The 141916-nt window shown below is 49.1% G+C and overlaps 4 protein-coding genes and 1 pseudogene across 6 annotated transcripts; 3 read left to right on the top strand and 2 right to left on the bottom strand.

Moving 5' to 3' along the window:
- Positions 1–26243: 26243 nt before the first annotated feature.
- LOC309957199 (left-right determination factor 2-like) lies at positions 26244–29257 on the top strand (the record flags this gene model as incomplete). The annotated part of the gene is made up of 4 exons (XM_082832324.1): positions 26244–26493; positions 27787–28033; positions 28283–28525; positions 28894–29257. 4 exons carry the CDS (start codon positions 26244–26246, stop codon positions 29255–29257), a joined length of 1104 nt encoding a protein of 367 aa, XP_082688450.1.
- Positions 29258–32187: 2930 nt separating this feature from the next.
- Positions 32188–65204, top strand: TMEM63A (transmembrane protein 63A). The gene is made up of 24 exons (XM_082834593.1): positions 32188–32238; positions 35391–35567; positions 37357–37556; positions 40538–40617; positions 42540–42603; positions 43595–43632; positions 47055–47197; positions 47926–47977; positions 48379–48487; positions 49276–49346; positions 51328–51408; positions 51595–51718; positions 51811–51944; positions 53240–53377; positions 54776–54929; positions 57099–57205; positions 57348–57434; positions 57899–57961; positions 58911–59073; positions 59987–60092; positions 61515–61682; positions 62406–62521; positions 62871–62933; positions 64178–65204. The coding sequence occupies exons 3-24, from the start codon at positions 37371–37373 to the stop codon at positions 64349–64351; spliced, it is 2421 nt and encodes an 806-aa protein (XP_082690719.1). The 5' UTR covers positions 32188–32238; positions 35391–35567; positions 37357–37370; the 3' UTR covers positions 64352–65204.
- Positions 65205–65669: 465 nt separating this feature from the next.
- On the bottom strand, positions 65670–105980 carry EPHX1 (epoxide hydrolase 1). 2 transcript variants are annotated; one of them, XM_082833847.1, is made up of 9 exons: positions 105874–105980; positions 85644–85831; positions 82572–82752; positions 74734–74961; positions 74023–74152; positions 73303–73508; positions 70918–71026; positions 66783–66899; positions 65670–66170 (listed from the first exon to the last, which is right to left on the bottom strand). In XM_082833847.1, exons 2-9 carry the CDS (start codon positions 85824–85826, stop codon positions 65969–65971), a joined length of 1356 nt encoding a protein of 451 aa, XP_082689973.1. In that variant the 5' UTR covers positions 85827–85831; positions 105874–105980; the 3' UTR covers positions 65670–65968. The 2 variants fall into 2 exon arrangements, with proteins under 2 accessions (XP_082689973.1, XP_082689974.1); XM_082833848.1 differs by lacking the exon at positions 105874–105980 and adding an exon at positions 88819–88932.
- On the top strand, positions 97466–98403 carry LOC309957520 (small ribosomal subunit protein eS19-like; annotated as a pseudogene). The gene has a single exon. The product of its transcript is annotated as a small ribosomal subunit protein eS19-like (transcript).
- A 20041-nt stretch (positions 105981–126021) lies between the features above and the next one.
- SRP9 (signal recognition particle 9) lies at positions 126022–141637 on the bottom strand. Its single transcript, XM_082833269.1, has 3 exons — positions 141458–141637; positions 137213–137281; positions 126022–127322 (listed from the first exon to the last, which is right to left on the bottom strand). Exons 1-3 carry the CDS (start codon positions 141527–141529, stop codon positions 127203–127205), a joined length of 261 nt encoding a protein of 86 aa, XP_082689395.1. The 5' UTR covers positions 141530–141637; the 3' UTR covers positions 126022–127202.
- Positions 141638–141916: the final 279 nt, after the last annotated feature.

Here is a 141916-nt window from a genome sequence, read left to right as displayed (position 1 = left end):
GGTGAGTCCACCTGCTCAGGACCCCCTGCCCTTTGCTTCTGAGCTTTGACCAGGTGTGGTCAGGACTAGATTTCACCCAAGGTGGCTGCGGCCCCAGGCCTCCAGGGCGTAGGTGAAGAGGGCCACCCCTTGGAAACCAGTTCCGGTCGCCTTTCTGCGGGGCCTCAGGCCGGCCCCTCTCAGCTGCCCGCCTCCTCACAGGGCTGATGGGTGCAGGGGCTGGAGCTGCAGAGGACACCCTGGACAGAGGGTCTAGAAGCTGGGGCCCGAGCCACCAGGAAAGCCCGTGAATGCCTCCTGACGCCTTGTAGGAGTAAAAGCTGGTGTGAGAGGCTAGGGCAGCCTTCCCAAGAAACACGTGCGCAGCACTCCCTCTGCGCCAAGCACCCTGTGAGGCCGGGGTGTGCCGCAGTCAGGAAGACTTGGTCCTTGTTCTGAGTTGCACAAGAGCCGAGGAAAGATGTGGACACAGGGAGGAGAAGTGGAAAACACGGGAAGGCAGAGGAAAAGGAAGCACGGAGATGGGTAAGAGTGAGGAAGGGCACCAGCTAACCCCCTGCCCGCCCTCCCCCACTCTCTGCTTCTCCACCTGGACTCTGGGGGCAGCCGGGCCTAGAGCAGGCACAGCCCTCGTTTCATAACTGACTTCTCTCAGGACCCCCCAAACACTTCCTCATCTATTGCCTCAGTTTTGCTCTCCTGTGAAATGGGGGCACAGACCTCCGGCCCAAAAGTTAGCAATAGTTACTTTGGGGAAGTGGGATTGAGGTTGACTTCTCAGTTGATTTCTTTCTCTGTTTATTTTGCTTTCGATTGTTGCTTGCAATAAGCAGGCATGATCTCCATAGTTAAAAGATTTAAAAATGTTTCCCCTGATCCCCACCGGCAGGCCGCGTGGGGCACAAACACACCCTTCTTCATCCTTGTCCGCAGGTGACCATTACTAAGCAACGCTCTGGGGAGGGACACCAGAGAGCCTGACTGTGCTGCTTCCCTCACCGTTCGAGATGGTATAGACAGGCCTTTCTTCATATCTAGTCAAATACTTAAAGCCTTGACCTGTGCTTTGCTTTTACCAATAAACCAGAACGTAGGCAGAATGGATATCGTGTCTACTTGAGATCAGTAGTGTTTTGAAAATGAAATGCACCTCTTTTCAAGGTCCAAGCCAGTGTGGATAGCTTGCTACCTTTATGTAAGAAAAGGAGGAAATACGAAATTGGATGAAGAAAGTCTAGAAGGATACACAAGACACCAAGAAGGGGTACTTGTTGGGGGACAGAGGGAAGGAGGCTGATAGGAACAGGGACAGGAGTAACATCTCATTATAAACCTTTTTGCAGTGTACTGATTTAGGAATCATACGAGGGTGTTACCTAGTCACCAAATACATTCTGTAGACCTTCAGGGGACTGCCGGGCTGCCCTGGCTGTACAGTGCTCTAGCAGGACGCATTGCCCCAAGGCGGTCAGTCAGGGCTGGAGCGACCCGGGTGCCCTACTCTGGTCTTGCGCTGCATCCAGGAACACTCTGGGCATGAGTGTGTCCTCCTTGGCAAAGGTGGACAAATGGGTGCTCTGGGCCCAGCCTCTTCCTTCCACCTGGGCCCACCTTCTGTGTCACTGTGGGCAGGAGCCCAGCTCTGGGCTCCTGTGGAACCTGGGACTCCTCCCCAGTGACACTGACCACGTCGTGTGGTAATCATCTGTTTTCCTGTCTGTTTCCACCACCAACTTTGGTGCTTCCAGGTATGGGGAACAGGCTGGGTTGTAGGCCATCCCTCCTGGTCCTAATGCTTGACACCCAGTAAACACAGCTGAATGAATGCATACAGTCATGAATGAATGAATGACAACTCTTCTGCTTAACTGTCAGTTTGGGCTCTTACTTGCTGTGCCTCGAGAAGCTTCTGGTTTACTGGGGTGAAAGCCCTGTGCAGCTCCCAGCCTGACCCTCAACTGTTGAGTTCTGACTCTTTTATTCAATCAGCCAGTGTTTGCTGAGATGCTGTGCTCGTGCTAGATTGGCTGGGTTGTGGGGAACGCTTAGTGAATTTCTATCCTGCCACTCTGTCTTGGGGGCATCTCTAATAGTTCACCCTGTTCCTCCCTCAGGGCTGCCTGAGAGCTTTTTCAGCATGTGGACACCTCAAAGCCATCTGTAATTTCATACAGCTCTGGGGTTCCTTAGGTAAGAGGGAAGCACCTCAGGAATGTTTAGGTAAAATGGGATTGGGATGGAAATCAATTTCATAACAGCTTTCAATTTTAGAAAGGGTTACATGGATAAGAGTTCTCTCTTCCTTGAAGATAAAAACAACCAGGAATGCACTCGGTGGGCTGGAGCAGCAATATATTTGGTTAGACATCAGAGACTTCTCCTGTCAATCAAGATACGTCGATAGTGGTGACCTGGAGAAGCTGAGAAACCCCAGCACCTCTCGGGTACTGGTCACCCTGAATTGTAAGCCCTGAATATTGAACTGGAATTTCATTTGTAGTATGTTTTCAATTACATCACAGTAAAGATTGTTTTCCTTCTGCCAGCTTGGTTAATGCATTTCTGGTAACAGAAAGAACAAAGGTCTGGGTTCTAATCTTCACTGGCCAGGTGACCTCATGCAAGTCATTCATCTGCTTTGGTTTCAATTTATTATTATTACATTAAAATGGAAAAATAATAATTGCATGTGCTTCTCCCAGGGTGGTCTTTGCTTTGGGTAAAGCCTTAGTGAAGGCTGAGTCACCGTGCAGCCTGGTGGCACCTCGGCAGATGACAGTGTTGCCCGACACAGTGGTGTGTCTCCCACCCCTCCCCCCTTCCCTCCCTCCTGTCTCCCTCCCATCACCACCCCCCCCAACCCTTTCTGCAATCCCACACCGCAAGGTTTCCTCTTTCCTGAGATGGGAAGCCTGGCTGACGTTCCTTGTCAAGCAGCTTCTCATTTATAACCTAAAACATAGAAACTTCCTTAATAAACTAACATGTATTTTCTTCCTAAGTGCCAGGCACAATATTATATATGCAATATACATGATCTCATTGAATCTTAATTGAGTAATTATGATGTAGTTATTATTTCCCCATTTTACTGATGGGAATACTGAGGTTTGGAGATGTTAGGAACAAAGCCAATGAAGGGAAAAGCCTGGATGCTAGAAACCAAGACTCTTTTTCTGAAGCACTGAATGTCCTGCCTCAGGCGGGCATGGCCGCCCTCCTCATTGCTCTAACTGAGGGGCCCTCCTGCCGGAACACAAGGAACGACCGGAAAACTAGGCTGAGGGGGGATGCAAACGGGGGATAATGTGCAGGGGTCCCTGGTGGGTGCCCGGGAAGGAGACCTGGAACACAGGCGGGGTCAGGACTGGCCTCATTACAGCCTTCAGCGGGGGTAGGGACCTTTTTTTGAGGGTACCAAGCCACGGGAAAGCCACTCAGAGAAGTAGATATTTTAATTTTTTCGTTTTAGTATGGAAGCAAATATAACCATCATTTTGAATGAAGAGAAAGGAATGAGAAATGAGTATTTACGCATCTCCTTTTCCAACGCCATTGCCCACATCTCCCCCCAAAGTCTCCCCTTGCCCTGCACACATGGGCCTGTCTCTGCTGAACCCCGTGCCCCCCACCGTCTTGCTCACTCCATCCCTCTACTGCCTCCCCTCTCCTCAGCCCTCTGCCCCAGCCCTTCACTGGTCCTTAGCATCCTGGACCTCACTCTGTTGGTAATTTTCTTATGAACGCAGTAATTTGCTGTCACCCATCACATCCCATAGGATTCTCACAAGATCTTGGGAAGCAGGTGGGGAGGGTATGAGCATCCCCATCTCACACAGGAAGAGCTAAAGCAACCGGGGGCCTTAGGTCCCAGCTTTCGGATTCCAAGTCCTCTTTCCGGTTTCCCCCACTCGTTTCACAGATGGGTTCTCAGGGACAGTGGGTGGCTCCTAAAAATACCCTTTACACAGTAGGCCCTGAGGAAAGCTTGTCCTGGCTGCCCGGGGCCCCCACGGCTCAGCTGCGGAGGAAAGGCTCCCTCGCGCCACTAGAGGGCGCCAGGCGCCAGCCGCTGAGCACCCAGGCCGCCTGATTCCAGTTGCAACACGCGGAACGCCTGTGCCCTGGGGAGAAACTCGGTCAGAAACACGGATCCAGCTCGGTGCCCCGCGTGCCAGCTGCAGCAAGTGATTTCATGTATTCACATAACAAAGCAGCTTAGTGTTGGTTACAGAGGGAAGCACTTGAATCATCTTCCTCTGAGCAGCCTTTGCCCTCTTCCCCTCAGCATCATCATCCCTGGTGGGAAAAGCGGGACACCTGACTGCCCACACTGGGGTCCCTCCCCTGGGCATCCTGGGCTGAGGGAGAGGAGCCTTCTCGAGGGCCCCCGTGTCCAGGCTTCTCATAGGTCATCTCAGTCAATACACACCAGCCTTGCTCAAGAAGAAGCCTTAAGTAAATAAGTACTAGGGATATAATGTACAACGTGATAAAGGTAACACTGCTGTACGTTATAAATGAAAGTTAAGAGAGACCTAAGAGTTACCGTCACACGGAAGAATTTTTTTCCTATTTCTTTAATGTATTTAATATTTATATGAGGTGATGGATGTTCACTAAGCCTATTGTAGTAATCATTTCATGATGTATGTAAGTCAAATCATTACACTGTACACCTTAAACTTCCACAGTGCTATATGCCAATTATATCTCAATAAAACTGGGGAGAAAAACAAGCGGCCTTGAGAGTCAGATCATTCAGCGGTCCTGTGACCCTGGGCAAGTTACTTACCCTCCAGGCACTTATCTGCTGCATAAGGATGATAACAGTCCCCACCTTGAAGGGTTGAGATGAGGATTAAATGAGATAAAGGGCTGGGCTTGGTGTCTGGCAGGAGGTGAGTGCTAATGACTGGAGGTGCTGTTGTTTTTACTATAATTGTTCAGGAACCTGAAGCTCAGAGAAGTTAAGCGTGAGAACAGGCCCAAGAGCCAGGGCCTGGCGGAGCCAGAGTCAGGCTCAGGTCTGGGTGTGTGCATGGCCCCTGTTCCCTGGGCACCACTGACTCCAGACCTGGTTCTCAAACCAGTTGGTCACCTGCCTTTTTTTTTTTTTGCGGTACGCGGGCCTCTCACTGTTGTGGCCTCTCCCATTGCGGAGCACAGGCTCCGGACGCGCAGGCTCAGCGGCCATGGCTCACGGGCCTAGCTGCTCCGCGGCATGTGGGATCTTCCCGGACCGGGGCACGAACCCGTGTCCCCTGCATCGGCAGGCGGACTCTCAACAACTGCGCCACCAGGGAAGCCCCACCTGCCTTTTTAACTAAGGGAAATGTAGAGGAAACTAGCATTTTCTAATTTCCATTTCCAATTTTATTACTCTTGACTCTCCAAAATCTGGAGCCCAGACTTACCCTTACCCATATGCCCTCCACTGCTTTTGCTCATCCCCTTTCCTGCACTGGAAATGCCTTCTCCCTCTCTTTTCTCTTCTCTAAATGTGGCAGATCCTCATCTCCCACTAAAACCTCAGAATCAGAGATTCCAAGCCTCAGCCAGTGTGGGAGCCACAGCCCAGCACTTGACAAATGGTTGTTGAATTGAGCTGATTGTGGCCACAGCCAACGTTCCCGGGTATCCATGGAGATAGACCAGAAAAAAAGATGACGACCAGAGAAGAATAGCTGCATGATCACCAGTCAACACGTATTCACTTAGAGCTTATTATGGGCACATGAAATGCAAATCATTCAGGTACCAGGACTCTCCATGGTTTGGTGTCAGTATCCTGAGCCATTCAGGGCAGAGAGGGAAGGAAGCTGGCTCTCCTGTAACCTTGTACTTCCTCAGCTGTGTGGGGATTAAATGGGAGGAGGTATAAGGAGCATCTGGCTCAGTCTGACTCGCCCGCCTTTGTCAGTCATTTGTTCACTCTGCACATGTGGAGCGCCCCTGTGTGGCGGGCACTGGAGCAGCAAATGTAACCAGACCTGATCTCTTCCTCCCCTGATGGGGTTCCTGATCTAGTGGAGAAAACAGATATGAAAGAAATCGCTGCAAACTCCACACGACAAGGTGATAAATGCTGTGATGGACACAGTAAAGCCTTGGGAGCCGAGAGGAGGTGTTTGGGAAGATCTGGTGAAGGAAGTGATGTTGGAGCTGGTTCTTGAAAGATAAGGGGAGTTTTTCAGATAGAAAGAGGTAGCTAAGAGCAAAGGTGCGCTAAGGAATGACACCCAGGTGATGGGCACTGCCTGTGCCCAGGTCTGGAGGTGGACAGAGGCCAGTGTCTCTCATCTGGCAAGAGTGAAGGATGTGGGACTTCCCTGGTGGTACAGTGGTTAGGACTCTGCGCTCCCAATGCAGGGGGCCCAGGTTCCCTCCCTGGCTAGGGAACTAGATCCCACATCCATGCCACAACTAAGTTTGCATGCCACAACTAAGGAGCTGGTGAGCCACAACTAAGGAGCCCACGAGCTGCAACTAAGACCCAGTGCAACCAAATAAATAAATAAATAATTTTAAAAAAGAAAAAAGAGTGAAGGATGTGCTGGAGGAGATAGGCGGGAAGACAGGTGAGGCTGCACCATGTAGAGGAGGGCCCACTGAAGGCAGGTGCAGCCAGGGAAGATTTTACGCAGGGAAGGATCGGGTCTATTTTTGCTTAAGAAAGGAAATTCTGGAAGCCTTTGGGAACAGTAACTTGAGTCTTGCAGCCATCTGGGTAAAAGACAAGCCAGCCAAAGAAGGTGATTCACTGGCTTAAGGACCCCTCCCCCTCTTCCCCCAGCATACCCCCGTCCATAGTAATTGATGGTTTAAAACTCAATTTGTTTATTACTGTGCAGATAAGCTGAAGCTCCTCCCTGCCCACAGGCTTCATTCAGGCCCCGGTGCTCAGCAGAGCACAATGGCTGTTGTTGAGTAGGTGCTGGATGAGGACTGTTGAGTTAATGAAGCAAACACAGGTCAGATCCAGGAGGTGGGGGCAGGCAGGGGGCTGCCGGTGTGGAGGTCCCTCGAGGCTCCCAGCTTAGTGGCTCCAGGAGCTGACCTGGGAAATACTGGGTCAGGTTTGAGAGAAATAATAAAAATAACAGATGCCATTCGTTGAGACCCAAGTAAGGGTCAGACCCAGGCCTGGGCCTTTGCACAATCTTTCCAAATCCTTGCAAGCAACCCTGCTGAGTGGGTGTTTCGATCCCCACTTTTACAAAGAGGAAATTGAGGCTCACCCATTTGCCCTGGGGCTGTGGCAGGCAGCGGTGGAGGCCAGAGCCTGCGCTCACCCCACTCTGCTGTCAGGGGTTCCACTTGGGGTGAAGTGAGGGTTAGGTGGAGACCCCTGAGGTGCAGCCTCAGAAGAAGCTTTTAGAGCCCGGTGTGGATTTGCTTAGAAACAGACATTTACTGTCCCCTAATTTTGGAGGCTGGAAGCCCCAGATCCAGGTGTCTGCGGGGTGGGTTTCTTCCTAGGCTGGTAGACAGCTGCCTTCTCACTGTGTCCTCACAGGGTCTTCCCTGTGTCTGTGTTCTACTTTCCCTTATTATAAGGACACCAGTCAGATTGGATTAGGGCTCACGCTAATGGCCCCATTTTACCTTAATTCCCTGTTTAAAGGCCCTGTCTTGGGACTTCCCTGGTGGCCCAGCGGTTAAGACTCCGTGCCCCCGATGCAGGGGGCCTGGGTTCGATCCCTGGTCAGGGAACTAGATCCCGCGTGCTGCAACTAAGACCCGGTGCGGCCAAATAAAGAAATATTTAAATAATAATAATAATAAATAAATGAAAGCCCTGTCTCCAAACGCAGTCACATTCTGAGGCACTGGGGGTTAGGGCTTCAACATGTGAATTTGGGGGTACAATTCAGCCCATAGCAAGCAGTCTGGGGATCATGAAGGTTCAAAGGCTGAGGGGAGAAAGACCAGAGACAGCCTGGGAGGCGGGAGAGGACATCCTGGGAGTGTAGTGGCAGCTCGTAGGGAGGGGTGGAACAGAAGCCCTGAGGCTGGCAAATGACGGAGGCCCCGGGTGATCCAGGGAGAGGGGACCAGGGTGACCGGGGCTGTGTTCCTGAACCCAGAACTTTGAGAAATGGGAGGCTTCTCGGGAGGAGGAGGAAGTGGCTGGAGTGGCCACACCTCCAGCTAAAGCATCAGTCAGACCTGCTTCAGACAAAGGTCAACACAGTTGTGGAGGCACCTCTGGTCAATTGCCATTGCGGACTGTGGTGTCTTCATCAGTGGGGATGAAGACCACTCCCCAGAGCTGGGGGCCAGGGGCGCCTGCTGCACTGACCACACCCCTGCTGGCGTGGCCAGCTGCAAAGCCAGGCCACAGGGAAGCAGGCTCTCTCCAGGCGTGTCCACTCCCATCAGCACGCAGTCTGCTTCAAGCACAGCCCAAGCCTGGGACAAAGGTGGTCCAAGCATCACTGAGCCACTGAGCTACTGACTACAGGACCCAGAACGCCAGCCCAACCCAGGTGTGTTCACCATTTCTGAAGGGGCCAGTTTGGTTCCTTTTCTTTCCGCATCCTGTCCATGTCTAGAATCCACCTATAGCCGCTCCCATGTGGAGACCAAGGGACCCTGGCCTTGTTATTAGACGCATTCTGGGGGCCTCAGGGGTACCTGCCAGGAGCAACCGGCCTTCCCACTGAAACACAAACAAAACATTTCCTGGGACCACCACGAGCTCCTCTGTGGTCATCATGCAGTTACAGAGCGCGAGGTCCTGCCCTTGGTCAGCTTGTAGTCAGGGAGGGGTTTGCACACCCATGCGCACACACACACTCTCACACACACACTCACACTCTCACACTCACATACACACACGTGCACACCCAGAGGATGCTTCTCTTTTACCCAATTGCTGCTGACGTCAAACTAACACATCTCAGGATCTTTTTGTGAAAAACAGCAACAGTAAAACTGGAGTGGAAATAAAACAGAGACACATCTTGGATGATTCCTAACTAGAGGACACCGCCATGGTCAAGAGCCAGCGTCTGGAGGGATGTGAAGATTATGTAGGTCAAATGCCTCTTGGTCCAGAGAGGGTCCTGGGCTGCCCGAGATCACACAGCTGGAAGGCTTGTCCTGCGTCCACTCCCTCCTTCAGGCCCTCTTGGTTTGAGTTCAAGCCACGAAGGCCAGCCCCAATTCTACCTTTGTCAACGCTGACCCACAAACAGATGCTGGGGTGCTCCCGCCTGGTTCTTTGATTCGAGGTGGGGACTCCAGCCTCCCACACAGCCTCCATCCTCTTTCGGGAGGCCCCGAGGCCCCGGGAGGGAGTTTCCCCTGCAGGAAATGAGAGGCTGGTCCCCCGGCAGCCCTGGGGACCGGCTCCCTCCTCACTTCGCATGTTCTTTCTTTCTTTTTTTTGCGGTACACGGGCCTCTCACTGTTGTGGCCTCTCCCGTTGCGGAGCACAGGCTCCGGACACGCAGGCTCAGCAGCCATGGCTCATGGGCCCAGCTGCTCCGCGGCATGTGGGATCTTCCTGGACCGGGGCACGAACCCATGTCCCCTGCATCGGCAGGCGGACTCCCAACCACTGCGCCACCGGGGAAGCCCTGTTCTTTCATTTTTAATTACAGAGCCAGGCAGCAAAGCCTCCGAGGCTGAGCCAGAAATAGTAAGCTTTCTAATTTGACTTCTGTTCTCCTGATGGAAAGCCTTGCGGGTCCACTGCATGGAACACGGAGTGAGGGGCTCAGTGCAGCCGGGAGCTTGGAGATGCAGGGGATTCTGTGACCTAGACGTTGGACTCCAGCCTGGCTCCGCCTTGGCAGACCTCTGTTTCCCCATCTGTGAAGTAAGGCATTGGGTCAAATCTTCCCCTCAGGTCTCTTCCTGCACTAAAACTCTGAATCCTGAACAGGCCTTCACTCCGCACGTGTGCGGCTTTGCAGGGCCTCTGACCTGTCTTCCATTTCTGGACCTTCCTCTTTCCTGGAAATGGTCAAAGTGTTCTCCTTCCCTCCCTGCCCACGCCTCCAGCACCAGCCTGGGGCTCTCTGGTGTGGGGTGGGGTAGGGGATGTCTCCTGCTTCTCTAACAGCTCCTTTTGTCCCATCTGGCTTCCTCCCTCTCCTCCACCCACAGCCGCTAGTTATTTCCCACAGTTTGCCCTTGGCTCCTGCGCTCAGCTCAGCCCAGCCCTTGTCCTTCTGCGCAGGTGCCTGACCATCTCTCCTGCTCTCACCTCCGGCTGCCAAGGGCCTACGCCTGACCTCCAGCAGGTGGCTGGGTATGGCTGCCGGACTTGCCCCTGGCTTCTCAGACTGCCTCTGTCCACTCTCTGCCCCACCCCGTACGCCCCACCTGCGTGTCCCTATTCCGTCCCTGCCTCAGTTAATGGAGGCCCCCCTGCCTGGTCTGTGCCCTGGGGCCCAGGGAGTGCAGGAGGAGGGGCCTTGCCGCAGGGTGGGAAGGCCCCTCCTCCCCGCCCTCCCCACGGGAGCTTGACCCTCCTCCTTTCTCTGTGCCCGGTGCAGCATTCTTGCTCCAAAAGATGGGAACAGATACTTATTTTTGAAATTCCAGGATGTCTGTCCCTCAGGCCCAGAGCGCAGAAGTGTCTTCGTTATGAGCTGGTGAAGAGTCAGGTCAAAGCCAGGTCTCCAGACTCCTGCCCCTGGGGTGTCCAGGGCTGCTCTGCATGCCATGTCATGCCCTGTCCCCAGCCCCTCACCACCTCAGGCCCAGGGAGCTCTCTGTGGCTGTAGCACAGACGGATTTCAGCAGGACCTGCCACCCTGGGGCTGAGGGAGGCCAGGCCCCTGATGCTGTCTCCCTCACCAAGCGAGGCCTCCACAAATAGCACAGGGTGCCCTCCTGTCAGGAGATGCCTCGGTGGAGGGTGACTCTGGGAGGTCCCGGGTGGCCAGAGTCCTTCCTGGACCCAGGGAGACCAACCACTTAAATGAAGAGCTTATTTTCCTGAGGAGATGAAGTTGAGCCCACCTCCTCACCAGAAACATCCTGCAGGCTCCGGGTCAGCTTTACAGCACAGAGCCAACTGGGGCCACTGTGTGTAGCTGAGCTCCATTCCTTGCTGGAGCTGAGCCCTGGGCAGGTGCAGAAACTTCCCCGTCAGCAGCGGGGCTCGCTGCTCAAGGAAGAGTCCTGCCCGCGGGCATGGGCCTGACACTCAGAGGGCTGCCGGGCAGGAAGCCCACAGCTGGGACATGGTCAGCCCTTCCTGGTCCTGGGGAGACCAGCCTTGGCAGGAGTCTGGCAGCATCTTACACTGCTGGAAGATGCCCAATCCACCCTTCTTCTCTCTTCCAGTGCTTTGGAGCTGGAAGGAAGATCTAGTTTATCTCCCTCATTTTACAAAGAAATTAAGATCCAGAGACATTCACAAAACTTGCACAGGGACTTCCCTGGTGGCACAGTGGTTAAGAATCTGCCTGCCAATGCAGGGGACACGGGTTCCAGCCCTGGTCCAGGAAGATCCCACATGCCGTGAAGCAACTAAGCCTGTGTCCCACAACTACTGAGCCTGCGCTCTAGAGCCCACGCGCCACAACTACTGAGCCTCCAAGCCACAACTACTGAGCCTGCGAACCACAACTACTGAAGCCCGAGCACCTAGAGCCCATGCTCCGCAACAAGAGAAGCCACCACAATGAGAAGCCTGCACACCACAACGAAGAGTAGCCCCCGCTCGCTGCAACTAGAGAAAGGCTGCACACAGCAAAGAAGGCCCAACGTAGTCAAAAATAAAATAAATAAATAAATTTATTAAAAAACAACAAACAAAAAACAAAGCTTGCACAGCTAAAACTCCCACTTTTTAATTAACTCATTCATCCAACAAGTATCGGAGTACCCACCACAAGGGCTGGACATTGTTCTCGGCACAGGGACACAGCGGTAAACAAGTAGACCAAGTCACTGAGCTCCTGGAATCTACATTCTAAAGTGGAAGCAGTCAACAAACAGTTAAACAAATGGATGAAGAAAGTAACTTTAGATAGTACTAAGTTCCATGAAAAAAATAAACCAGGGTGAAAGGAGAGATAGTGACTAGAAGAGACAGGAAGGGTTGCACAGGTATCCATGAATGGGCAAGAGAGGGCCTTCCGAGGAGGTGAGAGTTGCTCTAAGTCCTGAATGATAGGAGCTAGCTAACCCGGCAAAGGCCTGCGTGCAGAGCCTTGCAGGCAGAGGGAACAGCTAGTGCAAAGGCCCTGAGGTGGGACCAGCATGGCATGTTTGGGGACAGTAAGAAGGCCGGTGTGGTTGGTTCTTGGGGAGCACGTGAGGAGTGGTGGGACCTGAGGTGGGAAGATGAACCCGGCCCAGGTCAGCCTGGACTTTGGTGACATGGTAAGAAATTTGAATTTTATTCAAAGGGTAGTAAGAACTCATTGGAGGTTTTTTGTTTGCTTACTTGGTTTTTGGTTTTTGAAATAGACTTTATTTTAGAGCAAAACTGAGTGGAAAACACAATAGAATTCCCTTATAATCCCCTCCCCCTGCCCCAACATACACAGCTTCCTCCTTTATCAACATCCCCCACCAGAGTGGTACATTTGTCACAACTGATGAACCTACACTGATACATCATAATCACCTAAAGCCCATGGTTTGCATTAGGGTTCGCTCTTGGTGTTGTATATTCAGTGGGTTTAGACAAATGAGGAATGACATGTATCCACCATTACAATATCATACAAAGTAGTTTCACTGCCCTAGAAATCCTCTGTGCTCCCCCATTCATTCCCCCACCAACCCCTGGCAACCTCTGATCTTTATATTATTCCCATAGTTTTGCCTTTTCCAGAATGTCATATAGTGGAATCATACAGCATGTAGCCTTTTCAGATTGGCTTCTTTCATTTGGTGAAATATGCATTTAAGTTTCCTTCATGTCTTTAATGACTTGATAGCTCATTTCTTCTGAGCGCTGAATAATATTCCATTGTCTGGACGCACCACAGTTTATTTATTCATTCACCTATTGAAGGACATCTTGGTTGCTTCCAAATTTTGGTGATTATGAATAAGACTGCTGTAAACATCCATGTGCAAGTTCTGTGTGGACAGAAGTTTTCACCTCCTTCGGGTAAATACCAAGGAGCACCATTGCTGGATCAGGCGGCAAGGGAGTATGTTTAGTTTTGAAAGAAACTGACAAAGGGTCTTCCAAAGTGGCTGTACCGTTTTGCATTCCCACCAGCAATGAAGGAGAGTTCCTATTGTTCCACATCCTCGCCAGCATTTGGTGCTCAAGATTTTGACCCTTCTACTAGGTGAGGAGTGGTACTTCATTGTGGTTTGATTTACATTTCCCTGATGACATACTATGTTGAGCATCTTTTCGTATACTTATTTGCCTTCTGTATATTTTCTTTGGTGAGACGTCTGTTTGGACCTTCTGCCTATTTTTTAATTAAGTTGTGCATTTTCTTATTGAGTTTTAAGGGATTTTTGTATAGTTTGAATAATAGTTTTAAAAAAATTATTTATTTATTTTGGGCTGCGTTGGGTCTTTGTTGCTGCGCCCGGCTTTCTCTAGTTGCAGCGAGCGGGGGCTACTCTTCGTGGCGGTGCTCGGGCTTCTCGCTGTGGTGGCTTCTCTTGTTGCGGAGCACAGGCTCTAGACTCACGGGTTTCAGTAGTTGTGGCTCACAGGCTTAGCTGCTCTGCGACCTGTGGGACCTTCCCAGACCAGGGCTTGAACCTGTGTCCCCTGTACTGGCAGGTGGATTCTCAACCACTGCGCCACCAGGGAAGTCCCTGAATAATAGTCTTTAATTAGATGTGTCTTTGCAAATGTTTCCTCCTAGTCTGTGGCTTGTGCTGCTGTTCTCTCTCTCTCTTTTTTTTATAAAAAATATTTATTTATTTATTTTGGCTGCACCGGGTCTTGCAGCATGCGGACTCTTACTTGCGGCATGCATGCCAGATCTAGTTCCCTGGCCAGGGATCGATCCCGGGCCCCCTGCATTGGGAGCATGGAGTCTCACCCACAGGACCACCAGGGAAGTCCCATGTTACTGTTCTCTTGACAGTGTATTTTGCAGAGCCAAAGTTTTTAATTTTATTGAAGTCCAGCTTATCAATTCTTTCTTTTATGGATCTCGCCTTTGGTGTTGGCGAACCCAAGTTCATCTAGATTTTCTTTTATGTTATCTTCTGGGAGCTTTATAGTTTAGGGCTTTATATTTAGGCCTATGGTGCATTTTGAGTTAATTTTTGGAGGATTTTAATGGATAGAGTTCATCTGATTAAAGTTTGCCTAAGATTACTATTGACTAGGGGCTGGGGAATGGGAGCAGGGAGATGGCAGTGACAGTCGCTCAGGTAAGTGATGGAAGGTCACGAACAAATACAAGATTTATTTTGCAGGTGAGACCAACAGGGCTTCCTGGAAATTGACTCTGAAGGATGTGGGATAGGAATCAAGAATCACCCTTAGGGCTGGAGGTCTAGCTGGGTGTAGGGTGGAGCCATTTACTGAGATGGGAACAGGTCAGGGTGGAAGGGCAGCTGGGTATGTGGTTCTGGTACCCAGTGAAGTGGGCAGGCTGAAGGTGTGAGCCTAGAGCCATCAGCGATTGGATGGCGACGGAAGCCAGGAGACTGGACCGCATCACTTTGGAAGAAAGAGCAGCAGGTTCTTTCCATGACCTCAGGCTGTTTGTAATAGCAGGTCAGCCCCGGGGCCCTTCTGGCCTGAGGTCAGAGAGATGGTGAGACACCATTAATACAGGGGACTGATTGAGTGCAGACCTGGGAAGCGGATCAGTAGAACCAGACAATGAGCAAATCCCCCAGACCTATTATCCCTCTGCAAACACAGGCCCCTTTTCCTGAATGTGGATTTCACATGGGTTCAAGAGTTTTGCTAGGGAAGTAAAATAATTGGGTGATCAGCCAGAAGAAGGTCAGTGTGGATTGGGACGCTTCTTACAATGGACTGATTAGCCCTCTGGGGTAATCTTTGTCATGCGGAGGAAGGAGCCTGGCTTCCGGCTGTGGGTCTGGGGGAGAGTCTGGCCCTCTGCAGACTGGCTTTGTCCTAAAAGGCCCAGAGGCGGTGAACTCATCCCAAAGCCAGATCTGCTGTCCTTCAAGAGGACAGGAGGTGGGAGGGAGTGGGGAGGAAGGGGGAAAGCTCAACACCCCTGACTGCGGACCTGGCCATGGGCCTGAGGTTGAGAACGCTGTGGGGAGATGGATGGTGGGAGCCCTGACCACCCTCCTGCCCCTAGAGGCCAGGATTCAACTCCAGCTAGAGCCCCAGCTGCCAGCTGAGGCCTCATGAGAAAAGATGAGGGTCAGAGGTCATCCCATGGGCTCCATCGGTGGGGATGAGCTGGACCTGGGCCTGGGCTCAGAACCAAAGAGGACTCAGGTCAGTGAAGGCTGGAGCCCAGGAGCAGGGTCCCTTCTAGATTAGAGCCCAGCATCTGGGAGCTCCAGGGGGGTCCTGTTCCCTTTCCAGCCGGGGGCAGACACCACTCTGGGAACCCCAGAGACACTGCGAGGCCCAGCCCCAGGTGCCCTGTGCTGCCACAACCCTGTACCCTTCGGCCTCCCCGACCCCAGACATGGGGGCCCATGTGGCTTTTTGGGGTCTCCAGATACACCCCTGCCCACAGGGTGGGCAGTGGGCCCTCCCTGCCCTCCCAGAGCAGCTTGGTCTCAGTATCAGCAGGACCGGCCCTTCCCCGGGGCTCCCTGGGCTGAAGAGGGTGTGGGGGAGGCCCGCGTTTCCGTTCATCCACACCTTCCCAGCGAGGCTGGGTCCTGGGTTCAGTCCTTGCTGGGCGGCTGTGTGGCCTCAGGAGGATCATTGAGCCCTCCGACAGCTGTCTGCTGGTCAGTTGGGTGAGGCAAGGAGAGGCCTGGCTTCTGGAAGGAGGGCCAGGAAGGACACCTTTGCAGCCAGGTAACAGTAGCTGGTCTGGATGGAGTGTTTACTCTGGGCCTGTACCTCATTGAACTCTCACCGTGAGCTCGTGGAATACATATTATTAGTGTTCCCACCTCACAGATAAGGAAACCAAGGCGCAGGCAAGGTGATGAACTTGTCCAAGGTCACTGGCCAGGATTGGCCCCCCTCCGTGCTCTCATTAAGGATCTATGACCTTGGACCAGGGTCTTAACTGCTCTGAGCCTCCTTCCTGCAATGTCAACAATGTCTTCCTCCCAAGGGTGAGAGGGGGAGGGAGGGAGAAATGGGAGGCGAGTGAGGCAAAGGGAGAGCCCAACCGGGCAGGGGTGAGGCTGTGGAACCACCCAAAGCATGGCATTTAGGGTGCCCTTGGCCCACGGCCTCCAGCCCCACTGAACTCAAGCTTCCTCTTGTATCAGCTGCCCCTTTGTCTTCTCAGCTGCGCCCAGGTTTCAGAGAAGAGGCAAAATCGCCAATACACATTTGCTTAATTAATCGAAGAGAAAGAGAGGCAGGAAGAGGAGCACTGGAGACGTAGGGCTTCTAGAAGGTCCTTCCTCGGGGCAAGATTTGAGGATAGTCTATGTGGGTGTTTTTCTTCTTGGATATTTTTTTTTTTTTTTTTTTTTTTTTTTTGCGGTACGCGGGCCTCTCACTGCTGTGGCCTCTCCCGTTGCGGAGCACAGGCTCCGGACGCGCAGGCTCAGCGGCCATGGCTCACGGGCCCAGCTGCTCCGCCGCATGTGGGATCCTCCCGGACCAGGGCACGAACCCGTGTCCCCTGCATCGGCAGGCGGACTCTCAACCACTGCGCCACCAGGGAAGCCCTGGATGTTTTTTATTTGGGGGGCAAATCAGAGACTAATACTGCTGACGACTCCCTCAGGGCAGGTTGGGGGAGGAGGGGGGTAGGGAGAAAAGAAAAGAAAAGAGAGGGAGAGGGGAAGGAAGGAAACAACCTGTATTACAATCACAATTGTGATTTTCTGAATCCGGGAATGTCTTGGCTTTAAAAACGCAGAGGCGTGAGAGCTCTCCCAGTAAGGCCCCCAAGAAAGAAAGGAAAAGATGAACTCTTGAGAGACACGTTTCGTGCTGGGGAAAAACAACACAACTGCTCCCTGCACGTGGGAGAAGCAGCCGGCAGTGAAGGAGATGCCATTGCTTTAATCTGGGTCTGGACATCTCCCTGTGACACAGTCACCCGCCCCCTCCAGCTGCCCAGCCTGCCCAGCCCTACTGGAGGACCTGGCCCTGGAAAATGGGTGCCCAGATGACCACACAACCGCGTCTCCATGGTGCCCCTGACCCGCTTAGTCTGATGTGGGTCCCGCCTTCCGGCTGGAGTGAGCTTTCACCCACTGCCCCTGTAGCCGTTGAGACTCCCAAGGTCAGGGCACAGCATCTCACTCAGCGAGGGCCTGGGTCCTGTGGCCTGGATGCTCTCCCTCCAGGCCTCCATGGTTGCCTTCTGGTGAGAGAGCTGCGGAAAGGTGGTCGCCAGGCCAAGGCTACAAGGTCACAGAGGGGCTTTGTTCTGGGCCTGTGGCTGGGGCAGTGTTCTATCGGGTGGACTCCCACACCGCTGACCTCAGCCTGCACTGGAAACTGCAGGAGAGCCTCTTCCTGCAGGGTCCCTCCAGCGCCCTCTCTCAATGAGCTGAATATCATGTTCACTTTCAAGGAAATGCTTAATGAAATTGCTTTGTTCATCACAGAGTATCTGTTGAAGATTGCACCCAGAGCTGAGGCGATAAACTGATGACTACACAATCCACCCCTTGTAACTCAGCCTCCATGTGCCCCTTCTACACATGGGAACCGCCTGACAACAAGAACACGACTGTATGTTTCTCCCTAACAGGATCCACCTGTCTTTCCTACCCGTGAAGCAATTCTCTCTCAGCTCCAAAATGAGAAGACCCACCATCCCAATAGTTATTGTATCCATCACGGGCTATATTAGTTCCTCCTCCAATTTGGTGATGGTCTCACTAAATATTCTGTTTCCTACTAAATTGCAAAATTGACCTTCAATAACACATGTATACAATTTTTTGAAAAGGGATGAAGGAGAGAGGAGAATGATTTCTTTTTACAGATCAGTACATGCATGAAACAAGCATAGAGAGACAAAGCTACCACCATGCTCATTCCTGGAACAGTCACCAGGTCATAGTCGGTATCTATGGTTTCTGTCTTCACCGACTCATGCCGTGTTTCCCTAGCCCTCAGCCAGAACTTCAGCTGCTTTGGGTTCTGGAGTGACCCAAACCTTCATTCCCCAAAGGTCTGAGTCCTCAGTTATCCTGCCTTTTTGGGGTTGCTGTAGTTTTCAACTCACCTCTACTGTTGGGAAGCAAGTACCAAGTGGGTCCCCAGAGAATTCCCTGGATCTCAGATAGTCTTTTTTTTTTTTAATGTCATATTTCTTTTTTTTTAAATTTTATTTATTTATTTTTGGCTGCATTGGGTCTTTGTTGCTGCACGTGGGCTTTCTCTAGTTGCAACAAGCGGGGGCTACTCTTTGTTGCAAGTGCACAGGCTTCTCATTGCGGTGGCTGCTCTTGTTGCGGAGCACGGGCTCTAGGCGCACGGGCTTCAGTAGTTGTAGCGCGCAGGCTCAGTTGTTGTGGTGCACGGGCTTAGTTGCTCCGCAGCACGTGGGATCTTCCCAGACCAGGCCTCGAACCCGTGTCCCCTGCATTGGCAGGCAGATTCTTAACCACTGCGCCACCAGGGAAGCCCTCAGACATAGTCTTCTTTGCCATCACTGTGTGACAGTCCCCTGTTCCCCTTGGTAGTCGGGATCAGTCATACCAGCCAGGGGAGTAGCTCCTTTTTTGACCTGGTGGTTCAGTGATAAGGAGCCTAAAATGGCCAAGTAGATGTCACATCTGAGGATTCAGTGGAACCATTGATGTGTCCCCTGGTAGAAGCATGTCCTGCTCCATGCAGGACAGTGGGATTTCAGTTGGAAGATGTACAGTTTTTAAATTGCAGGCCCATATGACTCACACAGTCCATGGTAGCATGACTCACAGAGAATGGTAGCATATGTTTGGAGGCAGGAGAGGGCAGGACATGTTTTCACTCAATATTGATGGAGCCCCTACTGCTGCCTGCCACCATGCCAGGTCCTGGGGATCTATCAGTGAACAATTCAAGGTTGTTTCTTCAAGAGCTTGCTTTCCATGGGGAATTGTGGGAGCATATTGGAGAAGTGGAGCAGAGAGGGAGGGCGGCCTGGGGTTTTCAGTAGAAGGTCTTGGGTGCCATGTGAAGGGTGCTCACCACCCGTCTTGCCAAGTGCCAGGGTAAAACCCTCTGTGTCTGGGGGCTCAGAGGGAGAGCTTAGGATAAAGGCTTTCCACCAGGGCATGACCAGTGTCACTCACTGTCCAGGAGCCAGGCCTGCCCTCAGCTGGGCCTCAAGAGGACAGTGATATACGAGGAATGGGGCCCCACCACAACTGCTAACAGCTTGGTTCTTAGTAGACCATGGACGGAAGATGGGTATGGGGTTCAGGGCTTTCATAGGGCTGACTCCCCTCTTCTCTCCAGGCCACTGGTGGGTAGAGGGTAAGAGAACAGTGGTACAGTATGTGTATCATCGAATTATAGTATAAAGTATGAAGAAGGAAATTGATAAGTCAAAAATCACTGCTAGCCTGAAGGTATTTCCTAAAAAGTTTGTACACGATGACTGCAAATACTCAAGTGAGTGACTGTAGAGAGAAATCAGAGGTAAATATTAGAAACAAGGAGCAAGATTATCATTCTTAGCAAATAACTCTTTTTCTCTTTCCTAAGAGAGCAAAGGAATACATCTCTAAACACTACGGGATTGCCTGGTTTGAATTTAAATAAATGGTATCATATGTCTTTCGGGTCTGGCGTCTTCTGCTCAGTTTTCTGTTTGTGATCAGCACCGATACTGTCTGTAGTTTGGTTCATTTTCTTTGCTGCAGTATATTCCATTACAGGACTGTACCACTTTCTATTATCCGTGACACTGTTGATGGATGTTTTTGGTGGGTTGCTTCAGTTTGGGCTCTTACAAGCAATGCTGTTATAGTCATCCATACACGTGCATTTCTGTCCAACTGAGTGGAATTTCTAGGTCTTTGGGTAATGTGATTTTTTTTTTTTTTTTTGGTGTCTTGAACTGTAGTAAATACTGGGAAAGAATTCTCCAGTGTGGTTGTAGAACTTTACACTCTCACTAGCAACATAGGAGAGTTCTTGCTTCTCTAGATCTTCACCAATCTTCCACGAGATCCATTCTTGATTTTTAAAAACTCCTACTTCGGATACTTCCTTAATATGACAACATGTGTTTATCTCAACTGTAAAGCTCATACTTAATGGGGAAAGAGTAAAGTAGTCCTGTAAAAACAAGGGACAAGACAATGATATTTATTATCATCAATTTTATTTAGCATTGTTCTGAAGATACTAGCTAATGAAATAAGACAATAAAAAGAAACCAGAGGAATACATTTTTTTAACATCTTTATTGGAGTATAATTGCTTTAGAGTGTTGTGTTAGTTTCTGCCATATAACAAAGTGAATCAGCTATATGCATACTTATATCCCCATATCCCCTCCCTCTTGCGTCTCCCTCCCACCCTCCTTATCCCACCCCTCTAGGTGGTCGCAAAGCACCGAGCTGATCTCCCTGTGCCATGCAGCTGCTTCCCACTAGCTATCTATTTTACGTTTGGTAGTGTATATATGTCCATGCCACTCTCTCACTTCGTCCCAGCTTACTCTTCCCCCTCCCCGTGTCCTCAAGTCCATTCTCTACATCTGCGTCTTTATTCCTGTACTGTCCCTACGTTCATCAGAACCTTTTTTTTTTTTGGATTCCATATATATGTGTTAGCATACAGTATTTGTTTTTCTCTTTCTGACTTACTTCACTCTGTATGACAGACTCTAGGTCCATCCACCTCACTGCAAATAACTCAGTTTCATTTCTTTTTATGGCTGAGTAATATTCCATTGTATATATGTGCCACATCTTCTTTATCCATTCATCTGTCGATGGACACTTTAGGTTGCTTCCATGTCCTGGCTATTGTAAATAGAGCTGCAGTGAACATTGTGGTACATGACTCTTTCTGAATTACGGTTTTCTCAGGGTATATGCCCAGTAGTGGGATTGGTGGGTCATATGGTAGTTCTATTTTTAGTTTTTTAGGGAACCTCCATGCTGTTCTCCATAGTGGCTGTATCAATTTGCATTCCCACCAACAGTGCAAGAGGGTTCCCTTTCCTCCACACCCTCTCCAGCATCTATTATTTGTAGATTTTTTTGATGATGGCCATTCTGACTGGTGTGAGGTGATACCTCATTGTAGTTTTGATTTGCATTTCTCAGAGGAATACATTTTTAAAAAGAAGAATTTAATTATCATTATTAACAAACATTGAGATTTTGTACCTAGGGACTTCCCTGGCGGTCCAGTGGTTAAGACTCTGAGCTTCCAATGCAGGGAGTGTGGGTTCGATCCCTGGTTGGGGAACTAAGCTCCATGCTGTGGGCGGCGTGGACAAAAAAAAAAAAAAAAAAAAAATTGTACTAGAACATATATACAATGGAATATTACTCACCCATAAAAAGGAATGAAATAGTGCCATTTGCAGAAACGTGGATGGACCTAGAGAGGATCACAGAGTGAAGTAAGTCAGAAAGAGGAAGACAAATATCAAATAATACCGCTTATGTGTGGAATCTAGAAAAATGGTACAGATGAACTTATTTGCAAAGCAGAAATAGAGTCACAGATGCAGAGAACAAACTTATGGTTACCAAGGGGGGTGGGGTGGGATGAATTGGGAAATTGGGATTGACATGTATACACTACTATGTATAAAATAGATAACTAATGAGAACCTACTGTATAGCACAGGGAATTCCACTCAATGCTCTGTGGGGACCTAACTGGGAAGAAAATCTAAAAAAGAGTGGAGATATATACATATATATATATATATATATATATATATATATATATATATAACTGATTCACTTTGCTGCACAGCAGAAACTAACACAATATTGTACAGCAACTATGCTCCAATAAAAATTAATTTAAAAAAAAGATTGTGTACCTAGACAATGCAAGAGAATCAATTAAGAACTACTACAAATGATAAGAGTATTCAGTACGGAGGCTGGGTTCAAAATTGGTACATAGAAATCAACATTCTTCAATGATACAAACAATAATTGGCAGTGCTGTGGAATAAAAGATCCCATTTTCAAAAACAAAAAAATATAAACTACTACTATAAACTACCATAGAAAATATAAACTATCAGTAACTGATTTAACTATCTATCAAAATGAAAACTACACATACACTGTAACCCAGTGTATCAACTTGTAGACATTTATCCAAAAGATACATTCTTATATGTATAAAGTGTCATTTATACTAGGTGATTTATTGCAACATTATTTGTAATAGCAAAGGATTGAAATGGAATTTGAATATTCACTCAAAAGATTCTGGTTGTATAAATTATGGTACATCTATATAAAAATTTATGTAACCGTAAAATAAAAGAATGTGGCAGTACTATATAGAAGATTCCACAAGGGATATTGTTAAGTGAAAGAAGAAAACTGTAGGAAATATGTGTAGTATGCTAATCTTTGAGTTAAAAAAGGAAAGAAAAAATGTATCTGCATATATTTGCATAGAACATCTCTGAAGGATACCTAAGAAATTATGGTATTTCCTCAAACCTAAGAGCTTTTGATGCTGGGGCTTCCGTCATCTGACCAGGGCTGAACTGTGTCACAAATTCATATGTTGAAGTTCTAACTCCCAGTACCTCAGAGCGTGACTGTAGCTGGAGATGGTGGTGCAGGGGGCTTTTAGGGGTGATTAAATTAAATGAGGCCCTTAGGGTGGGCTCTGAACCAATCTGACTGGTGTCCTAAGAAGAAGAAATTTAGACACATGGAGAGACACCAGGGATGTGTGTGCACAGAGGAAAGACCATGTGAGGACACAGCAAGAAGGTGGCCATCTGCAAGCCAAGGAGAGAGGCCTTAGAAGAAACCAAATTTGCTGGCATCTTGATCTTGGACTTCCAGCCTCCACACTGTGAGGAAATAAATTTCTGCTGTTTAAGACCGCCCCCTCCCCTCTCCCCACTAACATTTTGTTATGGCCGCCAGAGCAGCCTGAGACACCAAATGTCATCAGAAGGTGGTTGCACAAGAGTGTCCTAACTGCCACCTGTCTGTCAGTGATTATGAGACAAATTCTGATTTCAAAGAGGCAGCGTGTCAGAGACAGCAATAAACCCCTTTGAATCAATTGAACTAACAACACTGGTGCCTCTGGGGTGGGGGGTGGTGGATAGAGAGACTGGGGCCAGGGATGGGAGAGACTTTTTACTGTAGCATTTACAGAATAAAATTATAATTTTGAAAAGGGGGTATGGATCACGATGATAGATTAGTAAGATTCATACGGTGGGAAAAATATCTGAGTTTCTTTGTAAGCAGACTGTCTCTGGGGAGGAGAAGTGGGAGATGAGTAGCAAAGGCAGGGAGGCTGACTTTAAATATATATATATATATGTATGTAGGCTGCACCGGGTCTTAGTTGTAGCATGTGGGATCTTTTAGTTGCAGCATGTGGACTTCTTAGTTGTGGCATGGTAACTCTTAGTCGTGGCATGCATGCGGGATCTAGTTCCTGGGCCGGGGCTCAAACCCGGGCCCTCTGCATTGGGAGCGTGGAATCTTACCCACTGGACCACCAGGGAACTCCCGAGGCTGATATTTTTCACGAACATCTTTTGCACCTTTTGACTTTTGTACTGTGTGTATTAACTAGAAAATAATTAAGAAACATTGTTAACTTAAAAATTTAAAAAGTTAAACATGGTAAGTTAGTATCAGTTGAAAGACCCCTACCATTTATTGAGCACCTATTGTGTGTGTGTGTGTGTGTGTGAGTTTGTGAGAGGCACTTTGCTGACATCTCCACTAATACTGACAGGTTCTTTGCAAAAAAAAAAAGGACATTATCCCTATTTTGTAGGAGGAGACTTAACTGAAGGGGATAGAAAACCCATCTAAGGCCACACAGCAGATTAGTGGCACAGCAAGGACTGAACCCAGGGCTCACCCTTGCCAGAAAGGTGTGGATGAACGGAAACATGGGTCCTTAGTCCTCTCCTGTTCCCCACCCTTCTCAGCCCAGGGAGCCCCAGGGCAGGGTTGGCCCTGCTAACGCGGAGGCCAAGTTGCTCTGGGAGGACAGGGAAGGCCCACTGCCCACCCAGAGGCGTGTCTGGAGACCCCAAGGAGCCACATGGGCCCCCAGGTCTGGGATCGGGGAGGATAATGGGTGCAGGGCTGGGGCAGCCCAGGGCACCTGGGGCTGGGCCTCGGGGAATTTCAGAAGCACCACAGCAGTGCCTGCCCTGCTCAGGAAGGGGACAGGAGTCCCTATTCCCCCAAAGACCCCCAGATGCTCTAATGCACAGGTGAACTTGCTCCCGGCCTCCAGTCTTCATCAACCTCACAGCTCACTTTAGTTCCAAGCCCAGGCTCTGGTCCAGTTTGTCTCCATCCGCAGAGTCTGCAGGATGACCTCTGACCTCACATTTTCTCACGGCCCTCAGCTGGCAGTCTGGACTCGGGCTGGGGTCAAATCCCACCCTATTAGGGGCAAGAGGGTGGTAGTGGGCACCCGGCCCCGCTCCTCACCTGCCCTCCTGCCTCAGTCCCTATCATCCATCTCTCCTGGACCCTCTGGGGGCCAGGTCTGCTGCCCACACCCCAAGACGTCCGGCCCACTGCCCTCTGGGGTACCCTCGGCTGTGGGCCAGGTCCAGATTGGCCCGTAATCAGGGGTAGTGACACCCTGTTCCTTGGCCCCTCTCCTCCCTTCAAGATCTGGCTAAGGGGCCACTTAACCATCTCCAGCCGTCCTGACCTGGCAGGGTGTTAGGCCAGACACAGGTTGGGGTGGAAGTGGGGGAGGCCTGGCTCCTTCTTCTGCATGACAAAGGATGGGGGCTGCCCTCCCGCCCGACCGCTAATCAGCCCATTGTCAGAAGTCTCCCAATCCACATTCGATTTCTTCTTTGGGCCTCTGGCTAGGGTTGCCAGATTTAGCAACTAAAAATATAGGACTCCCGGCGAAAGGTGAAATTTCAATTTCGGATAAACAACAAATAATTGGTTAAAGTACATCCCAAATTGTGTTGGGTATTTCATCTGGCAGCCCTGATCCCTGGCTGATTGCCCAACTGTTTTATTTCCCCAGTGAAACTCTTCAACCAGGCAAATCCACGTTCACGTGGGGAAGTCTCAGGAAACTGGGGGACATGTCCCCTGCCCCTGCCCAGCCCTGATCACCTGGATTGAGTCCACTTGGCTAGCTTCAGGGGGTTGAGCAGGACTCTGGCTGGAAATAGCTGAGGCTGTGGAAAGAACTCTGTGCTGGGAATCAGCAGACCTGACTTTACGCAGGTGTCCATTGAGAACAGTTGTGAGCCTGGGGATGACTTGCCTCTCTGAGCCTTGGTTTTCTTGGCTCAAAAACTGGAGGACGGGATGGACTGGATGGTCTTTTCGACTCTGACCTCTGAATCCATGAACAGCCAGGAAGAGGGAGAGGATGGGCTTCCTTATTGGACAAAACCCCATTGGAACTAAATTATCCCAGGCTCCCTTGCCTAGGAAGACCCCCCAGAACACCGGGGAGAATAATGGGTTTTCCAACCGCGGACAGCCCAGGAGCTCAACAGCTCCCGGGAGCCCTTTGAACGCCAGGCTCAGACGCTCATCCTGGCAGGCGGGATCGGTCCTTAGGCAGAGAGTCCTGGTGTTGAATTGGTGGTTTAGCTGCGGCAAGGAACAGGCCTCTACGTCCACACTCCAGGGACGGGAGTTTGCTCTTTGACTTGCGGGACAGGGGATCTGGCACAGAATGAGATCCCTGCCTCTGCTTCAGGAAACAAGCTTTTAAATTTAACTGGTGAGGGACCCCAAGCCAAGGTAGAGGCTTCTGACCCACAACAATAGCCATCTGTCCACAGTCCAGACAGCCCCCTCCTCGGGGCTCAGGGACCTGTCTGGCCGCTGAACTCCCAGGAGGTCCGAGGGGTGTGACCTCCCTCCCTCCCGGGCTCCCTCCCTCCCACCACCCAGGCCCAGCCCAGGCCTGGCTATAAAGCTGGCCCAGCCTGGCCCTCAGCACACCCAGCTGGGACCCTCCCGGAGCCTCGTCCGGGGACACGTCCGCTCTGCCCCTCCGTCTCCCGAGCAGCACCATGCGGCCCCTCTGGCTCTGCTGGGCGCTCTGGGCGCTGCCCCTGGCCGGCCCCGGGGCGGCCCTGACCGAGGAGCGGGTCCTGGGCAGCCTGCTGCAGCAGCTGCGCCTCAGCGAGGCTCCCGTCCTGGACGGGGCCGATGTGGAGAGGCTGATCATCCCTGCCCACGTGAGGGCCCAGTATGTGGCCCTGCTGCAGCGCAGCCACGGGGCCCGCTCCCGGGGGAAGAGGTTCAGCCAGAACTTCCGAGGTGAGGCCCTCCCTCCCTGCTGCAGCCTGGTCCTCGCGGGGTGGGGGTGCGGGGGCTGCTCTGGGGAGGCGATCGGGGGCGCAGGCTCCACAGGGTGATGAGGAGGGACCATGGACTGTGAGGGAGGCTGGGCCCGGGCCCCTGGTCTCTGTCTGCACTGAGGGCCCCCCCTCTCGGGGCCAGCAGGAGCTGGGCCAGGCTGGACCCGCTACCAAGGCCAAGGCAAGACCAGATATCATGGGGTAGGGAAGCAAAGTGGAAAGAGGGGAGAACAGAGAAGAGAAGACAGACTGTCAAGGGGACTCTGTTGGTGGACAAAAAGGCTGGCCTCAGCAGAGACTGTTGCCTCAGAGAGAAAGAACCTCTGAGTTCAGTTCTCAGTTGTGATATTTGTTTTACTTTGTACAAGTCACCGAACAACTCTAGCCTATTTGCGTTTCTGGAAGTGAGATTAAAGCAGCTCTGACTGCTTCCCAGAGTTGTGGGTGTTCTATGAGATGGGAGGTACCAGGTCTGAATCCTGTTGCAGCCTGTCACCTCCCTGGGGCTGGGGCTCTCCTCCTCAGTGCCCAGAGATAGACCCGGCCAGGTGTCTGGGGAGATGAGGAGACCTGGACACCTGGGGGTGGGGGGGGTGACTGCTTGTGGTCACGGGGTTGGCTGGTCAGGTGATCGTGCTGCCCACCCGGAGCCTCAGGTGTTGGGGACCTGTTGCTGGTGCCTCTGAGGAGGCTGTTGTACCCATCCTCACCATTTCCCTCAGGGCTCAGCAGTCCCACAAAAGTTGTTTACAGGCCCCTGGCTACTCTTCCTCCTTTGGGGGACATTTCACTGGGCATGAGCAGGGAAATGAGAGTAAATTCTGGGCTCTTCCTCTGGCTCTTAGGAAAAGCCAGTCCCAGCCGGTGACCATAGATTTTCACTAGCTGGGTCTTCTGCCGCCCGTGCTCCATTCCCCCTCCTGCCCCTTTGCCTAAAGAAGGCTGTGGGTTTGTAGTCCTCACTGGAAGCACCAGTCTTTGCAGGATGTCTCAAAGCTGCCCCTACCAGGTGAGGGCAGATGCCACTAGTAAACAAGCCCCAACCTCAGATGATGGGGGAGAGCCTGCTTGGCCCTAACCGTTTATCTAGGAGTGGAGGTGCTCTCTTTCTGGCCTGGCCCATCAGTTTCCCAGCCCCCAAACTCTCCCTAGGGATTACTGGGGAAACCCTGTTCACTGGACCTGGGCCCTGCCACCCTCAGAGCTCCCCTGGTGCCCGGAGGGGCCCCGCTGACCCCGCTCGTGTCCCCAGAGGTGGCCGGCAGGTTCCTGGTGTCCGAGGTCTCCTCGCACCTGCTGGTGTTCGACATGGAGCAGCGGCTGCCGCCCCACAGCGAGCTGGTGCAGGCCGTGCTGCGCCTCTTCCAGGAGCCGGTTCCCAAGGCCGCGCTCCGCAGCCACAAGCGGCTCTTCCCGCGCAGCGACCGCGCCCGAGTCACCGTCCAGTGGCTGCACGTCCGCGATGACGGTTCCAACCGCACCTCCCTCATCGACTCCAGGTGGGGAGGTGGCGGCTGGGGTGTGGGGCGGGGGATGAGGAGGGTGGCTGGGACCAGCGCGGGAGGAGGGGTGCCCTGGGGGAGAAGGGGCCGCGCGGTCCGGGCTGGCCGGGCCCCTTGCGCGGGGAGGGGAGGGGGAGGAGAGGGGAGGGGGAGGGAGAGGGCCTCCCCCCCCCCCCCCCGGGGCCACCCCAGCCGTCCCAGTCCCCACCCCTCAGCGCGGGCCCGTGTCTCCGTGTGGTGTCGCAGGCTGGTGTCCATCCACGAGAGCGGCTGGAAGGCCTTGGACGTGACGGATGCCGTGAACTTCTGGCAGCAGCTGCGCCGGCCCCGGCAGCCGCTGCTGCTGCAGGTGTCGGTGCAGCGGGAGCACCTGGACCCGCTGGCCTCCAGCGCCCACACGCTGGTCCGCTTCGCCTCGCAGGGGCCGTCGGGCGCCGGGCAGCGGGAGCCCCAGCTGGAGCTGCACACCCTGGACCTCAGGGATTACGGGTAGGTGCTGTGGGTCAGATGGGTGAACCCGAATAATGAGGCAAATGGCGGAATTAAACTTATTTTGAAATGGGCAACTTTACAGGGTGCTATGGGAATGGATGAATATATGAAATTTCTCCTAACAGTCTTAGGAGTAATATCAGATCGAATTATTTATTTGGGGGTTATTTCTAGTTATCCATCCTTACACAAATATCCAGCATTTTGAACATAACAAGAGATGGACCATAAATCTCCCTCCAGATGCCTCACCAAGCCCCGCCCTGGGCTCCCTGACCTCTGCCCTCCCAGCTGACCTCTGCCCTCCCAGCTGACCTCTGCCCTCCCAGCTGACCTCTGACTCTGCCTCTCCTTGCCCTCCACAGAGCTCAGGGAAACTGTGATCCTAAGGCACCAGCGACCGAGGGCACCCACTGCTGCCGCCGGGAGGTGTACATTGACCTGCAGGGGATGAAGTGGGCTGAGAACTGGGTCCTGGAGCCCCCAGGCTTCCTGGCCTATGAGTGTGTGGGCACCTGCCAGCAGCCCCCAGAGCCCCTGACCTTCAAGTGGCCATTTCTGGGGCCGAGACAGTGCATCGCCTCAGAGACGACCTCGCTGCCCATGATTGTCAGCATCCCGGAGGGAGGCAAGCCCAGGCCCCAGGTGGTCAGCTTGCCCAACATGAGGGTGCAGAAGTGCAGCTGTGCCTCGGATGGGGCGCCTGTACCGAGGAAGCTGGAGCCGTAGGTGTGGGGTGCAGCCATGGAGGGACTTGGCTTGTGTGTGTGTCAGAAGTGTTCCAGGTACCGGGAGAGATGGGGGTTACTGAACCGTGGATGGCACATGTTCTGTGCTCTCTCCTGAGTTCTTCTGACCAGTCAGCTCACTTTCTGATTTTTGTTTCCCCGGAACAAGTCTCCCTGGCCACTGGGTAACCCCTGCCCAGTCTACCTTTTCTTGACATTATTCACTGCACTGTATCCTAAGCACTTATCTGTGTAGATTTTGTAACCTAAGAGGAGAAACCACAATTTGTCATTCATTGTTTCCTTGTCCTGTCACTGGATCTGGGCTGAGCTCTATGGTATGGGTGGGAGATGCAGCTGCCACTCTGGACTTAAAACCTAGGGTCAAGTATGGGTTGTGCATTCCCAACTCAGATAATAAGGGTATTCTGCAAGAAACAAATAAAACAGATTTTATTCGGTATTGCTGTGTTTTACCCAGAATCCTGCAAATTGTGAGGGAACAGAAAGTTCTATAGGGATTAGGTCAACCAGATTAGAAAACTAAGGGAAAAGCTTAAAAAGACTTGTTCAAGGTCTCAGTTAAGTGATACAGGGTGCTAGGATCAAAACGCATTGATTCTAAGGTGCCTGTCCTCTTAGGATTAAGGCAGAATTTATTTTGGTCATTGTTGTTGACATTTTTACTTTTCTGGGCACAGGGAGTGGGCTTTATTTCAATTCTACTTGATACAAAATTTTTAAAAATCTGTGATCAAAGTCATCATCAGTATTACAAGAATGTGGGTCACTCCTTTAGATTTGGGGGCAGATAAAGGGAGCAAATGATAAAATGGTGAATATAAGATTTTTGAATGCCAAGATTACACTGGCTTTTAAACTGTGTTTGATGTAGGATCTGGGCCTGGGGCGTGGATGTCTTGGATTCCTTGCCAGCCAGGATGCACAGCTCTTATTAGCTATAAATTCTATATCCTCTAAATTTTCATTTTCTTGTCTATCAGAGACAGTCCCTGACTCTTGTACTTTTACTGGAGATTTAAGGAAATAGTGTTTTGTTTTGTTTGTTTTTTTAATATTTATTTGGTTGTGCCAGGTCTTAGTTGCAGCAGGTGGGCTCCTTCGTTGTGGCATGCTTGTGGGATCTAGTTCCCTGACCAGGGATCAAACCTGGGCCTCCTACATTGGGAGCACAGAGTCTTAACCACTGCGCCGCCAGGGAAGTCCCAGAAATAGTATTTTTATAAGCACTCTACATACTGCCTGACACATAATGGGGGCTATGGTTATCTCAACTCACATTCTGATCTATCTTGGCCTTCTCTTGATTTTGAAATAACCAACGGAAAGTCAAATTTAGAAATCCCTTCCCTCTCTGAAATCAAGGATCCTAACTTTTCTCTTTGTCAGTGGCTCCACCAGGTTAGGGGTTAGAACTTTGCACTTCCCTGGGCCCCAGGGCACAGACCAGGCAGGGGGGCCTCCATTAACTGAGGCAGGGACGGAATAGGGACACGCAGGTGGGGCGTACGGGGTGGGGCAGAGAGTGGACAGAGGCAGTCTGAGAAGCCAGGGGCAAGTCCGGCGGCCATACCCAGGAACCTGCTGGAGGTCAGGCGTAGGCCCTTGGCAGCCGGAGGTGAGAGCAGGAGAGATGAGATAGTCAGGCACCTGCGCAGAAGGACAAGGGCCGGGCTGAGCTGAGCGCAGGGGCCAAGGGCAAACTGTGGGAAATAACTAGCGGCTGTGGGTGGAGGAGAGGGAGGAAGCCAGATGGGACAAAAGGAGCTGTTAGAGAAGCAGGAGACATCCCCTACCCCACCCCACTCCAGAGAGCCCCAGGCTGGTGCTGGAGGTGTGGGCAGGGAGGGAAGGAGAACACTTTGACCATTTCCAGGAAAGAGGAAGGTCCAGAAATGGAAGACAGGTCAGAGGCCCTGCAAAGCCGCACACGTGCGGAGTGAAGGCCTGTTCAAGATTTACTGATTTCTAGTGCCGGAAGGGACCTGAGGGGAAGCTTCGGTCCCACCCCCTCGTGTTGCAGACGAGGAAACCGAGGCCTGCAGAAGAGGGCAGTTTGGTGCCGCAGGCAGGCGGTGGTCTTCGGTTTCACAGGGTGCGGAGTCCTCACTGAACCCCGTCCTGCGTGTGGCCCAGCGCACACCCCGGCGCCCCCGGGGAGCTTACAGTCCAGTTGCGGAGGCCGCTGGCTCATAGGAAACAGCTGGGCTAGATGGGTGGCACCCGCCGGCCTGGTCCTGCCAGTACCCGCTTTGGCTCCAGGGGACCGCTGAAAATACTGCGACCTCCGTTTGGGGCCAAACGTAGGACGCACCCACCCACCCTCCACAGGGCGTTCCCCGTCCGGCTGCCCAGAGCGGTGGGGGAGCCGCGGCCTTTCACACTGGGATCCGGGTGACCGCGGACTGCGTGGAGCCGAGGTGCGGGCTGAGCCCAGCAGAGCTTCCCATCCTCCCACTCCCCTGGCGGGCCGAGGAGCCAGTCGCGGAAATTCAGTGCAATACAGGACAACCAAGAACATTTGCTGATGCTCTCCCCGCGCCTCCCCCTGTGCTAGGCCCGGGGTTCCCCGAGGTGCCGGGGCAAGGGGGACGCGCCGGGGACTGGGGAGAGGAATTAGCCGTGGCGGCGCCCTCCTCGGTCCCAGGATGCGAGCCGGCCCGGCCGGGGTCTGCAGAACATTAGGAGGAGCTGCGCGGGCTGAGCAGCCGCCCCGGGGCCAAGCCAGGGCGGAGGATCGCCGAGGGGCGCACGGTCCGGGGCGCGGGAGCCGGCGGCAGCGCAGACGCCTGTCCCGCCGAAGCTGCAAATTGAGCAAGCAGTGGGCGCGGGTCTGCGCATGTGCACGAGTGCCGGAGTTTCACTTTGTAACTTGTAAGTAGTCTGGACGCCGCCCCGCCCGGCCAGGTGGAGCCAGACAACCTCCCCGGGCCGCGCCGGGCCGCAGCGCCGCCGCCGCAGGTAAAGGGGAAGAAGCGTTGGGAGGGGGGAATGTCGCCCTCCGCCTTTCCCGGGACGTGCAGGGCCTGGGGTCTACGTCAGGGTGCCATGTCTAGTGTCCGGTTCCGGGGTGCGGCCCTCCGGCCTCCGCAGCCCCGACTCCGGAGCAGGGGGTGACCGGGTGGGTGGGAGGAGAAGGTCCGTCCCTGGGCCACGCAGACCCCGCGCCCCTCTTCCAGCGCCGCGCCTCTCCACTTTCCTAACGACTTTTCGGGATTTCCCCCTCCAAGGCTCCAACTTTTCGCTTTTATGGCTGATCCCTTTCTCTTCCCACCCCTCTCTTTGGGGTTTTCTCAGCTGGTGTCGACCTCCCAGCCTAACCCGGAGCGCAGGCTGGGGGCCCTTCCTTCTCCGACTCTGCGAGGTGGGCCTGGGAAGGGGCCAGGCATCTGAGTCACCTGCTGCTGGGAAGGTAGAAAGCACCTTGGGGCTGCTCCCCGGTGACCGCTCCCTGCAGCCCTGGTGGAGTCCTGAGGAGGGAAGCTGGGGGTTTGGGGAGGGGTGGGGAGGGCGAGGAGAGCTCTGCCAGGAAACCCAAAACGCAGAGGTGCCAGTACCTGATAAGCCCGGCCACCTGAGACTCTGGCGTGGCCTCTGTCTTTCAGCTCAGGCGGTGTCCTGAAGGGCAGCAGGCCACAGCGGTACACAGAATGACCCGCCAGCTTCCTTCCACGCTGAAGTTGTGTGGCTGTGTCCCAGCCCCACAGCGTGCAGGGTTTGAGGTTAAGCCGGTGGACTGTGCTCACCACTCCAGGCCCAGTGCGTACAAGGTGGCATCCTGGGGTCTTTCTCAGGCCCTGGCTCCTGCAGGGCTGTGGACAGTCACTGGGGAGAAGGAAAGACTCCAGGTCGTCGCTTATTGGAGAAACGACCCATATTTCCCTTCTCCCTTCTGCAGGCCCATTGTCTTTCTACCTTCTCCCCGCCTCTGACAGCTGTCAGGTAGTCCTGAGTCTGCTTCTGCATTGAGGTGGATGTGTACAGAAGCAGAGGCCTCCTTTTGCCTTCATTCACCTCCTGTTTGTTTAGTTTGGGGGCAAAGGTCTCCCTTGGCTGTTCACTGGGCTGTAACAGGAAAAATATCAGATGGGGTCCTGCTATTCCTCATGTTGTCTTTCCCACTGTCTGGAGAGGTGACAAAATGAGAGGAGGTTTTGAGTGCCCACGAAGGCTCAGTGCCTTATGAACGTTGCCTCTCACCAGCCCTGCAGGAGAGACGTCATTGTGCCCGTTTTATGGAGAAGCAAGCCAGATCGCAGAGCGCTTAAGCCACTTGTCTAAAGGCACGTGGTGCTGAGACCCTAACTCCACAGCCTGCTCAGGTGACTGCCGGCTGCCCCCGCCTCCCACTGCAGCCAGACCCTGTGCCGTTTCCTTGGCGCTCCAGGGCTTGTGTCTGTGGAGGTAAATGGTTGTCCAGGTTCCTGGGCCCTGTTTGGTGGGGCTTTAAGGAGAGGTTTGCAACCTGCCATCTAGAACATCAGAGTCACCTCCTGTGGCAGAAGGCCTGGAGCTGCTTGTCATCCTAACAAGGTCGGAAAATTTGGTGATGATAAAAATACCCTGAATTTGCAAGAGCTGACGATGCTCGCACGCTTCCTGCAGCGTTGTGTTGCCACTCCTGGCAGGGGCGGCGTAGAGATCTTCAGGTGTGCTACAGGGGCCAGCAGCTACCAGCTCAGGTGGGCAGGGGGTTAGCCTTGGCGGCTGACTTCTTTGGCAATTTCGGGACCAGCCATGGCATTGAGCTCTCAGTCTCACTGGCCACAACCAGACTGTACGGTGTACGTGGGCTGAACTTTGCGTTGGGGCCTGACTCACCTGCTGCTCACCTGGCGCCTGGGCCTCAGCAGTATATCTTGCCTTTCCTGAATGAGGTGATGAGCAGAGAGCTCTCTGAAAGGCATGGACAAGACTAGGCATTCACACATGCGTATCTGACAAATATGGGATGAGTGAACATTGCCAGGCAGGGCGCCTTTGGCCACAGGGCCTACTTGGTGGTTTGGCCCCTGCCCAGCACTACCAGTCTTTTGCCCACTGAGCTAACTCTCTCCTGGTCACCACCAGCTGAGTTCCCTTCTCTCCTCGTCCCGTTCCTTCTGAGGCTGGCGGGGCCACCCTGTGGTGCGTGTGTTTCCAGCTGCCCTCTCAGAGCGTGCCCGTTTGGGAGGATGCAGGGGGCTGGCCCTGGAGGGACCGTCATGGTTCAGCAGAATCTGGACTTTCCGTGGGTAACAGACTACAACGAAGCAGGAAGTTCTGAGGGAGACTGCGGGCCCCCAAAGCCATGCCCTCACCTGGAGGGGGAAGGCAAGACAGGCCACCTCTGGGGAGCCCTGAGGTTCCATCCCAGGCTGCTGGGACCTGATGGCTGACCTCACTGAGTCCTTCTTATCAAACCTTGTCAAACCACCCAGGGGAGCCTGTTTGACTTAGAGGCGTGACTGGGGCTGAAGGGGGGAGAGGAGCCTAGGTACCTGCTTCCCGCGGGGCCTCTGCTCTCCCAAAGCTCAACACAAAGCAGCATTGGTGAGGCTCATCCTGCCCCAGCACCACTGCAGTAGCTGCCCCTTTCCAGGGACAATGCTTCCTCTGTGACCATTTTATGGGGGTGGTTTTTTTCTTTCCACTTCACTTTTCAAGCCTTCTTTGTTTATTCTGCTGCATTCCTTTTTCCTGATTCTAGCCTTTGGGGGCCCTGGGGAAGCCTCTTGGGGCCTGTATGAGGTCCTGGACTCAGTCTTCCTGGAGCCTACAGCTGCCAGTACTTCTGTGGGGGGAGGTCCACTGCCCTGGCTTCAGCAGGGCCTTGAGCCGTTGGACAAGAGGGGGCAGGCTGGACCCTCAGGTGATGCTGGGGAGGAGAGAGGAGAGAGGAGCAGGGCAGCACAGAGGAGTGTGGACCCTCCGTAGTGCTAGGAGTCTGGGGAGAGAGCCAGGGCAGGAGGGAGCGCATTGGAAAGAACCACAGGCTCCGCACGAGCGTTTGAGTTCCGACACGTTGGGGCACGTGTGAGTGCAGGGGAAGTGTGCTGCAGGGTTTCAGACCAGAAGCCCTGAACTGGAAGAGGGCAGCTCCCACGTGCCTCTGACGGTCTGTGTTCCTTCAGGGAAGTCTGTAAAGGCTGGTGCCCCATGACCCCAGTCAGGAAAGCCCTGCAGGAAATGAGTGGCGGACCTGAGGCAGCTTGGGAGGGTGGCCAGGGCTGCCACTGCCTTTGCTAGAGCCTGCATCAACTGAGGTCCTCTCCAAGGCGTTCATCCACACTTCCTTCCCCTGGCATCTGGTAAGTGCGGGGGACAGGAAGGAGGGGCAGGCCTTTGCCAATCAGTGTCAGGCTGGGCGTTCTGCTGGGGTGGTGCCAGGGGGTGGGGTTTAAAGGAGGGAAGCTAAGACCATCTGTCTGCCCGAGGCAGCTTTTGTGGCTCCGCCCTCACATCCTCCCGCCATTGCCCAGTCTCTTAGAGGGATGAGAGAGTGTCTTGGCCTTCTGAGGAGTCCTCCCATGCCCTTGACCTGCCACCTCCCGCCACCCACCCTGCACTTCCTGTCATGTGTGTGTGTGTGTGTGAGAGAGACTGTCCCCAACCCAGCTGTCCCAGGGGCCAGAATTGGGAATCACCTTCCCCCAACACACATCCTGCCAGTATTACCGGGTAGTCCAAATATCTGTCTGTTCTCTGTACCTCCTCTTCTTGTCCCCAAGATTTTTGTCCCTCTAACAGGTAGAAAGACCAGACTTAGCCGAAGTCCCCTGGGAATCTAGGTTAACCAGATTTAAGGAGGTGGGACCTTGAGAGGAAGGTGTTGCTGAGCATTTCTCCAGGCTTTTCAGCCACAGACAGTGTGAAAAGCAGGCCAGAACCTGGCTACTAACTCTGGGGCCTTTGGTGTTTGGAGATTTCCATTAGTTTCACCTGGGTTACCAGGAGCCTCGAAGGAAAAGTCAACAACCAGCCTGGAGCGATATTTGCTTTGGAAATGCTGGACCTTCCAGTAAGCCTAGGGGTGTAGGAATGAGAGGGCAGAGCCTGGGGAGTGCTCCAGCGGTGCACGGTGGGCGACTCAGGGGTCCCTGAGGAGGCCTGGGACCCCATCCTCCTCACCCTAGACCACCCCCTTTTGCCTTCTCTGTCTCCTCTCCGCTACCCCTTTCCTGGCTTTTAATCTCTCGCTAAACTAACCCATGTGTGTAGCCGGCTGCAGAGGGAGTGTGGCGTAGTGGAAAGAGAGCTGGCGTCTGGGACCCAGGAGGCTGGGTCTGAGACCCAGTTCTGCCCCGACCAGCTCCTTAATCTTAATCTCTGAGCCTCGGTTTCCAAGTGTATGGAGTGGGCCTGTCTCTGAGGCCCCGGCCTGACATCCTATGAACTCTTGTCTGTGGTTCAGATGATCAAGAGTTGTTGGGCTTCCCTGGTGGCGCAGTGGCTGAGAGTCCGCCTGCCGATGCTAGGGGACACGGGTTCGTGCCCCAGTCCGGGAGGATCCCACATGCCGCGGAGCAGCTGGGCCCGTGAGCCATGGCCTCTGAGCCTGCGCGTCCGGAGCCTGTGCTCCACAGCGGGAGAGACCACAGCAGTGAGAGGCCCACGTACCGCAGAAACAAAAAAAACAACAAAAAAAGAGTTGTTGCACTTGGACACTCTTCCTCCTCCTCTGTTGATTCCTGTGCCCTGCCTGGTCTCCCCTGCCTGCCCTCCGGACCTCCCAGGGTCCCGCTGCAGGAATGACTTCCCGGCAGTCGTCCCTGAGGCTGGAGGAACTTGGCACCCCTTAGGCAGGCACCACAGCAGCTCCTGTCCTCCCCTGTCCTCCTGTTCACCCCCGCTGGGGAGGCGGCCAGCTGTGTCCTGGGTGAGCCATCCGCCCGGTCCATCTGACCCTCCGGGCTGTTCCCACAATGGAGCTATTCTCTGTAGGCTCTGCCGGGCGCTCGGGGCCAGTGTCTGCCTCTCCCCGATCCCTGTGCCCCACCAGCCCCTGGAGGAGACACCCGCCCTTGGCTCTGCCAGCGCCGGCTGGGGAAACCACGGGAGAGTTGGAGCCCTGACCCTCCGCCGGGTCCCATTCTCCAGGGAGGACCAGCACGATGACTGACTCCCCATTCCTGGAGCTGTGGCAATCCAGGGCGGTGGCCATCCGCCAGCGGCTGGGCATCGGGGACCAGCCCAATGACTCCTACTGCTACAACTCGGCCAAAAACAGCACCGTGCTCCAGGGGGTCACCTTCGGTGGCATCCCCACTGTCCTGTTCATAGACGTCAGCTGCTTCCTGGTGAGACTCCTTGGGAATCGTGTCAGTTATTTGTTTGTTTAACCTCCATGCCCCAACTCCCCGCCACCCCAGGGCTTTCTGGGAAACTCAGGTGAGGAGCCAGCAGACATCCCTGGGTTGAAGTCCTAGCTCCGCTACTTCGCAGCTCTGTAACCTTGGGCGTGTTACGTAGCTCGTTTAGGCCTCAGGTTTTTGCTCTGTAAATGGAGGTAATAAGTTTTACCTCGAAGATTCTGGGACAAGATTAAATAAGGCAATATATGTAAAGAATACACATTACGATTCTTTTGATTATTACCATTGTTACCGAGTTATCAGCCCGTCACGTGTCTAAGGCCCCTGGGAAGGGTCAGTCCACAGGGATGAGAGATGTGAATGAGCATTAGAGCAGCTGCAATTCCCAATTTATAAATGTTACCCCCCTGTTCCCCACTGGGGTCCCTGGGCCTTTAGAGGATCAGACGAGAAAAGGAGAAAACTGGGGAAAGGCGAGATCAGTGCCGACCCTCATAGGTGGCCTTTCTTTAGTTCAGACCTCCTTGTTCCCAAAGACCGCCCCCCAACCCAATCTGAAATATGCCATATTCTCCCCTAGACTGGCTCAGACATGCTAGGTGAGATTTACTGGGGCTCAGGGGCACCTTCTTTTGACAAGTGCCCATGGGATGGTTGGTCCCTCTTGTCACGAAGTCTCCTCCCATGTAGTGGAGGCCATCTGATTAAACAGGGTAAGAGGGGACAGAGGGAGTAGACCCCTTGGACTGCTTTGGGCCAGAGGTTAGGTGGGGGCCTGGGGGAGGGGGGTTAGGGTAGCCCGAGGGCCCCCGTCCCTGAAGGAGGCGGGTATCCAACCCAAGTTTGCTTGGGGGGAAAAATGTTCATAGGAAGAGGGAAAGGGAGTCCTAACTCCTCTTTGCATTTTCCTCCCTAGGATTAAAGTCTAAATTGTTGCCTTAGACTTTTGCTACATTTGTTGGTCCTCTAAGGGCAGATGTGGGAACCCGTGTGCTACTCATGTTGCTTTTACAAAAAAGGGCTCTTTAAGTGCCGAATAACCCACGTCTTGGAGCCAAAACCCATTTGTAGGTTGAGAACAGTCATATCTACCAGCCTTGGTTGGGAGGAGGGAGTAGGCAGGAGAGTGGTGATGGATGTGAGGGTTGGTGGGATTCATGGAGGAGGGTGGCCCTAGAGCCGTGATCCATCCAGCGTCTCCAGGGAGGGGAGGGTCTGGGCCAAGGATAGAAGTCCGGAGAGGCAGGCTGGGGTGGGTATGTCTTGGTTGAGAAGAGAGAGTAGCTCTCCGGTGGAGTGTGCTGGTGGGGGTGGATTTGTATTGCAGGAAGTTACGGGGATTGGGGGTGGGGTGGAGGAAGGGACCCACCAAAGAGCCAGAGGGGCCTGGAGGAGAGAGATGCGTGGGAAATGTCCACACCGTTCGAGCCAAGGGAGCAGCAGCCAGGGCAGAGGGCAGGCACTTGCCGAGCCGCCTTCATGTTTATCCGACAGCAGGACTCACCTGCCTTTGAAAATATATCACCAACTTCCAGATTCACCTTGAGAAAATTCTGCTGGAACTCAGCCCCTCTGGGGTCCAAAACCCACATTTTTTTTTTTTTTAATATCTTGAGAAACAGAGCAATTTTATTTGTGCTTAAGCATGAAGGAATACCAGAAAGAGTATCATGACGTGAATAAAGGGAATGTCCAACACGGACAAATAGGACGGAGAAAATGCCAGTTTCCATGTTTCCTTTCTGCATGTGCAACTCAGTGTAGGAGACCCTGATTCACTACAGCGTTGGGTGCTCATTAACTTCAACAACCTTTCTTTCTTTTTCTTTCTTTCTTTCTTGCTTGCTTGCTTTCTTTCTTTTTTTTTAAATATACAATGTTCTTTATTATAAATTCCATTTAGCCAATTCATTCATTAATTTTTTTAACATCTTTATTGGAGTATAATAGCTTTACAATAGTGTGTTAATTTCTGCTGTATAACAAAGTGAATCAGTTATACATATACATATGTTCCCATATCTCCTCCCTCTTGCGTCTCCCTCCCTCCCACCCTCCCTATCCCACCCCTCCAGGTGGTCACAAACCACCGAGCTGATCTCCCTGTGCTATGCGGCTGCTTCCCACTAGCTATTTTACGCAAAACCCACATTTAAAACCACAGTTCCTGACTAGGGCAGGCAGGGATATACTGATTAAAACGCTGAGCCCTGAAGGGAGGGAGCCTGTCCAGGGAGGGGAGACAGGCAGGAGCAAGACAGAGGACCTGCAAAGGTGGACACGGAGGGAGCGAGGAGACAGTCTAGAATCGACAGACTTTTAGAGCGGAAAGGGGGTTAGACTTGAGTCCAGCGCCTCGCGTTGCTGTTGGGCACACAGGCCTGCTGAGGGCCCCGCGTGCTCTGCGCCAGGCGTCCCCACGGCTTGCCTCCAGGAGAACCAAACTCAAGATAAAGATCTGACCACTTCTGGCTCAGCTTCCAGGAGCTCTGCTACCTCTGTTCTGTAATGAAAAATGCAGCTCTATGTAAAGTGAAGGAGGGAGCTGGTCCCCAGGGCTGCTGTGAGGGCCTTCCTGCTCAGGAAACCCTGCAGGCAAACCAGGGCTGAGGAAGGCCGTGGCTGTCAGGGCTGCCTTGAGTCAGCAGGACCTGAGTGCTTGACTAGGGGGCTGCTGGGGCAAGCTCCGTGTCAGTGTTGACAGCCTCTGTGGCTTGGGCACAGGGGACAGGAGCTGGTGAAGGGGGTGAGCACAGCATTGAGCCCTTGAGCTGTGTGGCCTTAGGCAGCTCCGTGCCTTCTCTGGCCCTTTTAGCCCTCCTGAGTCTGGCGGGGCGGGGAGGCGGGGGGGGGGGGGGGCGGGGGGGGTGTTGGGGGAGGGGTGGGCTTTGCCCCTAAGACAATTGCCCCTAATTAGAAGCCATCCAATATGCTTTTACAAGACCTGATTTCTTTTCTACTTTTAGTTTTTAGTATTGGTATTTTCCATCATAAGAAGAAACTTCTGGGATTATGGCCGCATTGCCCTGGTGTCAGAAGCAAACAGGTAAAGAAGACTCATTACGTCAAGTGTCTGTGTGTGTGTGTGTGAGAGAGAGAGAGACGGAGACAGAGACAGAGGCTGGGATGGGGCTGGGGGCTTGTGAGGCCCACCAGGCACAGCCCACACATGATGCTCATATTAGATTGTGTTCATTAGTGTGTCTGCCAGGCCTGTACCAGAAACTGTTCTCTCTGCTCTTCACCACAGACCTGTGAGATTAGCCTTGGTACCTTCTTGGTGGCGGTAAGAAAACCATCGCCCACACACCCAGCTTTCCCCCGGGGCTCGGAGCTGGCCCACGGTGAGCCAGCTGCTTCGGGCTACGGAAGAAATCTAGTTGCCTTAGATACTTAAGGCTTTCATCATCAGCTGAGGAGGACGCCAGCTTGGTTTCTCGCCTTGGACATTTTCAAGTGTATCTTCTTTGAGATTAATTAGTTCGGGGCTGGGGATGAGGCGAGCTGGATTGAGAAGGGCAGCAGGGCCGTAGGTGAGCTGCTCCTCTCCTCTGGGTCAGGGTCAGCCAGTGGCCCTAACCCGCCCGCTTCAGACGCTCTGTCACACAGCACAGACTGCCTTGGCCAGGACTCACGTCCTTCCACCTCCACCCTGGGCTCTACGCATGTCACCTGAAGGGGGAGAATGAGTGCCAGGTCTGCACAACTGGAATTTCCAGCTCCAACTAGCTGTCCCTCACCCCAGGATCTTGTGCCAGATGCAGCAATAGGAAGCGACTGGGGAAACAGAGACTGGCCCGGGCTGCCCCGCCCAAGCCTCCCCGGGGGCTCCGCAGGCAGACCCCCACCCTTGTTCCTCAGAGGGTTCCCGTGTTGACATGCGGTCTGTGCAGGAGGGCGATGGGGGTGTCTGTAAATGCACCTCCTTTCCCCACAGTCTCCACCCTGGTGTTTGCGGAAGCCCAAGGGTATTAACCTTGGGGTTAGGTGCTGGGGCCTCTGCTTCAGCTGTGTGCCAGCCTTGGACTGTTTGGGGGGAAACGTTTGAAACACCTGGTGCCTTTTTGGCACATTCACTCCTAGGAGGGCTGAGTACTACAAGAGACTAGAGTCCCTGGAAATCAGGGGCCTCCACGCTTCCGTGGCTGTGTCATCTTGGTCAGGGCCCTGAGCTCGTTGCGTTGTTTCCTCTTGCCTCTTCTTGCCCGTAGGGTTACCATGAAGGTCAATTGAGGCAGTTCTCTGGAAAGGCTTTGAAAGTTGAGCTTCACCAGGCCTTATGCCATGAGAAGTGGGATGGTGAAGCCAGGAGTAGGAAAACAGAGAGAAAAGCAAAATGTAGCATATTGCAAACACCTCAAGTTCACAGCGCACGGGGTGTTTTTATGGGTTACTCAGAAGAAAGGATCTGCCCGAATTAGCAATGTGAAATGCCCCAGTTCATCAAGTCTAAAACGCTCATCTTTGGCATTTTCTCATCTATGAAATTGGGTGCAACTTATTATCAATGGTGATCATGGTTAATTGACAGCATCCTTTACTCCTTAGTGGTTCAAAAAATAATTGTGCCCTTTACAACCAGTGGTGTCTTAGATTTGATAAAATACAGTATTTATTCCAAGTTTTATTTGCTATATTGGGAAATATATCGTAAACAGGCAACACTTTGAAGTCACTCTACGTAGACCAGTCACAGGGCTGAGGTTCAAGGGTGTGGAGCACAGGATGGTCCACTGATACCCTGACCCCCTGTTATTCATCCCACGTAACATAGAGTTTGACGTCTCACCAAACCTTGGAATGGTCGATGCCCTTGCCTGTATTTTTCACAGGGTGAGTTATGTTTTGTTCCAGCCACCGAGCACTAGTAGCTTTGGTCCTGAGCTCTAAGAGGCAGCGAGATACTAGACATAAGTTTTTAGACCTTTTAAAAGGATTATCTGCCATTTTTCCCTTTTGTGTTTCTAGTGAGTCCAGATTCCAGAGACTGTCATCTTCCTCCTCAGGGCAGCAGGACTTTGAAAGCGAGCTGGTTGGTATTTAAGGGGCAGGTATGGTTGTGGCTGCGGGATGGGGGCTTGCAAGGATGGGCAGTAAAGAATTGGCAGGGAGAGGGCAGTTGTACTCCTGCTGAGCCGCTAACTCTATACCCTTGACCTTGAGTGGCACATGCTGATGAGAGCTCGTCTCTGCTTTGACAAAGACACCTGAACTTGGGAAATACCACAGCAAAGGTGGCAGCTGCGTGATCCAGGAGCGAGACTTTGATTAATTCTCAGGCACCTGGCTACAGCTCTTGTCTGTGTTATCATACTTAATGGCTTTGTGTGACAGTTAATTATTGACTTGCTTGCTAGCTTATGAGCCAGCTGTGGGCAGGAACCGAATCTTATCCAGCCCTGTTCCCTACCTCCTGACACCCAGTAGGTGCTAAGTGACTGTCAAATGAATGATGAGCAAATATTTGTTTTTCCCAGCTGGTAGTCCAGCTTTAAGGGGTATCAAGTTGAAGAGATACGATGGACACTAAAACCCATGAAACCCCTTCCGTCTCTAAACCCCGCCGCAGGGAGCTGTCCAGTTGAGTGGGCTTGGTTCCTTGCTTTTGTCTTGCATCTCATTCAGTCATCTTGAAACAAACAGAAGCGTCCCCACCCCCACCCCCACCCACCCCCCACCCCCCACCCCCACCCCCGTCAGCTTCTCCAGAGCGGCCTTGAACTTTCATCAGCTCTCCATTCAAGTGGCACCATTTGACCCAGGAGCCTGTATAATTCCACAAATTGTCAAAACGTGAGAGACGTTCACAAGATATCCAGGCACAGGATGCATGTGACAGGGGACTGGGAACACACCGACTCTGTCGTGTTTGGACAAGAGGGTTGCTTTGCTGAATTTGGGACCAAAGCACTGCTTTTTATAAAACGGGAGGTTAGGTGGTTGTCCAAAGTCAAAGATGATAATTATGTCTGCCTCTGAAAAACAGAGATTGTTGGAAGCTAATCCCTGTTCTCCGTTTCCAGGGATGCTGCCCCTGGCTGACTGCGGTCTTCCGCCTGCAGTGAGTACAGCGCGGGTGGCTGGAGGTGTCTTTGTCTGGGTGGGTTTGTTTGGGTGTCGGCCAGTCAGCAGGAGAGAGCCAAGCTGCCTGATCCTGAGCTGGAGTCTCTCAGATACTTTTCAGTTCAGACCCAAAGCTATACTTGGGGGCTGAGAATAAAGGTGGCCCAGGGAGCCCCTGTGCAAGCTAATTAAAGCTAATTTTTTGCATTAGGCAGGAATTATATCTACGTACTATTTAACACGGATATATTTGGATGGAAGCTCTTCTAGGCAGTGTCATGTCTTTGAATTAGTGAAAAGTGGAGAAATAATGATTGCTTAATATATTCAGCTCATGTGGTTAGAAGGTTTCTTTTTTTTCTTAAAACTTGGGCCCCTTGGAGAGAAATCCTGAAAGAGGCGCTTCGTGATTATAAGCCAGTTAGTCCCCTTGCATGTGGTGGGAGAGCCAAGCTGCGAGTCTCAGCTCTGCTGCCTGTGGCCGTATTGCATCCTATCTGAGAAACCGCCGTTGTAAGACGCACAGCACCGAGAATGAGAAAATGCTTCCTATTGTGCTGTGATTGGCTATGATCCCAGGGTGCCCCCCATTTCAGAGGTGTTGAAATATGGAAATGCCATCTTAGAAGTGATGAAATGTGACAGTTCTAGGACATTGGGTAAGTCCCTCTCTCTGGGCTTCAGTTTCCCCAACTATAAAAGCAGGCTGAGAATAACACCTGCTCTGTCTAGTTCAAATGCATTCACACGCGTGAGCGTGTTGTGAAGAGTCCAGGCTGGTGAGAGTTGTTCCCAGGGGAACTGGCAGAAGGCATGTTGTGCAGAAGAAACCAGTGAACTCTGGTCTGGAGTAGGAGGGGAGGTTTCTGGGAGGGAGGAGGGGACAGAGGTGGGAGAGGTAGGTTTGCCAGCCTCGCCCTTCCCTGCCCACTCCAAAATCATGTCAGCGTTTTCTCCGGGTGTCGGAAGTCATGCATATTCTGTGCAAAAATCCATCACGTACAGAACAGAATTCATAGGAAGAAATTTTAAGTCACCCCTACCCCTACCTCTGAAAGATGCCCTCGGCATGTTTCCCTCTGCTCAGCCACTGCCCATGGCACCGCTGGTTGGGACTTAGGCCATTCCCCTACCCTGGGCTGTGCCCCCCACTCTCTGCCTCGATCGGGTGGGGCAAAGCCAGAAACTTGGACTCATCATCTTCACGTTAACTAGCAAAGACTGCTGACGGTTTGCACCGCAGTCCATACCCACTGTTTCTATCACTCCATGTCCCCTTCCAGCCCTCTCTGCGAGGACCTCACATCTCATTGAGTGAGGCCATACCCGTACAGTTGCGTATTCTGCTTTGTCATTTTAATGCTGTATCAGACATATTTTTCCATTTCAACTCCCACTGTTTTTTCTCTTCTGTTCCTGCCACAGAAAGGACTACCCTTTGACTGTTTTTAAGGCTGCAATTAGATTTTTTTTTTTTTATTTCGCGGTACGCGGGCCTCTCACTGTTGTGGCCTCTCCCATTGCGGAGCACAGGCTCCGGACGCGCAGGCTTAGCGGCCATGGCTCACGGGCCCAGCCGCTCCGCGGCATGTGGGATCTTCCAGGACCGGGGCACGAACCCGTGTCCCCTGCATCGGCAGGCGGACTCTCAACCACTGCGCCACCAGCGAAGCCCTGCAATTAAATTTTAACAGCTGCTCACGCCCAGCGTTACAACTGACATTTAAAGAGGCCTCTCAGTTTCCTTCCAGATTGCCTTTCCCAGCAAGATAGGGAAATTCGAGGTGTATCTCAAGAAAAAATTGTTGATGAAAATTACTCACTTATTGGTTTTATTTTTAAAAAATATTTATTTATTTCTTAGTTGCGGCATGCGGGATCTTTTTAGTTGCGGCGTGCACGTGGGATCTAGTTCCCCGACCGGGGATCGAACCCCGGCCCCCTGCATTGGGAACGTGGAGTCTTACCCACTGGCCCACCAGGGAAGTCCCACTTATGGGTTTTAATCTTCACCAATGTTTGTTTAGTAAGCACATATTGTGGCAAAGTATATGCATTTTGGTAGTGTATTTAGAAGTGAAAACAGTGTAGTCAGTGGCAGAACTTTGTCCTCCAGGTAAGCAGTAAAAAGGGGTAACATTAGCAAGCGTGCTGCGAGCGTCCACCCGGCACCAGGCACGGCGTTGGGCCTGGATCCTCACTGCCTCATGTGCACCTGCTGAGTGACCAGCCAGCTAGTGGGTCGTAGCCTCCCTGCTTTAGGTCCCAGCCTCAGGTGGGTGCTGTGACCCTCTCTGGAGGCAGCTGAGCTGGAGTCCACCATGGTCTGGCTGGCTGGCTGCAGAGCCCTCGCGCCACACCTTTCACACCTGCCTTTTTATGCTGTGGCCCTTGCTTCCCTGAGCTCTTTCTTCCCAGTGCAGGGCTTTCCCTGTCTTCTGGAAGCAGGATCCTCAGGGTAGCTCCCTGTCAGGAGAATAGGAAAACAGGAGACACCCCCCTCCCCTTGTCCCTCTGTAGCATGGAAGTCTGGCTGTCAGAACCCAGAATCTTCTGGGTCCCCAAATGACCTGGAGCCTCCAAATATAGCACTGAGGGTGGGAAAGGATGGAGCAGGTCGCCCCCCGCCTCTGGGGCTACAGCAGGGACACAGGGAAGAGGCAGGGCCAGCGGGATGGACTGAGCCTTAGAATGTTTAAAGCAGTAGCTCCAGGGACTTCCCTGGTGGCCCAGTGGTTAAAACTCTGCGCTCCCAATGCAGGGGGCCCGGGTTCAATCCCTGGTCAGGGAACTAGATCCCACGTGCCACAACTAAAAGATCCCACACGCGGCAACTAAAGATCCCGCATGCCGCAATGAAGGTCCACACGCGGTAATGAAGATCCCACATGCCTCAACGAAGACCAGCACAGCCAAATAAATAGATAAATATTCAAAGATAAGTAAAATAAAGCAGTGGCTCCACCTCTGTCTCCCAGTTTCCCTGAGGAGGAGACGGGAGGAAGGGTGGGAGCCATGAGCCTGGACACACACAGCTTTGCTCAGGAGGTTCTCAGCAGCCCTCTTATCAGTGGCTTTGCTTGTCCACGGGTGCAGGAAAGGGATGAGGGATAATTGTATTTACACACAAACGTGGGCACAGATGTTTCTAGAGACCTAAAGTGGAGCAGTGGCAGGTTCCTTCGTCCAGGAGTGTGGGGCGAGGGCTGAGAGCTCCAGGCTCTGGAGTTCACGTCATAGCTCTGCTGTTACAGGCTGGATGTTTGTAAAAGTTAATGTGCTGTTTCTGTACCTGTTTCCTCATATTTAAAAAAGTGGAGATCAAATTGGGACCTACCTCATGGACGGTCATGAGGGTTAAATGAGAGCATCCCAGCCTGTTACCACTACTCACTAGGATTCCATGTGTGTCTTGGCCAGAGATGACCAGATCCTGGAGTGGTGTGGGGAGGACGCCATCCACTACCTGTCGTTCCAGAGACACATCATCTTCCTGCTGGTGGTGGTCAGCTTCTTGTCTCTGTGTGTCATCCTGCCCGTCAACCTCTCGGGGAGCTTGCTGGGTAAGGGCTCCTCATCTTGCCTGAGTTGGGCCCAGGCAGAGCAGCAGCCCTGGGGAAAGGGCCTCATTGTGGTGGATCAGAACCCCAGGATTCATGCTCAAATTCAGATGTGAGAAGGTCTCAGGGTGACTTTCTGAACTTTTCCATCTGCTTAAAGATCTGGAGAAGAAGCCACCCCAAACCTGGGCCAAGAGCTGGGGCCCCTAATATCTAAGTAGGAGGAAGACCCCAAGACTGATCAGGGGCTTTCAGAGTGTGTTTTGTAGTTTCCTGCCCCCACCCAAATCAGGAGGCCACAAGTAGTGGATCCAGAAGATGTCTGTGTTGCTCAAAGTGAAAATCAGAGCGTGGCGTTCTGTTTCCAAGCACCCACAGGAATCCAGCGTCCCCATCACGAATCCACCTCTTACGCCCAGTGATTCCCAGCCTTGGTTTTGGGAACAGCTTAGGGTGTTTCTAGATTTCTCAAGGAATGCCACAAGACTCTCAAAGCAAGATGAATTCAGATTTTGACTTTACCCACCTGGTAGGTTGAGAAGTTGCCAGAAGCATCTTGGAGTAAAGCAGAGGCCTTGGTTGGTGTAGCTCTGAAAAGACCGGATACAGTCCTCTGACTTCTCGGACATCTTATGCTGCTGCTTCTCAGAGCTCCACAGACCAAGGCTGTGCTGCCCCCCTCCCACTTCCCTAGTGTGACCCTGCCACTGAGTATCTGTGCTTCTCTGCAGACAAAGACCCTTACAGCTTTGGGAGGACGACCATCGCAAACCTACAGACGGAGTGAGTTCGAAGTTGGGGGGCGTGAGGGTGCTGATGGGTGAGACCAAGGAGAGGGCGGATTCTGGAGCCCGGGATAGGCCAGAGGTCGTCCAAAGTGAGTGAGTTAATGTCTGAAAGCCTCTTTGCCGTTGGTGCCCGCTGCTGGGCTATGGGCATGGACACGCCCCAGGCCGCCGTTGTTTTGCAGCGGGTTTTAGGAAACACAGAGGGCCCCGTGGAGCTGGGCTTCATTAGTCAGGACAGTGCCCTCTCTAAAGGGCACTGGCCACTCAACCTCTGTTGGAGGAATCTGTTATGATGAAGCCTTTGGCCCTCAGCTCAGTGCCATGAGGATAGCCAAGCCCAGCCCTGTCTGGGAGCCCAGCCCTGATGGCAGGTGGTGTCCCTCCCCTCCCCCGCAGCAATGACCTCCTTTGGCTGCACACCATCTTCGCTATCCTTTACCTCATCCTCACTGTGGGCTTCATGCGGCACCATACCCAGTCCATCAAGTACAAAGAGGAGAACCTGGTGAGTGAGGGGCGGTGGGGGGCTGGACATGTGCTGGGGAGGGTCTCAGGTGGGAGCTGGGGAGGAGTGGCACCAGGCTTATTCCCCAGCACCACGATGGCAGTGAGGGTAAGGAGGGGCCTCAGGCTTGCAAATGTGTGCTCAGAATCGGCATTAAAACTTTTGTCTGGTAGATTGTTTTAGGATTTGGCTATTTCCCCCCATTTTGCCAACTAGCCTTTAGGTTTGTGGGGTTTGGGCGTGTAGTTACTGATTCTAAGTAACTTCCAAGAAGTTTGAATTGAGAGCAGCTCCCTCTCTCATTGCAGCCCATAACTTGATGGGGGGAGAGGGAGTTTCTATTACTTGGTTCCAGGCCTGGGTCCTCCTCTGATCTGCTGTGTGACCTCATTTGAGTCACTTCCCCTTTCTGGGTTCTTTCTCAGTCTCTTGTCATGCAAAGGAGGCTCATCGAAATTGCTTTGGAAATGTTTTTTTCTTTTTTGGCCACACTGCATGGCATGCGGGATCTTAGTTCCCTGACCAGGGATCGAACCCGTGCCCCGTGCAGTGGAAGCGCAGAGCTCTAACCACTGGACCACCAGGGAATTCCCTGGAAATTTATTCTTGACTGCCTAGAAGAAGATGCTATGTAAAGAAGAGACTTCAAGGCTCTGTCAGGCTAGGAAGGCAAGCACCTGAGCCTCTGAGTCCCCATCGTCTTCCTTGAGGAGGCTTGAACAGGGTGTGTCCCCCTGGCAGACTGGCTTGCCCTGGTGACTTTTCTCCCTGGTGTGTTTCTCCGGCAGGTGAGACGGACCCTGTTCATCACAGGACTCTCCAGAGACGCGAAGAAGGAGACTGTGGAGAGCCACTTCCGGTGAGCAGGGCCGCTTCCACCGGGAGGGAAGGGGAGAGACACCCTAAGAGGACTTGGCCCAGCCACAGAGCCGCGGATGCGGCTCTGGGCAGGCTCTCCTGGGGCTGTGAGGGCCTGGGCTGGGGCGGCACGTCCTCTGCCGGCAGCCACGGCTGCCCACGTGAACGCAGTAGCCAGAATACAGGCCAGGGTGTGGGGCAGATAAACATCTTGAGAGCTCAGGGGCAGAGAAAAAGATTCATAGAAACAACACGCCCACACATTCCCCGCAAACAAAAAAAAGAAAAGGATTCCCCCTGGGCTTCTCAGCGTCAGCTTTGCAGAGATGCCCGAGAGACAGCAGTCTCGGAGGCGGGGAGGGACCTGGGCCCCGCTCTGCATTTCGTGGTTCAGTCTTCTGCTCAGCACGTGTCTCTTGAGTGAGCACTCCGTGTCCGGAGCCCTGTCCTCACAGAGCTCTCTCACAGCTCTCCCAGCAGAACCTCCTTTCCAGCAGCCTCTCTGAGCACCTGCACCGGGGATACCTGCAGGTGGAGGCTAGAGGAAGGGCCTTCCTGTGAGAAGGAAATTGTGTGTATGGTGCGATGAATGCAGGGCATCTCATGGAGCTTCGGGAAAGGGGATGGTCGGGGGAGAGCAGGCCGGGAAGGCTCCCGGGACCCTGGGCTGGAGGACTTGCACCTGGGCTAGGGAGCTGAGGTTTCAGGCTGTATTCATTCCTCATCAGCAGTCATTAATTTGTAGTACGGATTAGGGGCTGGCTGTGGCTTGGCACTGTTTATGAAGAACACTTGCTAAGCACATTATTAGTATAAACAGAATTGCAAAATGAATGTTTAAAATTTATTGACGAACCTCTCTTTTAGAAACTCTAAGTATTTTAGAAATATTTTTCTATACATAAACATTGGGTACTGGAATCATTTTTCTCTATTCCTTGAAACAGCTCCCCAAAGTTTCCTGTTAGGCAACATTTGGAAACAGTAGCTCCACTTAATATATTACCTTAAAGAGAAAAAAAAGTCCTCTCATTCCCACTACAAACACTGAATCACACTTTCTCCTATTTCAGGCAGCCCTCTTAGTGAACACTGCTGCAATCCATGGGGATTGATGTGTGAATTTGCCTTGTAGAAGGGACGCTTACACCATTGTTCTCTTCCGCAAAGCTCATAATGGGACCTGAAATTGTCTGCCTGACATGTCTATGGGCTGTGTCTCTCTCTCTCACTAAAATGTAAACTTATCCAGGCTCCATCCCAGTGCCTAGCAAGTAGTAGGTGGGGATTTACACGGTTCAGGAATGCCCAGGAGTTGCACATAGGATTTTGCGTATATGGTGAGGGAGCATCGTACGCTGGGTACAGGCATGGGCCCTGGAGCTGGGCCACCTGGATTCACTTCCTGGCTCAGACACTCACTAGCTGTGTGATCTTGGGCACAAGTCGTTTTACCTCTCCGACACATATTGTCCTCATCTGTAAAATGGGGACACAAACCTCACAGGTTATGGCGAGGATCAAATAAGTTAATGCATTTACTGGGCTGCGGGTCCTTTGCTTTCATGAGACCAAAAAGGTCTGTGATCTTCAAAAGGGTCACAAACGGAATAGGATTTCAGTGAAGGTCCAGAGTAGAAATGACCTAGAGCAAACAATAAATTTACTCCTTTGCATGGGTAGAGGAGGTAATGAATAGTGTTATTTTTTTTCTTCAGGAGAAGTACTGACTGACTTAAAGCCAAGTGGGTATAAACTTGTCAGTTTCAGGCAGTTACTTTCATGCTATTTAAAAGGACCTCTTTGTATTACATTTCGAAATTTCCCCCTTCGGTAAAAGACAAAGAGGAAAGAGGTCTCCCCTGGCACAGAAATGAGCAGTGTAATTGCTCTGCCACCCCTGGAGTCTTGGGGGTCTCTCCTGCCTGGGGGGTTCTCTTTTCCAATGGCTATCTTTTGCTTCTGATCTGCCCTGGGCACAGGGACGCGTACCCCACGTGTGAAGTGGTGGAGGTCCAGCTGTGCTACAACGTGGCCAAGCTGATTTACCTGTGCAGGGAGAGGTAAGGGAGGGCTGGCAGGGTGGGCGGGCATGGGCTGAGCTGGCCTGCACCTTTCTGACTCCTTCCCTCTGAGATGCCATCCTCCTTCCTTGCTGGCCTCGGACCCCGTAGGGAGGAAAGGAGGGGAGTGGCTCTGTGAGTCACACCACAGGATTGCGAGTCTGAAGTTTGTCCCTCCCACTGCAGAAAAAAGACAGAGAAGAGCCTGACCTATTACACAAACCTGCAGATGAAGACAGGCCAGCAGACCCTCATCAACCCCAAGCCCTGTGGCCAGTTCTGCTGCTGTGAAGTGAAGGGGTGTGAGTGGGTGAGGGCCCACACCCCCCGGGAACGTGGGCGCTGGGTCCCCCGAGACCTGCACAGGGCCGTGTCATCACAAGGGGATGTGTCCTCTGGTAGGAGGATGCCATCGCCTACTACACGCGCATGAAGGACAGGCTGACGGAGAGGATCACAGAAGAGGAATGCAGGGTCCAGGACCAGCCCCTGGGAATGGCCTTCGTCACCTTCCAGGAAAAGTCCATGGCCACCTAGTGAGTGTGGGCATGTTCCTTGTCTGCCTCCAGCTAAATTGCTGTCCCTCTTGGATAGAGACGGTACTGCTGGACCGCCACCGCTGGGATTTGTAGCATTTCCGTCTCCTTCTGCCGGTGTGGCTGGGATTGGGGGCAGCCATCCACACCCACTCCCTTGGGGAGGCCTGGCCGATGTTTGTGTGACAGCTGGGCATGGGTGATTCCAGCTGAGCCCCTCTTGGGTTGATATGGCCTTACCCACTGCCGGGCTCTCACCAGCTGCCCCAGGGATCCCATTGCCTCTATGAGCCAGCATTTCACCAGGTGGGGTGGATGCCACCCTCTTTCATGTACCCACTCTGGAACCACAGATCTTCCTTCTGTGCGTGGCCTTCCCATCTCCCTACAAATGCACTGCTGTGGGGGAATACCTCTGGGCACTCCAGGATGCTCACTGCTGCTGAGAGCCTGGCCCAAGGGAGTGGGTTTTCATAGTGCACCTTGGCATGAGCTCTAGCTCCTAAAACGCTCTCATGCCTGGGATCTCCATGTCGTCTCGCCTCGGGGGCAGCAGGGGATGGGGTCGTTAGAGGGAGACGGAAAGGAGCTGACCCAGCAAATGCTCCTTCCCCTGCCTTCCCTGCTTTGTGCATCGTGAACCCTGGGAACAGACTCCCGGCTGTGCCTTGCAGACTCTCAAGTGAGGCTGGGGTGGGGACGAGGCCAGTGGAAAGAGGAAGAGTGTTCTGAGACAGGAGTAGGGGCGCTGGTGGGTTCTTTGTGGGAGACTAAAGAGGGAAGGAGTGGAGAGGGTGGGGGTGGGAGTCCTAGGGAGGGGCATCTTGGAGTCGTAGGTGATGCAGTCTAATGCTGCTATGGGGCCTGGGAAGAGGTGAGGGAGTGGAAAAGTGAGGCCCCGGGCCTGGCAGCGGGATGTCCAGCTTCATGGGCAGGGCAGAGGGGGGCCGCAAGGAGGAACCCTATGTTGGGGCAATGCCAACAGCGTGGGAGCTGGGGTCAGACAGACAGGGTGCAAAACCTAACTCTGAGAGCCTCAGTTTCCTCATCTGTAAAATAGGAATGGTAATCCCCGGCTTAGAGGGTTGTCCTGAGGATTCAGCAAAATTCTGCACATAATGTGCTAAGAATGGCATCTCTTTCATGGCACTAATTATAGCATAAGTATAATAAACTAATAATAAAGCAAAGGTCCTGTGCCATGGGGCTCCCACTCTCACACGGTCCTCTTTGCTGTGTGGGTACATGGTACCCCGAGGGGTCTGGACCCTGGCCATTTCTACATTTCCTGGCAGCATCCTGAAGGACTTCAATGCCTGCAAGTGTCAGGGCCTTCAGTGCAAAAGTGACCCGCAGCCATCCTCCCACAGCAGAGAGCTCTGCATCTCCAAGTGGACGGTCAGCTTCGCCGCTTACCCCGAAGACATCTGCTGGTGAGCCCCCAGGCCGGCAAGGGGCGGGAATGGGGCCTGGGGGCCCTGCAGGGTTGCCCAAGTCACCTGGAAGCACAGGTGTGACCTGGCACTCAGAGAGACACTCATGCTCTCCTGCACCCCTCTGGGCAGGGGGTGGGAGGCGTGATGGGGGTGGGTGGTGTGTCCACAGCCAGGACTTCATTGTTTCTCCCCGGTATCAGCAGTGTCTGGTAGGATTATAATGGGAGCAATATATGTAATTTTAAGTTTCCTTTTAGCCACATTAAAAAAAGTAAAAGAAACTAGGGAGTCCCCTGGTTGCCTAGTGGTTAGGATTTCAGGCTTTCACGGCCATGGCCCAGGTTCAGTCCCCGGTCAGGGAACTGAGATCCTGCAAGGTGCACGGTGAGGCCAAAAAACACCAAAAAAAACACAACAAAGAAACAGGTCTTAAAAAAAAAGAAACTGTTAAAATTAACTTTAATAAGAGTTCTCCCTCTGTATCTAAAATATTATCATTTTAATATGTAATCAGTTTTTTTTTAATTGAGATGTTTTGCAGTCTCCTTTTCACACGTAGCATCTTTGAGATCCAGCGTGTATGTGCCACTTCTGGCCCATCTCTGTTGGACCAGCCACATTTCAACACGCAGTAGCCTGCTGTGGCTCGAGGCTGCTGTAACAGACAGTGCAGCCCTCGGTTAGGTGCCAGCCGCCTCTCTAGCCTGGGCCACAAGCTGGTGAGCCGAGCTGTGTCCACAGGAGCCTTAAGCACGATGCCGAGGGTGAGGACAGCCCCGCAGAGGCCCCAGCATGGCTCGCCATCCGGCCTGGCCTCAGTTCCTGGTCCAGAGCAGGGTTTGGGCGCTCATCTCCACCGGGCTGTACTTCAGCCCCTGGCATTTCTGCTCTTTGGTTCACTGAGCTTTCTAAACTTGGGACTGGTTTGTCGGTCTGCTCCTGGTGGGGTGAGAAGCCAGGGCGGGTTCCAGCTGCGCCTTTTGCTTTTGTCCCCCGCCTCCCTCCAGCTCACACCACAGCTCACGGCCCCGTGGGGAGTCACGTGTCTTTAGTGTGTCTGAAAAGTGCCACGTTGCAGCCTTGTTTGGTCTGCTGGGGGGCTCATGGCATCTCTTCGAGTAGGTTCTGGCTCCCAGACTCTAGCTGCAGATAACCTGTTTTCCCTCTGAGCTCATAGGGACCCCAAATTCGACCTTCCTATAGCTGAAGGTCGGTGCAGGACACTTGCCTGTGCTCCCAAGGTCAAGATGGACCCTCAGCCAGAGCCCTCAGTCTAGTCTCTTGCCTTGCCTAAATTTGACCTTCTGACTCACCCAAGCCGTGGGCACTGTAGGTGTCATAGGTGGCCAGAGCCTGAGAGATAAACCTCCAAGGCCTGTGTCCTCCCCTCTGCAGGAAGAACCTCTCTATCCAGGGCCTCCGCTGGTGGTTCCAATGGCTGGGCATCAACTTCACTCTCTTCTTGGGGCTGTTTTTCCTGACCACGCCCTCCATCATCCTGTCCACCATGGACAAGTTCAACGTCACCAAACCCATCCATGCGCTAAATGTGAGTGACCACTCTGCAGGGCCTCTGCCAAGAGGGCACGGCGGGTGCGGGAGGAATGAGACCAAGAGCCGTGGGGGCCACTGAAGCCAGAGGCCGTGTTACTCGGCTCATGTGCTTTGAAGCCCCTGAGCAGGCATGGCCACATGTACTACAATGTCTTTATAGTAACGTTATGTAGATATACATGTGTGTACATACTTTATGTGTACATGTAAGTGTATGTATGTGTGTGTGTATATGTGTTAACTGTAGAGACATAGATACAGTGGAATCAATCTAAATGTTCACCAGTAGGGGTAGAATTAGGAGTTGAATGAGGTATATTCAGTCTGACAGGCTGTTAAGCATCCATTAAAAAACTGTATAGACTTTGTGGCAGACGTGGGGTTTTACGATAAAAGCAGAATATGAAATTCTCTCTCAGCAGTGGTTAGAGTGCTGTGCCAGCGATGTGTGTGCAGGATGGCTGCTACGGGGAGTGGGTAGCAAAGGATGCAAAGCGCTTCTCTGATTGGGGTGGCAGGGTCATGAATCAAGTTTTCTTTTTATATTTCAGTTTCTGATAATCCTGTTGTAAAGGTCCTTATTCTAGATAGGTAATGAATGATTTTTTTGTGTGTGTGTGATGAATGATTTTTAAGGATCTTAGATGAATTGATATCTGCTGAACACTCCCTAAAATGGCATCTACTTGGTTTCCCACAGTTGGCTTTGCTGAAATATCACTCCACATCCTTTTTTGTTTTTTCATTTCCACTTGGCATTTGGTTAATCCCACTCTGGGAGGGCACAGTGGGCTGGGGGGCCTGAGGGCCTGGTCCTCGCTCTGCCATTCCCTAGCTGAGGAATTCTGAGCCTTGGTATTTCCTCTAAAAACTGGCTTTGTCCTCTATAACACTCTGCTATGTTATACCCATGGGGCCGTTGTGATGATCAAATGACTCAATAGATAATAAAAAATACGTAAGTTTTGTTTAGATTTAAAGCATCTACATGTTTATTCCTTTGCCAGTCTTTTGATGTATGGTCAAGGCCTGTTCTTTTGAGGAAGGATCTGCTGACTGGATTTCCCCTTTGTGTATTTTATATAAAACACACGCTTATTTCATTGTTTGTGATTCTAGTTTTGCTTTCTCACAGTCAAGCAAGAACTTAAAGATACTTGCAAAGCCGTTCAAAGTATAGAACCCTCCTAGATTTCATTTCCCTTGGTCTTTTCCAGTTAATTCACTCTCATCTAATTCAGCAGCGTTTTTGAGAAATTGGCCTTTATCAAGTCTTTCCAATGTACCCAACTTAGTTTTCAAAGAAATCTCTCTATTGCTATGCTCATTTTTATCAGAGAAGGTAATAAGTTACTCGAACCATGTAATTGCAATAACAAGTACAACAGGCATAGATGAGATTGGGAACAATCACGAAGCAGTTCTGGGAAGCTACGACTGGGTCAGGTGGCTGGGGAAGGGCCCTGGCCGTCAGTGCTCTGTCTTCCTTTGGCGTCCGTCATTGGCTTTCTATAGGGAATGGAGGAGGTTATCTCTCTGGTCAGTAAGACAAGTGGAGTTCAGTTGTATGTGAAGTTGCATTCTTCACTCTAAAGAGCTATAAAGGGACTTCCCTGGAGGTTCAGTGGTTAAGACTCTATGCTTCCACTGCAGGGGGTACAGGTTCGATCCCTGGTGGGGGAACTAAAATCCCAAATGTCACATAGCGTGGCCAAAAATCTTCTTTAAATAAAAATAAGAAAAATAAAGCACTGGGGCTTCCCTGGTGGCGCAGTGGTTGAGAGTCCGCCTGCCGATGCAGGGGACGCGGGTTCGTGCCCCGGTCCGGGAAGATCCCACGTGCCGCGGAGCGGCTGGGCCCGTGAGCCATGGCCGCTGAGCCAGCGTGTCCGGAGCCTGTGCTCCGCAACGGGAGAGGCCACAGCAGTGAGAGGCCCGTGTACCGCAAAAAAAAAAAAAAAAAAAAAGAAAAAGAAAAAGAAAAAGAAAGCACTGTACAAATGTCAGGTGCTGTTATTGTCTGTTCAGCCGACATTATCTACCCTGTACCAGGTACAGTGTTGCTTCTGGCCAAATCCCAGAGGTCACTGAGTCACCATGCCAACAGGTCATGGCCCAAAGCCCCCAGGGCTCACAGCTCTCTCTGCTGTGGACTGTTTTCTAGGACCCCATCATCAGCCAGTTCTTCCCAACCCTCCTCCTGTGGTCCTTCTCAGCCCTGCTGCCCACTGTCGTTTACTACTCTACGGTGCTGGAGTCTCACTGGACCAAGTGAGTTCCCTGGGGCTCGCCCCTGAGGTGGGTGTCTCTGATGCCCCCTCCCCGCCAGCGCGATGGGCATACAGCCGGGGCCTTACTGGGGACGCCCGATGCACCTGAGGGACTGTGACGGCTCACCTCTGACTTCCTGCAGGTCAGGGGAAAACCGAATCATGATGACCAAGGTCTACATATTCTTGATCTTCATGGTGCTGATTCTGCCCTCCCTGGGCCTCACCAGGTACATATTACCACCTCCTGCTCTAAATTCAGAACCAGGGTCACAACAGAGAACACTGTCCTCAAGAAAATGCAGATGCTTTGGGAGTGGTTGCAAATTCCTGACGACATTTGAACCGGTCACACTCACTTGGCATGCAAGTGTGCCGGCCCACTGATTCTTCCAGAGATATGATCTTTCTGCCTTAAAAAAAAAAAAAGCTTGAAAATGAAACTTACCATGGACCTTCCACTTAGGGAGAGGGTCTCATCATGGCTTTGGTTATTTTGAGGAAGGAAGTTTCTGTTAAAGCAGGCCCTGATGAGTTATGGTATAATAAGTAGCATCTTAGAGAACCAGGGTAGATCTTGAGATTTGGCCTTTTTTTAAAAAAAAAAAACAGAAAGTAGAAGAAAATGAAAACATATGCAGTGATCACATGGACTGTTGGAAATAAGTTCTTACGGGATTCATTTTTCTTTCAGTTTGGATTTTTTCTTCCGGTGGCTCTTTGATAAAACTTCCTCGGAGGCCTCTGTCAGGTTGGAGTAAGTATCGGCCACGCTGAGTTTTGCAGCCACGTCCCCCAGGGGCTGGGGCTGGGGCTGCAGTGGGGGGAGGGTTGTCTGTCCTTCAGGGCCTGTGGACTCCCCGCACCACTACAGGTTCCTGGCGGGGCTGCACCGGGGGAACTGACCCACTTTGTGCTACAAGTGCAGAAATGTGGTTAATCTTTTAGGTTGAAACTCAATTAGTGGCGTTCTCATTCATTCTTTGAAACTTACTTACTGAGAACAGAACCGCCTGGGGAGAAGGAACTGCTGGGTCTCAGTGGTGCCAGGGAAGGGGGAAGGAGAATAATAATTAACACTGCAACCAGAATGACTGTCTGGTCCAGGATCATTTTTGCTAGGAGAGAGGAGTTGAACTTATTTCTAATGTGTGTCCTCGTTAGTATTTTCAACTTGTACCGAACCCACTTAATAGTAAATAGCTGTTATTTAAGAAGATGCTATGCTAAATGCTTGATTCTTTCTTTCATTTAATCTTTAAACAAGCTCTGAGTCAGAAATTTGACTATTTCCATTTTACAGATGAGACTGAGGCCCAGACATGCTGAAGAAAAAAAGGCTACCCAGCTAGTTAAGCGACAGAGCTGGGATTCATCCCCAGCCCCTACTGTACTATACTTTAAGTCCTAATGTAGGCCCGAATGTCCAAGATAGACTTTTCCAAAGGACTGCTCACAGGGAAGCCTGGCCGTGCCTATCTGAAAGGATAGAGTGAATTTTCTTAAATGGGTTCTCGCTGGGTAAACTGAGGACTTGGGAGCTGGCAGCCACAGACAGACACACCCATACCCAACCAGCTCGGGTCTAGGTTGACAGTGACTTCCAGATGGCCAAATCCGTGGTCAGTTCTGAGTCCCGTCTCTGCTCAGTCACGGGCCCCTCTCCCTCTTGGGGCGCTCAGCTCTCACACCCAGTGGTTCCCCAGGTGCGTCTTCCTGCCCGACCAGGGCGCCTTCTTTGTGAACTATGTCATCGCCTCGGCCTTCATTGGCAACGGCATGGAGCTGCTGCGGCTGCCCGGCCTCATCCTCTACACCTTCCGCATGGTCATGGCCAAGACTGCAGCCGACCGCAGAAACATCAAGCAGGTACAGAGGCTGGGGGTGGGCGCCGCCTTCGTCCCAGAGCCTCCCCGCCGCCCACGTTCACCCAGCCGCCTGCTAAGTGCCGGGCACTCTGCTCAGGGCCTCTCAACTGGGCCCAGGGCTGTGAGGAGAGGAGGTGTAAGAAGCCTGGGTGAGGGCCTGGCTAGGTCATCCTCCACACTGACTCGGGCTGGAGGAGAGAGTGGGGATTTTTGCATTTTAACCAGGCTGATCTCACACACACACACACACACACACACACACACACACACACACACACACACACATTTCTTTCCCATGGACCTTCATTTGCATAAATTCTTAGATTACTACAGAGGTCAAGGCATTTTGGGCTGGTGGCATTTGTTCCAGGACTCTCTAAATTGGGTGTGTGGGGTTCTCTTTTATTCTCCTTTGCCACTGTGGGAACCATAAGAGGAGAAGCCCTGCATCCTGTCATTTAATCCTCAGAGCCCGCCGTGAGATGGGCGCTACTGGAGTTTGCTTTGCGGACGCACAGACTAAGCCACCTGGAGGTCAAGTGCTTGGCCCGGGACACACGGCTAGAAGGGGCGGAGTGATGTTGGGTCTGACAGAGTCTGTGGAGTATCATTCTACAGTCAGATGTAGCCCCTCTGCCCTTCGGGGGCTCACAGGCCTGTTGTGTAGACAGGATTAGAACAAGAGAAACACTACGAAAACACGAGTCATTGTGCCTTTTGAGGTCTGGGTGTGAGCCAGGTGCAGCTGGAGGAGGCTTGTGGAGGGACAGCAGGGGCCTTGAGAGGTGAGGGGCACGGTGAGCCTCCCACTTCCAAAGTCCTCCTGCACTGTGTTCTCCCCGACCACTTGGAGTGCACAGAGGCGGGCTGGTGTGGACCAAACCCCTAAGCCCCTCACCACCTCCCCCTCCCAGAACCAGGCCTTCGAGTACGAGTTTGGAGCCATGTACGCGTGGATGCTCTGCGTCTTCACCGTCATCATGGCCTACAGCATCACCTGCCCCATCATCGTGCCGTTCGGTGAGTGTTCCTGGGGCCGGTCCCAGGGTAGGCGGATGGCTGACAGCCATCAGCAGGGCGTCGTGGAGCCCCACAGACAGAGGGCCTCTTGTAGCCCCAGGAACCAGAAGCTGCCAGGGAGCCACAGGGGACGCCACATTTAATTTCACTTCTCGTGGATTCCTTCCGCGGGCCTTCCAAACTGCGAGCTCTCTTAGTACCCCTCCTGGGCTGAGGGCCTCTGCCGGCTGACCGCTTCATTCCTGGCTGACCCTCCGGCAGCGGCTGGCACAGTGCCGGCAGCACTGGTGGAGGCTCTCGTGTTTGTGTCCTGGCTCTAGCAGCCACTGTCACTCTCCACGTGGACTGTCACACTTAATTCTCTCACGATCCTTCAAGGCAGGTCTTGTTTCTGTCCCCTTTTCACAGATGAAGCACTTAACGCTTTGTTAGTGAGGAGTAGAGCCCAGATATGAACTTAGGACTGTTTGACTTACAAGGTCAAGGTCTTGCAATTAAAATACACCATCAGGAGCTGGCAGACAAATGGAAGCGTCTGGAAGGAAACAGAACACCCTGGAGACTGTTGGCAGTGATAGCTGTGGTTTAGGGAAAGGAGGAAGTTTTAGTTTTCCCTGTATACTCTCGTACTTTTTTTTTTTCTTTTTGCGGTACGTGGGCCTCTCACTGTTGTGGCCTCTCCCATTGCGGAGCACAGGCTCCGGACGCGCAGGCTCAGCGGCCATGGCTCACGGGCCCAGCCACTCCGCGGCACGTGGGATCCTCCCGGACCGGGGCACGAACCCGCGTCCCCTGCATCGGCAGGCGGACTCTCAACCACTGCGCCACCAGGGAAGCCCTCGTACTATTTTTAAAGATCTACGATAGCATTACTCCTTCAAAACAACAACAAAAAATGTTTTTAAAGAACCTGACATGATAGAAAAGGCAGCACCCACCCACCTCCTGTGCCATCCCTGGGTTTAGACGCTTGGGCATCTGTTGGCAGTGACGGTACAGGGGGTCAGCTTGGGTGGGAGAAGGAAAGGAGCGTGGGAGCACTGAGGGATGAGAGGAGGGGGGCTCAGCGTGGGAGGAAGTTGAGGCCAGGCCTCTGGGTGTAAAATCGCTTCTTTCCCCAAAATGGTCCTAGAATTTCAATGTTCCGTGGGGACAGCAGCGCAGACACCTCTACTCCCTGGGTCAGAAAGAGGCTGGGAGGGAGGGAGGGGAGGTGGGGAAGGAGAGAGGGGGAGAGGTGGACGGGGGGGCGGGGCGGGGCGAGAAAGAGAAGGAGAAGACGCAGTAGGAGCCAGGACGGGCACGTGTGCATGCAGCCCAGCCCAGCCCAGCTCCCGGCACAAGTAGCCACCTCCAGGAGGAAGGGCGTCGAGTGGCCCCTGCGGCCCAGCCACCGTCCAGCTCACAGCCCTGGCCCTGCAGGCCTCATCTACATCCTGCTCAAGCACATGGTCGACCGGCACAACCTCTACTTCGCCTACCTCCCGGCAAAGCTGGAGAAGAGAATCCACTTCGCAGCCGTGAACCAGGCCCTGGCCGCTCCCATCCTGTGCCTCTTCTGGCTCTACTTCTTTTCCTTCCTGCGCCTGGGTGAGTGGCCCTTCTGACTAGGGCGGGGGTGGAGGGCAGGAGGCAACACCCAGCCTCCTATTCCCGCATCCACACCAGCCAGTCAAATCCCTTCCTGTTTTAAGAGCATCAACTCGGTGTCCAATCAGAAGGTGGTACCCCAAGGGTGAGGGCTGGTTGGGTACAGCGCCGACACCCCAGTTCCAAGCTATCCTGAGGTCAGGTGTAACCTGGTGAAGGCCAGGTCGATTGCCCCAGACAGCCTCACAGAGAAGATGGTCCCTTTACCAGCTATGAAGGGGCTGAACCAGAGAGGGGGAAGCTCGTCCGCGATGCTCTTTGCGGGTGTGGATGGGCCCAGGTACTCACACTTCACGGTGTGGAGGCAGTGGGGACATGCAGGAGGGAGAACTGCCACTCTTGAGAAAAAGGAAGAGGCAGAAGAGATGTGTGACTCTGCCGAGGGCACTGGAGACCGGAGGGAACCGACCCGGCAAGGGAGCTGGCAACTTGCCTTTGACCCGGTGCCCCAGTACCTGAAATCCGACCAGGGATAACGCCAGCTGTTCAGTGGGTCACTCTCTGTGCCCCTGCCTGTGAAGATACCATCCCAGCTGCTGGAGATGGTGGGAAGGGGGCGGCTGATGCCTTCTCTTCGTCTTCGGCCTGAGGGAGAAGCCACACACGGTTCCTGCACCAGGTGTGACCTCCCCCCCGCCAAGGCTGGCATCTCTCTGTCCCCAGGTCTGAAGGCTCCCCTCACCGTGTTCACCTTCCTGGTGCTTCTGCTTACCATCCTGGTCTGCCTGGCCTACACCTGCTTTGGATGCTTCAAGCACCTCAGCCCTCTGAACTACAAGGTAAAGGGCCCCTCCCCCCTGCTGCCCGGCCAGGGTCTGGGAGGAGAAGATGGTGGCTTCATCCTCCATCCCGTCTCCACCTCTTCCCAGATCAACAGATCAACGGCCCTCTCCAGATTTTATTTATCCACGGGGAAGGCGTGGGTAGCTGGGTGTGATGTGTAGCTTCCCTCCCTGCCCCCTTCCCTGCTCCCTGCACTGCCCACACCATCCTCTCTTGGGCTGCCGCGGGGAGCTTTGTGCCAGCTGGTACTATTATTCTGGGTGTTAATAGTCTGTTTGTTTAGAGGGTGTTAGTTCAGGAAGATCGGTTTTGTTTATCATCGCAAGTTTTTGCTGTTGTCTGCAGACGGAAGAATCGGCAAGTGACAAAGGAAGTGAGGCAGGGGCCCACGTGCCATCACCGTTCACGGTAAGTGCGGTTCTTAGCCAAGCATGAGCATCTGCACCGGCCCCGACCAGATGGGCCCTGCAAACCTGCTTTGATCCTCTCCTGTTAAGACAGAAGTCCCTTGATCACGTGCCAGGCGGGTTTCTGAATTAACGTCATTTGAAAAGGAATCCCTGGTCCCTGGTCCTCCGGATGTTGTCTCTTGCATGTGTGAAGCCACACCCATCACCAGAAGATAATTAGTTTTGCCATGATGTATACCCATCTCCCTCCGTTTCAGTTGCCTGCTCACTTTCCTTCTCTGCATATTTAATGCTTGGTGAGCTTGGGCCTTTAGCGAAGCCATATGGCAAGGCCCTGCGGTTTGATGAAGCTTTATCAGAGCATTTCGCCAGCACCTGCCTGTGTGAGGTCCTTTGCTAGGCACCTAGAGGGTGTCACACTAACTCCCCTCTGAATTCAACAAATGAACATTTTACCTGCTATGGAGGGGGGGCACAGTGTTAGAGAGACACCAGGACTCCTTTCCTTCCTGGTTCTCCCTGCTTCCGGCCTCCAGGGTCCTGCTCCTAGGGTGGGGTTGGGAAAGGAGGGTGGAGCCACAGGCTCCCGGAGCTGTGACCGCCCGGCCTGACAGACAGGGCTGGGACAGCGCCGATCTAGATCAGCAGCAGCATTCTTTCCAGTGGCTCCCTCTCGGGTGTCAGTGTCTGTCTCTGGAGCAGCCCCAGAGGAGGTTTCAGGAAGATTCATTACCCAGAGGCACACCTGTGACTGTGCCTGCCAGACAGGGCAGGGGGCTGATGCAGATCCCTCGTTCCCAGCCTGGTTCAGGTCGGCAGCTGGAGGCTGGGATTGAGAGGAAACAGAACCTGCACAGAGTCGGTCAGCTGCTCAGAAGTCCCGCTGACAGCATTCTAAGCCTGCCCTGTGTAGACAGAGCTGTTTCCTACACAGAGTGAGAAGTTCTTCTAGAATCCAGTGCCAGGAAGAGTTTCGTTTCCTCTGAGAAATTGGTGTGTGCGCTTTCTTCTGCATGACCAGGAGAACTGTGACTGTGTGTTCTGATTTGCTCTGGCTGTTAGGAAAATCTGCAGTTGGCATAGTTTAGGTCCTGATGTCCTAGGTTGATGTTATTTCTTTATGTGTCCTTCACGAGCATTCTGTGTCTTCCGGCTGGAGGGAGGCGGGGCGGTACGGGAGGAACGGGATAGGGACTCTCGTGCCCACCCCACCCAAGCACTAACACCCCCATTTGTTGGCAGTCCTACGTGCCCCGGATTCTGAACAGCTTGTCCTCGGAGAAAACAGCCCTGTCCCCGCAGCAGCAGCAGACCTACGGTGCCATCGCCATCCACAACATCAGTGGGACCGTCCCACGGCAGTGCCTGGATCAGAGCCCTGCGGACAGCGTGGCGGCCGCCCGCCAGGAGGCCTGAGGGCCGGGGAGCTGCCGGGCTGGTCCAGACCCGGGGAGTGGGGAGGGGAAGAGACACAGGTGGAGAAGTGGCTTGACTCCAACCTCAACCAAGTCAGGACTTCTTTCCACCTGTTTTAAGCACAACAGCTCTAACAAGATGGGAGCAGAAAGGGGCTCTGGCCCCTGGCTGAGGCGGAAGTGCGGGACTGCCATCAGGTGGTGGTCTTTTCCAGTCCTAGCAGTGGTAAGGGCAGGATGTGCAGCTCTGGACTCTCCCTTGCTTGCCCGAGGCTCTGTTTATTTCCAAAAGTCCCCCTTCTGCATAAGTGCTCAGCCCTGTGGCCGGGATGATGCCCCGATGGTTTTCAGCAGGATCGTGTGTTGGCACTGTGTTCCTCCAACCCATTAGTGTGGTGACTGTATCAAGCAAGAGGGGGAGGTACCATGTGGAAGACCTTCTCCCTCTGAGCATTCAGACACTGCCCCCCTCCTCCGGGCACACACACAACTGATAACCAAAGAGTCTGCAGCAACCGCAGGCCTGAGATGGGTGCCAGATGATGGTCCAGGTCCATCCCAGCTTCCCCTTCTGGCTATCAGGCCCTTCACACCCCTGCCCCCCGGCCCCCAGGAGCGAGCCGCAGGGCGCAGGACGGGAGCGGGCCGGTGCTGGGCTGCCCCAGTCTCCTTCTACGTCCCTGCCATGGTTCTGTGTTTTTCTGTCACGTTGCCAGTGACACTGTGGCTGGGTCAGGGTCCCCTGCGGCTGGCAGAGACAATGAGGACCACTAATAAAATGCCCATTCAGCCAGACTGGTGAGATGCCGCCTCTTCGGGGCCCAGTGCGTGGGGCTCAGCCTCCAGCCCTTGATTCCATCTGTCTGCTCCCTCCAAAGGGAGCAGTGCTCAGGGCCTCCTTGAAGCCAAGGGAGCGCTATGGCCACAGAAGGAGGGGCACCGCCTCTTGCTTTTTCTCTCCCCACGGGATCCCGCGGCTTGGGACGCACCTTTGGGCACCTGCCGGAGAAGCTGCCTCCCTACTGCCAGAGGCACAAGCTGGTGTGACGGGTGCCGGTGGGCAGAGCTGGGAGGCCGCTTCCATCCCCGCTCAGGCGAGGCGGGCAGGTCCCCGGCAGTCACTCGGCCTCACTGCCTCTGCTCAGAGCTGCCTCGGGCGGCACCTGGGAAGACAGAGTGGCCTCCCGCCGGCCCCAGCGGCCCGTCCTGCCTCTCCTGGCCAGGCTGGAGCAAGGGCCCCAGTGCAGACCTGGCAGCTCTGCTGGAAGGGGCACCCCACGTGGGGCAGGGGCTCGACATGTCACTTGTTCCAGCCGCTCTTAGAAGGAAAATCATTTATCATCAAAGCCATGTTGCTTAACAAAGTGTGTGGGGAGTGTGTGTGGAGGGGTGAGCACGGGGTCCCAGCACGGGCAGGGGATGGAAGCAAGCACATTCCTGGGGAAAGGGGCAACTCCGCCAACAGAGGACTGGGAGGGGGCCTCCCTGCCAGCCTCACTTCTACTGGGAGCTGGGCTGGGAGACCGGGGGCTTCCGGGGAAAACGGTGGGTGTCGGGAGGAAGCCTGCCATGCCAGGGCAGGGGCTGCCTGCGAGGTGACAGCCGGTCCCCGCCGGGGTCACTGCCGCTCCAGCAGCCCCACGAACTTGTGGATGTCCTGGGCGAGCAGCTCTGGCTCCTCAAAGGCAGCAAAGTGGCCCCCACGGGGCATGTAGGAATAAGAGATGAGTTTCGGGTATTTGGACTTCACCCACTTTTCTGGGACGTGTATTACCTCACAAGGGAAGGCAGCAAAGCCCATGGGCACGTGGACCTTTATCCTGGAAGAGACAGAGATCCCACTGAGGGGGAAGCTGTGTCCTGGTCCCCCTCTCCCCCAAGGCAGGGCTTCAGGGGGCTGGGGGTTCAGTTCGCTCGCCCACGTGGAGCCATAGAAGGACAGACCCAGGGTTTTAACCGCCCACCTCAATTCCAGTCCTCTCTGGGGCCCTCTTTTCTGGAAGGGCTGCCCCAGCTGGACAGCGTCACCGAGGTGGGGTGGGACAGCCTCTAACTCCCACCTTTGTCCCCCCCCCTTCCCTCTGCTGCTGCCTGAGAGTCTCCCTGTGAGATCAGGAAAGGGTTCCGGGGAAGTCCCAGAGCCATCACCGCCACCCTAGGACAGCCTCCCGGCCCTGCGGGAGCCCCTCGGGATGTCTGGGGGCCAGGCCTGGTGTTCCCTCCATGAGCTACTTCTAATGACAGGAATCTCTCCCAACGCCCCTGGCCTTTAAATTGTGTTCTCATCTTACACTCCCGGTGCGCACCTAAGGCTAGGCTGTACTTTACCGCATCAAACGTCCTCCCTCGGGTCCAAGGCCAGGCCATTCCCCTGCTCCCTGCCTTGGAGGCACCCTCCTCAGAAGCCCCGCTCCGGGCTCAGCCGGACTTACCCCTCGTGCCTATTGTCCAGCCTCATGTTCTCTTTGTAGAAGCGCTGGGAGGAGGTGATGGTGCCTGTCGTCCAGTAGAGCATCACGCCTGTCAGCAGATCGTCCAGGGAGAACTTCCTGGGAAAGCAGGCCGGAAGGCCCCTCTCAGTGCCAGGTGCAGTTGTATGACAAATAAGGGCCGCCACTTTCAAGCTGTACGCCAGGCGCTATGCCCTCCTGGCTTCCCTCCTCAGGCCTCACTGCCAGCTTGGCGATCTTATCCCCGTGCCACAGGCAGTCCTGGCCCAGCGTCACCATAACCGTGACGACAGGTAATGCAGAGTGATGGCCATGTACAAGGCAGGCTGTCATCTTGGGTGGTGTCAGCCAGCCCCCTCCCTGACCTGCCTAACGGTTCAGGCCAGAAGGGGTGAAGCAGGTGAAGTCAACTGAACCCAGAGGCTTTGGCTGGTCACCGCTGGGTAGCCAGGAGGTCGGTGGGTAGGATGCTGCAAACCCTGCTCAGAGGTGGTGCCCACACCTGGGACCTCAGTGCAGGCCACCTTCAGACCATCCTCAGGGGGGCCCACCCTGCCAGGCCCTGAGCCAAACCTGATCTCCAGGCGGGCTTCAGAAGCCCCGATCCTGCCCTGACCGGACACCAGGAGAAGAAGGGCAGGGTCAGCAGCTCCTGGGGCATTTTATTCACTAGCCCCCAGCTTGCCTCCCGCCAAACCTGTGTCACCCCAGGAGGGAGCCATGGGCTCCTGCAGAGACCCGCCACACCCACTCAGCAGGGGACACCCCTTTCTTCTCCAGCCTGGGAACTGCTGAGCAGGTGAACCCCACCCAGACTGCAGAGCCCCACACTCTGGAAGGAAATAATCATTTGGTACCTAATGTTGGAGCATGTGGCCTGTAGACTGGAAGCCCCACTTCCTCCTGGGCCCACCCGGCCCTCTCTCTCTCCTGCTGCTGGGCTCCCTCAGCCCGGCCTGTGTCCAGAGCCCCCGGAGCCCTCCATATGGCCTCCCCTGCCCTCTCGCTCCCCTGCCATCACTCACCCCTTCAGTACCCTCACCCTGGGGGCCTTCTGCCACCCTGAGCCCACCCGACAGTCCACAGACGTGAGGGGACTCCAGCACTACTGACGCCACGCTCTCCAACCTCAGCTGCCACCTCCTCAGCAGGTCCTGACGGCCGTGTGCTCACCCACAGCCTCCCGCCTGCCCTGCCTGCCTCTTTGAGGAGATCCAAGTTCATGGGGCAGCAGCTCCCACCCCCCATACCCTTCCCTGCTTGAGTCCAGATTTGGGGCTTAGGAGAGCTGTCGCCTCTTGTCCTGGGCCCTAAATGCCTCCATCTGCCTCTTCAGGCCCAAACGTCAGTCACCCGCCCCCCAACCCCGGATGCCCTCAGGCCTTCCCCTCGCTCCATACCCCTGCCCCTCTCTCCCGCCCCTGCCATCTCTCCCATGCCTCCTGACCCTGCACACTGGAACTGTCCCTGCTGCCCAGGCCTCGCAGGTAGGGCCCTCTCACCAGGTCTGTCCTCCCAGATTCTCTCACTTCTGGTCCTTCAGCAGCCAATAAGGCTCCTCCCAGCAACCCTGGATGCTGCCCTGCTGCACTCTGTCTGAGGAGATCTACCCTGTGGCTCCAGCTACTAATTCACCAAGAGGACAGTGGAAATAACTCCTTCCAATTCGACCCCTCACCTGAGCTCCAGATCTGTGAGCCCAGTTACCAAGTGGACACCTGCGCCCAGGCATCCTGCCAGCATCTCCCGCTCGGCATGTCTGTGACGAAAATGAGCTCAGCCTGTCTGTGTCCCCGCCAAGCCCTGCTGCCCTCACTCCTGCATTCCCACCCCATCCTTGCTGCCTGGATTAAAGAACACGTGCGGGCTTCCCTGGTGGCGCAGTGGTTGAGAGTCCGCCTGTTGATGCAGGGGACACGGGTTCGTGCCCCAGTCCGGGAAGATCCCACATGCCGCGGAGCGGCTGGGCCCGTGAGCCATGGCCACTGAGCCTGAGCGTCCGGAGCCTGTGCTCCGCAACGGGAGAGGCCACAACAGTGAGAGGCCCATGTACCGCAAAATAAATAAATAAATAAATAAATAAATAAAATAATAAAATAAAAAAGAACATTTGCTGCTCCACCTGCCAGCCTCCTCAGCTGTATGCAGTTAGCTTCGTTGATTCATCAGAAGCCAATTGGCCCAAAATGGTCAGTTTGCTTAATTTACTTGTTTGCTTCGGCTATTTAGATGCAGTTGGTCAATTACATTTTTATCCTTAGAACCACATTTTGCGCCACCAGGGATGTCCTGAACGTCTTTTTAAATGCAATTTTGATAACAAAATGAAAACCAGTCAATGGAAACTGAACAGTTAAAAGAAGCATTTAAACTTGTGAACTGGGACTTCCCTGGTGGCGCAGTGGTTAAGAATCCACCTGCCAATGCAGGGGACATGGGTTCGAGCCCTGGTCCAGGAAGATCCCACATGCCGCAGAGCAACTAAGCCCGTGCGCCACAGCTACTGAGCCTGCGCTCTGGAGCCCGCGTGCCACAACTGCTGAGCCCATACGCCACAACTACTGCAGCCTGCATGCCTAGAGCCCATGCTCCACAACAAGAGAAGCCACCGCAATGAGAAGCCTGCGCACTGCAATGAAGAGTAGCCCCCACTCTCCACAACTAGAGAAAGCCCGCACGCAGCAACAAAGACCCAGCACAGCCAAAAATAAATATATAAATTTTTAAAAATAAATAAACGGGTGAACTGGCTTTTGGCAAGTTGGCCAAGTGCTTCCATCACCCCTACAGCTCTGACCACAGCTTGAAAACTACCACAGCAACCATTTCCACCCTCCTGCAAAAAGATCTGTGTCCCTTATGGAACACAGATCTGATCACGTCTGTCCCCTGCTCAAAGCTTTGGTGCAGCCAAGCAGAAGCTGAAGGGGGAAGCCCGCGGGCGGTCGGGCCGGCCTCACATCTGGCTCCAGGTACTTGTGTGCAAGAAGCAGGGCCGGACCCCTCGCCAAGGTGCTCCCGGTGGCACTCCATTGACCTTTGGGTGCTGCCCAGTGTGGGGCGGGGGAGACAAATCCCAGGGTGAGGCTCTTGGAGGACCCGCCTGTAGGAATGAGTTTGTGGTCTGGCTCCACTGTACCTGCTCCAGCCTCTGGACAAGTTACCCCTTCCAAGTACACCATGCATTTTAATCACTCCAACCTTTGCTTCTGTTCTTCTCTTTGCCTAAATTCCCTTCTTCGCCCTTTCCACCTGGCAAACTCCTACTCATCCTTTAAGGCCCAGATCAAATAGATTCTCCCAGTCATTACCCCTCCCTGTCCCTTAAACAGAGTGAATCCTCCTTTCTCTATGCCCCACAGTTCTTGGCATGTATCTTTAGAGCTCATTTCATTAGACAAGTATTTATTGAGCACCAACTATATGCCCAGTGCTGTTCCAGGTGCTGGGGCTAGGGCATGGCTTAGACAAAGTCCCTACTTCCAGGGCCAGATCCATTCACTCTTTTCCACATCTTAGCACTGTATCGGGCACTCTCTGTGTCTCTGAAGCAATAACAAAAGGGATGGGCCCTGGAGAAGGTGGGTCAAGACCAACCTTGATGAAGCTTAGGTCAGACCAGGGACCCAGGAATCTTGCGCTGTCGAGGCTGCAGCCTCCAAGGCTTCGGGAGACAGGACGGCCTCCCCACTCTTTCTGCAGCCACCCTGCAAGACCAGCTTCCACAGAGCATGCATTCCTACGGCCATGAGGCCCGGCTCTGCCGGGGTTCGGGGGCAGGGGCCGTGGGCTGCTCCCACGTCTTGGCCAATAAGAGGCTCTTGCTGCCCTCTGGACGCCCCGGTCCCAGGAGGAGGCTGCTTAGCAACCAGAACAGTCTTGAGCCCTGCATCCTATTCTTGACCCCTCCACTGTGAGGCTAGACCTTTCTGGGCCTCAGCTTCCTCATCCAAAAATCAGGGTTAGGCTGGCCACAGGGTGAGGATTTGTGGGACATCCAGCAACAGATGGAACTTGCTGACCATCCCACCCAGGTAAAGCAGGCAGGGATGAAGATGGCGAGAAGGGAGGTGGGTAAGGAAGGCGGTGTCAGCAGCAGGGGTGGACGGGGTCTCACCTCTCCAGGCCTCCATCCTCCAGGTCTCGGAACTCTGGATTGGTCCAGGTAGAAAACTTCTCTAGAATATAGGCAGCCAGTCCCACGGGAGAGTCATTCAGAGCACAGCCTGACACGGGAAGAAGCAAGCGAGCGGCTCAGGCCTGGGGCCCCCGGAGCGGCACCGTGGGCAGGAAGCCCGCGTCAGAGCACAGCCCTGCCCTAACTCTAGGAGCACCTCACTTCCTTGACCCTTGGCCTTGGAAGGGGTAACACCTCTCCCACTACTTCTTAGGGATCCATACGCTACACGGGCAACTTGCTTCAAACTGAAGAGTCTACGACTCCAGGTTTTGTAGGATCCCCACGAGAAATACATATGAATGCTGTTTTTAAAAAGTGGGCTTTTTTTGGTTTCTATTCTATGATTAGTGAAACATTAGAAACAACCAAAAGTCCAAACTAGGGAACCAGTTACAGATGATATTGATCCACTCATAAGCTCAAAGACTGAGCAAGCATTAAAAATGGCATGGATGGATCTCACAAAATATTCAGCAAAAGAAGCCAGACTCAAAAGAGCACCTATTTGAGGGTTCCAAGGCATATAAAGTATAAAAACAGGCAAAAGCAATCTATCTGTCAGAGGTCAGGAGGCTGGCTGCCCTGGGCGTGATGGGTAGTGTCCAGAAGAGGGTACAGGTGGCTTCTGGGCTGGTGGGTCATGCTTTGTTTCTTGAGTGCGTGCTGGTTATATGGACAGATCCCATTTGCAAACATTCATCAACCAAAATGTTAGCAAGTTCTTCTGCAGGTCTGGGAGAGGAGAGGTAGGGAAGGACGAGAGGTTTCAGACGATTGTCTTTTCTATTTTGTGCTTTTCTGCATCTTTCAATTTTTTGACAATGAACATGGGTTACTTTTATAATCAGAGGAAAAAAAAACTGGTTTTATAAAACACTGTTATTATTATCATGAGCTGCCTAACGTGTGTGAGCATGAGACTGTCATGGAAACTCTAAAAGACTTGGAAATGGGCAAAACAATTTCTGGGTATCCTCTGAGTGGAATTCGAAGAATTTCTAGTGGACCCTTCTGGGGTCATGTGATTGTCAAGGGGATCCCTCTTCCCTTGTCTTAGAGCTATTTTTACAGCTCCGTAAATTGTTGAAAACTGATAGGAATGCAAATGATTCTTGTTCACAGAGAAGCAAAGTAGATCCTAAAGGTTCTCATCACATAGTAAACAACATTTTTTTCCTCTTTTTTTTGTATCTGTGAGATGTTGGATGTTAACTAAACTTATCGTGCTAATCATTTTGCAACAGATGTAAGTCAAGTCATTATGCTGTACACCTTACATGTATACAGTGCTGTATGTCAGTTATATCTCAAAAAAACTAAAAGAAAAATATATTTGTCCCGTGGAGATTTACTTGAGTTTTACCCTGTGGATTTTGACAAGTTTTGCATCTATTAGCAAATTTACTTTAGTGTTCCCAGTTGCCTTCGAACTGTTCTGTTTTACATTTTACTAGTTCCTTTATTAATTAATGAGTTAAATAAAATCTTTGACACGTGTTCATTTTTTATTTGTATGATTTTATCTTTTTAAATATTTGGGGGGTTTTAATTTACATTTGTAAATTACTTTATTGACAAAATATATAGTATACCCACACACACACAAAGTATAGCTGTGTGATTAATATCTTAAAAAAAATATTATTCCTGGGCTTCCCTGGTGGCGCAATGGTTGAGAGTCCACCTGACGATGCAGGGGACACGGGTTTGTGCCCCGGTCCGGGAAGATCCCACATGCCGCGGAGCGGCTGGGCCCGTGAGCCATGGCCGCTGAGCCTGCGCGTCCGGAGCCTGTGCTCCGCAACGGGAGAGGCCACAACAGTGAGAGGCCCACGTACCACAAAAAATATATATATATATTATTCCTTAACAGGGCCCTGATGGCAGAAACGGTTGCTGGGCCCTCCTCAGTGTCTTGGGGACACTCCCCCGAGGCCCTGGGGCACCCTCCTGCCCCCAAAGCCCCAGGCCTAAAGAGCCCTAGGCTTCGTCCTCCCCCCATCCCTGTCCATCCCTCTGCTTCTCACTGTAGGACTTGGGCTCAGGGGTGGAGGGACCAGGGGTCAAAGCCAACAGGAACACTGATGCCGCTCAGTGGAGTTGTTTGGGAATTTTATGACCACGCATCACTCGTGTCTGTGGAGAAATGCCGTGTAAGGGTGGAAGGAACTCTGAGTCTCTCACAAGAGGTTTTCACCCCGTGAACTGTGTTCCTGGGGTGGGTGAGGCTTCCCCCCGGTTGGGAGCCTTGCTGAATGGAATGGATGTAAGCCCACCCGACCCGAACCACTGAGCCAGGCTTCCCTCCGCCTGCCCACTCACCTACGGTGTCCGGCTTGGTACTCTGGATGTGCAGGTAGCCGCTCTCCCTCAATAAGTTGAAGAAGATCTTCTTTAAGGAGTACATCAGCTCCATATCCCTCTTGGTGTAGCCAAAAAGCCTCCCAAAACGCCGTCCCAGGAGAAGGGTCAGGGTGTAGAAATTTCTTAAAATGAATGCCATGTTCAAGTGCAGGCCTTTCACGTGGCTGAGGGCAGAGAAGGGCCAGGGGAGGCTGGGTAGCATCAAGGATGGGGAAGCGACAGGGGCAGAGATGGAGGAGAAAGAGGCCACAGGGCTGAAGAGCACAGGGCCAGCCCTCTTCGGCCTCTGCCCCCTGGGGTGACCACATGGTGGAAGGGCAGGTCCCGGTCAGGCCTCTCCCGGGACTTGGTCCATCAGAAAGGTATACTCCCCGACTTTCCCCTCCTCTAACTGGCCCTCTCTGCCTGGGAACCTGGCCCAGAGTCACCAATCCTGTGTGACATCAAGTGGAGGGAAGATCCACGTCGAAGTGCCCCAGGCAGAGCTGAATGATGGGGACCCTCCCTTGTCTCCCCTGGGCCCACACATATCCTGCCTGTGTGGCCCCTGCTCCAAGGCTCAGACACTACTCCCAGGCAGGGCCTGGCGTGCATAACCCGCCTCCCTGCACATCCACCTCACATGGGCTGTGCACACACACCTGCACACGTACACACACGCCTGACAGCCACCCTCACCTGGGCACCAGCTGGGCCATGTTGGTGCAGATCAGGGCTCCCCAGTCTCCGCCTTGAATATAGAATTGCTGGAAGCCCAGCCGCAGCATCAGCTTATAAAAGATCCTGGCAGTGGCCACTGAGTCGAAGCCTGGTTGTAAAGGGGAAAGAAGAACCGCGTGGGGGTCACGCCTTGGGTCCTCCCAGGCCCTCTGAGATTCCTCAGCACCCCCGCCCCAGGCTGAGGGGAGAGCAGCTCACAGGGGGTGAGAAGGAATCCTGGAGCCCAAGGGTGGGGTGCCCAGTGCCCAGAAGGCAGTGCCCCTGGTGCTGGCCTTGGTGCAGGAGACAGTGAGGGCGTGTGATGGGCTCAGGCCGGTCCAGCTGAGCGTCCGTGGGCCCACGCTGCATGCGGGGCTTAGACGGCCTCGCTGGCCCGGAACAGTGCAGGGCCCACACGTGGACCTGCCCTGAGTGGGCAGCTCCTGAGGACACGAGAGTCCAGGCCCTGAGCCAGCTCTGGACAGTCGTGACTCGGCCCGGTCCCCCGCCTGCCACACCCCTCACATCCTGAGAAGATGCACTGGCCCTCTGGCAATAAAATCGCCCCCATTGCTTCTCTTCCCTCTGGTCTCAGACCCCTCCCTCCTCAGCCTCCTTAGGCTCTGAAGGAAGCTGTCCCAGCCGACTCCCCACCCCTGGGGCAGTGACACAGCCTGCAGCAGCCCGTACCCTTCTTGGAAGATGCCTCTGAGAAGCCATAGCCAGGAATGGATGGACAGATGACTTCAAAAACATGCTCATCGCTCAGGCCATGGTTCTTGGGGTCAGTCAGGAACGGGATGATCTTATAAAACTCATAGAAGGAGCCAGGCCAGCCATGCACCATCAGCAAGGGCTTTGGGGTCTGGCCGGAGGGCAGCTGGGGGGGCTTCACGTGGATGAAGTGGATGTCCAGGCCTAGGGAGACAGAGCACAGTCAGGGTCAGGAGGAGAGGGCCCTGAGGCTGTGGACGCCACAGTCCCAGCTCTCAGGGTAGCCAATCAGGCTCTGCACCGCCACAGCAGGGCTGCCACCCTCGGCGCCCCCATGGTATTGACTACAGTCGCCACCGCTAGTGCTGGCTGAGTGCTTACACGGAGCTCCAGATACCCGGGTAGCTCGCTCGCCCTCACGGCCACCTGCAGCGTGCCCCTCTCACGTGAGAACGTGAGCTCTGTCTGTAAGGCCGAGGCCAGGCTGCTCACGCACGGCTGGATTCCCAGAGGCCAGAATAGGTCCTGGCTCGTGGCAGCACTCAATGAATACTTGTTTAATAATTTACAAATTGCGGGGAGGAAAAGCCCTATATATCCAGCAGAAGAGAATGAAATAGATTATAGTTTAACAGTATACTGTAATATAACACAGTCATCTAAAATGACTTCCCTGGTGGTCAGGACTCCCCAGGCGGTCCAGTGCTTAGGACTCCGCACTTCTACTGCAGGGGGCACAAGTTCAATCCCTGGTCGGGGAACTAAGATTCCACATGCCGGGCGGTGCAGCCAAAAAGTAAATAAATAAAATAAAATGACAGTGTCGACGTGTATTGAATATGGAAATCAGTTCCGTATACACTGCTAAGTGGTAAAAGCAAACTACCAAGCCATATCCATCGTATGACCAATTTTCGTAAACAGTCACATGTATGCATGTTTGCACCGTGTGCATTGGAATTTTAAAGTCTGAAGAGATAAACTACAAGAATATAAGAAGTAGTCCTCTCTGAGCAATAGAATTTCAGGTAAATTATTGTCTTTTTTGTGTTATAGGAACTACTAAATTTTTCTACAATGGACATATGCATAACTTTTTTTTTTTTAAGTGGAGAAAATTTTTCTAAGGTAGAGTGCTGGGCACTGGAACACCATCCTGGCCAAGGGCAGGTGAATGGATTCCAGGCCCCACTAGAGTCCCTTTGATAGCAGCCCCTTCCCAGGCAAGTGGCCTGGATTGCGCCTGGGTGTCCAAGGCAAACACAGCCAGGGCTGCTGGCACACCTGGAACCCTCCACCATGAGGGCTGGCACCGATAGCAAGGTCTGTTGTTTATTCATTATACAAACAATACATGTTTTCTATAGAAAACAGGAAACAAAGGTAAATCAAAAGGGGGGAAGAATCACATTGTAACCCCATGATCTGAAGAGAACATGGTGCTGTCTGTCCAACTTTTTGCAACAAATTTTTTGGGGGAACAATTTTATATTTATAGAAAAATAGTGAAGCTAGTACAGGAAGTTCCCATATACCACTACTCAATTTCCCCTACTATTAATATCTCATGTTAGGGTGGTACATTTGTTACAATGCATGAACCAGTACTCATACATTAATAACTGAAGTCCATACTTTAAGTATGCAGATGTCCTTATTTATTTTTAAGTTTTAATTTTTTTAATTTTATGGTGGTAAGAACATCTAACATGAGACCTACGGTCTTCACAAAGTTTTAAGTGTATATATAGTAGGGTATCATTATCTACAGGTGCAACGTCCTTCAGCGGATCCTTAGAACTTACTTATCTCCTGTAACTGAAACTTTGTACCCAGTAATTAGCAACTCTCCAGTTCGCCCACCTCCCAGCCCCTGGCAACCACCATTCTACTCTCTTTGACAATTTTAGATACCTCATACGAGTGGAATCAGGCAGTATTTGTCCTTCGGTGATTGGCTTATAACACTGAGCATAATGTTCTCAAAGTTCATCCATGTTGTCACATATTGCAGGATTTCCTTCTTTTTAAAGGCTGAATAATATTGGTACATACAAACAATGGAATATTACTCAGATTTCCTTAGTTTTTACCCAATGTCCTTTTTCTGTTCCAGGATCCCATCCAGGACACATTACATTTATCTGTCACGTCTCCTTAGGCTCCTCTTTGGCCTTTCAGACAGTTCAGACTTCTTTAAAAAGAGAGAACATAACTTTCTTTTAACAGAAATAGAACCCTACATACATTCTATTTTGGAACCTCATTTTTTTCACTTAATATATCCTGGGTGTCCTTCTATGCTGCTAAATTTGCTCCTAAAGTTTACTTTAGTAGGTAATTTTATCTCCTTTGGAACACAGAGCATGATGTGAGATTATTTTTGATTTGAATTCTATCAATCACATTATCATTTGAGTTTAAAGTTAGAAAAAACACACACATACATCCATTCTTGTGTATGCATGGGCTATCCCTGGAAGCGTATGTTTTTGTTTAATAAATTTATTTATTTATTTATTCATTATTTATTTATTTATTTTTGGCTGTGTTGGGTCTTCGTTGCTGCACACAGGCTTTCTCTAGTCACGGTGAGCGGGGGCTACTCTTCATTGCGGTGCACGGGCTTTCATTGCGGTGACTTCTCTTGTTGTGGAGCACGGGCTCTAGGCGTGCGGGATTCAGTAGCTGTGGCACGTGGGCTCAGTAGTTGTGGCTCGCGGGCTCTAGAGCACAGGCTCGGTAGTTGTGGTGCACGGGCTTAGTTGCTCCGCGGCACGTGGGATCTTCCCTGACCAGGGCTCGAACCTGTGTCCCCTGCAGCGGCAGGCGGATGCTTAACCACTGCACCACCAGGGAAACCCCTGGAAGCATGTGTTTAACGGAAGCAGACCCTGTCCCTGGGGAGGGACAAGAGGGAGACTTCCTTTTAGCTCTGTCTCCTTCTGTACTTTTTGAATTTTAAATACATAAATTTTTAAAATTAAAAAAAATGTTAAAATATGCCCTATGGGCCCCCCTTCCCTTTGGGGAGGAAACACTCTCTCGGTTGCCTTACGTGGTACCGGTAGGTTCTCTGTGCCCAAGCTGCTGGGTCAGAATCAAGAAGCCAAACTGGGCTCAGAGGGTAGCTCTGGGCCTGGCCAGGGGGTGAGGGGAGGCGGTGGTCACAGCCTAGGGCCCGAGCTGAAACCGTGGCCACAGGTGAAGGAAGAACAGACAGGCTGGGAGGCTGGAGAGCTGGGTTCTGGCCCTGAACCTCCACTTCCCTGGAACTCGGGCGATTCCCCCCTCCCATCTGGAGGTGATGGGCTACATTCCCCGGAGGCCTCTGAAGCCCCTGAATGTCTCAGACTCTCTGAGAACAGAGACTGATCTGTGGCAGGAGGCCCAGGACAGGGGCTGGAGCCAGAAGCTCATCACAGAACAAGGAAGTGGCAGGAACAGGGAGGCCGAATAAGGAGGCTAGTGGAGATGAGGACAGAACATCGGGGAGGGGTCAGAGGTTGAGCCTTGAGCAGCCTGGAGCACAGGGGTCAGTGCAGAGACAGAAAGGACCCCGAAAAGGTCCAAAAGTGAGGGAGGAGGATAGCAGCAGAGAGAGTGACGAGGGAGCCTTCTTGGGCCAAGAAGGCTTTTCCTTGGGCTGGGGAGCCAGGAAAAGAGACACGTTGAAGGCGTGCTGGGCCCAGGGCTGGGAGGTGGCCAGCTCAGCACTGTGGCGGGGGGCGGGGGGGGGCGGGGGCAGATGGCACGTGAAGCCGGGTCCAGCAGGAGTACCCACACTGCAGGGCCCAGGGCCAAGGCCAAGCTGCAAGCCTAGGGAAGTGACTGAACTGCACACGGGTTCAGTCACAGTGGGCTGCTTCCGTGATAAACTCCACGCAAGAAACTACCCCCTTTGGAGCACTTGTACCCTGAGAAGGTTTTGTGCTATAAACACTTGATATCCTGTGATGTCGTGAGGAGCCCTGAGACGGTCCAGTGGGGTAAGGCTTTCTCAAGTTTGCAAGCCTCCAGGAAAGAAACAGCCCTTTAATGCCTCTTGCCTCTGGGTTTTGGAACATGCTGTTCCCTCCTCTGGACAACCTTCCCCACACACACCTGGCAAACTCCCATCCATCCTTTAAGTTTCAGCCTAGATGCCTCCTCTTCCAGGAAGCCTTCCCTTACACTCCCAGGTGGCATGTGGGGCTCACAAAGTTCCCGGAGCCTCTTCCCTCATAGCACCCCTTACCACATGGTATAATCACCCCCGAGAGCCTGTGAGCTGGGAAGGCAGGGACCTTGTCTTCTCTGACTGTGTGTCACAAGCAGAATGCTTGGGTACAGGAGGTGCCCTGTCAATAGCTGCCGGATGGACATTGAAGAGCTGGGGTAACAGGAGGAGCTGAGTCAAACCCAAGGGAGCCAGGCCTCTGGCACCAGGGATCCAAAAGGCAACCTTCGGGGCTTCCCTGGTGGCGCAGTGGTTGAGAGTCTGCCTGCCGATGCAGGGGACGCGGGTTCGTGCCCCGGTCCGGGAAGATCCCACATGCCGCGGAGCGGCTGGGCCCGGGAGCCATGGCCGCTGAGCCTGCGCGTCCGGAGCCTGTGCTCCGCAACGGGAGATGCCACAAAAGTGAGAGGCCCGCGTACCGCAAAAAAACCCACAAAAAACAAAAGGCAACCTTCGTGAATTACATACAAGGACCTGTAGGTACTTTGGCTTAGATAAAATGGTTTAGATCCTCTTGTTAGGCTCATGACAGAAGGCATCAAAGTCCTCTAAAGTGCACAGCAACAACTGGCTTATATTTAGAATTATTCTCCTACTTATTGAAGTTACAGATTTAAAAATTATTCTTCAACTTTCTGAAGTTACAAATTTCAAATTTAAAGCTCTTCATTAAGCATGTGAGTTCAACTTACAGATATTATTCTATATATTTCTTAATCTAGCAAATGTTGACAGTCATTCTCCAGGAACCTTTGATTAATGGGGCTGCATGTCTATACTTGCTTATGACACTCCCTTAAACACTGTATAATTTCAATTTCCTTTATAAGAACTTTACTTGATTTGACTAACCAGTATATCTTCCACAAACTTTAAGTAACTCTCAGAATTTTAATAAATTAAATTTATAAATATGGTGAGGCTTAAATCTTCCAATATTGCACATAAACTCAGGAAGATTTTCATATAAAATCACAGGTCTAAATCCATGACTCAATTACCCACTTTAAATTAGTACTGAAAAGTCGTATCTGTTACTTGCAAAGGCCAAATTCTCTTAAACATTACAAATATCTAAAATTCCAAACATGTGCAATTTCTTCAACATGAAAAATTATTGGTAGAGCGACCCACAGAATGGGAGAAAATATTTTCAAATCACATTATCTCATAGGGGATTAATATCCAGACTATATAGAGAACTCCTAAAACTCAACAACAACAACAAAAAACAAAGAACTCGATTCAAAAATGAACAAGGGACTTGAGTAGACATTTCTCCAAAGAAGAAAAACAAATGGCCAACAAGCACATGAAAACGTGCTCAACGTCACTAATCATTAGAGAAATGTAAATCAAACCCACAATGAGATACTACCACTTCACACCCGTTAGGATGGCTGTTGCAAAAACAAAAACAGAAAATAACAAGTATTGGCAAGAATGTGGAGAAACTGGGAACCTTGTACACTTCAAAAAATATTTACTCATTTTATTATTTTTCATCCCCAAATATATATAAATGAAAACCTACTCTTCAAATGCAGGGAGGTCCTTGCCTATAATGTAGTATTTATTACATTTACATTACAAAACATTCTCATATGAAAATCAGTATGCAGCTCTTTCACACGCAGTTTTATACATACTCACACACAATATATGTAAGCAGTTAGGACTTTTCTACTTACATATTCCTCTGGTGGAAAATTAGGAAACTGGGCAATTCCCACACTTTTCAGCCTTGGGAAGGTAAATACAACCTCTCTGAACATTTTTTAAGAAGATGAATTTAAAATGGTGCAACTGCTAGGAAAAACAGTATTAAAGTTCCCCCCAAAAATCAGCATAGAATTACTATTTGACTCAGCAATTTCACTTCTGGGTATATACCCAAAGAACAGAAAGCAGAAACATAAACAGATATTTGTACACTCATAATCATAGCAATATTTTTCACAATAGCTAAAAGGCAGAAGCAACCCAAGTGTCCACTGACGGATGAATGGATAAGCAAAATGTGCCATATCTATACCATGGGGTATTATTCAGCCTTAGAAAGGAAATTCTGACACGTTACAACATGGATGAACCTTGAGGACATTATGCTAAGTGCAATAAGCAAGTCAAAAGGACAAATACTGTATGATTTCATTCATATGAGATACTTAGATTCAGAATCATATTTAAATTCATAGAGACAGAAAGCAGAATGGTGGTTTCCAGAGGCTAGGGAGAGGGAGGGAATGAGGAATTATTGCTTAATGAGTATAGAGTTTCAGTTTATTTATTTATTTATTATTTATTTATTTACTTTTGGCTGCGTTGGGCCTTCATTGCTGTGCTCGGGCTTTCTCTAGTTGCGGCGAACGAGGGCTACTCTTCGTTGCGGTGCACAGGCTTCTCACTGCAGAGGCTTCTCTTGTTGCGGAGCACAGGCTCTAGACACGCGGACTTCAGTAGTTGTGGCACGCAGGCTCAGTAGTTGTGGCTCCCGGGCTCTAGAGCGCAGGCTCAGTAGTTGTGGCACCGGGCTTAGTTGCTCCGCGGCATGTGGGATCTTCCCGTGCCAGGGCTCAAACCCGAGTCCCCTGCACTGGCAGGCGGATTCTTAACCACTGTGCCACTAGGGAAGTCCCCAGAGTTTCAGTTTTGCAAAATAAAAAAAGTTCTGAAGATAGATGGCTGTGCTGGCTGGATAACAATATAAAAGTACTTACTCCACTGTGGCGTTACACATAACAATGTACACTTAATGGTTTAAATGGTCAACTTTATGTTATGTGTATTTTACTATAATTAAAAACAGATAAATTTGTAAAAATTAACAGCATGAGTTTGATTTTCTTAAGCATTTCTATATTTGATTCTAAATCTTTCTGGGGCTAAAAAAATGTTTTTCCACTTAGGAAACTATTATCTCATCCCAAATGATCTTAGGTTACTTTCCCAAGAACATTTTGAGAGATACCTTCCCTTCCAGATGAAGTTGGGTGACAACCTGTGATACTGTTGGGATGGGAGATCTAGAGCTGCAGAGACAGGACAGTTTTTATTCGGACCTTGACTGACAGGCTGAGCACCCTTGAACAGTCACAGCATCATGGACTCCAAAGCTTCAAGGAGGGGCTGACTGACCGAGGCCACGCCCAGATCTAAATCTTATCTCCATCCTCTCAGAGATTGTTCTATCACTGAAGTGGACTGTGCATTTCTTTGGTTTTTATTTTATTTATATGTTTTCCTGTTTAGCTCTAAAGACCATTGGATTTGTTGGGGTTCTGCATTATTTTTGCATTCTCGTGGCGTTATACCTTCCAAATACATCTCAGTGACCAATAATTGAATTCTGGGTCTCCGGGCTTTATCTAAGTCATGTCCAGTATCTAAGGAAGGTGGTTCTTTTTTTTTCTGCCGCACTGGGAGGCATGCGGGATCTTAGTTCCCTGACTACGGATGGAACCCATGCCCCTGCGGTGGAAGCGCAGAGTCTTAACCACTGGACCACCAGGGAAGTCCCTAAGTCACGTCCAGTACCTAAGAAGGCCGTTCCTGTGATATACATCCCCCTCCAGCTGGTGTTCTGGAAACATACCTTCAATCTTAGTCTTGAAGTGAGGATATCTGTTAAGACTCTCCACCTGCTTCCTCCAGTCAAATTCATTCCGCCAGTAGGAGATGACTTTCTTCAGATAGTTGGAGTTGAAACCGTAGTGGAAGCGGCTGTCCTCCAAAGGTGGCGTTAAACGGACCTTGTCAATCCTCTGGTGTAAATCCTGGAGCAAAATGCAGGACCCCAAGTAGAGAAGGTGAATGAGGCAGAGCACAAGAGAAAGTTTGTTTCCAGAAGACAGTTCCAAACCCTGCAGCCACAAGACCCAAATATTATATATTTTATAACATTATTATATTACATAAAATGTATAATATATATTTTATATTATTATTTTTTATTTATATATATTTATTTTATATTATATTTTATATTATTATATCCTAGATATTATATGTAATATATATACATTAATATAGTTAATATATATGATAATATATGATATATAATATGTATTATATAGTATAATTATATTAATATATATTATATATAATATGTATAGCAGAGGCAAAGCAAAGTTTCACCAGACAAGGTGAGGAGACTCCTGGTCTGCACACTTGTGCTCTGGGTTGTTAGGTTTATCCCAGAAGAAACCTCCTAGCTTCCCACAGCGGTGGCTGTTCCCCAAACATACGTTCTTCACTTTCGACTTCAGGTTGACTTCTCATCTTTCAGTTTTTAAATGTATGAATACAGATCTTTAATTTATCGAGGCTTATATACAGCAAGCGTTGGCAAACTTTTCTGTAAAGGGCCAGATCATAAATATCTTAGGCTCTTTGAGCTGCAGCTACTCCACTCTGCCCTTGTAGTGTGGAGACAGCCGTGGATGGTACACGGACAAATGGGCATGGCTGTGTTCCAAACAAACTTTATTTATGGACACTGAAATTCGATGTCACGTAATTTCCACATGTCGCAAAGTATTATTCTTCTTTTGATTTTTTTCCAACCATTTAAAGATGTAAAAACTATTCTTAGCATGGGAGCTGTACAAAAGCAGGTGGCAGACTACATATAAAACAGATAATCAACAAGGATCTACTGTATAGCACAGGGAACTCTACTCAATATTCTGCAATAACCTATATGGGAAAAACATCTGAAAAAAAAAAGGATATATGTCTATGTATAACTGAATCACTTTGCTGTACACCTGAAACTAACACAACCTTGTAAATCAACTTTACTCCGATATAAAATAAAAATTAAATTAAAAAAAAAACAGGTGGGGCTTCCCTGGTGGCACAGTGGTTGAGAATCTGCCTGCTAATGCAGGGGACACGGGTTCGAGCCCTGGTCTGGGAGGATCCCACATGCCACGGAGCAACTGGGCCCGTGAGCCACAGCTACTGAGCCTGCGCATCTGGAGCCTGTGCTCCGCAACAAGAGAGGCCGCGATAGTAAGAGGCCCGCGCACCGCGATGAAGAGTGGCCCCCGCTTGCCACAACTAGAGAAAGCCCTCGCACAGAAACGAAGACCCAACACAGCCATAAATAAATAAATAAATAAATTAATTAATTTTTTAAAAAACAGGTGGCAGGATGGATTTGCTGACTCTGATATGCAGCACTGAACGATACAGTATATCCTAACTCAGGATAAAAATGACAGACCCGGAGAGAAGGTACAAGTCTCACGGGCAGGCGTGCATCAAGCTGAAAGAGCAGCTCCAGCTGGGGAAGTTCAAGTTGGTCCACGGAGCCTCTCAAGTGTTACCCTTCCCAGAGTGTCCTCCCAAGCACTGCAGTAACCTCCACACAGATTTTAGGAACGTCAGACGCTGAGCCTAGGAACCCACTAAAGGAGGTATCGACAGGGCTCAGCCTCTGTCCTCAATAGCGACACCTCATCAAGTGCTACCAAGGGAGCCTCAGTCTGGCTTCTCTTGGGTACAGCTGTCTTTGCTCTTTAATCCCATCCTCCTGAGTGCTCCCATGACTTTTTTTTTTTTTTTTTTTTTTTTTTTTTGTGCGGTACGCGGGCCTCTCACTGTTGTGGCCTCTCCCGTTGCGGAGCACTGGCTCCGGACGCTCAGGTTCAGCAGCCATGGCTCACGGGCCCAGCCGCTCCGCGGCATGTGGGATCTTCCCGGACCAGGGCACGAACCCGTGTCCCCTGCATCGGCAGGCGGACTCTCAACCACTGCGCCACCAAGGAAGCCCCTCCCATGACTTTTTATCGGCACCTCTTACCGCATTTATCTCTATTAATCATTAACGTTTCTCTGTCCACATTTCTCAACTGCTGGACTAGGAGCTCTTTGAGGGAAGGCTCTCCCTCTTCTAAGCACCCAGCACAGGGCCTGCACACAGTAGGTGCTCCCACACCCACAAAATGAAAAAAGGATGAGTAGGGACATCGCAGGTCCCACCTACCCTCCTGGACCTGCTCAAGCCTCGCTCTCAGATCAGCCCACCCCACGATCATGTCCATCCATCCTGATTCCCGTGCAGAGGATGGGCCTAGGCTTTGGAGTTAGACAGATCTGAGTTTAAACCCTCTGCTTATTATCTCAGTCACCTTGGGTCAGTTGCTTTGCCTCTCTGAGCTTCACTTTCTGCATGACCGCAGGGACTGCATGTGACTACAAGGGGGCTGACACACAGCAGGTGCCTGGCCACGTCTGGGCCTGCGCCAGGTTCTCTGTGCAGCAGCATTTATGTCACCACGGCCTTGCTTTTCACTCACGATCTCCACCCAGGCCCTGAGCCGACAAGCTCACTCCCAGGGTTTCAGGTGGGGCACCAAGGAGGCAAAACCAGCTGCTTTCTGTGACCCTTGGGTCCGGCTGGCACCCACTTGCCGGCCTGGGTACTGCTGGGGCCTTGGGAAGGGGAAGGCGGAAACAGGGGAGGGAAGGAGCAGAAGGGATGGGTGGGCAGAGCGGGAGAGCCCAGTGGGAGAAGAGTAGGTGAAAAAACACCCCCCCCCCCAACGCAGAGGAGCACTTCCCAAGCCCCTCCCCATCCCAGCCCCAGCCTGAGGCGCAGCCCCACAAGGGACCTCCCCACCCTCCCCACTGCTCCCTCGTCTGGAAAGAGGTGCCTTACATTGATCTCCTCATCTGACGTTTCCACCTTGAATGGGCGGATGCTCTCGTCCTCCCCAGCTGTGGGCCTCACCCCGGGCCCCCACCATCCATCTTCAAGTGGCAAAGTTTCCTCCTTGTCCTTGGAGACGAACCAGTAGATGACAAAGCCCAGCACTGAGGCGAGGAGTATTTCCAGCCACATGACTCCTGCAAGGGGGATAGAATCCACCTTGACCTCTGGCCGGAAACGCCAGATCCCCGACTTCTTTCCCACCCAACCCTCGACTTTAGGTACTTTCGACCTGAAAAAAATAATATTATAAGCATAGTATGGAAAAATTGGAAAACAACAGAAAGAGACACAAAAATCACCCATAATCCTACTGAGCTATGAAATTCATGAGTCAAATTTGGAAAAGGTGAAGCTGTGTTGGCTTCCGCACAGCCCTGGGTGGTGGGCCTGCATTTCTGAGGCCTCATGGTTCTCTGAGGGGCCTCTGGCTCCAGATGCTTCAGAGAAGCTTCTCTCCACCCTCGTGACACCCTCCCCAACGGGAGGCGCAGGGACTTCTCTGAGTGGTGGGCTCAGGAGAGGAGATAGAGCCATGCTTGCCCTTTGCTGTCTCTCTCTGAGGGGGGGGTCTGTCCTCAGGGTACCCATAGGGGTAAGAGGGGAGGTGTGAAGAGCTGGGAAGTTAAGTTCATTCGGGGTGGGGGAGTGTTCATTGGCCCAAACATGGCTACATATCTCAGTTGGTTGTCAACAGCTTTATTGAGATATAATTCATATACCATGTAATTCACTTGTTTAAGGTGTACAACCCGGTGGTTTTTAGTATATTCACAGATATGTGCAACCATGACCACAATTTTAGAACATTTTCACCACCACAAAGAGGAACCCTGTACCCTTTAGCTATCACCCTGCTTTGTCCCTCATACCACCCAAGGCCCCAAGCAACCACTAATCTACCTTCTGCCTCTACAGACTTGCCTATTACATTTCATATCAACTCAGCTCTTTTAACCCTCATTAGTCTGATTCCCCTGCTTTTTTCTCAGAAGGGGAAGAAAGAACTTAGTTCCTGCAAACCAATACCAGGCTGACACTGGCCCAGCATTATTATCTAGGTCCTCATCTTGCACATTCCCAGGGGAAGTAACCCCCCGAAGGTTCACATTCAGAGAAATGTGCGTGAATACGGGCACCGTCCTCGGGCCTGAGCCAGCAGAGGGTCTGCTGGATGCAGGGCAGTCAGGACCCAACCGGAGGAGAAAGCATGGATCTCAGGTGAGGCCTCAGCAGATCCACTTCCCAGGCCCATCCGGACTCTCCCTTGGAAAACTGGGGCAGGAGGAGGACGCTGCTAGCAAACCCACCGTAGGGTGCCCTCTATCTGCCACAGGACTCTGCTGGGGGCTTGCTGAGGCTCTGAGGTTTGCTCCTGCCAAGAAAAGAAAACATGCACAGGCTTCTCCCGCCTCCCACAGAGAGACGCTCTGTCCCTCCCAGGAAATCCTACCCTTTGAGAACAGGGAGAAAAGCCAGCTGCTAGTCTCTGTGGTATTCGAAGGCAGGACTAGGCTTAGGGATTGTGGGGCACTGGGGAGCATGTGGGAAAAGGCAGAAGGCAGAGAGCACAGCTGCCCCCAGCAGCAGGAGCAGATGGACACAGTTCACCCAGTGGGAGGGTCACGACACAATAGTCTGGAGCTGGGAAGGCAAGGACTGTGTCTATCCTGGTCCCTGCCCTGACCCCAGTGCCCAGCATAATGCCTGCCCAGAAAGGCACTTTGCCAATATCTGTGAAATCAGCATACACGGTAAAAGCAAATAAGATAAATTTTGCAGGATGTTGTCAAGCACAGAGAGGCCAAGAGCACAGTTGTCAATTGCTGCTGGGATATAAATGCCCAACTTTCCCTTTTCTGCATAGAATTATCCCAGTGCTTTCACTTGTCCACATGAGCTCTGAGTTCTCACCCTTTGATCAGCTCCTTGGGAAGCAGCCAGGGAAGCAGAGCTGTGGAGTTAGGGGCCTGCAGGAGAGGTGGGGCGGCTGCAGGCGCCACCCTCACTCCCCACTGCCTTTTTTAAATTTTTAATTTATTTGTTTTTTAGGGGTTTTTTTGGCTGCATTGGATCTTCGTTGCTGCGCGTGGGCTTTATCTAGTTGCAGTGAGAGGGGGCTACACTTTGTTGCGGTGCGTGGGCTTCTCATTGAGGTGGCTTCTCTTGATGCGGAGCACGGGCTCTAGGTGTGCAGGCTTCAGTAGTTGTGGCATGCGGGCTTCAGTAGTTGTGGCATGTGGGCTCAGTAGTTGTGGCTCGCGGGCTCTAGAGCACAGGCTCAGTAGTTGTGGCACACGGGCTTAGTTGCTCCGCGGCATGTGGGATCTTCCCGGACCAGGGATCGAACCCGTGTTCCCTGCATTGGCAGGCAGATTCTTAACCACTGCGCCACCAGGGAAGCCCCCCCCCCCCCCACTGCCTTTTAACAATTACTGGGTCCTACCAACTTAGCAGATCTGATGTGTGTGCAGCGTAGTTATGTCCCCGGACTTCGACAGCAAACAGAACCACGAGAGAGAATGTTGAAATGATCAGTGTTCAAGCACTGCATCTAAATTCAGGGAACCAGGACAAGGGTCACCATGATGGGCCACAGCCCAGGGCAACATAACAGATTCAAGGAGAAAGTTTAAAGCCCTTTCTCTTGCATCCTAATTAAGATAATAAGAATATTAGTCCTTGGTTCAAGGAGGGCGCTTTAGAGCCACTGATCTCAGATTACAAAGCGAGCTTTACTGCAGTGTGTTAATCTGCCACCTATTAACCGCCCTTTATTTAATAGCGGGTACTAACGCACACGAAGTAAGGCGCTCTAGGTTAGCCAGGTGTAACAGGTATTGACTGTCTGCAGGTGGGTTTTCCAGGGATGTGATAAACCATGGCCCATACAAATCCACCCACTAAGGAGTCAAAATTCATTGAACTTGACTTTCCTTTTCACTTAAGGTAAGAGTCAGAGCAGGCAAGGGACTTGCCCCAAATCGCATCGCACTTGTGAGGATTAGAATTTGTAGTCAAAGCATTCATTCCCTGTCTGTCATTGGGCATGTTGCTCCTGCCAACCCCGCCCCCGTCCCATCTTGTCTCCCTTCAGCATGTTTTCAGCCTCAAGCCTTCATACCTGCTCTTTGGGACCCTCAGAGCACAGGAGCCACGACTGCACGCGGGCCGCGGCCGTCTACCCGAGTGGGTCTCTCAGGCCTGCACATTTTTTTTCCGAAAAATTAAATAATAAACAAGACCTTTCCCCTTGCTGGTGCACAGGAGCTGGGGGTCCATGAGGAAGGAGGTCAGCGAGCTCCGAGAAGAGGCGGGGCCTCAGAGTCCGACCAATCTGAGTTCAGGGGCCCCCTGCGTCCTTAGGTTTAACTCCGCCCCCACGCTCCCTGGTAGGGAGGGAGAGCCGAGACGCCCACCCCCGGGGCGTGAAGAGTCTGGGCGTGCCGGGCGCCGGCGGGACGGCTACCCGGGTGCCGCGGCTGCCCTTAGGCCTCCGGCCCTCCTTGGCCAGGACTGCTGGTTTACTTAGAGTATGAGGAAAGTGGAAGTTTGAGGCTCAGGAGGGAAGGCGCCGCTCTGCCTGCCCAGCTCCCTGCACAGTGCAGGCCAGGGCGTGGAGCCAGCTGGTGACTCTCCTGCCCAGGGCGGGCTCCTTGGGGTTGGACTCCCCATCTCCCCCAGTGGGGAGAAGCACCGTTCACCGGGAAACCCAAGGCCAGCTGGACTCGGGCTGCCGCAGCCTGGGTTGCGGAGGCGGTAGCACTAGGCAGATGACACAGCCCTTATCTGCCTCCCCTCCCCCAAGGCCTCTCTAGGCCAGTTGGCACCTGAGACGAAGAGTAGGGCTGCATCAGCCCAACCTCCCTGGGTCGGCCAGTTGCTAGGTTGGAACCACTGAACCTCCAAGCTAAAGAGGAACTCAGCAACGTGAGCTCACCCCCCTCACTTCATAGCTGGGGAAACTGAGGCCAGGGGTGGCCGTGACTCACCCCAGGTCATGTGGCCAGGGTGCAACACATCTGGAACAAAGGGAGCAAAGGACCACTGCCCTCGCTGCCCTCTACTGTAACTGCTCTAGGGCAGGGCTTCTCAACCCCAGCACAACTGACATTTTGGACCAGATAGCTCTTTGTTATGAGGCCTGCCCTGTGCATTGTAGGGTGTTTAACAGCATCCCTGGCCTCTACCCAGTAATACCAGCTCCACCTCCTCCCCTCCCCCCACCCCCACCCCACCACGCCCCGTGTGACAACCAAACGTATCTCCAGATATGGCCGAATGTTCCCTGGGAGGGAAATTGCCCTCAGTGCAGAACCCATGCTGCAGATCAGCGGTTCCAACTCCAGGATGTGTTAGAATCACCTGAGAAGCTGTTAAACGATTCAAGGGATCTGGGGTATGGCCGGAGAATCTGCATTTCTAACTAGTTCCCAGGTAATGCTGCTGCTGGTGGTCCGGGGACCACACGCTGAGAACCTTTGCTCTAGACTGAATTATAAACTCTAAGAAGGCTGGCTATCTGTCTTGCTCCCCAAGGTATCCCAGTGAGCACCGAACCCAGTTCTGGCAGATGCAGGAATCTCACCAACAGTTGTTGAATAAACACTTGGGCCTGACCGAGGTGGGAGGGACTGTGGCCCTTCTATAGGATCAAGAAGCAAAGAGAAAATGCTATCTCCAAGGTGAGCAGACAATCCCAGAGCCTCTCTCTGCACACAGACTGGTAAGTTGGTCCCGTGCAGAAAGCTGGATTCCCCAAGCTGCCCTCCTGGTTGTAACCCTCAGGGGGAAGGGTAGACCCATGACTCCACATCCATGGTGTCCAAGATCCCAGTTAGAAATTTGAAGAAAATGCTACAGTTCCAGGGGGGCCTGCTGCCCCCCCCACAGCCAGGCCTGTGAAAGTCTCAGCAGCCTAACTATCACATTTTACCAACCCTCTTTTCCTAGGGAGGAGAAATTCCATAATGTGTCCTTCTCACAGCCTGCAAGCTACAGGCTAAACTCCTAGCCAGCCCCAGGAGGCACCCCGACTCTGGAGCCTGAAGCCATACAAGGCAGTTTCTCTGTCCCCCACAAACAGACCTCCAAATCCTGGGACAACCCTCCATTTCCCCCATCAGAACCCTGCTCTTCCTCCCTCAGGAGCCCGCAAAATCTCTTGTCCGTGAGCCGCCCTTGACCCCATGGCAGTGTGTATTTATGTTCGCCCCTGAACTCTCACCCCAGTAGGCTCAAGTCCTGAGGGTAACAGGCATCTTAGGGAGGGCTTCCTCGGACACTGCTGTGAGCACTTTGTATCATTTGACCCATTAATCCTCACAACAGTCCCACTTTACAGATGAGAAAACCAAGGTTGTGTAACTCGTCTGAGATCACAGCCAGTGAAGGGGGTGGGGTTGGAGGGGAAATGTGGCAGGATTCTAATAATGACAGCCAGACCCACAACCCCCCCTTCCCCAGACCACCTCTATTCCTTATGCTTTGTTACTTGGGGAGGATTTTTCTGTACGATGAAAGTGTGTGCTTCTCAAAGGCTTCTGTCCTTTTCAGCCCCAAACCCCCACCCACCATGCCTTGTTTGTAACAGGTGGCCGAACAACCACAGAACTGAATACTGTAATAGCCAAGCCCGTCGTGACAGAGAGCTGGCGGAGGCTCAGGGAGACCACATGGCTCTGCTCAAGGTCACCAGGGGTTATGTGCTAGCTCAGGCCTGCTTGGGGCAGGGGGCTGCTGAGAGCTTGGAAGGAAGCTGGGGAGACGCCGTCCAAGTCACCTTCCTTGCAGGTGTCTTTCCTATCTTGCCCCAACCCCTCCGCCCCCTCCAGCTAGAATGCGATCTTCTGTTTCTTCTGTCTTCCCCGTGGCTCCAAGCACGGGGCTCTGCCCACGGAGGCGCTCAGTGTCAGTGCAGGCACACACTTGAAGCTGCAGGGCTGGGGTTTCAGGCCCACCTCTGGCTGGTGGGCCTCAGTCCTACCACTGGACTCCTTTAAGATGGAAGGGTCTGTGGAGGGTCCCCTCAAAACTGGAATTGAGGTAACAGTGCTAGAGAGAAACTAGGATGAATCAAAATGTAACAGGAGACTTTCGTAAAATCCCTCTGGAAGACTGTTTGGCAGAATCTCCTAAAACTGGGCAGATACAAACGCTATGACTCAGCAATTCATTCCTAGGTATAGATCGAACCGAGATGTGTCCACGTGTTTACCAAAAGTCACAAATGAGAAATGTCCGTAACAGCATGATCCGATCCAATCTGTAGAAGCCCAAAACTAGAAACAATCCAGATGTCCTTCCACCACAGATGATGGTCTCTTGACACAAGGGAACACCATACAATGAGAACAGACGATCTGTAACTACACACAGTGACAGGGATCAATCCCACAAACAGTGCTGGGCCAAAGATGCCAGACACAAAAGAGCACACACCGCATGACTCCACTTATATAAAGGACATAGACAAGCAAACCGAATCTGAAGTAAGAGACTTGAGGATAGTGCTTTCCTTTGGTATGGGGGCTGGAGCCCAAGCGCTATGTTGTCAACTCCCCAGTGAATACAGTGTGCAGACAGGGGACAGGTCCGCATGTAGCCCAGAAAAGAGAGGCCTCAAGAGCAAGACTGGGGCGTGTGACTTAACAATGCAGGGGTGCGCTGAGCAGTCACGAGTGTGGGGTGACCACGGTCGCAGGCCTCCCTGTAAGCCTGTGTGCTGCCCCTCAACTGTGGCACCCCACCCGGGCTCTGATTCTCTACTCAGTGAGAACTACTGACTCAGAAGTCAGCCGCAGGTAAGCCTGATTCCTGGAGGAGGGTGGGACATTAGAGGGCAGACCTAGTCACTGGGTCCCTGGGAACAAGGTGTCACCCCGTCCCGCCATACATCGAGGAAATGCAAACACCCTGTGAGTTTGGGGAAGCCTGGTGGCCCACTTGGGTGTTCCCATTTGAAGAGCCAGCCTGGCTTTCCTGGTAGAACCCCCGTTCCATGAGACATCGCCCCATCAACAGCAACTCGGACTACCTTTGACTTTAAGAACCGGGAACATTCTGGAGTTTACAGTAAAGGATCTTCTAGCTTGCTTCCCTGTTTGAGTAGTTCAAAGCCCAGTTCTGCCATTTTACCAGCTGAGGGGCTTTGGACAAGTTACCGAACTGCTCTGAGCATCTGTGGCCTCCTCTCTAAAATGGGGATAACGCCGATCTCATAGGCTCAAAACAGGTACTCTACCGATGTGTGTTCCTTCCCCTTCCCCCAAAGCCCTTATTACTGTGCCGAATCTTCATGCAGGAAGAGACCCCAGAGGACCCCTATCCCTATGAGATGACTTAGGGATAAGCAGGCTGGGAGCAGGAAAGTGCATGGCGTGGGCATCTGCTGGCCTCCCCATGTGCCCTCACCAAGGACGGACTTGAAGGATAAGGAAAGCACAAGGTCACGTACATCTTGGCTACCAGTGTTTTGCAGTCCGTGCACCTGGGTAGTCCCCACTCTTCTGAGAAGTTACATTCTCAGTGTAAGGGAGCAGAATTCTGTTTACTAAGCCTCCCCGTTTCCAAGGAAAGCTATATTTATCTCTTCTGTGTGGTCAGCTCCTGCTGGTGTAGAAAATATTCTATCTACTTCAAGACATCAATATTTAGGAGACACCATGAAAAATTCAGAAGTAATACAATGCAGAACGAGAGTGCCTGCTTTATTATGCTAGCACCCGAAACTGGAAGGTAATTCATCTACTCCAAAAGTTCAGAAAATATATTTTATCTGATTAAGTTGTTGTTTTGTTTTGTTTGTAATGCACTTTTCCAGAATACTGCAAAATACTTTGCTGAGAGAATGGGAGAGCGGGTGGTAGCCTTTCAGAATGAAAGCAGTTTTTTTCTTGGAGCCACAGTGCCCTTCCTTAAAAAATGATTAGTTTGTCTAGTAAGGAAAATGCAGCTTTTGTTGTAAACTAGCCTAATTTTTTTAAAGACACAGTAACTGGAGGACAGTGGTCATTTAGTTCTAAAGTGTTGAGCTGAGAAGTAAATCTGAGCAGCAGTTGACTACTCATAAGAAATGGGATTATATGAAGTTTAAGTCCCCACATTCTACACTGAAGCTTTGAGCATGCGCTTCTGAAACTTGGGAAACAATTAGGAATTAGTTCAAGTTGAAGAAGTCAGTTGTGCAATATGGTGACCTTTACCCTTAAAAGAGGCAAATAGAGCAATTTATTATTTTACTTTTCTTTTGTCTTTCTGGGTCTTACTCGAAAAGGACAATTTTAACTATAGGAGATCAAGTAAAAAGGGTGCTTAGTTCTCTAGGATTGCTAAAAGGAAACCCAGTCTAATAATTTCACTGAATGTATAGTATTTCTGTTATGCTTGGGGCAAAAACACAAGTTTTAAAGCATACGATTGGGACTTCCCTGGTGGCACAGTGGTTAAGAATCTACCTGCCAATGCAGGGGACATGGGTTCGAGCCCTGGTCCAAGCCCGTGCACCACAACTACTGAGCCTGTGCTCCAGAGCCCACGAGCCACAACTACTGAGCTCACATGCCACAACTACTGAAGCCCACACACCTAGAGCCCATGCTCCACAACGAGAGAAGCCACTGCAGTGGGAAGCCCGCAAACCAAAACGAAGAGTAGCCCCCGCTTGCCGCAACTAGAGAAAGCCCGCCTGCAGCAACGAAGACCCAACGCAGCCAAAAATAATAAATAAATAAATAAATAAAAATACCGATGGAATTAAAAAGAAAAACATACGATTCCTTTATCTTATTTATTTTTGGCTGTGTTGGGTCTTTGTTGCTGTGCACAGGCTTTCTCTAATTGTGACAAGCAGGGGCTACTCTTGTTGCGGAGCATGGGCTCTAGGCACACGGGCTCAATAGCTGTGGCACGTGGGCTCTAGAGTGGAGGCTCAGTAGTTGTGGCGCACGGGCTTAGCTGTTCTGTGGCATGTGGGATCTTCCCGGACCAGGGCTCGAACCTGTGTCCCCTGCATTGGCAGGCGGATTCTTAACCACTGCGCCACCAGGGAAGCCCACAATTCACTTTTAGATTGATACTGAAAGTTCAAGTGAAAACTCTTTTCTTGTAATTTGAATATGTAAAGTATCAAGAAGTCATTTTGTTCTTTTAAAGTAAATAAGAGATTTGTATTGGTGCTGGAAAAGTAAGTATAAACTTGCTTTTGGATCAAAGGGCGGTTTAGTAGATGCTACCTATGACTATGAGCTGGGGTCTTTGCAGGCACAAGGAACAAGACACAGTCCTGTACCTGCTGAAGTGCATGCTCTAGTAGGACAGACAAACAGATGAACAAATAACACCTTTCTAATGATAGATACAATATATCTGCACAGATGGAAGAGAAGTGTGCAAAGTTAGAGTGGTAAGTCTGCCACAAAGGTTTCACAGAGGAGGGGGTCACTGAGTAGGGTTTTTAAGGATGAATAGGAGTTTACCAGGCAGAAAATAATGGTGGAATGGGAATAAATCTAGGGAGAAAAGAGAGCATGTGCAAAGGCATGGAAGTAAGAAAGTGCATGGTGTAAGCAAAGAACCACAAGAATCTACATCCATGTTCAGTGTAGAGCTGACGATTACAAACTTTGGAGTGCAGTCATTTAATTTCTGTATTAGCTGAAAGGAGTCCCTACCTTATCTCTTTTATGAATTGTTGCTTCATCATGTTGAAGCTGACTCAGGAGTTTAACTTAGAAATTGTGTTTGCAATTCAGATGACCCTTCTGTAAATTAGATGCCAAGGGGAGTGAGGAAAGGAAATATACTTGGGAGGTGAGTATTTCATGGTTGCATGAGAAAAAGGTGGCCAGGGCAAGAGATTACTCAAAACCAACATTCCACCCCAGCTGCCCTTAGTGATTGGGCTGCTTCAGCAAATATGCCCTGAGACTGATAGTGTGGCAGACTGCCAGCTATGTTTTCCTCTTCGTTCTCAGCACTGGAATTTTTATTTTAGTTGGAGAAGCGCAGCTAAACACTACATTTCTTGGGCCTCTTTGCAGCTCAGTATGACAGGGTGATTAGGTGCTGACAAAGAGCTGGAAGTGTATTTGAGGCAGAGCCATCTGTGATCCAGACAGTACCTTTGTGTGAATTAGGAAAAGGCATCCATTCCTCAAAATACCATCACAAGATGAACCTAATATACTGCTTTGCCATATGCTAGAAAGCACTTGTAAATAAAATATAAATCCATGATGTTGATGATATGAATGGCATCCTTGTCCAGTGAACAACCTACACAAGAGTACATGGGTCCTGCATGTGTGTGGAAGACTATGTAGAGAGCCCTGACTCAGCTGGGAAGCACACCCTTCTGCCCTTCCCCTTTCTTTTCATGCCTCCTGGGACTCAGACATGATGGCTGGACTCTGGTAGCCATTTTGGACCATGAAGTGATCTTGAGGATGGAAATCAGAGATGATGGAAGGATCTTGCATTCACCATGGAGCCACCAGCCCAGGCCTGGACTGCTTACTCCCAAACTTCCTTTGTATGACAGGAAAATAAACTTCTGTATTGTTTAATCCATTGTTATTTTGAGTTTTCTATTATATAAAGCCTAACATAATCCCAACTAATTGAGAAAGTCAGGGCGGAAAGAAAATATATCAAGTTCCCCCAGGGCGCACACTCTTAAGAACAAATGCCCAGTCTTCAAAATTTTCAGTGCTCTATTACTGTTCCATCTCTGGAACATTTATATGATAAATAAACATTTTCCTGCTGCCCCAATCACATAAAGGTATGTTCTCAAAAGACAGCAAAGAGGAAACAAACTTTCACTGAATATGCTTTTGCATGTTGAAAAAAAAATTCTTTTTACCAAATGCATGTACTATCTACCCCAAAACAAAATAATTATACATTTAAAAAATATGGACAACCACAGAGTGAGTCTTCCCTGTGATCCAGCTCCAACAGTGAGTCAGACACCTCGTGGCACCAGAACTGCGCAAACGCACTCAGCAGCTGAGGTGTGACTTCCCAGTGGCCAAGAAGCCCTGGAGACAAAGGTGAATCCGGAAACTCAGAAACCCATGGGCATCTGAGGGCCGGGGGCCTGGCGAACATGTGAAACAGGGTAAAGAAAGCTGGCTAGGCTGTGGGAGAAACACTGGCTGCCGAAGAACTGGTGTCCAAACGGGGCTGTCCTTTCTGTGCACATGGCTCCCACTGCCACCTCTGGACAGATGACAGACATGAGCATCTCTAACCCAGACCCCCTCTGAGCTCCAGACCCAGGCACCCACCTGCCAAGTCGATAGTTCCTCAATGTCTCAAAACCTCCTCCAGTGCATCTGAAGTTGCACTTGTCTCCCTAAACTTTGTCTTCCTCTGGGGTTCCCTCTCACTGTAGCTGGCAGTAGCCACCTTCCATCTGCCAAGCCAAAAACCCAGGCGATGTCCTTGAAAGCCCCCTCCTCCATTTCATCCACATCCAATCTCTCGGCAAGTTCCGGCAGCTCTACCTCCCAACTTATATCCCCAATCCTTCTCCACCACCACCACCCCGCCCAGGTGCCCAGGTGCCTGTCTCTCCCTGGACTACAGCCGGTCCATTCACCCCTGCTCTGCACCCCCCCCCCAATACACTCTGTAGCCAGAGCGATCTTTTGGCAATGCAAATCTGACTCTGTCGCACCCCCTGCTAAAACTCTTAAATAGCTTCCTGCTACTTTGGGGACAAAGCAACGCTGGTTAAGGTGACCTTCAAGGCCTGTGTGGTCTGACCTGCCCACACCCCTCCCAGGCTTCAGCCCTGACCCCCATGTCCTTTCAGGCGTGTGTGCTCACCTGCTCCCTCCGGCTGCAGGGCTTCGCGGAAATGCTGGTTCCCTCTGTCTGCAACGCTCTTCCCGTCCCTTCTCAGCTCCTTAACTTGCGTTCATCCTTCTGATTTCAGATCGTGTCCCTCCTCCAAGCCTATTTCAGCACCACGCACCTCTCCTTCCTACCCCTCGTCACTGTCACGTTTGTCCATGACGTTATGTGACTGGTAGGGGTCTCCCCCACTGGTAGGAAGCTCTTTGAGGGTAGAGACTAGGGCTGCTTTGGCTCCCTTGTGTCCCCAGTGCCTGGCACTTACTGGATGCTCGGTAAATATTTGTTGAATGGCCTTTTCCCCTGGCTGGCAGCTCGGAGGCTGCATGATGCCTGGAGTTACTGTAAAAGACGTGAACCAGCGGAAGTTCGTCAGAGCGCTGGCAGCCTTCCTCAGAAAGTCCAGGAAGTTGAAAGCCCCTGAATGGGTGGACACTGTCAAGCCGGCCAAGCATAAAGAGCTCACTCCCTACGATAAGAACGGGCTCTACACATGAGCTGCTTCCACAGCAAGGCACCTGTATCTCTGGGGCAGCCCCGGGGCTGGGGCGGGGGCTCCGTGACCAAGATCTATGGTGGGTGTCAGGGAAACGGTGTCATGCCCAGCCACTTCGGCAGAGGCTCCAAGAGCGTGGTCTGTCGGGTTCTCCAAGCCCTGGAGGGGCTGGAAAAGGTGGGAAAGGACCAAGATGGGGGCTACAAACTGACACCTCAGGGACAGAGAGATCTGGACAGAATCGCTGGACGGGTGGCAGCTGCCAACAAGAAGCATTCGAATAAAATGAAGTGCTGTTGACAACTTGTGATAAAAAAAAGATTTGTTGAATGAATGAATTTAAAAGTTCTTTGAATGACAGCGTTGAAAATGATCAGACCTTTTGAGCAAAAAGATGGCTGAATTCTCCTTGAGGAATTATAGACGACCTACTTCTGAGCCTAGTTTGTAGAGATGGGCCGGTATCCCAGGCGCACTGTAAATGTCAGGGTTTGGGATCTAGAAAGATGAGGCTCAGCCTCAGGATCCTGCTGACCACGATGGGGGGAGGGGTGGGCCAGCCAGCCTGCCCTCGGAGAGTCTCCTCCCTCGGACCCAGGCAGGTGGTAAGAAACTCACAATCTGAAAATGCTCCCTAAGTCATAGAAGGCTACTAGCTAACTCCAACTCTTACCATGTACCTGGCCTTGGGCTGGATGCCCAAATGTCCTTCAAGAGAAGAGGCCGAGGGCTTCCCTGGTGGTGCAGTGGTTGAGAGTCCGCCTGCCGATGCAGGGGACACGGGTTCGTGCCCCGGTCCGGGAGGATCCCACGTGCCGCAGAGCGGCTGGGCCCGTGAGCCATGGCCGCTGAGCCTGCGCGTCCGGAGCCTGTGCTCCGCAACGGGAGAGGCCACAACAGCGAGAGGCCCGCGTACCGCAAAAAAAAAAAAAAAAAGAGAGAGAAGAGGCCGAGAGGGTGGACACAGACCTGAGCCCCAGGAGAAGGCCCAGCTGTGGCCTGCACGGGGGATTCCTCCCTCCAGCCTGTTGTCTGATGTCTTCCTGACAGGAATTCAGACTCAGGAGCCTAATAACCTTGTGTTCCTTCTGGGGAAGTAGTCGGCCAGTGGTCCACAAGCGCGGGGCAGAGGGGTACACTGTGTGTCCCCCGACTCCAGGTCAGAGAAAGGCAGGGCTGGGGGTCTGTGTGCTTCCTCGGCCTCGGCCCCTCGCCGCCCTACCCAGCCTTGCTGCTCCTCCCTGGGGAGAGGCATATCCAGCAGAAAGGGGAAAACAGATGGCTTCCCTTCCACTCCAGGTGGGCATGTCAAGGAAGGCCACCCAGACCAGGAACGTCCCTCCAAGCAACGTGCACCGAAGGCTGGCCAAAGCCTGGGGCTCCCAGGGGCTCCCCAACAGCGATGCCCGAAACTCCCAGGCAAGCTCACTGTAGCGGAGACCGCTCTGGCCCAGTACAGATGGGGGTATACCCTGGGTGAAGGGCCTCCCCAACTCTGCACAGCCCAGCACGTGACCAGCCTCTCCACCCACAGGCTCTTCTCGGAACCCCAGTGGCCAGCGGTGCTGGGGTGGGCCAGGCCCATGGGCAAGGTCAGCTGGGCTGGACAGATTAGAATGCTCCGCACTTGGGACAAGGGCCATGTTTATCTCCCTGAAAGATCTGGAACCAAGCCCCGGGAGAGCAGCCTGGCAGGAAAAGAAACACGTCGTTTGTAGGCAAAAACAAGGGGAAGTAAAAACAGTGTGGGGGGCAGCCTTATTATGGGGAATCCTGTTCTGGGGCCTGAGTGAAGGCACATCACTGTATGCCCTGGAGGGTCACCCCCGCCCCCTGCCCCCATCCCCATGCCCCCAACGATAATATATATATATATATATATATATATATATACACACACACACACACACACACACACACACACACACACACACTACACACACCTGTATAGACAGACAGAAAGAATACAATTACTGACTGCTGATCTGATCTGATGAAAATCTTTATGGACTCAGGAGCCAGCTCGGCTGGTGGTCAGGCACTCAGGGCCTGCTTTGAATCCTGGCCCTATCCCTTACCAGCCATAGCCTAGGTAAACTTAGGCCAGTGTCTTCATTTCTCCAAGCCTCAGTCTCCACACCTGCAAAATGGGTGGAATAAAGTACATCCCTTACCGAATGAACTCAGGGAAAGTGGCCGCACAGGGAACAGCTGTCACAGGCATTCGCTTTTTGTTTTTAAATCCTGAGGACACTAAAGGTCGGGGAGAGAGGTCTACCCTGAAGCCGAGGGAACCTTCCCTGAGGAAGTGTTATCTGAACCAAGAAGGGAAGTTAGGAGCGATCCTTGAAAGAGAGAAAGGCAGAGGGTTCCAGGGCGGATAGGATGCCTGAAGGCCAGTGTGGCTGGAAGGCAGAAAGTGAGGGAAGCACGGCCTAGGATAAGGAGGGGGCTCTCGGCTCTGGGGCCTGAGTGAAGGCAGCCTCAGCACCTGCCAGGAGGGTCTGGATGGGTGAAGGGGGGGAATCATATGGGTGGGCTGCCTGGCCCAGAGCACCTTCAGAGAGGGGATGCTGACCTCCACAGATTTTAAACGCCCCTGAGCTGGGGGAGCAGGGGCCACCACAAACTCATTTACACAAGCTGCCATGCAGACTTTTAGTTAAACAACACAAGTGGGGAGCAGACTCTCTCCACCCTACAGGGTTCACACACTCATGCTCTGGGAGTTTCATTTGAATCCTTTCCATCTCGCATTCTGTCAAGTTGTCCACTGGTTTAAATTACCAGAGAAAAAACCCAAGTGGAACACAGTTCACTGCCTATGAGGAAAAAACATTACCTTCCTGGAATTTCAATACGTGACATTCTCTATTTGAGGAGAGAAAGACTCCTATTTCAGGAGATAATAGGCGTGGGCCTATTATATAGGTGTATAATACACCGATTTGATTTCCTTTCCACCACTAACCACACTCTCTCTTCTCCCTCCCCTCCCCAAGTCTGCTTTTCCTCAGCGACGTGCTCCCGGTCTGGAAGCTTCCTCAATAGTGTGTAACAGGATAGCACTGCGAGCTGGGCCACAGCACAGTCATTTGAGCTGGCTTTATTGTCTGAAACGCACTGAAAGGGTCCCTGTGCCTCACGTACTGCAGCCCTAAGGACTAGAGTCTGAGCTCAGAGGAATATTCTGGGTTGCTGGTGTCTTGGTGAGGTCAGTTTGCTTGTGGAAATGTCTAGGTTGCAAAAAGAAATAAAAACTCAAAAAAGGCTAAAAGTACTTCTGAAGTTCAACCAAAGGTCCAGGGGGCAACTCTGAAATTAAGGTGTTCCATCTTGACAGTATCACTGTGACCCTGAGACCCACCTGTGGGAAGGGGGCACAGACCCGGCCGAGGGCAGGGGGCCGCCTTCCCCCACCTGGTGGCCAGCCTGCCGGCTCCTGCGTCCTCACAGCGACAACTTGGTTCACAGGCAGAAAACCCGGAAAGCAGGAAAATACATCCATTTTCTCCTAAAGAGTTGGTAAGAGCGTCAGATTTCCCTGAGCCCTTGGCACTCAGGGGTTAATCATGGAGCTTGGTGCTGGAATCAGTGTTTCTCTTACTTTCCAAAAGGTCCAAGTCTCTCCAGTTCTAACAAGAAGGGTAGTACAATCAGAAAGTCGCACCCAGTATCGCAAAGGCCACTCATGCCACCTGGAAAGCCAAGTCGCAGGCTGAGCCGCCGGGGGACACTCTGAGATGGTGGTCCTTGGGGAAGGCCCACGCCCAGCCACTGAGAAGCACCACACGCGTCTCTGACTCAGAGGCACCTGGCCTCCCGCTGCTGGTCACTGGCTTCCTGCAGCCCTCACGGCTCACAGCGCAGGCCACACCCTGGCTACAGCCAGCCCAATAGGTCCACGGCGGGGACGCTCAGAACCCTTCCAGAACATGAGGACGCGTCTGGGCAGCACCACCTCCTCTGAGGAAGCCCAAAGAAGCCCTGGACTTGGACATGGTGGTGGGAAGACTCCGTAAGCACAGCATCTCCCGTGCTACGATAACCCTAAGAAGTAAGGCGTAGTTGTTTTCTGTTTTAAAGAGATTGAAAAATGAAGCTCCAGGAGGCTAAACAGTTTGCCCAAGTTAACCCAGCTTGCAAGTGCCAAGAAGATACTTTGATTCAGTCTGTTTATCAATCTTCCCAAACGCTAAAGGTAGTAAAAACTCCTGCTCTTGACTCGGGACAAGACCCATGGTTCCCATTTGTGGGTTAGCTATAGATTCCTCCAGAAAGTCCTTGAAATCCCCCAATAGGAGAGCAAGCACTTTCAGTTGAGCCTAACAGGTGTGGCTTAGCAGTAGTTGGACTGTGCACTCAAATGGCTCCTCATGAGAACGGTACCCGCTGCCTGACAGCAAAGCCAAGACAGACCATGGGGTCCAGTGGACAGGAAGACTCCACTCCAGGTCCTTGAGCCTGTCTAAAGGAATGTTCACAGGCTAGACTTCAGACAGTGAAAATAGCTGCTCTCTGGTGACAAAGGATGAACGATGACCTCCCTCAGGAAGTAAACATAGTCATTCCTCAGTATCCGTGGGGGATTGGTCCCAGCACCCTCCGGATACCAAGATCGGTGGATGCTCGGGTCCCGTATATAAAATGGCAGAGTACAGTCTGCCCTCCGTACGGCTGGGTTCCACATCCACGGCCTCTAAGCCTAGGCATACGGAGGGCCAACTGTAACCTTGATGGCAGAAGAGGCAGTTTCGGTTTGAACCTGGTTTGCACAATGGCGTGTTCACTTAGGCAACAAAGGGCAGGATCGTGCCGTTCTCTCCTTGACAAGAGAGCGTCCAGCACTCCCTCCTCAGGGAAGGGGGTGGGGGTGGGGGCTGGATCCTTGGCAAAGCTTTGGTTCCCTCTTGGGGGAAATGCTGGGGTGCCATCTCCCTGCTGCAACCTCCCCACCTGACCGTACGGCCCCTGCTCCTAAACCACTAGGCTCGGGCCAAGAACCACCCACCAGCAGCCCACAGGTGACCCATGGGGCCAGCTGGCCTGGGTAGTGACTCTTCTGCCTCCACCCTGGGCCCTCGACCTCTGCCTGGGGTCTTGCCTCCTACACCCTGGCCAGGCCCTTCACTCTTATTTGACGCAGCCCGCAGCGAACCCGGCGTAGGCTGCAGGACCACCTAGGCCCCATCAAAACTGACAGCTTCCCAGTAACCTCTTTCCTTTTCTGAAGATCCCTTTGGATTCTTAACCACAGAATCATCACATATTAGATCTGTAAGAAGCCTTGCAGATTACATAGCCCAACCTCATTTCATGGATGAGGTCCCCAGAGGGGAACTTACTGGCAGAGCTGGGATACCAGCCAGATATTCTTCCTATGCCAATTCTCTTTCCACATCACTGTATCACCTCTCAAAGGAATGAATCACTATGATGGGATGTAGGGTCCTATCAGAGGTGGGTTTTGAGCATGGGATCCTAGAGACCCCTCAAGTCACCACAGGCCTGTTCTGTCTGTGTCCACTCCAGCCTGAGTGGGTATGCTCTGGGCTCCTTCTTCGGCAGTAGTGAGCAGCTCACACTGAGCCCTGCCTTATTTTGTAAGCCCAGCTGGGTTCCATGTCTTTGAGTAACTCAGCTCAAGGATGGAAAACTGGAATCTGGGCAGCCCCCGCCTTCCCATGTCTGGGCTAGGCCAGGATGCTGGAAGGAAAGTCAAGGTGCAAGTCAGCAATCACTACGCCTGGGCATGTTAGGTTATGTCGATGGGAGAGTCACCGTGTATTGATAACATGGGGGCCCCCTGTGCCCTCCAGCTGGTGCTGGATTTAGACCTCAGACATGAACGAGGACACTACAGGAGGGGGCTGGGGGAGACACTCCACTTCCTCCAGTGATCCGATGCCCTTTCTCTAAAGGTCCCTCTGCCCAAAGAGGCCCCATTCAGTCTCTTACCACGGACATCCCACTCCCATAAGTCTGTACCAGCCCATGCACTTAAGGGATAGCCGGGAGGCAGGTGGGATTACACAGGGAGCATGTGGTGGGAGCAGGTGGTGTTGAAGTTCACCCTGGCGGCCTTGCTGAGCAGTTATTTCCCATGCAAGACTTTCCTTTCCTGGAACTGGAGGTGGGGGGAGCCTCTTGTTCTCAGGCTGAGCCAGTTAAGTTTATCCAGTAGTCCACTCACACCAAAGGACCCTGGTGGCAGCTTGGCCCACACTCAGCAAACACAGATATAAAGTTCATCCATGCCAGCCACATGCCTGCCATGGGGCCTTTGCACTTGCTTGACCTGTGCACCATCACTCCAGATAGCAGTCTGCCACCCCCTTACTCCTCAGTATTATTCAAATATTCCCTCTCAGGGGGGCCTTCTTTTACCCGCCCCCCCCACTTCTCTTTTCAGTGATGTATTTTGCTCCCACATCGCTTTCTAACATAGTTTATATTTTACAAATCTATTGTGCGTATCGTCCATCTTTCCCCCAGCAGAACGGTAGACTCCGTGAAGGCATGCTCCCTGCTAAGCCCCGGTGCAGGGGCAGAGCCTACACACAGTGGTCAGCACGCTCACACTGCCCACGCCTAGGTGTGGACATGTGGGATGGAAAAACTGCTTTTTGCTAAATCAGACCTGCTGGGGCTAGTGAAAGGCTCCTACAACGTCCCCAAGCCCCCACTCCCTGAAGGAAACAACCACCATACCAGAAGACAATGCTACTTCCCGGAGCGGTGCCGCTTCTTGCCGAAGTTTATTTTTAACGCTGAATTCAGTGGAGTCTGCGGAGCGGCACTGAGACAGGCATAAATCCCAATGCTCTCAGCAATTTCCCGCAACAGCTCGTAAATCCGATGTACTGGGTGCTGAGGTGCCGAATGCAGAAGTCCCCCCCTACTCCACGGCGGAGCCGGCACAGAGCTACAGCGCGGGGAGGTGGGGCAGGGCAGAGAGAAGGCTGTCTGCGCATCCGGGCGCCAGGGGCCCACCCAGGCTTTGTGGGGCCTGAAGTTTATATAGTGGAGGAGAGCGAAGAGGGTGGGGGACGAAGCTTCAAAATAAGTCAAAACTAGGATCACAACATTGTTAGAGTCTGACCGCGCCTCCACCCCTTAGGCGTCAGAAGGGCCGGGCAAGTGAGGGGCCGGAGACTTAAATTCCCCAGCTTCCTGCGGGGAGGGAGGCTAAAGGAGTCTCGGGTCTCTGCTGCGCTTACGCTGATCACATCCCTGGGCTCCTGCTACATGGTGAACTCTTAACCCGGGGCCCAGGTTTCCTCTCCCGTGCGCTGAGCTGAGCAGGTTGGCCTTCTCTCCCGAAAGAAGAGCAAGGGGAGGGAGAGAAACACTGGAGCGGCGCACGGAGATGGCGAGAGAGCACGTCTCAGCTAAGAGACCTGAGATCGGTTTTAGGACTCCGGTGACAAAAAAGTGCAGTTGCACTGCGTGACCTAGACGCAACGTGGAAGCGGTACTCTCCAGGAAAGCCAAGCAACGGGGCCCCGCTGCTCTCCCCCGCTGGCCCGAGCCCGCTCGCAGGGCTCACGCGGGCCTCTCCCGGAGCCCGGAGCGCTTGCGGGCCAGAGGGGGCGGGGGCCGAGCGGCGCGCTCGGAGCCTAGGTCTCGACGGAGCTGCGGCCTGCGGGGAAGCGGGCGGGAGCGGAGGCCTGTCTGGAAGTCTCCCTGGAGCCCTGGCCGGACGGCGCCAGCCGACAGCGTCCCCAAGCCCGCGGGATCGCGATCCGCCCCTGCACCCCGGGAGCGCGGTCACGGCCGCCCGGGCCCCGGAAACTGCGCACGACGCCCCCGGGCGCTTACGGTCGTCTGCTCCTGGCTCCCGGGCTCGGCGGCAGCAGGTACGCGGTCCCTCCGGCTCTGGCTCCCCGGGTTCCCCGGCTCCCTATCCGCGCGTCCCCTGCCAACCCCACGCTGACCCCGCCCCGGCTCGGCCTCCCAGAGGGGCGGGCCGGGGCCGGGCCCAGGGCGGCGGGGCGATCCGGGTTCAGTCGCGCTCCGCCCCTGTTACCTGAGCGACCCGGGCGAATCTCTGCACCTGCCTAAGCTCCGCCTCTGCTTTGGAAGAGGGCTCTCAAAGTGCTGCCCGCGGACCCGAGGACAGAAACGAAGCCGAAGTGTTTAGTAACTCAGGCAGTAACTTTGTCCACTGAATCAATAAACAAACCCCAAGGTTGCACGTTGTATGACTTGTTTCATATTTCTAGCCGTTCATTGCTATTGTATTTTACACATGTATTGGTCCAGGACAGATTGGGAAATTTAAAAACAAACAAATTTGTCTTTCAGCACACAGAGTCTGAGAAGCATTAGTCTGGGTGAAAGTACGACCCATTCAAAGTGGTCTTCATCGCACTCGTAGAGAACGGACGTGAGGGCACGGATGGGGCGAAGGGTAAGCTGGGACGAAGTGACAGAGTAACATGGGCATATATACACTACCAAATGTAAAATGGATGGCTAGTGGGAAACAGCCGCATAGCACAGGGAGATCAGCTCGGTGCTTTGTGAGCACCTAGAGGGGTGGGATAGGGAGGGTGGGAGGAAGGTTCAAGAGGGAGGGGATATGGGGATACATGTATACATATAGCTGATTCACTTTGTTGTGCAGCAGAAACTAACACAACATTGTAAAGCCATTATACTCCAATAAATATGTAAAAACAAAACCAAAAACAAACAAACAAACAAAACCCAAAGAGGTCTTCGTGGTGAGGATTAGGTCTACAACGGGTAATTCAACCCCTGGACAGTAGCGCTTAATCAATCCGCTTTCGTTCAGCAGAAGCTGGGCGCTCAGGCCAGTGGATGCTTGGCTCTTGACTTCTGCAACAAGCGTTAATCCCCAGACCTTCATCCTTAGAAAACCTACCCTGTCACCTCTGTCATCGCTCCTCGTCACCGCCTCACAACTCCTCCGACACCGTTTTTATGTGCTCACAGATGCAGTTTCAACACCCGGCGTCCTCAAGATCACAGCCAGCAGACCAGAACCAGGGCCTGTTACAGGGATATTAAACTTCTCACTGTCACCCTGTATACAACTTCAGGATAAAGTTCACCCCCTTGGCCTCCAAACTTACTGCTCACCCTGGCCCAAGAACTCTCCATTTCAGTGAAGAGAGGCTGTTCCTGGCTAACAAACACACTCAATTCAATCACATCTCCAATCTTTGCTCGTGCAGCATGCCTGGAAAGGATGCTCTCCTGCATCCAAACATGAAATCCTACTGTTCTTTAATTCCACACCCTCCTACAAAAGCCTTCTCTCATCCCTGCAGTGTCTGGCATCTCTGTGCTCCTTGAAAACGTGCAGCCTGTGAGATCCCTCCATCCCTCCCCCACATCTTTCAGACAGAAGCTGCTCTGCCTCTGGCCATTTTACCAAGGGACTCAAATTTGTTACTCTTCAAACTGCAGTGATGATGAAAACATTCTAAAATTAGATATTGGTGATGGTGTATCACCATAACTCTGGTAATATACTAAAAACTACTGAATTGTACACTTTAGTTTTTTATATAAATTTAAAAATTTATTTTTGGCTGCGTTGGGTCTTTGTTGCTGCGCGCGGGCTTTCTCTAGTTGCGGAAGGCGGGGGCTACTCTTCCTTGCGGGTCGCGGGCTTCTCATTGCGGTGGCTTCTCTTGTTGCGGAGCACCGGCTCTAGGTGGGCAGACTTCAGTAGTTGTGACTCATGGGCTTAGTTGCTCCATGGCATGTGGGATCTTCCCGAGCTCGAACCCTTGTCCCCTTCATTGGCAGGCAGATTCTTAAGCACAGCGCCACCGGGGAAGCCCTGAACTGTTCACTTTAAAAGGATGAATTTTATGGTATGTGAATTATTGAATTTTATGGTATGTGAATTATATCTCAAGAAAACTGTTATTTTTATATTAAAAAACTGCACTGAGGTTGTAACCTCACTCCTCACTCCTGTATCTTAATATCCTCCTCCTTGGTTAGATATTCCTCCAGTATTAGAATATGGAATCCAGGACAGTGCAAGATATTTCAAAGCACAGTCTATATATACACAGTCAGTAAATAAATAAGGCACTGAGTCCAACTCAGCAGGGCAAAATTTAGGCAATCAGATTTCAGCTTTTGGTCAAAAGCTGTTGAAAGGTTTATGGAGTGAAAGAATGGGTATAAAGTGATCTCTAGAATAAATTATGTATTTTTAAAAGTCAGAACAAAGGCTGTTCTTCTGTACAAACTTCTGGAGAGTTTCCAGGTACATCAGGGAGAATGAAGAATAATGTGTTGGGGGGAACAATCTTGGCTAAAAATTGTAGATCAATTCCTGATTCACTGGAAGGAAACATCTTTTATGCCAAAAATGCATAATATAAATCTAATCATGAGGAAACATCAGGAAAAAAAAAAAAACACCAGATTAAGTAACATTCTACAAAATAACTGGCCTGTACTTTTCAAAGATGTCAATGTCAGAAAAGTCAATGTCATGAAAGGAAAGGAAAGGCAGATAAAAACGTTCATGATGAAAGGAGACTAAAGAGTCATAAAAACAAATCGCAACGCTCTATCCTAGACTGGATCCTGGACCAGACACCATTTCTATGAAGAATATTATTGGGACTACTGGGGACACTTGAAGAAAATCTATAAATTAAATAATAGTATTATATTAATGTTAAATATCTTGATTTTGAGAATGAATTCTTTCTAAGTGAATATCCTTGATCTCAGAAAATACACACTGAATTATTTAAGGAGTCATGGCTGAAATGTCCTTTCATTTCATACACTATAGATACTCTACATATATATATATATATATATATATATATATATATATATATATGGAGAGACAGAATTACAAAGCAAATGCAACAAAATATTAACAACTAGTAACTCTGGGTAAAGCATATATGGGAATTCCTTATACTATTCTTGCAACAACCTTGCTGTAAGTTTGAAATTATTTTGAAATTAAAAGTTTTTTAAAATGTGGGTTAAATAAACATATACATTTATCTCAGTTCCCTACTGAAAACGCCGTGAAAATAACTACAGAGGGGTAGAAAAGCTATAAATTCCACCGGGAGAAAGTGATTGGGAGAAAAGATAACAGCAGAGGAGAAATGTCAACAGATTTTTGTAAGATGAAAAGTCAGATGATTGACTTAGCGGAACAGATAAAGCTAAAAAGCTTTTTACAACCAGAAGCAAGCAGATTCCTGCCCTAGTCTTGCAGAGATCATTCAGCTATAGCCCATGGGCCACATAGGACCCACAACTTATTTTTGTAAATTGTTTTTGTAAATAAAGTTTTATTGGAGTACAGTCATACTCATTTGTTTGCATACTGTCTATGGCTGATTTCATACAATAGCTGAGTTGAGTAGTTACCTGTAAAGCCTAAAATATTTATTATCTGACCCTTATACAGAAAACATTTGCCAATCCCTGCCTTAGAGCCCTGCAAAGTCTTAGGAGCTAGAGGTATGGGGAGTCTCTGAAGGCAGGGGTGTGATGGTGTGGGAAATGGTCATCTGCCATAGACCTTGAGTGTCCCTGCATGTTCCTGCTGGGTGTGCCAAGAACGCAAGGCAAAGACTCAATAGTGGAGCATTGCTGTTTAATGGGTATAGAAGTTCAGTTCTGCAAGATGAAAAGAGTTCTGGAAATGGGTAGTGGTGATGGTTGCATGACAATATAAATGAATGTCCTTAATGCTACTTAACTGTACACTTAAAAATGGTTAAGATGATAAATTTTATATTATGTGTATTTTACCACACACACACACACACACACACACACACACACACACACACATTGGGGGGAAAAAAACCCTAGGAGGATTAATTTAAAGTTTGTATAAGGAGAATTTATATCTCCTGTCCCTTGTTCATAGTCTAAGCCAGCGACCAGTCCTCCCTCATTGTGGCTGACCAGGGGTTTATTTTCTGGAAACTGAACTGAAAGGCTTCCACCCCAGGGGCACTAGGCCCAAGTAGAACAGGGATGAGGCACCGACTGAAAACAGTAGAACCAAGTGAAAGTCTTCCCATTAACCTGTGAGTCCCTCCTCAGCCCCTTCCCACTCGAGTTCACAGAACACTGTCTCCAAGTAATAATCCCAAGGCAGGAAGCAGAGGATCTGCCTTTGAACTAAATGAGCCGTCCTGGAGAAAATAGCCGCAGATAGAAAGAGCCACAGATAGTGACATCTGGGGGCCTCATAACAAAACAGCTGGCTCCCCATCTGACCACCCTCCATTGAGGTCAATCAGGCTACTGCCCCCCATGCACACAGAACTTCCAACTGGTATTTTAGTGCCTCACTCCTAAACGTTAAAAGATCACCAGACACTGGCAAAAGTCTCCCACATAAAAGGCAGAGTCCAAACTAGAGAGAGAAAGTGCTCACAGGTAACAGAAGAAACTATAATATCCTCAAAGAGATAAAGAATGAATTGAAGCAGGAACAGGACACAATTAAAAAAGAAGCATGCAGAGAATTAGAATGCACTTTTTGAAATTAAAAATTTAAGAGAAAGGTCAGAAGATAGAGTTGAGGAATTATCCCAGAAAAATAGAACACAAATCAAAGAGATAGACAGTGGAAGAAAAAAAAAAAAAGGAAAAGAAAAATCAGAAGATCGATCCAGGAAGTCACCAGACTAATAAGAGCTCCATAAGAGAGAAAAGAGAATATAGACAGAAGGAAATTATTAAAGAAATAATCCAAGAATATTTCCCAAACCAAAGCACAGGAGTCTCCAGATTAAAAAGACACAATAAAAAGCCAGAAGAACACACCAATGCAAGTCATTGTGAAATTTCAGAATACTAAAGAAAAAGAGAAGATCCTAAAAGCTTTGGTTGGGGGGGACCCAAAAAAACAAAAATAGTCAACACGAAGACTCAATAATCAGAATATCCTCAGACTTCTTAGCAATAACACTGGATGCCATAAAATAGTGAAGCCAGGCCTTCAAAAGTTGTGGGAAAATTATTTCCAAAGAAGAATTATATAATAAAGTGTGAGGGCAAATTAAGGACATTCTCATACATATAAGGACTAAATATATTTTTACTTCTCATGCACCCATTTCTAGGGATATTACTAGAGGATGTGCTCCAGCAAAACAAGGGGGTCAAATATGAAAGGGGAAGACATGGTATTTGGGAAACAGGGCATCTAATAAAGGAGCAGCAATAGGAGTCCTGGGCTGACAACTGTGCAGCAGGCTTAGGAAGCAACCTGTCCAGATTGAAAGAGGAAGACAAATGGCTGGGAGGCAGGTCTCCAGGGAAGAAATGAAATTATATACTAACTGAGTTAACTTTTTGGGAAATAACATGAACAGATATTTGTCAGATCTGATGGCTTATTTAGGGGGAAAAAAACTAAGGATAGGAAGATAGAAAAATAAGTGAAGGAGGAAAATGATTAACAACAGGAAAAACAGAAAGTTGTTCAAGAAAGCAAATCTAATCATGGTACACTGCTTAGCTGGGTAGTGGGCATATTTACATAGTCATCATTAGGTAACCACTATTGATTTAACACAAAGTTATTGTTACTATCTTGGGAGGATGCAGTGGGAGCAGTAGGGGCAGGTGTATAATACTTAAGTCTTTATTATAAGAAAAAATCAATAGGTCATGTCTAAAATTGACAAACCAAGAAATATGCATTATAGGCATATTATTTAGATATTCAGAGGTAAATGCCAAAAGACTTGAAAGTAGAATGAGAAAAGTGAGGGAAGGGGATTGTTATATTTTATTCTAAGCCTTGATTATTTGATTTCTCAATAACCATGTACAGATAAAAATAGAAATTCATTTAAAAATATTATTTTCTAAGGCCATCGGACACTCCAGATTCGTTGCATTTCTCCCTAGATTTCTAAAGCATGACTTGCACTCTTCCCAATTCCAGGCTCATATCAGTTCCAATAAACTGCTGTTTACTTCGGCTTCCACTCAAACTTTTCCTTCACATTTATTCACCACGGGGCTCCTGCCTTGCACTCTCTGCTCTCTGGATGCTTATCAGTAAGTTCCTTTTCAGATGCCAATTGAAAGATTATTGACTGCATCAGACCCTGTATGTATTTTATTAGAGTTAGATTCTCATATCACCTGCTACTCATCACAAAAGTGTTATCTACCTCAAAATGAACAGATTACAGATCCCCTGGGACTTTAGAGTGGAGGTGAGGATACCAAATGGCTATTTTACAAAATGCCCTAAAGAGAGAGTATTTTGTAAGAAAATCAATTACACAGAATTATTTCATATCTGTATTTCTCATCATTTTTATAATCAAGTATATTTAACAGTCATCTGTTAGCATACGGTGCTACCCCAACTAATGGAAGAGATGTTCACATAGTGAGGTATAAGAACTTATTCTGGCTTATACATGATTTAACTTGAACTTTAGGCTAACAAGGACAGTTTGTTTGTGGCCTATTAAACATTCATTGTACATCTGCTTTAACCATTAACACAAAGAATGCAGTTTAAAAAATCAAAATGGAGTAACTGTGGTTCAAGCCTTCAAAATGGAGCTGAGTGGCCATTTTGGACACTGTTTCAGACATGTTCCTGGATTACTAAGAACTAATTTTCTGAAATGTATCAGACTCAAGGACACAACCATCCGTTCTCAAAACAATATCTGATAGCTGCCAGCTGCAACCTCACGGTCTCAAGGTCTCCCCTTGTAACTATGCAACCATTTGGGACAACAACCAATCCTTCCTTGGCAGGCAACCTTGCTTCTTGCCAGCTCCAATTATAATTCTTGACAAACAGCTCCTGTAATTTTGCAGTCTTTGCCTCCATAAGCCTCCTCCATTTTGTAGTCTGGCAGAACACAATTCAAGCGCTACTTGAATCTGTGTCTCCTGGGCTGTAATCTTCAGTTTGGCTCAAATAAAACTCTTTTCTACTCCTATTGTAGATTGGTTTATTGATTTTTTCCGTCAACACAACCAAACAACCAATAAACACAAATGGAACCCCCAGTTTCTAGAAACTTGCCCGTGTACAATAGACAAGATAATTTACAAAGATATCTTTTGGGAGATTATCAAGAATGACAAAATAAAGTAATATGACCTAAGTCACCACAAATAGAAAATAATTTCAGGGGTTTTTTTTGCGGTACACGGGCCTCTCACTGTCGTGGCCTCTCCCGTTGCGGAGCACAGGCTCCGGACGCGCAGGCTCAGCGGCCATGGCTCACGAGCCCAGCCGCTCCGCGGCATGTGGGATCTTCCCGGACCGGGGCACGAACCCATGTCCCCTGCATCGGCAGGCGGACTCTCAACCACTGCGCCACCAGGGAAGCCCAAATCTTAGGTTTAAATAGATTTCATAGTTTTACAAAAAGATGCAAACGAAGAGGAAAGATGCAAAATGTTGGATTTTTTAAAGCACTTTTCCTATGTCCACAGAAAGGCGGAAGGATACATTCTTACTCAACAATCCTTCCTCTAAATTACTTCACACTGACCACTTTCTCCCACGTTTCTTGAGATCACTGACTATACTATATTCCCAGGACTTCAAGGTCAACAATATTATCTCATGAAGATCAAAAGTCAACAGAAGAATTTAGTAAAGAAGCCAGTTGTAAACACAGTTTATACACAAAGTTGAAAGGAAGTCAAGGCCCTCTTGAGCCCTCTATGGGCCTGCATTGGACACTGCATTATGACGATGCCCTATCTGAATATGAGAATCATTTCGTTCTTGTTTTGCCCAGGATGGGGAGATTGTTATTTAAACTCAGTATTTTAATCAGAGTCAATCATTTGAAGCCTCAGTTGGCTCTACACGGTTTTAAGACAACAGCAGTTTCAGCCCTTTTCCCCCACCTCCATCCCCTGTTCTCCTTGAAGAGCAAAAACCAGGTTTAACCCTTTTAACTGATTCTTTTTATATTTGTATACTTAAGTGTTTTTCTTTTTTAACCTCATCTTAGGCACTACCTGTTGAAGACTTCAACAGATAAGGAAATTAGCTCTTCAACTGACTTCCCTAGGGAACTTCCATCCGCCCCGTATTCCTTCCCCCCAATTTTAGTTATATTTTAATATTCAGTGTTTTCATTATTTGAAGGCAACTCAGGGCCAAGCTACTATCACTATGATTTTCTTTTCCTGTGTAACATGATGTTTTCCCTAGAATTAATATTTTTAAAATTTGCTTGGTTTTCTGTGTACCGATCACTACTTCACCACCGACCTCTCTATCAGTTAAATACATGCCTTCATAGTAAATTCATTCACATCAGATTTTTTTCCTTTTCTTAAAGAAGTGCCTCAGGAGCCCTCTGACCTACCTCTGATCTGGTCTGGTGGCTCCATCCCTGCGGCACAGCTGTCATCTGAGTTCCCCCTTCACCACCATCCTGGGGATTCCTTCCTGCTGTCTCCTATGTTAGGTATCCACTTCCTATATCCCATGTCTTCGTCTTTCTTGATTCATTCCATTTTAGAGGAACACCTCCTTGAGTGACTTCCTGAAAAAGGTTATGTGGGAGGTAAATTTCTGAGACATTGTGGAGTAGATTACTGCCCCCGGCGATTTGCTGAGGAGCCACAACTGTCTGTAATTTGAGCAAAAAATAAACTTTTTTCAAGATACTGAGATTGAAGGGCCACCTCAGTAAAACCTAATCTAATTGTGTCTGGGAAATGTCTTTATTCAATATTTCCCTTTAACTGTTTGGATGAATACAGTTAAACAGGATGGAAACAGTTTTCCTTCAGAATTTTGAAGGCATTGCTCCACCATATTCTAGTTTCTAGTATTGCCCATGAGAAGTCCAAAGCCACTCTGATGCCTTTTAAAGGCATCTGATCCTTTTAAAGAACCACCCCCCCACCCCCGGGACTTCCCTCGTGGTGCAGTGGTTAAGAATCCATCTGCCGATGCAGGGGACATGGGTTCGATCCCTGGTCCGGGAAGATCCCACATGCCGCGGAGCAACTAAGCCCGTGCGCCACAACTACTGAGCCTGCGCTCTAGAGCCCGCGAGCCACAACTACTGAAGCCCGTGCGCCTAGAGCCTCTGTTCCACAACAGAAGCCACCGCACTGAGAAGCCCACACACAGCAATGAAGAATAGCAGTAAAAAAATACATAAATTAATTAATTAAAAAAAAAAGACCTCTCCCCCTTTTTCCTCTGGAAGCTTATAGGAGCTTCTCTTTATCACCATTATACTGAAATTCTGAGATCACAGGTCCTGATATTTGGTCTACTTTCACCCTCATGCAAGGCACTAGGCAGGCCCTTTCAGTCTGGAAATTCATGTCCTATAATTTTGCAAAAATTTCTTAAATAATCTTGTTGATGATTTCTTCCACTCCATGTTCTTTTTTAGGAAATTCCTATATCCAAATCTTGAACTGTTTTTCCTATCTACTCTTGCCTTTTTTTCTGCCTCTTTTTTCTTTTTGGCTCCATTTTCTGAGGTATTTCTGCAACTTTTTCTTTTCCCACTTCTACTTTTTCACTTCAGCTGTCATGTTTTTAATTTCCAGGAGTCTTTTCTGTTCATTTAATCTAGGTTCCCCTGAAAGCAGAGCCTGAGACAAAGGCTTACTTATAGCAGCTTATTTGGGAAGTCATTCCAGGGATAGGAGTGAGGGCCGGGAGGTGAAAATGTAAAGGAGGAAAAGACAATACGAGGATGTTTTCAACTACACCACTGCCCTGGGTAACTGGTGCTTGATTCTATCGGACCTTCTGAGAAGATTTATAAAAGGATTCTCAGAACTGTCCACACAGGGAGCAAAAAGTAGGAGTATTAGTGCCATCCCTCACTGGTCAAGGGTGAACCTCACAGGCTTAGAATTCCCTGCATTTCTGGGTTGCATGTATATGAATGTCAAGAAAAGTGGTGTCAGACTGAAACCATAAAGGAACGGACTCAGAGAGTAAGTGACTATATCAAAATCTGAAACTTTTGCGTGGCAAAAGGTATCTGTGGTAGGCTGAACAGTGGTTTCCCCAAAGACATCCCTGAGCTAACCCCCAGAACCTGTGACAGTTACCTTAGATGGCAAAAGGGACTTTGAAGATGTCATTAAAATGTGAAGATTATCCTGGGTTATCTGGGTGGGAACTAAATGTAATCACCAGGGTCCTTATAAGAGGGAGTCAAGAAGGTCAAAGGAAGAAGGAGATGCGGTGACAGAGTACGGGTAGGAAAGGAGATGCAGCATGGAGCCATGAGCTCCATGAGAACAGCCTTGGGAGGCTGGGAGAGGCAAAAAATGGGTTCTCCACTGGAGCCCTCAGATGGAATGAATCCTGATTGCTTTTAGCCCTTTTTCAGTCACTTCAGACTTCTGTTCCTGTAAGAGAATAAATGTGTGGGTTTTTTAAGCCACTAAATTTATGATAATCTGTTATGGCAGCAATAACAAACAAATTAGTTTCCAAGGGATCAAAACAGTATCCATACACAAAGATAAAATATGAATGACAGAATGGGCAAAATGCTTGGGACATATTTAACAAAAGACATTCTGAAAACATAGAGGATTCCTGTTTTTTTAATTCAATAAACACGTAGAAATTACTATGTCCCAGGCCCTAAGTGCTTTACAAATGCTAATTCACTTAATCTTCATAATAACTCTATGAGGTTCTTATTATCTGCCATCCGAGGAAACTGAGGCACAGAGGTTAAAGAACCTGTCCAACATTCCAAGAACCCTTAAAGAAATAACAACCCAAAAGAATATTAGCAAAAACACATTTGAAGATACCGTTATCAACTCAAGTCCTCTGGAAAGCATATACCAAGATGGAATAAGTGTAAAGGTCTATTGGCAGAAATGCCTGTGAACAGAAGAGGAAGCAGGAGAGGGAAAGAGCCTCAGACCACAGTGCAGGTCTGACACCTGTGAAGGGATAGCAGGGAGGAAGGAAGATTGGGTAGGAAGAGCCTCAGCCTGCAGTGCAGCTCTCGGTCTTGGCCGGGCTATACGGGGCAGGACTGGCCCAGTGCTAGTATCCCTGCCATGGTCAGTTACTGGCTGGGAACAGCCCAGGAAGAGTGACATATCAGTGTGAACCTGCAGCAAATCTCACAGATGTGGCAATTGGAGGCTGCCAGCTAACTGCAGTTTTTTTCAGGGGGTTCTCTCCTTTTCTTCAAAACACCATATTGAGGTATAACTGGTATACAATAAACTGCAAATATTCAGAATATACAATTTTGCAAATTTTTGTATATGTGTACACCCATGAAACTGTCACTATAATTAACATAGTGAATATATCCATCACCTCCAAAGGTTCCTCATGTCTCATTATAATCCCTTCCATCCACATCTCCCCTCTTCCCCAAGGAAACCACTGATCTGCAGTCACTATACACTAGTTTGCACTTTTTAGAATTTCATGTAAGTTAAGTCATTTAGTATGTACCCTTTCATGTCTGGCTTCTTTGACTCAGCATAATTATTTTGAGATTCATCTACCTTATTGTGTGTATAAACAGTTCATTCCTTTTCATTGCTGAATAGTATTGCTATGTATGGATGTGTCACAGTTTGTCTATCCAAAAAACCTGTTGATGGACTTTTCAGTTGTGTCTATTGATAGTGTTTTGGCTATTAATAAATAAAGCTGCTATGAACATTCAGGTACAAGTCTTTGAATGGATGATTAGACATATGTATAACTTTTAAAGAAACTGCCTGTTTTCCAAATGGTTGTAACAGTTCACATTCCTACCAGCAGTATGAGAGATTTGGTTGTCCCACATCCTTGTCAGCACTTGGTATGGTCAGTCTTTTTAATTTTAGCCATCGTAATAGATCTGTAGTGGTATTTTGTGATTTTAATTTTCATTTCCTTAAAAACTGAAGATGTTGAACATCTTGTGCTTATTTGCCATCTTTCCAACTTTTTCAGTTAAGTGTCTGTTCAAATCTTTTGTGTACTTTTGTTGAGGGGCAAGGGGAGTTTTGACAGTTTTACTCGTTTTTTTGTTTTGGTTTTTTTTATTTTAGTTATTTTTGGCTGTGTTAGGTCTTTGTTGCTGCACGCAGGCTTTCTCTAGTTGCGGTGAACAGGGGCTACTCTTCGTTGTGGTGCACAGGCTTCTCATTGCGGTGGCTTCTCTTGTTGCAGAGCAGGGGCTCTAGGCACACGAGCTTCAGTAGTTGTGGTATGTGGGCTCAGTAGTTGTGGCTCACGGGCTCAGTAGTTGTGGCTCGCGGGCTCTAGAGCGCAGGCTCAGTAGTTGTGGTGCATGGGCTTAGCTGCTCTGCAGCATGTGGGATCTTCCTGGACCAGGGCTCAAACCCGTGTGCCCTGTATTGGCAGGCAGATTCTTAACCGCTGTGCCACCAGGGAAGCCCAGTTTTACTGAGTTTTGATAGTTCTTTATATATTATGGATACAAGTCATTTATCAGATATATGCTTGCAAATAATGTTTTTCTGATGCGTGGCTTGTCTTCTTGTTCTCTTAAGTCTTTGGAAGAACATAAGATTTCAATTTTGAAGTCCATTTTTTTTTCTTTTATAAATTGTATCTGCCTAGCCAAGGACCCAAAAGATTTTCTCCTGGAAGTTTTATGGTTCAGCAGGGTCAGTAGTTGTGGGGCACAGGCTTAGTTGCTCTGCAGCATGTGGGATCTTCCCAGACTGGGGCTCAAACCCGTGTCCCCTGCATTGGCAGGCAGATTCCTAACCACTGCACCACCAGGGAAGTACCTAGCTTTTCACTTTAATTCTTCTTTTGCAGAATTGTTTTAGCTATTTTAGGTCCTCTGCTTTCCATATAAATTTTTAGAATCAGCATACCAATTTCTACAAAAAAAAAAAAAAGCCTGCTGGTATTTTAATTGACATTGCATTGAATCTATAAATCAACTTAGGGAAAAATGAGATCTTAATAATACCAATTCTTCTGACCCATGAATAAGATATATTACTCATTTTTTAACTGTTCTTAATTTCTCTCAGCAATCTTTTGTAGTTTCCAGTGCATATCTTGTGATGATTTAAATTTTTTTTAAAGTAGGTTCTTATTATTTATCTATTTTATATATAGTAGTGTGTATATGTTATTCCCAAATTCCTAGTTTATCCCTTTCCCCTACCTTTCCCCTTTGGTAACCATGTTTATTTTCTATGTCTGTTAGTCTGTTTCTGTTTTGTAAATAAGTTCATTTGTATCTTCTTTTTGTTTTAGATTCCACATATAAGTGATATCATATATTTGTCTTTCTCTGACTTTACTTAGTATGATAATCTCTAGGTCCATCCATGTTGCTGCAAATGGCACTATTTCATTCTTTTTTATGGCTGAGTAGTTTTACATATATATATACCACATCTTCTCTATCCATTCATGTCTTGGCTATTGTAAATAGTGCTGCTATGAACATCAGGGTGCATGTATCTTTTCAAATTATGGTTTTCTCTGTATATATGCCTACGAGTGGGATTGCAGGATCATATGGTAGCTCTGTTTTTAGTTTTTTAAGGAACCTCCATACTGTTCTCCATAGTGGCTGTGCCAATTTACATTACTACCAACAGTGTAGGAGGGTTCCCTTTTCTCCACACTGTCTCCAGCATTTATTATTTGTAGACTTTTTGATGATGGCCATTCTGACTGGTGTGAGGTGATACCTCATAGTGGTTTCAATTCATATTTCTCTAATAATTAGCAATATTGGGCATCTTTTCATGAGCCTGTTGGCCATCTGTATGTCTTCTCTGGAGGAATGTCTATTTAGATCTTCTGCTCATTTTCTGATTGAGTTATTTTTTTGATATTGAGCTTTGTGATATTAAAAATGTATTTGTCTTTTAAATTTCCATACCTGTTTATTGCATACAGTATACAGAAATAAAATTATATATGTTGATCTTGTAACCTGCAACCTTGATAAACTCACTTAGTAGTTTCAGTAGCCTTTTTGTAGATTCCATAGAATTCTCTATGTGTCCCGTCATGTTATCTATAAATACGGATAGTTACTTCCTCCTTTCCAATTTGGATGCCTTTATTTTTCTTGCCTTGTTGCACTGGCTAGTTTCCAGTATGACATTAATGAATGTCTCACGTGCACGAGAAGTATTCTGCTGTTGAACTGAGTGTTCTATGCGCCAATTAGGTCGAGCTGGTTGATGGTGGTGGTGTTCTTCTACATCCTTGCTAATTTTCTACTTAGAAGTTTTATTACTGAGTAAATTGTTGTATAATAAAGAATTTATTTAGTCTTTGTCCCTGGTTCCTGGGAATTAACCTCTAAATCTTAGGAATCTCCTGAGTGATAGAAGAGTCTTTGTTATTCATGGTGGGGCCCTAGGACCATGTCTTGAGTTTATACTAATGAGATAACTTGCGATGGGGCCTGGCCATGCCAGAAGGGCCAGTCATATGATTAGAGGGTTGGTGATCTTAGGCCAGATGTCTGGCCCATCCTTTGGGGAGATGCAGTGAGGTTGGAGATTGAGTTCTAGTACGTGGCCAATGATTCAATCATTCCTACATGATGAAACATAATGGACAGCCAAAGCTCAGGTGAGCTTCCCTGATTGGTAATAATATATGTATGTGCTGGGAGAGTAATTTGCCCTAAGAACATGGAAGCTTTGCATTTGGTACCCTCTCAGTTCTTACCCTATGTCTCTTCATTTGGCTGGTCCTGACATACCTTTTATAATAAAACTGCTAAGTATAGTGCTTTGTTGAATTCTGTGAGTCACTGTAGCAAATTATGAAACCGGAGGGGATAGACGGTACCCCTGAATTTGTAGCCAGTTGGTCAGAAGTGCAGGTGGCCTGGGAACCCCCGAGCTTGCAGCTTGTGTTTGAAGTGAGGGAGTCTCATGGAGGACTTTGCTTTTAACCAGTGAAGTCTGTGCTAACTCTGGATAGATGATGTCAGAGTTGCATTGTAGGTTTCAAATATAATTGTGGATTTTTGTTTCTTCTTTCAGTTCAGTTCAGGTTTTGCTTCATGCATTTTGAAGCTGTTTATGTGAAATCACATTTAGGATTATTATGTCTTGGTGAATTGGTGAATTTTATCAATATATTGTCCCTCTTTATGCTTGGAAATATTCTTTGCTCTGAAATCTAATTTTAAAAAAATTTTATTTTATATTGGAGTATAGTTGATTAATGTTGTGTTAATTTCAGGTGTGCAACAAAGTGATTCAGTTATACATATACATGTATCTATTCTTTTTCAAATTCGTTTCCCATTTTGGTTGTTACAGAACACTGAGCAGAGTTCCCTGTGCTATATGGTAGGTCCTTGGTGGTTATCTTGGTGGTTTTAATATAGTGGTGTGTTTATGTCATTCCCAAACTCTCAATTTATCCCTACCCCCCCACCTTTCCCCTTTGAAGTCTACTTTTTAATATTAACACAGTCCAGGTAGCTTTCTTTTGATTAGTGTTTGCATTGCATGTTTTTTCCATCCTCTTACTTGTAACCTACTTGTTACCTTCAAATACCATTATATTTGAAGTAAGCTTCTTGCAGAGAGTACAACTGGTTCTAGTATTTTGTGTTTTGATTCTGACAATCTCTGTGTGCTTTAACTATTTGCATTTGATGTAAGTGTTGATATGCTGCATTTAGGCCTACCACTTTGTTATTTGGTTTGTGTTTGTTTCCTATATTTTGCTCCTGATGCCCTTTTCTTGCCCCCCACTTTTTAAAAATGTTTTTTAGTATTTCATTTTATCTACTGTGTTATTATATTTCTTTGCATAGTTCTTTCAGTGATTGCTTGAGGGATGAGGATATCCATACTTTTCAGTCTACTTAGAATATTTTTTCACTTTGAGTGGAATGTAGAAAGTTTACTATCATATGGGTCTCTTTATCCTCCTCCTTTATGCTACTGATATCTTATGTATTACATCTACACACAGTGAGAACACCATATACGTTATATTTTATTTCTACTATCAAACGTATTTTAAGAACTCAACAGAATATTCTTTTAACCTAGATAATTACCATTTCTATTGCTCTTCCTTCACTCCTGAAATGTTTCAGTTTCCCTTATGGTATCATTTCCCTTCTAACTGAAGAACTTCCTTTAGTAATTCTTTTTTACACCAAGTCTGCTGGCAATGGATTCTCTTCCTTTTCCTTCATCCAAGAATGGCTTTATATCACTTTTGTTCCTGAAGGATATTTTCTGTGGATATAGAATTCTGGTTGACAATTCTTTCCTTTCAGCAATTTAGAAATATTGTGCCACTTCCTGCTGGCCTCCATGATTTCTGATGAGAAATCCAGTCATTCAAATAATTGTTTCCCTATAGATAATGCTTTTCACCGGCTGCTTTCCAGATCATTGTCCAGTTTCATTATGTTTGTGATTGGATTTCCATTATGATATGGATTTCTCTGGCCTTCTTGAATCTATAGGTTTTAAGTTTTTCACCAAATTTGGAGTTTTCTATGCCAGAAAATTTCTGATTGTATCCTTGACATTTTGAATATTGTTATCAACTCTGGGCCTTGTTTAAATCCTATGGAGAATTCAGAGTTTTTGTTTGTTTCAGGAGGTAGTCAACCTGGTAAGGTTGCAGGCAAAGGCTTTTTGTTTTTGTTTCTTTTGGTTACTTTCAGGTGTTCAACACCAGTCAGTTTTTGAAAGGTGAACTGACATTGGAATCATAGCCTACAGAAGACAGGTGCAGCTTTCAAAATTTTTGCAGTGCTTTTTGGACCTACTGCATGTGAATGCCTCCCAACTGCTGGTCTGGGATTTGGGTGGTGGTCTACCTATTCAGTTTCTAAGTCTTTAACATGCTGAAAAGAATCAGATCCACACACATTAGCAGATTGGGGGCAGACTCAGAACTACACAAACAGCTTTATAAGGTCACTTTTGTGAGTTCCTTCCTTTCTATGATCTCGCTGGTACTTTCTGATTCCTTCTATTGGTTCTCGGGCCAAAAGAAATCTGGCTTTAGTTACCCTGTGTACTTCTGCCACCATCTTTTGCATCCAGGGCCAAGCAGATAGAGAACAGAGAGAAAAGAATGAAGGCTGGTTCCACCCTCTTGGAAACACAGCCGTACTGGAAAGGTAGGGCTATCTCCCTGAGTTTTGGCTCCTGCAGGCTCCCATTGCCAGTAGTTGACACTGTCACCACCATGGGATTGCTTGGGGGTGGGCTGTAAGAGAACACAGAAAAGGCGGGGGAAAGAAAAAGGATTTCTGCACTCTCTCCGAATATTAGAAGTTACCCTTCTACTTCTTGGGTCAGACCCGAAGGCTTCTGGCACTCCTGGTCTGCACCCCAGTACTCACTTCTAGGTTTCCAATGTGTTGAATTCAGGCTGGGGGATACCAGAGGGAGGAAAATGATAAGACTCATTCATCACTGGTTCAGTGGTACTTCAAATTCTAGTCTTCTTGCCCAACCCACCTGCTATTTTCTTTTCAGAGTCCTCAAACAGCTGCTCTGTGCATTCATAGCTGTACTCAGTGGAAGAGCCATGGTGGAGTGTGCTTCTTCATCTTTATCTGGAACCAGCCCCATCACTACTTTTAATGTAAGAAAGAAGAATGAAATATTTTGACTTTCTTCTCATGCTATCATAAATTTTAACTGTAGAACTAGAGGAATATTTTCTGTTTTAAAAAAAAATAATACTGGGCTTCCCTGGTGGTGCAGTGGTTGAGAGTCTGCCTGCCGATGCAGGGGACGTGGGTTCGTGCCCCAGTCCGGGAAGATCCCACATGCCACGGAGAGGCTGGGCCCGTGAGCCATGGCCGCTGAGCCTGCGCGTCCAGAGCCTGTGCTCCGCAACGGGAGAGGCCGCAGCAGTGAGAGGCCCGCGTACCGCAAAACAAAAAAAACAAAAAAACAAAAAACAGAAATAATACTAAATACTATGATATTGCCATTACCACAACAAGGTATTTTTTACTAAAAGGGGAACAATAAATATTAACTAGGGATTTGGTTTTGTTTCATTTTTAGTAGGCAGAAAGGAGTACCTCTTACTGTCCTTGGGCAATTAATTTCACATTTCACTCATTTTGAATTAGTTTTACATACAGCTGACCCTTGAACAACACAGGGGTTAGGAGTACTGACGCTCTATGCAGTAGAAAATCCACATTTAACTTTATAGCCAGCCCTCCATAACTGTAATTCCAACCAACTGCAGATTGTGTATTACTGTATTATGCATTTTTGAAAAAAACTGGCATATAAGTGGATCTGTGCAGTTCAAACCCATGTTGTTCAAGGGTCAACTGTACTTTCAAGACGATTACCATCATATTGTTGTGTTAGATTTTTCTAAGGCTAACAGAAGGTATCAACTATAAAATGCTGCCAACACTGCCTCTAATCACTGACTTAGAGCTGTGACTAAGAGATTTTATATTTTTAAGACACAAAGTTGGCAAGCTAGGGAGAAAGGAGAAGCCAGCCCTTTCAACAGAGAACATATGTAGCCAACAACGCTTAATGGGCTCTGTGCTCCAAGGAGAGTGGGTCTTTCCAAGAGAAGAACAAAACCGCTAGCTGTACCTAGAATCTTAATTACTATGATGACTTCATTTGGATTACCTTAGAATAAGCAGCATTTGATCAAATACATCACAAAACAGTTTGCTAAAAATTAGTTCATGGGGAATTCCGTGGCGGTCCAGTGGTTAGGACTTGGGGCTCTCACTGCTGGGGCCCGGGGCTCAATCCCTCGTTGGGGCACTAAGATCTCGCAAGCCAGACATGCAGCCCCCCCACCAAAAAAAGTCCATGAAAGTGTGATTATAGTATCCAGAAATACTTCCTAATAAAAGAAAAAAAATCAGAGTATACAGCATTGCGATTTTCAGAATACATAATTTGGTGTTTTATTATTTATATGGTCTTTAAGAGATTCAATACTTTCACCACCAATTAGTTCTCTTAATAATTTTATTTTGTGTAGATACAAATAAACATGTTTTAGATTTAAGGATTTCAGTTTCCCTCACCACATAAGAACACTCCCCATGGGGACAATCTTGTTTTACCTCACCTGCCAAAAATGGCATTTGATAATAGACATAGCTCGGTAGAAAAGGCAAACGTTACTTATAAGTAACTATTCAATTACAATTATGAGAAAACTTAAGAGCTGGCTACTTATACCCAGTCCCCTGAAAAATAACAATCATAACAATAATAGTAATAATAGCTACCATTCATTGAGCTTTACTGTGTTCCAGGTACTGTGCTAAGGGCTTAAAGGGGATTATGCCATTTAATCCTCAAAGCCCTATGAATACTGCTGTCAGCCCAATTTCCAGAGAAGAAAATGGAGGCTTAGAGAAGTACTGTCTCAAAAGCCACAGAATTGGGGAACAGTGGAGCCAAGATTGCAACGCAGGCAGTCTGCCTTGGAACCCCTGCTCTTAATCACTGCTGCAAGCTACAAGGACTCAAAGAACTCAAACAGAAGTCCCCCCCATTCCCAGTTATCTTCATAAAATAGTGTTAAAAAGTGAAAGATGTAAATGAAAAAGAAAAAGGCCATAAAAACCTCTGGTTATCCTACTATGGGGGGAAAACACCAAAACCCAAAAAACCCTATACTATTTGATGTTACTTTCCTTTTTTTTTTTTTTTTTTTTGCGGTACGCAGGCCTCTCACTGTTGTGGCCTCTCCCGTTGCGGAGCACAGGCTCCGGACACGCAGGCTCAGCGGCCATGCCTCACGGGCCTAGGTGCTCCACGGCATGTGGGATCTTCCCGGACCGGGGCACGAACCCACGTCCCCTGCATCGGCAGGCGGACTCTCAACGACTGCGCCACCAGGGACGCCCTAATGTTACTTTTCTTAATCAAGAAAACAAAATGCCATAGCATACAGCTCAGAGAAAGTCATATAATAAAAGTACCAAGAAACAAAATAAATAAAAATGTATATATAGCATCATTAGGCTCACTTTAGTCTAAATAAATATAGAATATCCCAGTCAAGAAATAAGTAATTCTTGAGAAGTTAAAAACTTAAAGAGAAACAATATATCTTCATGTAATATTTTATTTACTGATGTCTCTGAAACATGCCAAAATTCATATGGCTAATGGAACTTTCCATGTTAAAACGGTGGTCAACACAACAAATCCCTAACAAAAAATATTTTAATGTAAGAATCAACATGTGAACATTATATTCAGGTGGTAAAACTCAGGTTACAAATATAAGATAAATATCAAATAATATCATACTTCTGATTTAATGGAGAACAGTTGTGAGAGTCATGCTTAACACCTTGGTTAAGTAATGAGAGAAATGGGTTGGGGTGTCAGAGAGGTATGCAAAAATTTAACAGTTCAAATAATCCTTAGCCCTTCTGAGAAAATATAGATGGCAAATATGTGGCAAATATTCCTGTAATATGGTGGTTTCGATCCATTAGTGAGCATTCTGTTCATGCATTTAAAGTAACAGCAGACGTTTCTAGGCATGAAAATTAGATTCAAAGTTAGTCTTTGCTCAACAAGTTAATGATACTATGAATCCCTTATATTTAAAAATATAGTTTAAATTTGTAAAGTTTAAGGTAAAGCATACTTGTTTTCATAGTTATCTTTAGATATAATTGAGACTACACTACCATATATAATCAGCTATACTGCTGTGCACAGTTAATTCCAGTTACCGTATTTTATATTTGCTGGTCATCAACAGCACAAAATTTATGCTCCAAAAGAAATACATCAATCCAGCAAAATGGTTCCATTTAATTTTTCTTTTAAAGACAGATTAACTAAATTTAAGGAAGAACTGGCTTTTCTTGATATCTCATTTTCAAATTACTGATACAAACTTACCAGAGAGTAATTATTTATTTTGCCTAACATCAAACAATCTGCAAAATGTTTCCAAGATAGAGCCATTCCTTGTTCCATTTCCAAAAATAAATAAAAGTTTTCTAACTGAAAGCATTTACAGTCCTAGCTCTCTAAAGTAAACATTAAAAAATAAAGTACAAAAAATGATCTCTTGGCTTCTGAATAGCCCACTTAGTTACATAAAGTATTTTCTGTCCCAACACTTTCTCAAATTCAAAAGATATTTACTTCCTAGGAACATGACAGTCTTCATTTCAAACCATTCAGTCTGTTTCCATGGCAACACTGCGGGATTCCTTGGCCACCATAAGTCGCATTAGTTGACTGTGGAATTTCTCAATCTTCTTTACATCTTGAGCTTGGTCTGTTCTATACACCAAACACTGTCAGAAATTTTAAAAGCACACATTAACTATGTAAAACTAGATTATCAATGACGTAGCAAACGTATGCTTGGATAAAATTTTGAGTCTTTTCCTACCACTGTTTTGCTCTACTTCCTCTGGAGGTCATACTAAAGAAATTACATTCAAGTTTCCAAGTCCCCAACAATTACATTCCTTAAGTTTAGTATTTATAATATTTCAAATGCCACTGCTGTGGTTAAAAAACAAACAACTCTATTAGAAGCTTCTCAAAAATGACCAGTTGAATAACGTATTCAAATTCTGCCATGGTCTGATGAGAAGACTTCAAGATTGGAATTAGATATTTTCTCCCTGGGATCTGGTCATAAATGATTGAGTTACAGTGGGAAAAGCATATAAATCTTAGGATCCCTTTCTCTATTTGTGAAATGGGGGGGGGGGAGGGTTAATGATAATTTAAAAAAAATCTGGAATCCCTTGCTTACTGCTGGTTGCTACCTAAATCAAACGAGATAAATCTATTCAACCTTGATTTTCTGACATTACTTATAATTTTTAAACCAAACCAAATTCTTCCTTGCTATAAATTCAATTCTTCATTAGATACTTAAGATCTGTTTATCGTTGGCCATAAAACCATTTGTTCTAGAATCTTCAAAATTATCCAATTTAAGCTGGCAGTCTTTTTTTCATCTTGTAACACTGATCCATTTTTCTTTAGCACATCTTAGATTCACGTGAGTTTTAAACAATGGGAACTTCATGATCCTACAGTAATATTCATCAACTTAAGTACTTTGGATTCAACCCCATCATGCCCAACTGATCTGAATTCATACAGCCTTTAATTCACTTGCTTAAAAAAATTTTATCCACGCATTGTACAAATTTGTCTAACAATTTTGTAAAGCGGCCATAATCATCTCCACCGTTTCAATTTTAGTGTATGTTCTGTAGAAGAAAAAATACCTTCTCACTACAGTTTAGTGAGAAGAACAAACACCTTCTCATTAAAATACACAGAAAGATTTTAGGTCCACAGAAGACAATATTATAAATCAGTCATGGCACTGGAAAAAAATGATGCATAAATGGGACTATAAAAAAGTCAAAGCTCCATGACGATAATAATGAAGTCTAAGATGAGTTTTGTGAAGGAATTATTAGCCATTAAAATGAATTACTGAAGTATACAAACTTTTCTTTAAGAATCATTAGAAAACAAATTTTTATGTTGGAGTTGATTCATATATTTACTGTTTAGGAGGATGGGTTTGATTGTATCTTTGGTCCCTTCTAGACATGGACTAATTCTCAGTAGTTTTAAGAAAGGAGACAAAAAGTATTTTTCATATTTAGATCTTGTCACAGGAATCATCAATTTTAAATAAAGTTCTTTCCAATACTGCTTACCATGAATCCTTTAACTATATTTAATCATTACCAGAGGCAAAAAGTCATCATCTGGAGATAAAGCCTCTTGTATTGAATTCAATTCTGCATTTTCCTCTATTTTTAAAGCAGGATATAGCAATTTCTCTTCAGTAGATACGTCTATTCACTCTGCGACAATCGTTAAGTAAACTTTTTCTCAGTGTGAATGCTCGAGATTCAAGTATACATTTACTGAATCTACTAAGTGCAGGCACTAGTGCTAGGCACTTCCACATATTTCATTTACATTCCACAACAACCCAACTGCGTAAGCAGACTATCACTGTGGCACTTCGTAGACAAGAAAATTATGGCCCCCAAAGCCAAAACTTTTGGCCTGAACTTTCCCCAGGATGAAATGCTGGTAGATGGCTAAGCTTAGGATGCAGATCTCTTGAATCGAGGTTTAGCACAATAGAGCTCAATTTATTCTTCCTTTTCCACATTTTCACAGTTACTTCACCAAACTCAATTGGTTCTTGGAAGACATGGTAATCATTAAAAGATCTGACTTCACACAACCTCACAATGGAACCCTGAACAAAAATATAGTAAAATATATGACCAAAAAGTCATTTTTAAAGTCATTATTAAATTTTTTAAAGAATTAATCCATTAAAAAAAAGTGTTTGCTAAGTACCCTCTGGGTCAGGACACCATGCTAGTCACTACAAATACTGGTAAGAATATTACTGATCTATCTTTATTTTGAAGCTCACAATCTATTAAAAGTCCAATGTGATAAGACAATTGTGACACAGCACAAAAAGAGGCAGAAATAAAAGTAAGAGATGAAGCAATCCTTTTGAGCTGGGTTTTGAAAGATAAGCAGCAGGTTTGTCACACTGGGGCAGGGGTAGGATTCAATATTACAGAGATGGAAACAGACTGTTCAAAAGCACAGAGGCTGGGCTTCCCTGGTGGCGCAGTGGTTGAGAATCCACCTGCCGATGCAGGGGACACGGGTTCATGCCCCGGTCCGGGAAGATCCCACATGCCGCAGAGCGGCTGGGCTCGTGAGCCATGGCCGCTGAGCCTGCGCGTCCAGAGCCTGTGCTCCACAGTGGGAGAGGCCACAACAGTGAGAGACCCGTGTGCCGCAAAAAAAAAAAAAAAAAAAAAAAAAAAAGCGCAGAGGCCTAAGACATCATGGCATATGAAAGGAGCCCTTAAGTAACACTGAAAAACGAAGATTAGACAGGATATGAGGGTGGAATTTACATTATGAGTGATGAGAAGCCACTAAAGATTTTTTTTTGGCCACTAAAGATTTTTAAGCAGGGTAGTAACAACCAAATTTGCATTTTTAGAAATCACTCCGGCAGGGCAGCATAGGACGACTAAAGGATGAACTGGAAGCAGGGACACAGTTAGAGCCTATTCTACTAGTCCAGGTGAGTGACATTGAGTCCTTAAAGTTAAGAGGTTAGCAGTCAAGATGGAGAGTTCATGGCAGAAAATGAGACGAGGGAGCTTGAATCAATAATTCACAAATGCCCAGCAAAATGTATGGAACTTATCGGAGGATCAAAATACAAGTTTTTCAAATGAAGGAATAGTTAATGTGAGAATGAGGGAAAGGAAGGGACCAAAGATGATCCCCAGGTTTCTGAGCAAGTAACAGAGAAAAAAACAGGAAGAGCCAGTTTGATAAGATATGATGAGTTCCATTCTAGACAGGCTAATGTTAACGAGTAGAGGAGGCAGGATGCTCAACTTAGAGCTAGTCAGGAAGCCAAAAGAAAAATATGACCTAAAGGTACAAAATTGGAAACAGACAGATACAGGCAGTACTGGACTTAATGGGTTGGTCCAGAAGTGGTATGAAAAGATCAAGAACAGAATCCTGGAGAAACCAATATTTATGGGGGCACATCAGTGGAATAATTAGCAAAGAAGAATGAAACAGAAAAACAAGATAAAACGGAGCACAGATGCCAAAATAATAATTTCTACAAGAAGTGGTTTTCTCAGAAGCAGCCAGGAGGTCACATAAAATATGAACTGCTGAGGCTACTGGGTTTGAAAATAAAGGGGCTGCTGCTGAGCTCTCACCAAGAGCAGTCTGAGTGGAAGACTTCATGCAGAAACCAGATGGCAGAGGGGTAAGGAATGAATGGGGTGTGAGGAACAGACAGTGAGCAGACAGGGAAGGTCAGAAATACAATTACAGAGCCTATAACTTGTGTTCAAATCCATTATTTACTTCTCACACACGTATAAAGAAACCTTCACTCCTCATATCCACTTTTGGTCTCTACGTTCCTCTTGCTTAGGGTCCGAAGAGAGCAGTTATTAAACTACACTTAACATACTGCATTAATGAAGTAAGTTGAATTATCTTTCCAAGTGCCTATAAAAATTGCTTCCAGGGGCTAATGGCAGACTCTGGGAGGGCTCACGCCAAGGAGTACTTCCCAGAACTTCTACTGCCAGTGTCCTTGTTCCCATGGTGAGCCACAGCCACCGCCCGCCTCTGCAGGAGACCCTCCAACACTAGCAGGTTGGGAAGCCCGACGTGGGGCTGAGAACCTTCACTCCAGTGGGTGGACTTCTGTGAGGGAATAACTGAATTGTTAAGGTTAAGATCCAAGGATGAAACAGAGAATTTGCTTCATGTTCTGACACTGAATGAAGTCTTCACTATGCACCATATCAACTCCCAAGCTTTGTTCTGTGAAGCACTGTGGTTCAAAAAGATAGTAATAGAGCCATGTGGACGAAAAGGCTCTTGGTGCTCCAGCCAGGAGTCAGTGCTGTGCCTCTGAGGTGGGAGAGCTGGTCCACAAGAGACCTCCTAGCTCCAAGTAATATCAAACGGCAAAAATCTCCCAGAGATCTCCATCTCAACACCAACACCCAGCTTCACTCAACAACCAGCAAGCTACAGTTCTGGATACCCTATGCCAAACAACTAGCAAGACAGGAACACAACTCCACCCATTAGCAGAGAGGCTGCCTAAAATCATAGTAAGTCCACAGACACCCCAAAACACACCACCAGATGTGGACCTGCCCACCAGAAAGACAAGATCCAACCTCATCCACCAGAACACAGGCACTAATCCCCTCCACCAGGAAGCCTACACAACCCACTGAACCAACTTTAGCCACTGGGGACAGACACCAAAAACAACGGGAACTATGAACCTGCAGCCTGCAAAAAGGAGACCCCAAACACAGTAAGATAAGCAAAATGAGAAGACAGAAAAACACACAGCAGACGAAGGAGCAAGATAAAAATTCACCAGACCTAACAAATGAAGAGGAAATAGGTAGTCTACCTGAAAAAGAATTCAGAATAATGATAGTAAAGATGATCCAAAATCTTGGAAAGAGAATAGACAAAATGCAAGAAACATTTAACAGACCTAGAAGAACTAAAGATGAAACAAGCAACAATGAACAACACAATAAATGAAATTAAAAATGCTCTAGAAGGGATCAATAGCAGAATAACTGAGGCAGAAGAACGGATAAGTGACCTGGAAGATAAAATAATGGAAATAACTACTGCAGAGCAAAATAAAGAAAAAAGAGTGAAAAGAACTGAGGACAGTCTCAGAGACCTCTGGGACAACATTAAACCCACCAACATTCGAATTATAGGGGCCCCATAAGAAGAAGAGAAAAAGAAAGGGACTGAGAAAGTAGTTGAAGAGATTATAGTTGAAAACTTCCCTAATATGGGAAAGGAAATAGTTAATCAAGTCCAGGAACCACAGAGACTCCCATACAGGATAAATACAAGGAGAAATACGCCAAGACACATATTAATCAAACTGTCAAAAATTAAATACAAAGAAAACATATTAAAAGCAGCAAGGGAAAAACAACAAATAACACACAAGGGAATCCCCATAAGGTTAACAGCTGATCTTTCAGCAGAAACTGTGCAAGCCAGAAGGGAGTGGCAGGACATATTTAAAGTGATGAAGGAGGAAAACCTACAACCAAGATTACTCTACCCAGTAAGGATCTCATTCAGATTTGATGGACAAATTAAAACCTCTAGAGACAAGCAAAAGCTGAGAGAGTTCAGCACCACCAAACCAGCTTTACAACAAATGCTAAAGGAAGGAACTTCTCTAGGCAAGAAACACAAGAGAAGGAAAAGACCTACAATAACAAACCCAAAATAATTAAGAAAATGGGAATAGGAACATACATATCAATAATTACCTTAAATGTAAATGGATTAAATGCTCCCACCAAAAGACACAGACTGGCTGAATGGATACAAAAACAAGACCCATATATATGCTGTCTACAAGAGACCCACTTCAGACCTAGGGACACATACAGACTGAAAGTGAGGGGATGGAAAACGATATTCCATGTAAATGGAAACCAAAAGAAAGCTGGAGTAGCAATTCTCATATCAGTCAAAATAGACTTTAAAATAAAGACTATTAGAAGAGACAAAGAAGGACACTACATAATGATCAAGGGATCGATCCAAGAAGAAGATATAACAATTGTAAATATTTATGTACCCAACATAGGAGCACCTCAATACATAAGGCAAATACTAACAGCCATAAAAGGGGAAATCGACACTAACACATTCATAGTAGGGGACTTTAACACCCCACTTTCACCAATGGACAGATCATCCAAAATGAAAATAAATAAGGAAACACAAGCTTTAAATGATACATTAAACAAGATGGACTTACTTGATATTTATAGGACATTCCATCCAAAAACAACAGAATACACATTTTTCTCAAGTGCTCATGGAACATTCTCCAGGATAGATCATATCTTAGGTCACAAATCAAGCCTTGGTAAATTTAAGAAAATTGAAATCGTATCAAGTATCTTTTCCGACAACAACGCTATGAGACTAGATATCAATTACATGAAAAGATCTGTAAAAAATACAAACACATGGAGGCTAAACAATACAATACTTAATAACGAAGTGATCACTGAAGAAATCAAAGAGGAAATTTAAAAAATACCTAGAAACAAATGACAATGGAGACACGACGACCCAAAATCTATGGGATGCAGCAAAAGCAGTTCTAAGAGGGAAGGTTATAGCAATACCATCCTACCTTAAGAAACAGGAAACATCTCTAATAAACAACCTAACCTTGAACCTAAAGCAATTAGAGAAAGAAGAACAAAAAAACCCCAAAGTTAGCAGAAGGAAAGAAATCATAAAGATCAGATCAGAAATAAATGAAAAAGAAATGAAGGAAACGATAGCAAAGATCAATAAAACTAAAAGCTCGTTCTTTGAGAAGATAAACAAAATTGATAAACCATTAGCCAGACTCATCAAGAAAAAAAGGGAGAAGACTCAAATCAATAGAATTAGAAATGAAAAAGGAGAATAACTGACACTGCAGAAACACAAAAGATCATGAGAGATTACTACAAGCAAATCTATGCCAATAAAACGGACAACCTGGAAGAAATGGACAAATTCTTAGAAATGCACAACCTGCCGAGACTGAGCCAGGAATAAATAGAAAATATGAACAGACCAATCACAATCACTGAAATTGAAACTGTGATTAAAAATCTTCCAACAAAAGCCCAGGACCAGATGGCTTCACAGGTGAATTCTATCAAACATTCAGAGAAGAGCTAACACCTATCCTTCTCAAACTCTTCCAAAATACAGAAGAGGGAGGAACACTCCCAAACTCATTCTACGAGGCCACCATCACCCTGATACCAAAACCAGACAAGGATGTCACAAAGAAAGAAAACTAAAGGCCAATATCACTGATGAACATAGATGCAAAAATCTTCAACAAAATACTAGCAAACAGAATCCAAGAGCACATTAAAAGGATCATACACCATGATCAAGTGGGGTTTATTCCAGCAACGCAAGGGTTCTTCGGTATACGCAAATCAATGTGATACTAACAAACTGAAGGAGAAAAACCATATGATCATCTCAATAGATGCAGAGAAAGCTTTTGACAAAATTCAACACCCATTCATGATAAAAACCCTGCAGAAAGTAGGCACACAGGGAACTTTCCTCAACATAATAAAGGCCATATACGACAAACCCACAGCCAACATCATTCTCAATGGTGAAAAACTGAAAGCATTTCCACTAAGATCAGAAACAAGACAAGGTTGCCCGCTCTCACCACTCTTATTCAACACAGTTTTGGAAGTTTTAGCCACAGCAATCAGAGAAGAAAAGGAAATAAAAGGAATCCAAATCGGAAAAGAAGAAGTAAAGCTGTCACTGTTTGAAGATGACATGATACTATACATAGAAAATCCTAAAGATGCTACCAGAAAACTACTAGAGCTAATCAATGAATTTGATAAAGTAGCAGGATACAAAATTAATGCACACAAATCTCTGGCATTCCTATACACTAATGATGAAAAATCTGAAAGTGAAATCAAAAAAACACTCCCATTTACCACTGCAACAAAAAGAATAAAATATCTAGGAATAAACCTACCTAAGGAGACAAAAGACCTGTATGCAGAAAACTATAAGACACTGATAAAAGAAATTAAAGATGATACAAATAGATGGAGAGATATACCATGTTCTTGGATTAGAAGAATCAACATTGTGAAAATGACTCTACTACCCAAAGCAATCTACAGATTCAATGCAATCCCTATCAAACTACCACTGGCATTTTTCTCAGAACTAGAACAAAAAAAAATCACAATTTGTATGGAAACACAAAAGACCCCGAATAGCCAAAGCAACCTTGAGAACGAAAAACGGAGCTGGAAGAATCAGGCTCCCTGACTTTAGACTATACTACAAAGCTACAGTAATCAAGACAGTATGGTACTGGCACAAAAACAGAAATAGAGATCAATGGAACAGCATAGAAAGCCCAGAGATAAACCCACACACATATGGTCACCTTATCTTTGATAAAGGAGGCAGGAATGTACAGTGGAGAAAGGACAGCCTCTTCAATAAGTGGTGCTGGGAAAACTGGACAGGTACATGTAAAAGTATGAGATTAGAACACTCCCTAACACCATACACAAAAATAAACTCAAAATGGATTAAAGACCTAAATGTAAGGCCAGACACTATCAAACTCTTAGAGGAAAACATAGGCAGAGCACTCTGACATAAATCACAGCAAGATCCTTTTTGACCCACCTCCTAGAGAAATGGAAATAAAAACAAAAATAAACAAACGGGACCTAATGAAACTTGAAAGCTTTTGCACAGCAAAGGAAACCATAAACAAGACCAAAAGACAACCCTCAGAATGGGAGAAAATTTTTGCAAATGAAGCAACTGACAAAGGATTAATCTCTAAAATTTACAAGCAGCTCATGCAGCTCAATAACAAAAAACCAAACAACCCAATCCAAAAATGGGCAGAAGACCTAAATAGACATTTCTCCAAAGAAGATATACAGATTCCCAAGAAACACATGAAAGAATGCTCAACATCATTAATCATTAGAGAAATGCAAATCAAAACTACAATGAGATATCATCAGTCAGAATGGCCATCATCAAAAAATCTAGAAACAATAAATGCTGGAGAGGGTGTAGAGAAAAGGGAACACTCTTGCACTGCTGGTGGGAATGTGAATTGGTACAGCCACTATGGAGAACAGTATGCAGGTTCCTTAAAAAACTACAAATAGAAATACCATACGACCCAGCAATCCCACTACTGGGCATATAACCTGAGAAAACCATAAGTCAAAAAGAGTCATGTACCAAAATGTTCATTGCAGCTCTATTTACAATAGCCAGGAGATGGAAACAACCTAAGTGTCCATCATCGGATGAATGGATAAAGAAAATGTGGTACATATATACAATGGAATATTACTCTGCCATAAAAAGAAAGGAAATTGAGTTATTTGTAGTGAGGTGGATGGACCTAGAGTCTGTCATACAGAGTGAAGTAAGTCAGAAAGAGAAAGACAAATACCATATGCTAACACATATATATTGAATCTGAGAAAAATAAAATGTCATGAAGAACCTAGGGGTAGCGACGGGAATATAGACACAGACCTGCTAGAGAATGGACTTGGGGATATGGGGAGAGGGAGGGGTGAGCTGTGAAAGGGTGAGAGAGTGGCATGGACATGTATACACTACCAAACGTAAAATAGATAGCTAGTGGGAAGCAGCCTCATAGCACAGGGAGATCAGCTTGGTGCTTTGTGACCACCTAGAGGGGTGGGATGCAGAGGGTGGGAGGGAGGGAGATGGAAGAGGGAAGAGATATGGGAACATACGTATACGTATAACTGATTCACTTTGTTATAAAGCAGAAACTAACACACCATTGTAAAGCAATGATACTCCAATAAAGATGTTAAAAAAAAAAAAAAGCTTCTAGACCAAGGTTCTTGACTTGGGAATGAAATGTGAAATAAGCATCCTAATGGGTGACCTGCATAAATTCTATGTAAATAATTTCAAACAAATGGTTAACTCAAACAAATCTGAAAGTATGCAACAAATAAAAATGTATACTTACAACTAAATCATCTGTTACTTTAATACACAAACTCCCATCAGAATGCCTATATTTGAGAACCACACGTGCCTGAAATAAAAATACATATTTAGAAACAGTGAAGTCAGAAGACATTTCTCATAAATAATTTAGTCTTCAGGTGGGCTAAAATGGATCCTTGTAGAATTAATAGCCAAAACATCTAAAGGCACCTTTACTGTAAACTTATTATTGAAATGTGGGAAAACAGGATTTTGTTCATTTCTATTGCTGCAATTTTTTTAAGACTTAAAATAGTCAGGTATTTTATTTTCAGCCACTTTGAAGAGATGTACTGAAAATTCCCAAGACACATCCATATTCAGAGAGCCTGTGAGACTCTTAAGGTGGTCTGGCATTTCTTGCCAGTCAGAATAATATACTGAAGGGTACTCACAGCTTGCCACCTCAAAGTATACCACTTGGGCATAAGGAATGTTTTGAGCTGAAGGCGATTAGCTCTCTGCCCTTTCTGGCCAAAAGCAGGACATAAATTAACCTTTGTAAAGGTGACATAAGTTTCCAGTTGTAAAGGTGTTTCCCTCTCCCTGGGAAAAGAGAACACGGTTTGTTCCCTAACAAACCTTACTAAACAACTCTTATTTCCCATACATTTCCTAGTCACCTTCTCACAACTTACCCCCTCCCAGAAGCCCCAAACCTCTTTTCCTTTGTCCAGCCTCTTTCCCACCCTTTGTTAAGATGGCATATAGGTCCCAAATTCCTCAGGTCACATTTCTTTGTGAACTTCTGTGCTATGTATGTTTCTACCTGTTAATTTGCAGAGCCCCAGTCATAACACCTAAGAGAGTAAAGGAGAAAGTTTTTTCTCCCCTACAATACCAACACACCTAGCCACAGATGAATGATAGGCAAAGAAGGGGGAAAAAAATAGCAGAAATGGCTAGTTTAGTTCAAATCCATTCCCCAGGAAAGAGCACTGCAGTCGCAATTCATACCTTCCATTTTCCCATGGCTCTCAGGAGGTGGACTCAGGCTAAGTTACTCAGCAAAATCACATCTTTATCGTGATGGCACAACATGATGTCTCCATCAACAACCTTCTAAATCCAGAATAACTCCTATACTGAGTGCCATGCTACACAGCACTTTTTGTTGTTTGGTATTCTACAGTTAGGAAGCCAAGAAAATGATTTAGGTATTACAATATTCCAATAAAAGAAGACATCTCCCAATAGAGTTTACAACTTCCATGAACATTATTTTTACTACTTTAAATGATGGATTCGAAAGTGTACTGCAGCAGAGTCAAGTTTCTTGTTAACCAAAATAAACAACTCTTCTTTAGTTTTAGCTAGCTGTTTTAAAAAGTGCTAAGTATCTATAAGCCAAAACAGGAACATAATTTTAAAATGGTTACAATGTAGCACAGGACCCTCAAGACAATTCTGGAAACTAGATAAAAAGGGCTATTAGAGCTTTTCCTACAGCTTTTCCCATTATGCTCTCTGCTCTCCTGGGATTGCAAAAACAAAAGTCATACCACCCTGAGATTTGTCTTGGTGAGGGAGGAAAGGGAACGCACCAAGCACTTAAGTAGGTATAAATAATGACAACTAGGTTAAGTACCTTTAGACTACCTAACTGCTTCTATTTATTGAGCTACTAAATTCAGTTTTACGTATTTAAAAAAATTCAGTCCTCCAGAAACAAAAAGAAACTGAAACTAAAAAATATACTAAGCATGACAACTACGTAAGGTTTTAACTCTCACTTAAAAGAATACTCAATGGCGAGTAGAAATGAGAGTTAAAAGGTCTGTGATACTATACAAGAGAGTCCATTTTGTAACTTAGAGAGCGCCTAAGTTACCATGTCAGATGCCACTAAGAGAGAAAAAGAAATCAAGGTTCTTGCTTTCTTAGGAACTTTGAATTCAACCAAGCAAAATAATCAAAACATAAGACAACATAAATTAAGCCCTATAAAGGCACATACAGGTAAAATGTTAAAAGAGAATGCAAGTAATTTAGACTGGGAGAAGGGGAAGTGTGAAAAGGCTTTATGGAGATGGCTTCAGAAATGCATTTTCTTTTCTTTTACGGAAGAAGTTAGGAGAAAAGCTGAAGTGGCAGTCTGAAGATATGATACATTATGTAGCTTCATGAGACTAGGGCTGAGTATGGCGGAAATGGTGGAAGACAAAGCCAGCAAGACTGGAGAGAGGGTCAGACTGGAGACTGGGAGTCCGGATGTCTACCAGCAATCAATGAAGAACCAGGTTTAAAGCAGGAAACTGAGAGTTCAATTTTTGTGTTTTAGATAGCTGTGGTATGAGAGTGGTCCAGAAATAATGCCATCTTCAGTTAGAGCAGATGCAACAGAGAATGGTAAAAGGTGATGGATGTAATCAACAGGGAGAGAAGACAGAATTCTGTAAAACAGATCCCAAAGAGTTCTGACAAAATTTCTTTTCTTTTTTAGTCCCAGCAGTATGGACCGGTAGAAATAGCATGAACATGGGGTTTAGAGACGTGGGTTCAAATTTTAGCTTCATTTCTTAGAGACTAAGCAAATCATTTAGTGTATCTAAGATTGTTTATTCGTCTACCTCAAGGAGCTGTCTTAATTGTTCACATAAATTATACAAATAAATATATATATAAAACGTCTGTCACATACAAGGTACTCAATATACCTGTCAGTATCTCCCCACTCATCCCCTCACCTTCCAATCAAAAAAATCACTAGTTTTTAACTAGTGCAAGGCTATCATAAGAAGGCACAAGTTTTTAGGCCACTGGAATTTTCTGATTGGGGAAAGAGCTCAAAGATTCTCGTTCTCTTGCCTATACTAGACATGCCTTGTTCACAGCAATGCTCTATAATTGCCATTTTATTTTCATTTTCCCTAAGAATGACCACATTCTTAAAATATGATTACTCTTGATATGAATTTGTATTTATTTTTACTACCTTTACAAATATTTTTAGTTTACACTGTGGGTACTTCTGGACAAAATTCCTGTATTGTCCTCATGGTGTACTGCTTAAAGAAACAGATGGCCCTACAAACAAAATCTACCAAATGGAGGAGCCAGAAATTGTGTCATAAACAAAGTACTCAATTTCAAAAATATCTAACTCATTTCATAATTTGTTATTATTACATCTTTGTATTGCAAGGAATGAAACTAAGAATGTTTTACAGCTTCTTATTACTTATCTAGGTCTAAAAAGCTAGCAGGATTTTTTTTTTTTTTTTTTCTGGCTGCATTGGGTCTTCATTGCGGTGTGCGGGCTTCTCATTGCAGTGGCTTCTCATGTTGTGAAGCAGGGCTCTGGGCGCGCGGGCTTCAGTAGTTGCAGTACGTGGGCTCAGTAGTTGTGGCTCAGGGCTTTACTTGCTCCTCAGCATGTGGGATCTTCCCGGACCAGGGATGGAACCCATGTCCCCTTCATTGGCAGGAAGATTCTTAATCACTGCGCTACTGGGGAAGTCCCGCTAGCAAAATTTCTAATTAACAGGGAGCTGCTTCAAATATTATTTAGATGACAATAAAATAAATAAAAACCTGAGCGGAAGAAAAGTCAAGACCCAAATGCTATATTCTCATCCTTGCGACTTCTTTGCTTTTTAATAATAAGCTAACCTCTGACACTCACTTATTATAATTTTTGTGGGGGCCATGCATGAATTACAGGGATCCATGGGCCCTCTAAAATTGTTTACAAACTTCTACGTACAAGTGGATTTTTCTGAGAAAAGGGTGCAAGCATCTCATGCTCTCAAAAAGGCACTGACCTCCAAAAGATTAAGAACCACTACGCTAATGGCTGCAGATGCCTCCAAACTGGGGTCTTTCCAAAATTTCTCTGCGGTGGCAGAAAAACATAACCGTTTTATCTTACACGAGGTAGTACGGGACAAGGGCACCGAAACAGCTGAGGGACAGAAGGCCGAAACTGCAGGGGGAGGAGCCCTGCCCTTAGAGACACGTAAACCAACGACAGCCATAAGGGATGTTCAGGGATTGGGGGCGGAGGAAGGTTACCTAAGGGCCCTGAAATGACCCCGACCTTGCCCGTTTCAGGGCTTCATCGGGCCGTTAATAAGGGAGGAACAAGCGGACTTGGCGGGGTCCGTCTCTCCTCACTCACAGCACCTACTAGGACGCTGGAGAAGCTTCGGAGGCCGAGCGGACGGCAGAGAAGTTATCCTGAACGGGGGCTGGGACAGAGGCACTGGCCCCTCCAGTGATTTACCTTCATAGGGTCTGCGAGGTAGAGCTTCTCCGCTGCGCGACTGAACTCCTCCCAGGTCTGGTACTGCGGCATCGTGGGCCCGCGGCAGAACAGGAGAGGGAGGCAAAGCTACGGACCTGAGGCGACGCGACGCGGCTCACCGACCTCCCTACCTCTCGCAGCCACCTACCGCGGCAGAGACCCAGCCGCTCAACGATGGTGGCGCCTCTTCGCACCAACGCCTCGTTCCATTGGACGGCCCGGACCGCCGTCGCCCAATGGAAAGGAGGGATGTTGCCAAGTAGGAGGTGGAGCCCCGAGCGTGTGGCTCTGGGAGCTGGTCCAGAGAAGTGGAGAGCGAGGAAACGATGGAGGTTGCCACAGCGCCTCCTATGGGACTGGAGGAGAATCTGTCCCGCTGTTCTTTGGGCTGGACTCCAATGGTAAAGCCTAAGTTTCTTCAGCAAACATTGAGCGGCT

This window comes from Leucopleurus acutus, assembly GCF_964270905.1.
Source record: "Leucopleurus acutus genome assembly, chromosome: 2".
Taxonomy (NCBI): domain Eukaryota; kingdom Metazoa; phylum Chordata; class Mammalia; order Artiodactyla; family Delphinidae; genus Leucopleurus; species Leucopleurus acutus.
The sequence above is the reverse complement of the archived record's forward strand: the minus strand, read 5'-3'. Positions and strand labels throughout refer to the sequence as shown.

Excerpts from the sequence above, each read along its gene's own strand:
- TMEM63A (XM_082834593.1), top strand. The coding sequence starts at position 37,371 with ATGACTGACTCCCCATTCCTGGAGCTGTGGCAATCCAGGGCGGTGGCC. Across the intron at positions 57,435-57,898 it reads CCCTCCCTGGGCCTCACCAG|TTTGGATTTTTTCTTCCGGT; the intron begins GTACATATTACC and ends TTTTTCTTTCAG. Across the intron at positions 61,683-62,405 it reads CTTTTCCTTCCTGCGCCTGG|GTCTGAAGGCTCCCCTCACC; the intron begins GTGAGTGGCCCT and ends CTCTGTCCCCAG.
- EPHX1 (XM_082833847.1), bottom strand. The coding sequence starts at position 85,826 with ATGTGGCTGGAAATACTCCTCGCCTCAGTGCTGGGCTTTGTCATCTAC. Across the intron at positions 82,753-85,643 it reads CGTCAGATGAGGAGATCAAT|GATTTACACCAGAGGATTGA; the intron begins GTAAGGCACCTC and ends ATTTTGCTCCAG. Across the intron at positions 74,962-82,571 it reads CTTCAAGACTAAGATTGAAG|GCCTGGACATCCACTTCATC; the intron begins GTATGTTTCCAG and ends CTGTCTCCCTAG.
- SRP9 (XM_082833269.1), bottom strand. The coding sequence starts at position 141,529 with ATGCCGCAGTACCAGACCTGGGAGGAGTTCAGTCGCGCAGCGGAGAAG. Across the intron at positions 137,282-141,457 it reads ACCTCGCAGACCCTATGAAG|GCACGTGTGGTTCTCAAATA; the intron begins GTAAATCACTGG and ends TTTTTATTTCAG. Across the intron at positions 127,323-137,212 it reads AAGTAACAGATGATTTAGTT|TGTTTGGTGTATAGAACAGA; the intron begins GTAAGTATACAT and ends AATTTCTGACAG.